This window comes from Tetrao urogallus (genome assembly GCF_951394365.1).
Source record: "Tetrao urogallus genome assembly, chromosome: 20".
NCBI lineage: Eukaryota > Metazoa > Chordata > Aves > Galliformes > Phasianidae > Tetrao > Tetrao urogallus.
This window is the reverse complement of record NC_136833.1, coordinates 5,166,699-5,310,877: the sequence shown is the minus strand read 5'-3', so window position 1 is coordinate 5,310,877 and position 144,179 is coordinate 5,166,699. Positions and strand designations below refer to the sequence as shown.

Sequence of the window (144,179 nt, the reverse complement as noted above, 5' to 3'; positions counted from 1 at the left end):
ACCTCTGTCATTTCTGGTGACTTGATCTCCTTGATCTTAAAGAAATAACCCAGTGTCAGGAAAGCTATTGCCATAGCGCTTACGCTGATCATAAAGACCACGAGCGGAGGCCGGCTGCTGATGTAAACCTTCAGGTTCTCCAACAGGTTTATGTTGAACATTATTCTGATTGTTCACCTGAAAAAGAAAGAACGTCACAGCAGTGATGGGGCTGTGTGCTCCGGGGTGGGGTGGGCGAGTAGGGAAGACGGAAGTTTGGCAATAAAAACATCCAATTGTGCACTGAAAATGAGATTAAATGATAGAACTCTGCTACTGGTCACTGAACACAGACTGGTGTGTCTCAGGTAAAACAAATCAAAACACATTCACAAGAATCAAAACACATTCAACCTCACATTCTTAGCTCCCTGGGAACAGATTTTTAAGAAATGAGGACAGCTTCTAGCACAGATACTGGTGAGGAGCAATGAAACCAGCCACCTCCCCACTTACCCATGCAGAATATGCTGTGACTCTTCAATCCCAGTAATATTCAGACTCCTCAAATGCAGCCCACAGATCAAACTCTGCACATCTCTGCTTCAACTGCTCTTTAAGTCAGAGCTAAAGCCTTAAAACACCTCTTTCCCCTCTATCCCTAAAGCACAGTACCTTCAAAATGGGATCAAGAAGCAGCCCAGGGGGATTTTAGGCTTCTTCATCAGGAATCCTGCTGTCAGAAACACCCAACAACAGCACTGGTGGGGAGAAGAGCACGGCTCTTTGATTCAGCTAGGGAACTTCTGCTAGAGTCTGTGAACAAGGAAAGGACTCCAAATATGCTGAGGAAATGTACTGAATCGTTACTTTTGTCCAAAATCCAATATTTTGTCTGATTCACCTCCCACATTTATTTACTTATTTATTTTTTCCCATTTGCAGAGTTTGATTTGCAGGCTGTGTTAAATCTGTGTCAGCTTTCCTACATCCCTGCACAAGAAGCAAATGTTCAAGCATTGGAGGCAGCCCCGCAGCACTACCTCCAGAGCTGCAAGAAGGAAAGGTGAAGCAAACCTCTTACTGCTGTCTGACAGCATGGCTTACAAAGGTTCTAACCCCAGCTAAATCATAAGGAAGGTGGCTATTCCTATAGCTACAGACCACCTGCCCCAAAAACTCCCAGGAAAAGGCAAGCTTTGAGACTAGTGTCTGAAGAATTCAGCACTGAAGTGGTTAACGTTTGAGCATTCATACAGATCTGATAACCTTTAATTAAGCTGGAGACTGCTGCCTGCAGGTCTGTATGGTTCTCATTGACTCTTATCAGAAGCACATGTCACTTCCAGCCCAGCTGGAGCCTGACCAGTGGAAGGATGCAGGGGGGATAGGTTTGGAGGAGGGAGAGTGAGAGCTGTGCTCTGACACAGGGAGCCAAAAGAAAGCAAGAACAGGAAAAGGACAAGCTTTCAAAGTTTCTTCAGATCCCACCATGTACAACAACTGCAACTTCTTCTGTTTATTTCTGATGGCAGAAACACAGACTAAACCTGCACCATGGCTCCAGAGAAGAGATCATGAGGTGTGTGAGGCAGCCCTGGGCTGCAGCAGTAACACAGCACAGAGCCTTCCCTGTCTGCTCCCCTGCAGAGAGGGGTTCTGCAGAGAACCCTGCTGAAACAGGGAATCAGGGCTCACTGCACAGCACAAAATCACAACCTGCGTTTATTTTTCACACCATCGACTGATTTTTGGCCTTTCTGCAAAGCCCAGGAAAGCTGGCAGCAAGATGGACGGGATGCTGCAAGCACCTCATCACACAAACAGCGTGTCCTGCACAGTGCAGAGAAAGCAGAGAGAAGAAGGGAAAGAAGGAAAGGTGAGAGGTGATGACAAGCACACACCTTACCAGGACTGCTGTCCTCATCCAGGAGCAGCAGAAGCTCCACCAGAGAAGCCTTGGAGGTGGCACAGAGGGGCAGGGAGTGCTGCTGTTGGGAGGATCCATGCTGGGCTGCTCAGCACATCCTGCCTCTCATCCTCCTGCTGGCAGCCCATCTCCTACACCAGCCCTCGTTAAACCCCCCCCCAGCAACCCACCTAAAAGCACAGTAGGATGGAAATAGACCAGACAAACCAAAAGCAGGCTTGTATTCAGTGTTCCCTCCTGGGTTTCCTTGGGAAAATAACACCACAGATGCAAGCTTTATTACAGCCGTTAATCAAAGCTGAACATCACCCAGAGCACACGCAGTGCTGTGATCCCCTTTTAAAGGGGCTTCCAACTGTTCCATTAAGGTTCTTGTTTTACCAGAGGGTCTAAACTAGGCCATAAAAGCCAACATGCTGAAAAGCACGCACACAAAAATATTGGGGCTAATATTTTTATGTAAGAGATCACCAGCTTTACAGCGCCGGGTGCCTAATGTGCTTCCACAAGTCAGCAGCTTTGCAAGCAATTAGAAAAAGCTGAAAGCTGAACTGTAATGTGCCTTTGGAGAGAAAAGGGAACAACTGTGGATTTTAATACCCAAGCTGCCACGAAAACAGCAATTGGACACAGCTTGTGCAAAGCAGAATTATGAGCAGCATCGCCACGCTGCTGCCCCAAGAAACAATTTTTAGGAAAATAATGTTTGAACAGCATTAATTACCAATGAATTTGTGCAAGAGATCAGGGCAGAGAAGCCAAACTGTGTGCTCCCACAGCTCTGGGTTTGGGTAATGGTCCGTACACTGATGCTGTTCCTTTCTGCTGAGCTGGTTAGGAACGCAGAGCGGCTGCGCCTCTCCTCGGAGCTCACAGCTTCCCCTGTGTAAATGAATAACCTGAAGGATGCCATTGAAACTTCCATTTCTCTTTCACATAGTTAAGAAAAGAAACGGAATGCTATTACCTCCTGGCAGGTCAGGCAAACAAGATCACATTTCACTTTTAGCTGAATGAATAAGTAATTGAGAGAGAGGCCTGAAGCGCTGCTGCTCTGGTTCTGCAGTTTAGAGCACTTTTCCACCAGGATAGCTCAGAGGTTAACACAGCAACCTCAGGAAAGCAGCACAAGCAATTGCTCCTGGTTTGTATTTAAAAGGGTATGGAGAAAAGGTGATGGCTGATACAGATCCATGAGTTCTTCCAAGAGTAAATTACAAATAAGGGAAATCTTGATGTCTACCGCAAAGACCAAAAAGTGAATGAAGTAAAATCACGGCAGAAGGGTAAAAATTCACTTTTTGGGAGTTCACATCAAAAGAGCCCAACTCACAACAACAACAACAGAACCTCATGTTGTATTAGTACAGGTATCACAGGACTAAATCTGCCACTGCCAAAAGAAAAAAACAAAAGATGAATTTCAAAGTGATGAAAGTAAACACGTGACATAACCTCTTCACGTCTCTTGCCATGCTGTTGCCTAACATCGTTTGCACAGGCAGCTCTGAATCAACTCATTTCCTTCAAGATATTTCCCCTTCTGCGTGTTCCACGTCTGCCCATCTCTCTGCACTTAAAAGCACCTCACCCCCACTCTGCAGTTCATTTTTATGACCAATTATGTTCTTCGAGATGCACCACTATCAGCACCACTCTGGGCATTGGGGATGGGTCACCTCAGGGTTAACCACCCCGATCCAAAGCGATGCTCTGTGCCAGAAAAACCCTCCAGCACAAATCAGCTGAGCTGCGATTGCCCATGAGTGACACACAAACAAAGACACAGTGCTGATCTCACACCAAAGCACTTCTCATTTCAGAAGAGTAAACAGCAGCGGGCACCAAAATCATCTGGGATTTAATTTGGCTTCCTTCTCTTCAAACAAAATGGAATGTCTAGCACCTAAAACACCAAAAGTCGTGAGATAAATATTTTCTTTTTGCAATCAAAACATTTCCAGAAAACATGCAGCTGGCAAAAAATAGAGAGCTTTCCCACTTATGTCATAAGAGGACTTATTTTTCATAGAACCATTGAGGTTGGAAAGGACCCCTGAGATCATCAAGTCCAACGTCCAACCCTTCGCCATTTTCCATACTGATGACTATGGAAGAATAAAATAAAGGAGGTTCTTCAGTTCATCTTTTAGGAACCATATGGAGTCACTGTGGGGTGAAACTGTGCAGCCTGCTGACATCTCTGCCTTGGGACTGAGGAATCCACCTGAACACAATGCTTTCCCCAATGGCTGATTCTCCTCCCCTCCTTCCATCTTTCAGCCTCAGAGGAAACGCCATTGGTCTTCTGTGGGAGTTGCACTAAACGACCATTCCAACTCAAACAACTGCATGGCTCTTCAGCCAAGAAAAGACTAACAGCAAGGCAGCCTTAGCAAGGACAGGAGAAAAGATCACATGCCCTGGTATCCTTCCATCACTGTAAGCACAATAACCCTGAGCTCAGCAGGCTCATGGCAACCTCTGCTTGTTCTCAGACCTATTCCATCCCATAAATCTCTCTCCTGATAAAGGAACATTTTCCCAGGAAGAAGGAAGCACACAACTCTGCCATGGAAACGGCCAACTGAGGAGACCAAAGATGCTGCGCGATGCTGAGTGACCGTGAGAGCCTTGCTGCTGAAAAAGAGATTATTTCCTGATGTTACTGTGGTAATGGGGTCATTCCACAAGCAGATTATTAAGAGAAGTGTGAGAGCCCTGGGACTCAACAGAGTTGAACCCTTCATACTTGCACCAAGTGTATTTTTCCACCTCTTGAAACACGTTTTGAAGCGCAATTAAACATTTCAACATTCTCAAGAGCTACAGAACCAGCAAACATCTCAGCTCCACCCATAAAACAAAGGCAGAGAAGGGAAGCGATCTGATCATTGGAGTCAATCTGAAGGCTCAAATAAATACTGAATTTCATAAGCCCAAGTTCCTGTGCATAACTTCTGTCAAAGGCAGAAAACAGAATAAAGGCCAAAGGGTTAAAAAACAAAAAGGAACGCTTATCTGAAACTTGTACTCATCCAAACAGCTGTAAAATAAAAAGTAAACCCAACTTTTGCCTGAAAACAGCCATTTTGCTGCCAAAGTGCAGAACACAGCCCCGTCTGCCAATGATCAGAGCGACAGGAAGAGTGTGTTTTCATATGCAAGAGTTCTGGCTTGGGCATCTCTAATACCTTCCAACTGTTGGAAGCCAAAGCGATGACTTACGGCATGACTTATAGTCTGGATCATGCAGACTGCAGCATAACAGCAGGATAACATAAAATAGCATAGAACTTCAAAGTCCTCGCATCTAAAATTTAGATGTTACAAATTATATACCACAGAATCATTAAGGTTGGAATGAGCAGTAACATCATCTAGCCCAACCATTAGCCCAGCTCTTACATATGACAGCCTGGGAGTGGAAAGCAAAAGGCAAATGATTCATTTGTATAGGATCTGCTCAGTAGAAGCAGTCGTTATAAATTTCCATTAGAAAGCAAATTTTGTTTACTGTACTGATAGCAGCCAAAAAAAACACAGTTCACAGAAAGGCTCAGCTCAGGAAGCAATTAAAATCTCAATAACATTTTAATACACACTGGTTTAGCAACCAGTGTACACAGGTTAATGGTTGACTTCATTAAAGCTACACATTAAGGAATGAGGCATGGAATTCTTCAGTAAGAACACCCAAAAAAGCTTCTTCAGACAGTTTGTAATGAGAACTGTAATGAGACAGAGAGCAGACAGGTATGCAGCCTGAATCCCAAGAATGATGACTGCGGAAATGGTGTTAGTGGAAATAAATGGCAAAGCAGAGCATGGGGACAGAGGGTAACGCTGACTGCTAAGAAGGGCAGAAGCAGAGCCGGCAGCCACAGCGAGGGAAAAGAATGCAAATATGGCCAAAAGGACTGAAACAAGCAGGCAACAGCTGATAGCAATATCAAATGTCAAAGCTGGGTTAGTAATATTGTGTCGGTATCTACATCTGACCCAAAGAAGCATAACTGTAATTTGCTTAACCCAAACTAGCCTGAATACGGCTGTCATTCTACAGATGGATAACCAACAAAGCCTGTCAGCCAGGGCACAGCTTTCCATAGACAAAAGTGGGGAGTTCTGACACCTGGGAAGCAGTTTTATTCTCCAAAAATAAAACTCCTAATAGCGGCATGGTCTGGGAAAAAGCAACAAACCAAACGTTTTCATTAATGCTTAGCCTGGGGCTCATTTAGTAAAACAGGATCATGTCTAAAAGAAGTTCAGCTGCCAGGCAGTGCTCACTGGGGAAGGGAGCTGCACCCCTGGGTATGAGCCAGGGACCATGCAGGAACCCTGAGACCATGCAGTCCCAGCCCCTGCCCACATGAAGGACACCTGGTCATGCAATTGCTGCCCTGCTCCCCACCTCTGACGGCACAGAGCCAATCCTGCACCGCTGTTTCAATTCTTGTCTTTCAAGTGGAAAAGAATCACGTTCATCTGTGCAGAGCCACTCCTCAAATCATGGGAAGCCTTAATCCTCCTTGGGAGAAGTGAACTCTGGGGTCAGAGAGCACTCAGTTTCTGGGCAGGACTCAGAATTCTCTTATCTCCACTCGGTTGCTGGCAGTGCTGTCCCCCATTGTGCACGTGGGTGTGTGGCACAGGGTGAACCCACAGCCACCCCACGCTCCCAGCCTGGCACTGGCACATCCAACACCCATTTACTCAGAACACCAACAGTTATAAAACCGAGTTAATGACTGACCAGGCTTAAACACCACTCGCATTTCAGGACACGCTACGCATCATCAAACTTCCCTAAAGTACAAACGAGGATGCGGAAAGCAGCATTTAGGGATTCATACCCAGAGCCACGGGGTCTCACAGGAACGTGGGCAGAGAAAAACAGATAACAGGGGGCAGAGGTAATTTCAGGACATCTCCTGAGGAAGGCAGAGCCTTGAAGCACAAGGGAAGAGGAGGCAGGGAGCCCTGGGCTCTGCTCGTTCCTTTGTCTGGCTGAAGCGTTCCCATGGTGCGCAGTTCTGTGCTTATGATGCACTGCTCGATCCGAACTTCAGACACCCAGCGGCCGTACCGCACGGGAAGTATTATTTTTAAAACGGGATAAAACCTTCAGATAGAGATTAAAGCAAACAGAGAACGCGATAAGGAAACAGGAAGGGGAAAGAAAAAAAAAAAATAGCAAAAGAATTGCTACTCAGAAACGGAAATATCTACAGTGCCCCGTAGTGAAGGCCCGCTGCGATCCCACGGCCCGACCGACCCCCGGCCCGTCCCAGCCCGCCTTACCGGCGCCCGAAGGGGGAAGATGCCGCCGGGCCGGGCGGGTGGAGGCCCGGAGGCGGCGGCGGGGCTCAGGGGCGGCGGGCCGGGCTCTGCAGCATCCTCCTGCCCTGCCCTGCCGGGGGGCTGCGGGGCGGGGAGGGCCGCTCCCGTCCGTCGCCGCGGCCCGGACACCCGGACAGCCGCCTCCTCCGCCTCCTCCTCCCTCTGCCGCCGCCGCTTCCGGGGACGCAGCCGTCACCTCTCACCCCGGCCGGCCCCAACGACGGCGGCGCGGGGCGGACAAAATTGTGGCGGCGGCGGTGCGCGGCCAGGCCCTCAGCCTCAGCGCGGGCGGAGCCACCGCACAGCGCCTAACGTGGCGTCGGGACTCGCGGCGCTGCGAGGCGGGCGGAGCTTGGCTCCTCACCTCCCGCAGAGACCCCGCCTGTAATCCCGCTCTTCTCTCCCCCGTTCTCCTCCCCTCGAGGTCCGCCCGCCCTGAGCGAAGGGTTGCGCGAGGCGTTCAAAAACCAGCCGGAAAAAAAAAAAAAAAAAAAGAAGGGCCGTTCGCTATGAGCTCACTGCCACCGAACCGCAGCCCTCAGTGCCGCACCCCCACGGTGCCTGAACGCCTCCAGGGCTGGTGAACCGCTCCCCGCGCTGCTGTGCCGCTGCAGCACCGCTCTTTGGAGATGAAATTGTTCCCAATGCCCACCTCGCCCACCCTCAGGCCGTCGCCCTTCATGCTATCTCCGTTACCGGAGACAACATGAAGAAGAAGCAGCCGACCCCCGCCTCACTCCCAGCTCAGGAGCTGTAGGCTGGAACAGCCTCCTTCTGCCCCCCAACACTTTTAAACTTCATTAAAAGTTGCTGTTAAATAGCACTGTCTACCTCTATCCTTCCCTGACTCACGAGATGCCCACAAAGAGCCTCACAAAGACAACATACACCACAAGACGGGGAAATATAATAACTAGGTAGAAGAATCAGTTTAATTTCATAACTCAGTTATGCAAAACCAAAGATGCACAGTTCAATTAACCAATGCTACTCCAAAACAGGCTCCTTACTACAGCAAAATAAATAGGTAGCTCACATGCAAAGTAGCTTACAGCATGTTCTGATTCCTGGTAATGAGACGCACAGGCTTCATTTTCAGTAACACAGAACTAGCAGCAGGCTGTGGAAAAAACAAGGACGTTCTGGTGCTGTGACTGTTACCAAAGCCCTTTTGCCAATTCACTTTTTCAGTTAAACTCTCCTGTTCACTTGCAGCTCGTTCACAGCTACTATTTCCTAACAGAACTTTCTGTCTCAATCTCATCTGTGGGACCAGAGCACCTCATACTACAGTGATGCCCAATACTGAGCACCAAGCCCACCTGGTGTTGCATAGGAGAGGGATCATCATCTTACGGTGAGGTGACACAGCATCCTCCAGCTCAGCACTCTGCACGACAGCTGGCCCATTCTGAATCTCAAACACTACAACGATATTCTGTAGTTATTACTTTAGCGACTGAACTACCTTATTTTTAAGCAAGACAAACTATTGTTTTACCTATAGACAAGTTGGTCACCTAATAAAATACTGATAAGGTATTCAGCCGGGATATGGAAATCCACATTACCTGCCTTACAAGGACCTGGAGGATTTGTTTGCCAGAACCACTCCCACTTCAGTGGCGTGATAACAAGATGGCATATGGATTAGATGCCTTAGTTACAAATGCACCGGTCAGTCTATCTAAAGTATTTAACCACTTAACTTTCTGCAAAGAAAAAGACATTGTTTCCCAGACTTCACTTGAATGACTAGGAATTCTCTCCCCCCAAATACAGATAAATCAGAATCAGTCACAATTATATTCACGTTAATCATTAACACCATAACAAAACCCAGTGATGAAATTTTTTAGGAGCTCATTAACAAGGGTGTAACGTACACAGTTTTATTCAAACATAGCAATTTACACAACAGCTAATTTCCACCCCCCGGAAAGCCTGCGTACCCAGGTATCAAAATTAGCACCTAATGCTCATAAACCCAATAAAGGCTTTGCACTATTATTTACCGTAAGCACTGGTCAGATCCTAGGCAACGTGGACAACATGGATATATGAAATAATCCAACTTCTGTGAATGTCTGGTTAGCTCATTGCTTCACCTTACCAGGGGAATTCTGAGCAACTGGTTCTCTCCCAGAGGAATGCACAGTTCGTACGGCTGAGTACACGTGACAAAAAGGAACAAACCACAGTTTTGGTCTGAAGTTATTGCAGTGCAAATCTAAAATACGTGTTTGCAGAGCAGTGGAACATACAGAGGTAGGTACGCTCCTCCTCCTTGCTAAGAATTTAATGTTGCTTTAGAGTAGTTCAAGCTAAGCAGCTCTACGTTGGATATCTCAGGTACAATGACAGGTCGCGGCAGACTGGATGAACTGAGATTTAAAATGATACATAAAATATTTCTCTAGCATTAAAAAGTTCCATTGCGAGAGGTTACTTTTTTGGTGAACTGTTCTTAATTTGCAATTCACTGATCTGAACTTGTAGTGACATAATGCCATATTTATCTTGATGCTCAACAGCTTAGCAAGGTAATTTTAGGATCACTGGAGATCAGAAGAGTGATGTTTCGTGAAAATAAAGTGCACTTTTCTGCTCGGAGCCACGGCTCATCCTTCTGCTAAAAAGCAGCTTCTAATTATATGATCTCATTTATCAACCAGGATTGTCAGAAAAGCAATCAAGACCCAGTGCAATGGTGGAATTTGAAGGAAATTGCCAGGTGGTGCCAGAAAAGAAAGCCACTTTGGGCATAATTCTTGCATTCTCTCTTTCTCTCCCCACTTTTGTTCTAAATTACACAGTTTTTATTAAAAGTCTTCCCTCATATGTATGAAGCCTGGCTCATCATTCTCTTCACAAGTGCTACCAGTAAAGCTGTCACGTGTACTGGACACACCAGAGAGAATGCTGACATTACATGAAGAAATGTCATATTTTAGATGGCACTTGAAAAAAAAAAAATTAAAACAAAACCACCAAAAACCAGGAAGCGGACATGAAGATGTCTTCATGTACAAGAACACCCTCTCTAATTCACCAGTTACACCATTTAGCTTATTGAAAGACCAACAGTGTACTTGGCTGTAGACTGCAATGCAATTCAACCAAAAGGTGCTAATATGAACACACCCATCTCATTTCCACTAATACACAAGATGTCATGCACAGCTCAGACATTAGATTTGAAATCTATTTACAATTGTACATATTTTACAAGATACATTTCATCTTTACAGCTACAGAATAAACCAAACTAGCATTGGTAGCGTTCAAGTTTCAGCTGGAACTTGAAATCTTTATGTTAAACTTAATAATTAAAAACGTTTAAGTGCATGCCTATGAGGAAGCTTGCAGGAAAGATGTTAGTGAACTAGTGTTGCTTAAAAATTACACTGGTTTGTGTAGAAAATTTAAGTTCAGTTCAAAAACTCACAAAAGCCTAATAGAAATCTAACTGACTAAAATAAATACAGTTTATTACACTTAACCAAAAAATGCACCTTTAAAAATGTATTGATTTAAGCTCATCCGATTTTTAGCCTTGAATTTACTTCCCTTCCCAAGAAGCAGATAGTGCTAGGTGAGATGCTCTTCAAATTTAACACCCATTATTATCCTGCATAAACCTGAGGCTGCAGTGGTGGGGGCAGCTTGTCATTCTCCACATTTTCAGAGTCAATAGCTGCTAAGGCTTGATTTTTTGGTTTTATTTCTAATGGGTATTTCTCAACAATATCTTGGACTTCCTTTGCAACTCCATCAGTCCAATCTATTAGGTCTTTCTCAAGCTTCTTGGCTTCACTGACAATTCTATCCTGTCTCTCATTCAACTGAGACAGGAGATCTAAGTTTTTATACATCTGCTTAACACCCAGGCACACATCGGGTGACCAGCTGTCAGATTCTTGCTTCTTCGGGGATGTCTGACCAGTCATAAAACGATCAAAATCCTCTTGGCTTAAATTTAAAGACTGAGCATCCAGTTTTTCAATGAAGGCCACAGCGCAGCACTACAAACAAAACAGAAAAAGTATCATTGCAAACTACAGACTGGAACTTGGGCGCTCTATTTTTCAATCCTGCTGTTAGACCCAAAACTGATTATTTTATGCCTCAGATCATTCCTAAGCTTTTCAGACAGCTAGCTCCATCAGACAGCTCCCAGGCCTCTCCCTTCTCCCCAGCGTTTGAAGAAGTCAAACTCAGAGAATGATGCAGGAAGACACCAGTCATTTCAGCTAAATAACTTACAGCACCCACCACAGGGTCACTGCATTCTGGAAGTGGGATGAGAAAGAACATGATAACTGGACAGAAGCACCGTGTTAATATTTAATAAGCCAAGCAGTGAGATCCTGTATGCGCTCTCCATTTTCTAAAAGAAGGAACATTGAATGCTCGCCTTACCTCATGGACACACTTCTACTGACAGCAATATCTAACATTCCAACTATCTCATTCAACTACATATTTTCTTTGAGAGCTGCTATAAGATGAAATGTAGGGAAGCCATGTAGTTCATAATCACAATTCTTTCTAGTATAAACAAGCACACATGCAAATGTCTCCTACAGAAAGTTTAAGTCTGTTTACCTCCACAGTCTAATTCTGCAAACCCCTGATGAAATCTCATGGACTTATATGGGGAACCCTGCAGTGCCCAAGCCCAGGATTTTAGGAACAGAAAGCATTTATCTCCTTACAGAATAAAAACATACTCAAGTTCTAGCACCAGTGTTCATACTTCAAAGAGCAAAACACTGTCTGGTTTGGAAAGTAAAGAAGGAAGATAGAGGAGATACACAGCAAAAAAGCTTCTTATACTCTAAACAACTTCAAGTATTAGGAGAGTTGTTTCACTTTTTCTTCTGTATCTAAATAAAAGACAATCTTCTTGTATAAAGTGTCACTGCTGGTCCTGCACTTACCAAGTTGGTAAAATAGTAGCCATCTTCTCCTGTCATTAACCTGCTTGGATTACAAAAGCGTGTTATATACTGGATGTTGGACTGCAGACGGGGTGGGTTTCCCTTCAAAACAATGTATATAAGCGTTGGAAGAAAGTCATCAGCAGAAGCTGGTTCGTTTTTGGTTATCTTTATAGCATTAAAGATGTGCTTGCTGCACTTGGTGATGCATGCCAACTTATCACGAGGAACACGCTTTGAATCCATCTCAATAATATCTGTAAGATACAAAAGTTGTTCAAATCATTAAAACCATTTTAATCAGTCACCCAAACAAGTAGAGTACGATACTGAAAACTGCAAGTCTTGGTTTTCAGTCTGTTTATTCAACTTTTTCTTGGTTGAGTCCAAGCATCTCAAATAGATTAGGTAAGTCTAAACACTTCTCTCAGTGCAAAGTTATTCCTGCTTCACAGATGACAAACTATGAGAAACATAACACAGACTACTGCCAAACTAAAAGCCTGAGCCTCTTTCTGAAGACAGCAGAAAATCTCTCTGACCAGGAGACCTGAAATTTAAACCTGTAAGTGTTATCACTCACAAACCTGTAATTGCTTTTACAACCATATCAGAGACTTCTGGAATCTCTTCATTGACGGGAACACACAGCATTTGTGGAGTTACCCAGTGCAAAGCCCTACAACAAAAACAAAAAGTGAAACCATTCCTTGCCAGTAACATTCAGGTGTTCGAAGCCAGCTGCTTCTTGAGTTCAATGCACAAGGAGTGCTTTGTGCAGGTGAGGCACCAGTCCAGTTATAAGACAGTTTGTTCCACTGAAGTTACTATTAAAAAAAAATAATAATTCTCTGCCCCCAAATACAGATAAATCAGAATCAGTCACAATTATATTCACGTTAATCATTAACACCATAACAAAACCCAGTGATGAAATCTTTTCTTGCATTCTCTCTCTCCCCACTTTTGTTCTAAATTACACAGTTTTTACTAAAAGTCTTCCCTCATATGTATGAAGCCTGGCTCATCATTCTCTTCACAAGTGCTACCAGTAAAGCTGTCACGTGTACTGGACACACCAGAGAGAATGCTGACATTACATGAAGCTTCTTTCACTGAAGTTACTATTAAAAATAATAATAATAATCCCTTTTTGATTTAATTTTACAAAAGTATACCAGTTCATTTTCCTAGTGTAGTAATATTCATTACTCATTTCATTCATTTATCCTATTTCTAAAAGAAAATTCTTTCAACACTTTCTGGTTAAAAAGCCTTTTGTGTACACAGCAACAAACTCCCAACACTTTTGATTCAGAGCCCTCTGACAGACTGTGGATTACCCAGCTGTTTTTCTTTGAGAGGCTCACCTGATCCTCTTCTGGACAGCGAGATCCTTCTTCTCATCATCAGTTGTTTCAGGACAAAAGACGTATTTATACTGTCGAGTCATAATGTATTTTTCAATCTGATCCATTGCTTTCTCAACTTTCTCAGGTGGCACTGCAAGGTACAAATCCCCCGACCCCAGTACAGTGAACACAGTATTCCATGATTCTTTGGAAGATTTCATACAGTTTGATTATAATGCCACTAAATCAGTGTTACTGACTTGAGCCAAGTCATATAAACGTTCTTGAGTTGATAGATTTGGAGCATTTCCACTCTTTGCAGCAGGAAAAGCACCACGATGACAGGTCAAGATCACAGTGGAGCACATGCACTCAGCAGCTAATTTGGTTCAGCTGTTTGCAGCTCATGAGAATATTTCTTGAAAAAGTCTTTGAGAATAAATCCAGTGAGGTCCTCCAAGTCCTCTGTGCCTGTTTACCCCTCTAAAAGCAATCCTTAAGCATGTTTAAGATGTGCCACTTACATTCCAGACACAGAAACATAGGCTGCAACAGTAGCACTTCCCTCTCATTTGCTCCTTGTGCATCACAGTGCAATGCAGTGACCACAGCCTGTGGATTGGGTTGAGGCTACACATTCAACCCCAGTTCTAAACAAACACCACTGAATTGAAAACAGGAAATTAAAACAACTGAACCACTTAAAGAAAACCTTTAAAAACAAATCATTTAGATCATCAAACTCTACAGAAATGGTGCTGCAGGGAATAGCAGGTAACTTTGGGACTAGAATTTATCAACAGCATATCAGGTGTGGTTATGAACACTCTGTTTTTACTTGAAAATATAAGCAGTTTTATCCTTTATTACTTTTTCAGCACTCAGATACGAGGAAGGAGAACATGGATACCTTTCCAGCGTGTCTGCAATTTCTCTGCTACATTTTGATAGAAGTCCTGGGCACATTCAGATTGTTCCTCAATACTTAAGTCCTGTAACAGAACATTGATTAAGTGTGCACATGGGGAAGAAATGGCAGCAATGCCTTTGATGGCAAGTGTCCAGCTGCAATAACAGTCTGAGAATGCAAATATATCCTCCCCAGAGGTATTTACATTGGCTACATTACATCCAAAAACATGAGAAACTAAGGTTGGCTCCTTAATTTGTGAAAGGCTTATACAGCTGTTCAGCAAAAATACATATCAGCAATGAAACTAGACAGGTGCAATTTCCCCCATCACATCTCTGAGTAATGCTAAGAATGCAGACTATTAAAGCAGAATGTTTGCTCTCGATTCTGTCTCTAACTTTTCAAAAATGATGTGCAATACACCAAGAAAAACAACCAAACAAGAACGTAAATTATAAATTTCAAAGGATGTCTGTACAGTGAACACTCCTAATGAAGTTACTATGAAGCATATTCACAATGTTTGTGAAATAATCCTGTCCTACTACAGGGTTAGAATTAACATTACTCACTGAGCCACTTTTCCCTACTAAATGGGAGCACAATACCATAACTTAGCAACAACAAATGCAGAGAAAACTGAGGCCAAACCCAAGCCTGAACATGATGATGCCTCAGTTCTGACAGCAGTGCTGCATTTTATACCTGGCTCATATGTAACAGCAAATTAAGTTTTGAGAAACTTCCTTGACTAGCACAAGCTGTCAAGGAATCAGGTCGGTAAGAACAAACTTAAGTGGTTAAAACTAATAATAATTCACTATTTTCACAAACTCTGTGTTCAGAATGAATCAGTTCTAAAAGTAAAGAAATAAAAAAAATTAAGATGCTTTCAAAACAGAGGGCATGTAAGGCTCCTTCAGAATTCCCTTTTAATTTCCAGTTGAATTTGAGGATATGAGCAGCTACTTATTAAGTAGAAAAGGTAGGGGAAAAAAAGTAGTACTGAATACTGACTCGTTTCAACCATAGGTGGCACTACAGATCTATCCATACCTCCCTTAGGGTACCCAAGACAGTGAAGTTTTGGGGCACATAACGTATCAAACCTACAAAAAGCAGTGCATTCAGAACTGAAGATTGCCACTACATCTTCATTTGACTAAGCACATCAGCTTAAAACTCCTGAACATGATACATAAAAAACTACTGGAAGAAGTGCAGCATTTTCTCAATTTCTCCCTTGTTTCCCCATTTTATTTATGTAAAAGGCATGCAAATCACTTACCCTTTTATGATTCATTGTGTCTAAAAATAATTTACATTGCTTATAGATATCTTGTCCTGGTTTATGGTAGGTCTTGAGAAATTCTATGAATTCCTTGGATACTCGGTCTGTCTCGATGCTAGCCTGCCTGTTTATAGAAGGGCTGGGAGCTTTGGCTTCTTGGATCTCTGCTGGGAAAGTTTGGACACAACAGATTAACCTTTTCACACCGGTGTATGAATTCAGAAAGCATTTAATATGTATTACAATTTCAGAATTTCTTTTCCCCTTCAATCTTGCAGTTGAAAGAAACCATTCCATTTCTCAAATTTTAGCAGTGAAATGGTGGGATATTATTAAATGGAACAGTGAAATACTCAGAAATTAGAGTTACTCAGTGCTAGAGAAGTGAAACACTGACAGTCACATACCCATTAAACAAATGGCCTTTTATATTAGCAAACTACTGTAGTGTTCGTTTGCTTTCAGGTTCCTTATGTTTTCCTTCCCAGATGAGATCAAGGCCTCCTGATGGGATTCCACAGCAGCTCAAACTAAAGCCGTGGTCCCATTTCCATTCTCCCTCACCTTCAAATTCCTGCTCCTCTCCTGTTCTTCCATCAACACAAGCATTCATTCAATTGGCTCATTAGCTTGGGGAGTAGCAATTCACAGTAATCCTAGTCGGAAATCAGTCTTTCTTACGGGTTTTCCAGCTGCATTAGGCCCCAAATTGGCACACTAAAAGGCCACTTTAGCACCAGGAGCAGCACAAGACAAGGAACGGGAGCACGAGGTTGGTGCAAACACAGCAGCCCCTCTATGGCAAAGCAGCAGAAGCCACGGGGCCACACCTGCAGCCCAAATAAGAACGTGGCCAATTGCATCTCTGCAAAAGCAGAAGCATCTTTTCAAGGAAGAATCTGCTTGGCTCTCAAGGAGGCAGGAACACAGCACTGGATGCAGGTTTACATAGCTGCAAGCACAGTTTTCTTCCACAAACACATCTGATTTTGCAAGGTATGCTTTCAAGGAAGTTAACTGTACCAATCCAGTACCCTTCCTACCCAAATTTAGTTCACCCACCTTTCAGCTTGCCAGCCAACACTGTTCACAATGAAGGATTGAACAGAGGTGATGTAAATGAACATGATGAATAGCAAGCAGCAAAGAAACAGAAAACATAAATATATTCATAATCAATGGGATACACACATATCTTTCAAGCTGGAAATACTAACATGCACAACAACAGCTCCTCGTTTCAATAAGCACACATGCAGAGCTCCAAAGTAAAAGAAAATAGATGGGATTAGCATATTTAAGTTAGTATGTTTAATTTGGACTGAAGCAGCTTGTTGCTTTGTTTGTTGTGTTTCAGAGCTCTGTGATTCAATGACTAACAAACATGTATCACCTGACCAAAGCACAAGGCTTGCTAGGGCCTCCAGGCTTCAGCACAACCTTCTCTGGATGATGATTTGGACAGGCACCATCAGAGCATTTATGTTATTTAAGCATTGAGGAATGCAGAAGGCTTCACATATATTTAAATTCCAACTGTAGTGATGAAGATAGAAGTGCAAATCATTCTCCTTTGTAGTGTTACTGCAACACCTTTTCAGAGGGAGTCACCCCAGTCTTTTTAACTAAGATGCAAAGTGTAATGACTGTACTGTATTCAAAAGTTACTATTGATTTAATATTGTCACATTTAATATTTCACAACCAGCAAATAGAAAACATCTCTTCAAAATAATAAACAAAAGAAGTAGATCCACCTTTGAAAGGACAGAATTGTAAGTTATTTTTGACAGTTAATTAGTGGTTTAATTGAAAAGAAACCTTCAGTTCTTTCATTTATTTTAACAGTGACCTCACTGTATCACAAAAATAACAAACCTCATTCTGCTATTTGTGCTTAAGGAATATAGACATGAATTTTTCAGTTGCAGATTTAAAACAGGACTAGAGAGATGCAGACAACTGAGGCAGCTTGCTGCTAATAGAGGCAGCAAGAGAATCAAGTGTCAGAATGAACTGCCTTAGCTACAAGCACTCTATGTAGCTACTCAAATACTTCAGCTTCACTGATTTGTGTTGAAACCTTGATCTAAGGAAAATGAATCTGCAGGAACCAGTGTAGCTCCAGCAACAAAATGTTTTCAGCTTTGTCACAGTTTGTCCAAGAATCAAATTGAAATACAAAGCAGCAGATTGCAGGAGGGAGATTCCATCTGAACAAGAGAACCGACTAGAGGAGATATGCCAAAATGGAAGAGTTCAGAATTAAGAAAGGATAATCTTCTACAAAGAACAAACATCATTTATATTAAAACCTTTCAAGGCATTCTACTACAATGCTAATTGTCACAGCAGAACATCAGCACTCCATGATTCACTATGGTTGTGCCATGTTGTGAATCTGAGTCCAAGTAAAGAACGCGAAGTGTGTGTTATTAGCTTCACTACACAAATGCATTCAGAATCTTCATGTAATTTGTAAAACAGAGGCACGAACACCTTCAATTTTGTTTAGTAGGCACAACAGGACGATAGTGCACACAAGTAACACAGGACAAAAACTGAAGAGCTGTCAGTATCAGAGGTTTTGATGCTTTTCTGTTTAAAAAAAACAGTATGTTCTCGTGATATGAAACTGTCTTCTTAATGACAGACATCTGGAGATGCTTTGAGATTGTAAAAGTTCTTGAAGTGTGAATTCTTCACTTGAAGTACTTCATAATCAGATTTATAAAGGCAGCCTGGAATTTTTTTTTGGACAAAAACACAAAGCAGCACAAGACCCAGCAACTTCTTCCAGAAATTCTTTTTCTGAAACTTCATAATCCTTCAGATATCAAACGAAGGTAGAGCAGAAAGAAGCTTCAGCTGAAGATTCCAGACTTGCCTTTTGTACCCAGCAGCACAAGATATAACTGGCACAACCCTAGTTGGTATTTTGCAAAGCCCAACTAAAGAGTAAGCTTTCTACAACCAAGCAGACAGCTTGCTCAAGCTGTGCTGCATTACCTTCAGTAGGGGAAGCCAGTTCCCAGGAGGGAGTAAAAATCTCCTTCAAATCCCTTAGAATGTTATCAGCATTTCGCTCCCTCCCAAGCTGTCCTTGCTTAACGACTTTCTCTTGAGCCACTGAAATAGATGCAAAATCAAGCAAGACACCAAGAGCAGGAGCACAACATGAGAGATGGTGAATGGGATTGAAAAAAAAAAGAAAATATGGGAAATGGGAAGAATGACTGTAAAAAAAATGGTTTCCATACATAGCTGAATGCTTCATTTAGCAATCTGCTGCTTATTATATATATATATATATATATAAACATGCATATGCATATATATATATTTGCAAGACAAATTCTAAGATGAAATGAAGACACATTTAAGACTTGTTCCTAAGGAAATGCATCACCTATCAGGTTAAGATGCATTAATGTCTTTTTCTTTTTTCCTTCTGGAATTCCTCCTCCACAGTCTAATAGTATAAAATGTTGGCCATTACAAGATACTGCTGGGGGATGGCATGGTGTGACCAATTACACTTACTTGTACATCTGCTCCAGCACAGACTTTCAGTCAACCACAAACTTGATATTCACAACTCACATATGCAGAAATACCACAGCTTTCCTTGCACGTTTCCTTTCATTTAAAGCCACCATGCTTACACATTCTAGTTTTCCTCTTAAAGATGCTGAAGTGATAAATTAGCATCACTTGATGCTTTGTATCAGCATTTCTATGGCACTTACACATACTAGCTTGTTCCACATGACTGACAGTCAGTACCTTTTTTCTGTTTTCTTACAGAAAGGTTCATCTACAAGTCTTAAACCATATTATCACACAGTGATTGACTCAATATTCTCATATGAATGTGCATCATGTGCAACACTTCCACTCAGCAGTGTAGTTCAGCATCACTTACAAGCTCACGTTTTTCTGTGTTTTCACTAAGATGTCACATACTCCCAAACAGCATAATTATTCCAACTTTTTAGAGCCACAGAGCATTCCACTGCTTTCAGGACAGTACAAAAGTACATCTGCCAACAATCATTTTTGACTTCACATGCACAGAATCATTAAAAACGAAAAAGTTACCCTTCTTAGCTCCTGTTCTGGAGGAAGCAGTGAAGAACTTCTTCACAGTTGTGACCTTTCGTGTTTTCTCATTGGTTTTCTTCTCCTCAAACTTTGAGAAGGTCAGTGACTGCGCCCCTTGGGTACTCTGACTGCTGGCATATGCTTCTTCCTCCTCACGCTGCAGCCTGGGATTAGAAAGACATCAGTCCAATTTCACTGGTTAATGCCAGCACAAATAAGTTAACTGTCTGTGCAATAAATTAATTAGTCTTTTGACACACCAGTTCTCTTCTATGCTCACCTTCATTTCTAGCTTCCTCTCACACATCCCTTCACTACACTGAATTCATTCCCACATTGTAATGGGGAAAGTGAAGGAAGGTTTAAAATAGGGAGGGGAAAATGTCAAAAGGAAGGAGGCTGAAGCAGAGGTAGAGATGAAGGGAAAGACTATGGAAGCATTTCCAACAATCCTCCAAGTAAGTTTCCTGCCTGTGTCCTAATCTGGGGGATTTTGCTGCATATCACCAGAACTACTTTTTGTTTTAAGATGCCTCCAACTGACATTCAATCCCCTTCAACCCCAAATATGATTTGGCTGTCTTACGACAACTCCTCCATTCTCATCAGCCGTTAAAGTGCGTTTCCATTCACAGACAGTCAGTCATCTTCCTTTATCATCTGACTGAAGGTAAACCATGGCACGCAGCTGAGGAAGTGAAATACCCTGCCACAATCTCAAAAATACTCTGAGAAACAGATTATTGCTGTCAAAACTTGCTTTCAAAGTCTTCCGAATACACACACTTGCTTGAATGAGGCATGCCCTTCACTGCAGCACTAATAGGTGTTGTGCAAAGGCAAAGCCCCTTTTAATATAAAGGGGGGGGAGACATACTAATCCTTCAACAGCTATTCTTTCTCTTATGCAGAATGATTAAAATGGGTCAAATTTATTGTTCTTCATGCTGCTCAAAGGTCGAGCATCTTCAAGCTCCCACCCAACTCAGAATGGCCCATAAATGACCTTGCATGATATAATCTGGAGGCAGGAACTGCATCTCATCTGTGCTGTGAAGCCTGTCTGCTCACTGCAGCAAACAGTCGCAGCTTCTCTGCTCCTTTAGCACCTTCCTCATGAATGGTTACTCAAATAATTAGTATTGCTCAAGTTAATAAAGCAAAAGCTTTGATGTCTCTGGGCTTAACTTTGCAGTTTAACAGAATGACCACAGATGAGACAAGCTATTTTTCAAGCAGCAGCTGAAACACAGAACCACTGTGCTGGCTGTGTTCAAGACAATAACTTTGTCTCCAGAGGCAGAAGTATTTTAATCAAAATTGTCACTTTCACCCTTCTAACTGCTAGTTAGAGTTGCAGATTTCAGTACGCAAATTAGGTCAAATTATTTGTTGAGAGGTTGGGGGGTGTTTACATTTCTTACTTCAGACTTTTGTTTGAAATGTCTTAAACTAGAACATCATCAAAATTCAGCTTTGTATCAAAAGGAAGGCTTTCATTCCTGCTGGAAAGGTCAAGTTTGAGAACTGGTGATGAAAAAGCCACAGCAAACAGCACCAGAAAACACGAGACAGGGACAGCATTTAGTAAAGTCACCCTACTATGAGAGACAAAGGAATAAAGAGGGCTCTTTACCGCTCTGCCAGCTCCCAATCCTCTTGGATCTGTTTCTGCCTGGCCTTATGGTATTCCTCTCTCCAGCACTTGGAGCAGAAGCCCTGCCAAGCAGGATTGCCATAGTAACCACATCCCTTCTTGCACAGGAGCTCTGACTGATCAACGTGAATTCCTCTGCGCTCAGATTTCAGGCTCATTTTCTTCCTGTTTAAAGAGAAAATGGTTAAAGACAGAATCAGCAATAACCTGCTCCAACCAGTTTCTTTTGCAGGCTTGTCTCTTAGAAAGATGTCGCCCCTTTTAATTATTGAACAATCAGTTCCATAGTAACAAAATAAATTCTAAAGAAGGAAAGGCGCAGTTACATAAGCACACAAAGCCAACTGCAGCAATAGCAGACGTTTGCATAGCTGTGACCTGTAAACAGTGCTCTGCAGCTGGGTGACAAGCAGGCCAGCACTGCCAGCCCTGCAGCAATGGGCACGTGTGTGTGCAAGGCACACTGCTCCGAGCTCAGCAGCACAGCCTTCCGACAACCAGAGGCACAAACAACCCAGGCAAACAGAATGACAGCTGCCATCACCAAAGAGAACTGAGCCAGTGCAACTCTGCTGCATTTATATAGAGAGACTGCAAGAAAATGATTTGTTTTGCAGCTCTGCAGCCCTGCTCTCTCTTTTTTTTTTTCTTCCAGACAGAAACCTTCCCACCTGCCAGCTCAGTCCCAGGGGCATTTCAACTACCAATTGTAAATGCTGGATTCATTTTAGGATAAAGGCAGCACACGACCACCTGCCCTAGCAAGTTTTATGGCCTGCATGATAAACCATTTGAATTGCAATACTGACATGCACAGAAACTAGGAATAGTGCAGCACAGCAGGGCAGGTCTGAGCCTCCCAAACCTGCCCTTCTCACTCCTGGATCCACAACAGTGCCTCACATATGCTGGAGAAGCATCTCAGCAGGTTGGGTTCCTGCTCTCACGCTCGTTAGTGAAGTTGTCCCTCGCATCACAGAGTATCTTCTGTTGGAGGGGACTTAAAGATCATTTGGTTCCAAGCCCCTGCAACAGGCAGTGCTGCCAAGCACTCCATCAGGCTGCCCACAGCCCTGTGTCCAACACGGCCATCAGTGCCTCCAGGACATGCTCCCCTTCGTGCAGAACACCAGGGCACCACGTGGAAGGTGTGCTGTCTTTTCATTAAGATGCGGCGCATGGAAAGAGAGATGAAAAGTAATCTTAAAATAAACAGTGTCAGCAACTGCTGAAGGAATCTTGTTTCTCCCCAAGGCTCATAAGGAGACTTAATGCTCCTGTGTTTGAAGAATGTGGTTCTCTTTGGTTTTGCATTTCTGCCCAGCAAAGGTTACTCACTGCTGGAAGTTCTGGCACTCGGCACCTCAGGAAGATCCCTCAGCTCTGCTCTGGGCCATCCAGCAAAACACACAGGGAGATGCACGGCTGCCAGTAGCAGATTTCCATTATGGGAAACGACAGCAAGATGATCAATTGGTTTTAAAGACTCATCATGTTTAAGGCTTCCTGTTAACCTAAACAAGTTATTTTAAGCAATGTAAGATTTTCTCTGAGGTAGGAACAAATTAAATTCTCCACCTCATCCAAGGATGCAAGGATTAAGGTTCCCTCTTTCAGCATCTTGTTATCTTTGAAAAAAAGTCATGACTTTCTAAAGTAATCTAAAGATCACTGTATGGATCTGTTTATCAAAATAATACAAATAATGTCATTGTGAAATTGATTCTGTTGATAAAAAGAATCAATTTCACAACAACATTATTTCTAAAGACAAGTTTTCTCATTTACTTACACAGACCCAGTAGCTGTACAGGCCTTTTTCCTTCCCTGTCTTTCCCAGAAATGCCTTAAGCAGAAATCAATACATTCCTACAAACCAAAGAGGAAAGCACCACGTTTTAAACATTCCAGACAGCTTTACATCTCCCACTGCCTTTCCCAAAATGTTTTCATTTCTGCACTACCACCATTTTTTCCTTCCTCAAATCATTGCTCCTCTTTCTGATGGTGCACAGAACACTGTTTAACAAAGACCAGAAATTAGAAATCACAGTTTTGTCAGCTGCAACACCTGAAGCTCACTGGGATAACAGGCTGGAAATGGCATGGTGTTGGGATCTGGAAGCACAGCCCTTTCTCAGTGCCACGCACACCCTTACAGGGAGGTGAGGGTTTGCAACTTCCACAGCTGCTCCTGACCTGCACGTTAAACATTGCTTCCCAAAGCTGAGGGTGCTGCAGCATTTTGGTCACAGACTTCTAAAGCAGATGCCTGAGACGAGAACAAAGCAAAGCACAAAGCCACCACACGTGCAGCTGTGCACACTGCCATGAATGGTAAGGCTGACGGGCCGGAGCTGCAGCAAGCTATCAACACATGCCACATAAATCCTAACACAACATCACAGAAATGTACACACATCTCTATCGCTCAAGGAAATGCTGTCTGACCTCATCACCCACCAACACGGAGCAAGTTACTACAGTTCTGCAACTCCATTCTGGGGACACTTCCACAAATTCAAGTATTTGCTGTTCCTAATGAGCAGCATCATGCTTTGGGCACTTGGATGTTCCACCACCCCACAGGCACAGAAATCAGCTCCCATCACCTGCAGGGCTTGAGCCACATACCAGCACTGAGGTTACCTTTCACATCCCACCCTTCTCCTACACTGGGACTGAAAACAGTGCTCTGAACAATCAAAGTTCAGCAGCTTACACTGCAGGGAGCAACACGGGCTCTTGGGGGTGAAATGCAGTTTTTTTGCATTCTTTCTGGAGGGGTTTGTACAAAGCTGAAGGCCAAGGCACTAGCAAACAACCTGTTCTTTTTCTTCCCCTTCAAGTAGTTTAAATTGCAGTTACATCAGTTTTGGAGCCGGGGACGAAGGAGGTCACCCTGAATCAATAGGAAGAAATCACATGCTGCACTCAGAGCACAGCCTTTCTTCTTTTAAAGACATAGGGCCATTAAAAAAAGGCTTCACAGCCAAGTTCGGCATGTCAGCACAACAAGTTTATTAAGCCTTAAACCTGACTGTGAACAATCCACCCCACATCAGTTTTCCTACAAGCGAATCACTGCATCATTTACCATCTTACACCATTCCTAAAAAAGCTTTGTTGGAGCTTCTGAGAATCCAAAATGCTCCATTCCTCTCCCTAGTCCCTTCTTTTCCTCCTCCAGCTAGATATATATCACTCCATTCAAACACCAGCTGCTTGATGTATTTGCAAGGCCAGATCTCATCTTTGCGCTCGTGCCCTGGATGTTCTCAGTAACACAACCCAGTGTGTTCTCTGCAGCCAGAGGGGGAGGCAATGCTGAGCAGCCTCTGGGCTGCCTGAGCACTGGGAGGACAGAATAACAACAGTAAGGAAAGCAACAAATCTCCACACTGAAATAACAGTTGCCATCAAGCAGGATCACAGAGCAGCAGAGGATCGTGGGTGACATCAGGCAGAGCAGTTGGGGTCCTCGTGATCCAAGCTGTGTCACATTGTTATTATTAAACCTCACTTATTTTTTCCTTTCATTCAGCAGTACTTTGAGCACTGGCATACTTGGAGCAAGCACTTTCAGAGTGCAATACTGGCTCAGAGGTCTCAGCATCTCCTCGCACCCCTCGGTGTCTCCCGTCAAGTTTGTCATCCAAAAATACATTGCTCTTTCTTCAGAAAATGGAAACTTTTGTGATTCATAGAGGATAGGCCAGCTGTCTGCCCAGCAGTTCCTCTGAGCCTTTGTATAGCTGCAAGTGAAAACGTCTGGGGAAACGATAGAGGGTTTCGGTCACCACAAAGCATAGAAGCAGATGTGAACCAAAACCAGAAAAACCAACTATCTGCGTTGCACTGCCCTGAGTCACACTGCTCAGTCTGTCTGTGAAGATTTGCTAAGAAAACACAAACAGTGGAACACAGAAAACTTGCATTTTGGTACAAGCACTGCAGAAGGAAAAGAACCAAAGCACCAAAGCTGCTTGGAATGTGCTGGGGATGGAAGGGGAGGGAGCTGCTTCTGCTTTTCTTTTATGACATATTCTCTGCTGACCTGAAGTACAACAGCACACCTTGAGTACAGGCGCTCAATATAACACTTTCGTTCTGTCTTTCAAGGATTTCCAGCTTCACGAGCTTAATTTTCTCGTGAGATGCTGTAAGAACAACTCCAAGTCTACAAAGAGATTCCATCAAAGCCTTCAGGCAGCCTTCACAACCTGCTACCTGCAACCTACACACACTGGGAAATACCCACTGTCATCCAAAGGGAACCTTTAGCAGCCAGCAAAGCACAGCAGCACCCTGCTCACAGCACACACCTGTGCTCTCTCCCTCAATGGTGAGCCCACAGATCCCCAGGCCATCTCTGTCAGTGTCCCACAGCAGGACTGCAAGGAGCAGCAATGACAGCTCTCAACAACAGCAAGAGGCTGTCTCCTAATTATCCACACAGACCAGGTTACAAAATAGCTGGAAAAACTCACAGGGAACTTGTTAGAGCAGAGCTGTAGTCACTGCAGAGCAAACGTGCTCGTAGCCTTTATGTAACTGAAAAAATAGGATCTGTCACCAAGAACTGATTTAATGCACACATGAAAGATTCCACTTATGTAACACGTCCCTTTCAGCAGTAAACCCAAGATTATTTTCCTACCATGTTAGGTTTTACAAAGGCTGCAGGCAGAGCTGTGGCTTTAGGAAGAGCACTGTTTGTCAGTGAGGTTTAGCCATGCTGTAGATTGACCATGAGCTCCAACACCACCTGCTTGTTTCTCTTGCTGCTCTCTTAACGTGCACCAACTCGCTCCAATCAGCTCCCAGGCACTGAGCAGGTGAGCAGACACCTTTACTGCCAATGTGGACGAGGTAATGACTTCTTCATAAACTATTCATTAGCCCTGGATTGCTTACCTGGGATGGAAGCTGGAGCTGGCAGGGCTCACGTAGCAGAGCTGAGCAGGCCTCATTTCATCTACAGTGCCTTCATTAAGATGTAATTGCAAGTCAATTTACAATTATGACAGGCTATGAATAACAGCTTCAAAGTAACTCTGCATGTAAACCCTGCAAATCAAAGTAGTGGCTTTTATTTTATTTTACTCTACTTTATTCTATTTCTTGACAGCGAGGCTTCTCATGAAAGCCCTCAGCATAAGCCTTACAAATAAGCCATACAGTCTTTTCTCTGGACAGACATAAAAGCAATTTAGCTCTCCAAGTTTAAGTCTCCACAGCACTTTGTGAACAACTCGTATTAATTCTTCTCATTAAAAAGTCATCAAAGTGCTCCAGAAATTGTTCTCTGAGCGTCTGACAGCATTGCCCACTGACTGCATGGTCTTTAATGGCCATCCCAGGAATGAAATTTTAGAGCAGGAGAAGCAGCAAAGCTCGGGAAGTCTCCAAATGAGCAATTCCTAAAGTAATGGCTGCTGGTTTACACCGCATTGCATCAAAGGGGAGATGGATGGGATGGGGTGAAGGTCTCCAATAACGAGATGCTTTGCCTATGAAAAACTGTCCTGAGAATAATAGGCGTAGCCAACAGCTTCAAAGCTATTGCTGCATCCCAAAGGAAGTGCTCACAAACAGACTGCCTTATCTCAAAAGCAAGAGAAACGGTAAACGTCTTCCTGGGTAAACAGTACAAAATGTTATCAGCGCTGGCATCTGAAGAAGCAGATGATCTTGTAAGTGAATACCACTCTGAAATACCAACTTGTAACAAACCAGAGTCCCATCCCACTCCCTTCCATCATCCAGGAGCTCATTCCGAAGAACAACCGCTGACCCAAATGCCACAAAATTCTTCAGAGCCATCTAAGGGTTGAAACAGCCGTGACTCACGTGTAGCCCTGAATGTTCAAGTATGTAATTAGCAGAAAGCTAATTAAGCATGAGCTAGTTTCTTCCAAAGGAAAGGGTGGGGCAGCATGATCTAACAGAGTCAGAAAACACAAAAGCCATTAGGCAACTTCAGAATTCAGAAAGAAATGCAGCATCTGTTTTTGCAGAATGGATTGCTTGAGTCTTCACAAATTTAGGGAGCATCTTGCTTGCGACTATGAAACTTCAGCTGTAACATCTGCATCCTAATATACACGGTGCAGGTTGTTGATTAATATTCCTGAGAAAATAAATGGTTGTTAACTGCAATCACAGACACAGAGCCTGGTCAGCCACCTGAAAACGAGCATGCAGACGTGGGCTGTAATTAGGCAGGGGAAATGGCAATCACTGCTTTAAACTTCTGGAGCCCAATGGCCGAGGGGCTTCGACATCCTACCCACAGAGCTCACTGCTTACTCCAACATAAGATCGCTTTCACAGACTGGTCAGGGCCTTTCCCCCCCCTCCAACATCAATACCAACCTCAGGCTACAGTTTTACTTGCCCACATCAAAATCAAATTCTGCCCATAGCAGTGACTGCTCTGCTAGGAGGAGCATGTGCTCATGAGACTGAGTCTCACCACATCCACGTGACTCATAATGGCACTTTTAAATGAAATCACAAGAAGCTGGGAATTCAAGTAATGAATGATGAGCCAGAACTTCTAAAACTTCTCAGAAATAGCAGCTACCAGCTTCTACACACTTTGCTTATTTTACCTGCACAACAACCACTGGATACAAGTTAAGAAGTGAGACTGCTCTTCTCTCAACAAAAATCTTAAGATCACCTCACACAGTAATTGCTCGTTGTGCAAAATGATCTTATGAACTGATACAATTGGCTTCACGTTCCTATTATTTTCTCTTACTGCATGTTGTTTCAGTGGGTTTTGGTCAGTGAAACATCATCTGAGCTACAATGGCCTTCTCAATTTTGTCTTCCCCTGCAAAACACTTGTGCAGCCATGTCCAGAAGGCTGACATGTATGGTTCTTGAGGCAGGGCTGCTCCTGCCACGCACTGTCAAAGAACCACAGAATCATTTGAGTCAGAAGAGACATTTAAAGGCCATCTGATCCCACAGGGAAACTCACAGCTCCATCAGGTGCTCAGAGCCCCATCCAGCCTGAACCCGGGTGTCTGCAGGGATGGGGCATCCACCATCTCTCTGGGCAATATGTGTCAGTACCTCATCAGCCTTATAACAAAAGACTCTTCCCATATATCCAGTGTAAATATCCCCTTTTAGTTTGAAACCATATCCAGTGTAAATATCCCCTCTTTTAGTTTGAAACCATTTTTCCTATCACAACAGACTCCACTAAAGAGTCTGTCCCGTTCTTCCTTACAGCCCCTTTCTAGATACTGACAGACCACTCTCAGCCCACCCCAGAGCCTTCTCTCCCCTAGGCTGCACATCTCAGCTCTCAGCCTGTCCTCACAGGGAGCTGTTCCACCCCTTGGACCACTTTTGTGGCCCTCCTCTGGATGTACTCCAACAGCCTCATATCTGTCCTGAGCACACCAAACCTGGATGCAGCACCCCAGGCAAAGTCTCACCAGCAGAGCAGAGGGACAGGATCACTTCTCTCCACCTGCTGGCCGTGCTTCTTCTGATGCGGCCCAAGAACACTGTCAGGTGCACAAAGCTACAGTAGCTGTCCTGCCATGCTAAGCTTCCAGTCACCGGCTGCCTGGAAGGTGACCTAGGTGAGCAAGCTGGACGGCCAAGGGCTTTTTTCCATACGCACCCCAGACACCAACATTAGGAGCTGCCAACACACAGCAATGCTTCAAAGACAATTTCTCAACAGCGAGAGCAAAGCAGAACAGTGTCACTAACCGACTTAAAACAGAGCTGCCATCAGGAACCCCTTTTTCCAACACCGTGCAGCTCTACCAGCTCGGCACCACACTCCACCCGTCCCACATCAGCGATCGGGCTCTACCTGCCACAACCTGCCCGGCTGACTCAGCGCCCCACACAAAGGCAGGCTGAGCACCTGGGCACGTCTCTCACCTCCCGGTTCCTCACCCCATTGCGGCCGCTCCCAGGCGGTGAGCTGGGCACTGCGCAGAGCCCCGCGGAGCTCGGCTGCAGCCTCAAGAACTTTGATGTTACGGGAATGCTTACGGATAAGGAGCCAAAAGAGAAAACAAGCAGAGGAAGAGGGGAAGAGGCCGAGGGGAGAGATCTGCGAAGTTCAAAACGACGGCTGCAACCCGGACAAAGGGAATGGGTAAAGGAGAAAGATGAGCGGTGCCACGGAGCTGCACGCACAGAACTGTCAGGCCGTACCGGCAGGCCCGGCCGCAGCCCCGCGACCCACATAGACCCGGGCCTTCAGCGGGATGGAGAAACAGAAGCTGCCCAGGAGGGACCCGCCCGGCTCCATCCCCTCAGAGCAGCGGGGCAGGGCCGAGCAGCGGCTCACCGTTTCCCGGGCGGTGGCGGGGCCGTCCCCGCGTCCCGCGCTGCTCCGCTCCCGGCACGGCGCTTCTTCCGCTCGGCGGCCGCACGCGGAAGCGCGCTGACGTCACTTCCGGGGCGGGGCCGTGCGGGGCGAGGGAGGCGGGCTGAGGTGTGAGTGCTGGCGGCGTGACGCGCGAGCTGCGAGCAGGACTGAGCGCGTAAGAGAAACGGACGGCGAGAGAAAGGGCTGGGGAAATGGCAAACAGCTCCAGCCACAGCCAGCTGTACCAGCCCTGAAACTGAGCTGCTCTTAGAGCGCGGAGTGCTGCTCAGAACTGCTCTGCTCGGTGCTGTCTCACGCGTACGGGTGGGCGTGGGGGGAAGGAAGCAGAACTCCGATGGTCAGATTGCAGTCATCGTGCGCGGGGACCAGCTGTCACGGAAGTGCTGATGAGCTGCTGGCTGGTGGCCTTAAGGAAGGCTTGGAAGGGTGACCGATACCGTAATTATCGTGTGGGCATGGAAGGCACACTGAAATCACGCAGAGCAGAAAGGGGAGAGCAGCAGCTGCAGCCACATCCCAGCTATTTTCAGTATAATTTATTGCACAACAGAAGCTGCATGTACATATTCTTGTCTTCTATAGATTTTAAATAGAAACAGGGTATATCACCTGTACTGAAAAGCCAAGTGTAGTAAGAAATAATGTACCACAGTACCCACAATATTAAACATTGCACATTAACTTAATTAAAATAATTGGGGATAAGTGCAAACCTCAACCATCAGCATCCAGGCTGGGTTTTCAATTGCATTAGGGATTAAAATGCATACAGGCACCCAACTTCAGCAAAACAAAATTCTTTTACAAAAGTCACAGTGAAAGAATAGGTAAACTGAGAGTAAACCTGCATAAGTAAAATGAGTAAGAACTGCTGATCTGGAAAGCAATTTCCAGTTGGAGGAGTACACACATCATAATTATCCTCTGAAAACCAGCTTATTTCAGAAAGGCAATGAAAAGACAGGAGGTTTTTCTTTGCTTAGATGAAATTATCTATCAGCAATGCTGAAGTTGAAGCAGTGTGACCCAGCAGACACCTCACCAGTCACTGCTGTGTTTCCCAGTTCACGCACAGCCTCTGCATCTTCTCACACTTGGTTTATCACAGGACAGTGAACCTACACCCAGGAACTGGAAGAATATAGCCAAGGTTAACCAGGGTGACAGGGACTGGATTGTGTAAATTCCTCGGGTGTTTTTGTAATACCTTAGAAGTTCAAACATTAGAGTGGGTGTTCACAGAGCAAAAAATGCAGTGGTGCAGTAGAAAGAATTACTGCATGTCCTGCAGACAGAAGTCATTCATTTAGGAGTTATAGAAAGGGGAAGGAACCAGGGGCAATCCAGAGAGCTGTTCTGATCATGGATCTTCTAGCAAGACACCTCACCTCCTTAAGCATCTGAAAAACAAAGATGTGGGGAAGCACAGAGCAGGATCTCACTGAAGTATTCCTATTCCTAGCAAGGTTTTTCCCTGGGGAAATAAGCAGCAGAACTAATTCCTTCCCACTGTACCTGCTGCAGTAAGCAGCACGTTCTCAAAGCACAAGGTATGTGCAAAACAAGCTGTGTCGGGCCTGGGGGGCTGGGAGCTGTGCTCACTGCTTCAGGTTCCACTGGGAAAACACAGATAATGGTGAGAACCATTAACCGAAGAACTGGTCAGAACATCTTACACAAACACACATTAGAACAATAGTGCTCCAACTAGATTACGGTTTAACAAAGCTATCATTTGGAACAGTTTCAGGTATCAAAACCCTTTGGAATTTGCTGCACATTTAACAATCACTTCACTGAAAGTCAGATTATGTGTGTATGCAAATCTCACAATCTTATCCGTTTCTCACATGCTGAGGTGTCTTTGACTTTTGCCTCCAAGGACTTCAGCTGCCAGAGCCAACCCAGCGACTGCCTGGTGTCACTGCTGGAGCCATCCTCACCCAAGCAGATCAGAAGAATGGAGGCTGTAATTGAATCAGTAGGAATTTGTCCTCTACAGAACTCATGGAGAGAATCAGGGAGGACTCCCAATTCTCCTGCAACTATAACAGCCTTTACTGTTTCATATATCAAATGACTCTGAGATGAGTGATTTTACACAATGAGAACAGGGGATATTTAAGGCATAAGCAGGCTTATCAGAAGCCCAACGTTGAACTCCTTGTATCTCATGCTAGTTTCAGGAATTAGTACTACAGAACTAAAGAAAACCAATACAATCTCACAAATATCCACACTAACAAATACATGCATTTACTACATCATGATGTGTCTCTGGGCACACTTCTTAACATTTAAAAATCCATCGCAAGGGTTATGGCAAACTTTCTGCTGCAGGAATTACAGCTTTTGGAAACCTAAAATGGAAACCTAAAAACCTAAGGACCCCAAAAACTCATCAGTGCAGAAACTGATCCCTGATAACAGGTTTGGGTAAAATCAGCTTTAAAAAGCAGTTTTGGAAGAGAACACGTAGCAGGATAAGGAATGCTGGCACCTTCACTTCCCTCCAAGGCAGACAGAGGCTCAGCAATGAGGTTTGCAGATTATCACACACGGTGGTATTCAAGTTCAGGAGCTCGCACCAAGTTACGCTGGGGGCTGGTTTGGTTTTTTAACTGGTGAAATCAACAGTCACTAAATGGATGCTTACATAAATGTTGAATACTCACTAACACACAAATATCTTCTTCATATCACGAGTGTTTCACAAAGTAGGTATCCTTCCCATCTTACAAAGCAAAACTGATGCAGAAGTGTCTGACTGCTGTGAAACTGGCCAAGTCCCTTATTTCTAAGCACTGGTGTTAAGACTACTTTTTGCACTATGCTAAAGAAAAAAAAATAAATTTCATGTGTTTACACAAACAGCAACTTCAAATCTATCTAACAGCTCTACTTTTTAAACAACAACCTTCTGACTATTTCACAATCACTCCCTGCTGTTCATTAAAATCAGAGATAGCTCTGAAACCCAGCTATGCAAGCCATACTTCAAAAACATTTCAGACTTCTCATTTAGAAGGGCAAAAAAATAAAACCTGTTTCTAAATGTGCTCCTGAACATCAATCTGGAACCAAAATTGCACTCATCCTGTCTCAGAACACGGAATGAAAACCATCTTTCCTTCACAGTGAATGAGCACAATGGACTGACATACATTGTCCTTTCTGCAGAGATGATGTCCACCACAACATCACAGTGATAACATGAGACCATGCTCTGGGTGGCCAAGTTGCCCAAGAAAATTGCAGCAGCTTGTAGCCACAGGGTATCTGTAGAGTAATGTGTATGGAGAAGTAGCAGGGAAGATAATAAAGTGACAAAAAGACAGAGAAACAGTTAAATGTGCCCTAACAAACCTCTAGCCAGATATAAAGAAATGCCTGTACAAGAAGGAAAAAAAAACCAACAACCCGGTATTACATAGGTATTTAGTTTAATTAGACAATAATATCATATTTATGATATAAAAAACCAATGATCTTAAACACTGATTTAGTAATCAGCGACTCACATCTCTGTAGCAAACGCAGAATTTCAGAACGTATGCTACATGCCAGTGAAGTCAGGAACATCCTATAAAACAGTGACTGGACGACACCCCTGACATCTGCCTGCACCACTCTGCTGTTTCTGTCAAAACCCAAATGCACATCAGGCAATATAATCAACCCACTGTAAACAAAGACTGCTTGGAACAAGCGTAGTTAGTAACAGTATTGCTAACTGGTACAAATCACCACACAGCATGGATGAGTTACATGAAAGCACGCGGCTCAACTCTCTGTTCCCTCCTTCAATATTGCACTTAATTATTTCTGTCCTCTGGAAGATACGAAAGAAGGATGAAAGTTTCAGTTAAGATGCAATTGATACAGACCCAGATTTTCATCTTCACCTTTTGGGTCAGGCAGTTTCCTTACTTTCTCACTTATTTAAACAATTAACAGGAAAAAATTTACAAAATAGCAACACGTGCACATTAAGAAATAACAAACAAGGTTCTAACAGGAATTTTGTCACAGTTTCTCTAGGAGAACAGCTGAACAACACTTAAAGCCAAAAATAATCACTGTCAAAACAGCCTGCTTCATGTCAATAAGTGGTGCTGTAATTCAAACCAGAGTTATGTCCTGTGTGATATGGGAAGTGGCAGAAAAATAACAAGAGAATATTCCAGTGCAGCCGGGATTCTCATTGCAGCCCCTGAATAAACTCAGAAGTTTACTGGCAGCCAAAAGTTTCTAAGCTTCAGCTTTAAGGTTTTACATCATTTTACTCCAAACCGTGGTTGTAATTTAAGATTCTTGGGGAGAGAAGGCAGCAGAGTAGAGCAGATATCATACAAGCTTCCTCTCAATTTAGGGAAAGATTCTTTGACTTGTAATTGTAGGTAGTCAAATAGAGGCACAGGGACTTGTAACACAATCAGTACTTAAGGAACAATTAAATCCAAAGAAATTTGGATTGAAAGATTCAAATACACCTAAGTGGCACTCATCTCCCTCCTCCCAGCACCACTGTGCTTTGCAATTTCAACTCTGGACCTGAAACTCAGCACCTGACAGCAATGAACTCCAAATAAGCACTTGCAAAGAGCTCTTAAGAACTTTATGTCCCCGCCTCTGAGAGACAATTCAATAAAAATTCCTAAATTAAACACAGAGAAGTGTGAACATTACTCAGAGCAAAATCAGCCTTCTCAAAATATTTTTATGAGACAATTTTATGTCAAGTTTTTATATTGTAAGAATTATCTCGGGTAAGCGATAGTTTTTTTTATCATAATTAATAGGTCTGTAAAGTATTTTGGTCAGAAGTTTAATTAAGCAAGAATCTTGGATTCAGGAGTCCAAAGGAATGCACTATGCAGACACCTACTTTCCAGCCTCCCTCAGGTGGGGTCTTTTTGAACAGTAGTTGCATTTTCTGAAGCTCACAACAGCAGCACCCTCAGATCGCTCCATCTACCCTTCAGCTTTGGACACACAGAAATGGAGCTTCAGCAGATGGTTGCCAACGTCAGAAGTGCACAAATTACCTTCTGGAAAGAACACGGCTCTGCAACAGCTGCCTCCTTCAGCATGGAAATAAATGTACTTCCCAGATACACTGGTGGGCAATTGGAGAGATATTAGAATACGAAGGAAGAAACAAAGGTGCTGATATCGCACAGAGAAGTGCCAGCAGGAATGCTGGAAGTTAGATTTAACTGAAGAGGTGAGGAGAAGGAAGCACTTGCCTCATCATTTGACTAGCTCTGGAACAAAGTTTAATAGCACAGACTGTAAAAAGAATCAGTAATAAAATAATACACATTAAATATTCTTAATACTTCTGCTAATAGGAACGTACAGATGGAGTTACTCGTTCACCAAAAGCCTCTGCAAATGACCTGATTCTATAGATTCTCTTTGTAGATGCTGTAAACAGTTAGAATTTCTAAGGCTAAAAACAGGCACAAATCTTTCATGAACGGTAATTATTCCACAAAGCAATGAGGAATATTCTCCAAACCTGCTGTTCCTTTTTATAACAACAGAAACAACTAAATATTACACTTCACAATGCAGATTCTTAATTTTTAAAATATGCATATAGCTTAATCTTCACAACAATACTCCTCTATTTTTTTTAGTTGTCTATTACACCAAAATTACACTTGCAGGATCTCTGTGCAGGGTGTTACTCAATCCATACAGTGGCAGGCCTGCATAGTGACTGGAACACTCTGAAGTGTGTAAAATGGAACCACGTTCTATCAGCATTACTTACTAGCACCTGAGGCTGAGATCCATCACACCCACTTTGCAGACAATGGGACTGCAGCCACACAGTAGGTGGCACATTAAAAAATAAACGTCAGACACTCCTCTCCGTAACTTCCACGAGGTGATTTTGTTTTGTGCCTCATTAAGGTACCTGAGCCAACAGTCTTGTTTCAGGCTGTTTGGTTGGTTTTTTAATATTGCAGAGGTTTTTCAACCTCTGTGACAGGTCCCTCTTCGCTGAACAGCTAAGCACTAGCCAACATTTCAGCAGGCTGATTCCAATATATGTTAGCAGCAACGCATTTCCAGAGACATGTTGCAAAAATATTAAAAGCAATTGTCATCTAGAAGTCCTTTCATCTCCTGCACCATTCTGGACAAAACAACTCACCACCAAGTGATCTTGAACTCATAGATAGGACGCTTGCAGTAATAGTGATTTATCAGGTGCTTATCACACACACCAATACACTGATGATCCACAGTTATCCCTCTATCAGACAGGTCTGTCACAATACAGTGCAGAAGGTCATACACATCAGCCACGGCCTCCCAAGGTCCAAAAGATACATCCACTTCACAGTGATGCTCAAACAGCTTTGCCTCACTTTCACTTCTTTCGAAACGTAAAGAATTGAAATGTGGGCATTCATAGGGAGTGATGGGCATCTCCTCTTTGAAGACACAGACTTTCAGTTTCGCAAATCTTGCTTTTCTTTGCACAGCTCTAAGCTTTGCTATTTCAATTATCCGCTCCAAATGATCTAAGAAACAGAAGTTGAAAGTAACAATGAAACACCTAGTGAAAGACATTAAATCCATTCTTTTTCCACATGAAATGTATTGTATCAGTGTTTACATGTTATTCTTAATGTAGTATTAGCAGTACCACAAAGATGGATGCACTAGATACATTCTATGTTAATTAAATCAGTCTCTGTTGTCTTGTGAGCTTGGTGTCCTCACCATGTGCCTGAACCGATTCCACTGCAGGCACTAATGGAGCAAATAGGGAGGCACAGAGATGCTCCTGCTCAGTGCTAAGCCTTGCATGTTGTGGCCTAGATCTGGCTCCCTTTGAACACAGCATAAAACATTCACAACCTCAGATGCAGCAGGAACAAATCTCATGTGAAAGCCTCAGAGGTCTAAGCAGCACGGAAGATATGTAAGAAACTTATGACATATGATGGAATTAGTCTGAAAGGAGGCCTAAAAGCACCACTCAACTACCTGAATCATGGCAGAAACAACAGTCACAGTGCTTTGTTTATTTACCTTTGTAGTATGGCATTAGGCCCAGGAAAGCCTGCCTCACTTTCTCTCCCTTCAGAGGCTGGACATCCTCCAGGTGGTCTAGCAGTGGTCCTATGGAATAATACTGAGCTTCCTTGTACACTGCCCTCACTCGCTCTCTGGGCGGCAGGTCACCAGACCGCAGGAAGTTAAGGATGTCTCTGAAAGAAGGACCAAAACACTGAGAATTAACAAGTTTCCAGCAGAACTGTTGTGCGTGGGAAAGGAAACACCGTGTATTCATTGTTTACTCTACTGAGACAGAAATCCTTAATCTTCAGTAACTGAAAGAAGCACGAGTTACACTTCCAGCCAATGTTTTTAACAAAGAGTTGAGGGAGAAACCCCTTAAAATAGAAAAGGCCATTCTATGGGAAAGAGATTGCAGTCACTGTATTCCAAATTTCAATCTGGGACAAAAACTTCTTTGATTCTCCTGGCGAATCAGACATGTGGACATTTTATCCCACTCAGAATTGAGGCTCCATGCGAATGGATGGAGCATTTGCAAAGGAGGTGCTCCTTTCACAGGATCAGGGCCATATCCATTCATACAATAAGAAAGAAAAAAAAAAGAGAGAAAAAAAGAATTTTTCCTTGTGATTTTGAGACATTGTTAAACCCCTGGAGTTTTAAAGTGGAAAATAAATCACCTGATAAGCATTCATCAAGTACTGCTGACCATATCAAGTAAAACAAGCATTACTGCAACCTTCACGTAACAAGTGCTAACTTGGCTCTCTGTTCCCACTACAATCTGACTTCAGATCTGTAACATCACAAGCAAATTGGTTCTCCAACAAGATGGCAGGAACTTCTAAATTGCCAAACGTAAAATTGTTATATTTTCACAGTGGCTAAATCTATTTCTGACCCACATTAAAGTGCAGTTCAAACATGCCTTGAAAATAAAGCAACCATTCAGCAGAGGACTAAGGAGACGTCAAGGACAAACAAGTACCTTAAGTTAAATTGCAACACCTGCTTTGTGACCCCAACCTATGAACACTGCAAGAAATGATGTCTGTCTTTTCTAGTGATCTCACATCACTTCAGACAGAGTTGAAACATCAGGTTATTTTTATTAAAAATAAAACAAGCTACACACAGGCTACAAAGTTCAAAATGAATCCTGAAAATGAAAGTATACGGCACTGTCAGCAAAAATTATTCAAAGAAATACTTTTTAAAGTGCTGTTTGCCCCCCCCCCCCCCTCCCAGTTGTGCTTTAATCTAACGTATTTCTGAAGAGCTCCAGAGGTAAGTTATCCCCTTACCAGACAGCAGATGTACCTTGGTAATTTTTTCTTATAAAACTACAGCCCATCACAGGCACAGAAACTGCGTTGCAAGTCCACTTTTATTGTCAGAAATGCATTAGTTAAAGCCTAATCATACCTCCCCTTGCATATTCAATTCAGGGGAAATAGATACTGAAAAATGTGATTAACATGAAAAAAGATCTTCATTAAAACAGGAATTTTTGGGGAACTAAAATATTTCTTTAATCACTGTAATTTTAATGGAGTAGATGGGTATAAACCAGTTGAGTGCCAAATACATCGTTTTTTAAAGCAGCAAAACAGCTTGATACTCTGAGAGCAGATGTTCCAAAGCAGATGATGTGAATTTGTCCTCTAGAACATCATCAGCTGCTTTTCCTTCTCCACTGTAAAGCTTAAGCCCTTAAGAAGAAAATAAATCATTTCCAGTGGTGACGCGCTGCAATTCATTTTTTCTCTGAGATGTTTTCAAGGCGTGGATGCACACCACCCCCGTTTTCCTAAAACCTACTCCACAGACATCATTCAACTAGAAGAAACAAGTGTAAAACTTAGTTTTCCTTTCCCTCAGTCACCACTTTGGAAGCATAGTGAGGACACTGCACGTACCCAAAGTAAGTTCCATCTCTGTCAATGAAGTATCTGCCTTCGGCATCCGTGGGGATGTAATGCCTTCCGCTGAACATTGCCGCCAACATCGTGTCCTCGTAACGCCTCAGCGTTGACAGCCTTGTAGTGAAATACATGCCTCCTACATTCAGTGGGACGACTTCTGGGAACTGGAAAAGCGATCACACTGTCAGAAATGAGCCCCCAGTGCTCTGAAGTTACACGCAGGCCAAGCGGGGGGGGATTTGCAGAAGACCCAGCATACAATCTGTGGCACCGTGACAAAACTTGGTCTGACAAATGCCTCTGCCCTTCTGCCACAAAGCAATGAGCTTCATGGGTTAACACCTTACATACCATGGATGTTGTCTGGGTGAATTTTAGATAGAAATCTGGAACAGAACTGGTCACTACAGCTTTAATACCAGATATCTGTTAAAAGTGTGAATGCCTCCTTTTGGCTCTTACTGAGGAACAAAATAAATCAGAAACAAAACAAAACAAAAACAACTCCTCCTTTCCCATGCATGAATAAAAAGGGGAGGAGATACATAGTCCCAGGCCAACCCTGGCACCTGCACTTGGCTGCTGCTCCATTGGTTCCCTTACAGCACACTGGCAAATCAGTGATTATGCACTTAAATGAAGCTGACAGCAGGCCCCAAAATCTTAGCATCACATTGCATCACACTATAAGCCGCCTCGCTGTCAGAATAAAGACTTACTTGTATTTGTCAAGCTCAAGCAGGATGGAGAAGGGGAGCAATCGCTGTAATTAAAGGGCTTTGCTCCAATTCGAGCTGAACCTGCGCTGACAGCCCGGGAGAGACGCGGGTTCGTGGCGCTGAGCAGCGGGAGCGGCGACGCTCGGGGCTGGGCAGCGAGCAGCCCTTACCTGCTGGGGCAGCAGCGGCAGCGCCTGGCCCGCCTGGGTGGCCGTGGGAGTGGCTGGCTCTTGGAAGTCATCCTCTGCATCCGAGCTCGACATGGCCTCATCCGGGTCTCCGCTCCCTTTGCTCTGCCCTGTGACTACCACCATCCCTCTGGCTCTGCCCAGCAGCAGCCGCGGCACTGCTCACGGGAAGCGAGACCCCGGTCAGGCGGGCGCCCTCCCACCCCACGCGGTTGCGGACGGTCACGTGGCGGGCGGGGCGCGCGCTGGCGGCTGCACGGGGACCGGCCCACGGGCAGCGCCGGCACCGGCGGGCGGGGCTGGGCCGCGGCCAGCGGGGCTCCTCCGCCACCACGGCCCCACCAGCCGCGGGGTACGAGCCCGACGCCCATTGGCCGCGCAGCGCACTGCCGCGCGCTGCCATTGGCTAGCGGGATGAGGGCGGTCCGCCCGCCGGCAGCGATAGGCCCGCGGCAGAGCGCGCTCCCGCGCCGCTCCCGCCTCCTGCTGGCGGCGGCGCGCCCCGGGCTCCAGGTGCGGAGCGGCGGCCCCGCGTTACGTAAAAGGCTGCCGTGCATCGCAGCGCCCGGACGCGCTGACACCGCTGGGGGTCCCGTCCCGCTCCCCGCCTCCCTCCGATCGCTGTAAATTATTAAAGGAGGAGGAGCATCTGCTACCTGGGCGCTGCTTTTCGACTACATAAATGTTTCATAACGACTGCTTGTAATCCCCAGCAACAAGAAGTAGCGACATGAAATATTTATGGCTACGATTAACCGTTGTGTGTGGCTAACTGCGGATACAGACACCATGATCCTCCCTTAGCAAGACAGCAAGGTTTAGGAAAAGAAAACGTCTGTGTAAGTTAATGAGTTCACATGATAATCTTTGGAACTGCTGCACAACCTCCTCCATAGCGAGGTTCACATCATAAGACCTCAGCCCATAATTAGTGCAGGGTTTTATGACGAATATGGCACTAGCAGTGGGTAACCAGCCACAACAGCACGTCTCTACTAACCATCGCAATAAATAAACAAACCCTGTAACTAAGTAAACGCATCCATTTCATGCTCAAGGATGTCCAGGGCTGACTCAACAGATAATTAAGGAGAATGCATCATCGCTCAACAACATGATTTCTAAATCAAATATTTATTTGAGCCATGTCAGCACCATCCAACTCTACCAGAGATTCCTCCTCCTGGTTTACGAGCGCCTTGTCATTGGAATGGCCCGGTCTGCTTCCCCGAGCTTTTCTGACTGCTCAGATGCTGCCTCAAACACACACACAAAGGTTACTGAACTGGACCTGCAGGTCGTGCTTCATTCCCTGGGCAATGGCAGCAGCCCCAGAGCTGCATTAGGAATGTGTGCTGAGAATAAGATTAAAAACAAAAAAAGCCTCTCAAGGCACTGCTGTACCCTCAGCTTTTCTATATTGGCTGCAGCAACTTTCTCCTAAACACCTTCTGAGGTTACACTGCTGGCAAAGTTGTATCCCTACAGAAAAGTGACCCAACCATGGCACAACCAAATGCCATCAGAGCAGAGATCTATGAACCCAACACAGGGATCTGCCAACCCACATGGGTGCTAATAAAGCCAACCCATGGGAGCTGTATTTGGCCCTGTGTTCTGTCTGCGGCACTCAGATACGAAGGTTTGCTTGCGTGAGCAAAGCAGAACAGACAAGGCGTCCAGATACAGCAATCCTAATAAATCTGTGTACAAAGACCAAACAGACGCTCTGATACAGGGCGGGGATCCCTGAACTCGCTGTGAATCAGACTGTAAAACTCCACACAGTGTAACTGATTATTAGTGAGAAGTGGCACAGATTGAGATGGAGCACACCACAGCTTCTGCGTTAGGCCATGGAGAGATGCGTAAGAGCAAGACATGCGGTGTGTGAGGGAAAGGCTCCCTGCCAGCAGAAATCTCCTCACACCAACGTGGGGCAGGGGGAGGCCCGGTGCTCGATTAATTAAGTATTAACTAGGCAGCTAAACGCCAGCTGTGGCTTAGCACCTTGCCAGGTCCTGTTAAGCATCAGTGGGTTCAGCACAGCTGGGTTCTGGCGGCGTGACAGGCGAGGGCGGCGCCCTCCCCTCAGACCGCCGTTTCCCACACCGCCATCTGGCGGCCGCGCTGAGGAACTGCGGGGAAACACCTGCGGCCGCGCGGAGAAAAGGGCGGGAAGCGAGGCGGGCCTCACCGCGCGGAGTGGCGGCACTGCGGTGCGCGGGCACCAGGGGGCGCACCCGCCTCACTTTTGCATCTCTTCAGTTCTAAGGAGGATTTGGTGCCCGGTTGGGTAGCAGGCTTCCCCGCAGGCACCCAAAAGCCTGCGTCTGCCTCTGGTTTATCAAATGCAAGAGGAACTACAGTAGCTAACGGAAATGAAGGAAAATAAAGCTCTTTCACATCGTTAAGAAGCAGAATTTGGGTAAAGAGAAACTCAGTGTACAACCCTGAGGTACCTTCACTGGGTTGAGTGCCAGGTCAGAAAATACAACCAAAACAAATCCCCAAACCAAACCATCGCCACTTACCTCAATAGTGATGTCCCTGAGTGGCTGACGGGTGCTCAGAGCTTTGGGGTATCCATCTGACTGCACTGCTATGGGCTGGAAGGAATGTCCTTTAGAAGCCATTTCCCCACCATCACCGCCTGTCCCAACACAACTGCTCTGGGTGAACGAATTCGAAAGGCTCAAACCTCCCTGCCTACCCCTGTGGGAAACAAACGCCACCTTACAGCCCATGCACCTCTCAGTGGGCACCCATGTTCATTTCGCCCCATCGCTCAGCTCCTAAAGCAAAGAAAACTCATCCAACATCAAACCTGGAAGAGATCCACAGCCGAGACATGAGACAGAATCAAAGGATCACTCATAGAATCACTAAGGTTGGAAAGACCACTGAAGTCACCCAGTCCAACCATCAACCCGTGCCTGTGACTGCTCAGATTGGTCAAAGGTGACACCTTCCATCTCAGCCATCAACATGTGAATCATTTCAACCCCAACTCCGAGGCCAAAAAAAGTCACATTTAAAGCATTTATTTTGAAAAATAAAATACAAAAGGTCATTGAATTGTAATTATACATGTCATTTATCTTTTTCTTTCTTTTTTTTTTTTCTTTTTTTTTTTTTTAAATAAAAGATATTTAAACCATTTCCACACGTCGATAAAACAAAACTGTTCCACCAAAAAAACCGTTTAGGACAAGCACAGACCACTCCTCTGAAAGGTTCATACACTGAAAACCAAACTGCTAAAGGGAGAAAAAAGTAAAATAAAAGACCCTTGAGGATGGAGGCTTGGGATTGAGACGACAGAAGAGCAATTGCAGACACAGGCGTTGTTCTGCGTTTCTGAAGACCTCAAAAGTAGTTGTTTACATGTAATACGGTTCTACATTTAACAGTGACTTTTTTAGTATTTTTTTTTTTTTTTTTTAAACAGGTTTGCATGCGCTCACAACAACAAAACCTTGAACATAAAGACGAGAGCATGAAAGTAATGGGGAGAGAACCGTGAGAAAAGCAGGCCATGAGCAGTACACCTCATTGATCTCAGTGGGACAGTCCTTGTAACATCACTTCCATTGAGAAGGCAGCAGTGTTCTTCTAAAGAAAAAGAAAAAAAAAAATCAGGTTTTTGGGGGGTCAATGTAGTATTGTTTTTAATCCTTTACAGCATATTACATTTATGGCAATAGTGCGTAATTACAAGCAACCACCATCATCTCAGTGTGTGAAGTTACTGTTAAACAAAGTCGATCCATTAGGAGCTGCCTTTTCAGTCTGCTATCAGACTTCTTCCTATTTAGGCACAAATCTGAACTTCCACTTGCATTCAAAGCACTCAAGGAGGCGGGCTGCATCTACGCACTGACAGCATCTCTTCCATCACAACGTACGAGTGCTAATTACTGCTGGGAAGTTAATTTGGTTTCTCAGAAATCAGACGGTTTTAGAAATATTTGTTTTAAATACCTTTTTGAAAGATGTAATTGGCAACGTGAAGTAGTCATTTTAATGTTGTCTGCATGAGAACATTATGGTCTCCCTATCAATTCCAAAATAAACATCTGCAATTAAGCTTTGTAAAACATTTATATCCATTATTTCTGATTGGCATGACACTGGCTATATTTAGGGCTACAGAAGAAGCTCTATCTGCAGCCACATATTCCTATCTACACGGGCTACATTCAAGCAGCATGCTGCTTTTGGATATAGAAGAATGCAACCAGTTCAAGTGCTATAACTGCAATGGGCCATGCAGAACTGCACGGTTACTCTTAAACCACAAACTGTGCTTCTGTAGCTCTCACCACTGCAGCTTACCTCAATGTCATTTTACAGATTCAGAACCAAGAGCTCTGTTCTCATGTTTCTCTTACTCAGAATCTTGAGTGAAGTAAGCTTAAAAAGATCACTTCAACTACACCAAGAACAGCAACTGAACAAGACTGCAGGCATTTCTATTACCTTCTGTGCAAGAAATATCCATTGCATCTTCTATTCCATGGGTTCAGTCTGTTAAGTAAATAATTAAGATAAAATGAGCAATATTCCATTAGAGAAAAAGGCAGCAGCAGCAGCAGCAGCACCAGGGCGCCATTCAGCTGTTTGGTCGCATCACATTAATTTTATCTTTAGCGTGATATTAAAGCAGAATATTTCTTCAGAATTAATTTCACCTCCAGTTTCAGCATCTATATTTTAAAGAAGCCTCCATTTCAAAAAGGTTGGCTTTGCTTTTTGCAAGAATCTTACTTTGGATCAATCTGCTGAGAATGAGGTAAATACTGCAGTCACAGCACGCAGTGTAACTTCACCTCCTGATCTTTAGGAGATTCCCATGTTGCACCTTTCCTATTATGGATGGCAAGATGACACTTGCTAAAAACACTGGACCGTGTCTTCTGACACAACACAAGGTAACTGGAAAATATAACTGAATCTAATGGATGCTGCAGGCAGATGAAGGATAATTTGTTTTGCCAGCAGACCATCATTACGCCGCACGCTAAGCTTTCAAGATAGCTCATCCCTGCATTTGCCAGAAATCCTTATCAGCAATATTTCATCTTTTTGTTCTGACACACCCTAGGTTTGCAGCCAGATATGCTGCAGACAATCTTGAAATAAACAAAATAATTGCATTTGAAAGCATTATGAAATAACTGCAGCACACTTCCTCAGTACAGTTTGCTAACAACAACTCTTAAGCAGCACATACTGAAACAGTTTTCTTGCCACTAAGCTGCACAAACAAATTGGCCAGCAGTTGAGAGTGAACAATGCTGTGAGCAACAGCACACTTAGCTGCGTGGTGCCAGATCCTTAATGGTGCTGTTCTATTAGCTGAGCACAACCAGCAAAGCGCGAGCGCTGACTGTTTGGAGGGTGAGAGCACACAAACGTCCAGTAAGAGTGCAAAGCCCGAATCAGAGATCACACACAGGTTTATCAGAAAGATTTGGTGTCCACAGCAAAAAGCTATGTTCCAAAAACATGAGACAGACACTACAGCTATTCGACTTCACTGATCCACGTTCATTTTATCTTGCCACGAGACCTCCTTTCTACTGTCTTCTTTGGCTGGAACAAAAGAAACCAGTTTTCCTTTTTAATAAGCTGATTTTCATTTGAAAGGTCTGAAGAAGTCACAATGCCTTGTCTGTGCATGGCACATTCTGTGTGTTTCTGAACCTTTACACCAACAGAAGTCATTTTCAAAGAGTCTTCTCCCAACGTTTCAAGAAAGCTTGCACCCACTGTCAATCACTTGAGTTAATACAGGCTGCTTACATTTACATCCTCAATGAGTTTCTGTACTGTCTGCATCATCACTGATGGATACAGAAATATAAAGAAATACAAGCACTGTAGATAATGTGCCTGCTTTGGTCACAAAGATCACGGTAACTCTAAAGGCTTCTGTTGAGGCTAATGAGAGGTGAGGGCATCTCTCATTCCACAGCTGCTGGAAAATTTGGAGGCAGAGAGCCCCTACAAGGCTTCCTCCCAGTTTTGCAAAGCCATGCCCCTGGACATGCAAGACAAGTTGGAAGGGGGGAAAAAAAAAAAACCAGAAAAACAAATATTTTTCTACTTAGCTTTACTTGAACACACCCTGAGACAACAGCAGGGACGAGCCACTTCCTGTTTTTCCTATCTAAGCACAACACAGAGCACTTTAAACAGCACTTGGACATTTAGTATCAATTAACAGCTTGCACAAATGATAATTTTGGTTTGCTTTGCCAGATACAGCAGCACATTTTTTTTCTTTTAAAGCCTCATTATTTCTGCTATCTGTGCCGTATTTGCTTTAAACCTTTCAGTGCACAGCAACAAAAGGTGATATTCCTCTACAAGTAGCAACTTGATCTATGTAAGAAAATATACAAAATGCCTCTAGTTTCATGGCAGCCTTCAGTCAGCTGAGGACTGCAGGCTCCACAGTATTAATAACATGAGAGTTCAAAAAAAAGCCTTAGGGCAGCTGAGTGAAAGACTGGGAGCAAGGGAGATGCAACCCCATGGAAAAGCTGTTCACAGCCTTTCTTTCAAAACCCAACAGAAAATCAAAACTGTGAAGTGTTTATAAGGCTGTTTTCACAGTGGCTCGCTGCTGTTCCCGCAGAAAGGAAATTAACTGAGCACTGTACCTGTGGCGCTTCTTTAAGGAAGTCAGGAAGCTGAAATTCACCTTTAAAGACCTGGGGGAATAAAGAACAAAACAATTTACTATTCAAAGCCAGCACTCACTGATGCTTGAAACTTTGAGATTGGTAAAGGAAAAAAAAAAAAAAGAAAGGATTATTCTGGGTTATCAATAGTCAGCAATGCTACATCAGACTGCCTGCCAACTGTCCATTCTTAAACTTTTATGTCTTACAGTTTCAAAACTTGACCAATGTCACTCACACAAACAGAATTATTGCTCTCAGACAAACGCAACTCCCACAAAGTCTGGGAAAGCTCATAACGACTTCAGCTGTAATGGCCAACACTCAGCATCTCCTTTATCCCATTTCACACACATCCATCCCTTCATTTACACACCCAGGTCTGTTAGAAAGTTCCAGCCAGCTACTCCCATGTTCCTGGGCTCCTACAGCTGCAACCTCACCACCAGCCTTACTTTATGACAGTTTGTCATGACCGCAATTCCCCACCTTTTAGAGCATAACATCACTGCTGAAACACTGCTCTGGAGAAGCAGCGAGCAGTAAATATTCTCAGACATACCAAGAGCCACACCAAACAACTGCTCCCACTGTCTGACCAATTAGGAAATAAATTGCTGATGGATTGTCTTCTCTCCTGAGGACGCTTCATAAAAGCTGTTTGCTTCTGAGATCAAACTGGAACACATTCCAAAGGGAAGAAAAAAAAGAAAGAAAAAAAAAAAAAGGTTCTGGATTTGACAAAAATAAGTAGAATGGAAGAGTTTTACCACCGGCCTTCTTGCTGAACCAAAAAGAATGAACACCCCAACGTCAGCGGTTTTTGTGCGGCTGTAATCACATACAACCAAAATCCACAAACCTACTTAGAAATTCTACAAAGCCACACCACGGCAACAGAGCTGCTCCAACGCATCCCTGTGAGTTGAGATGCCTGGTTTGCAAGCTGCTTCAAAGGAAGACAACTCAGGAACTCCAGGCACGCTTATTAGCAACATCCGCTTTCCCTGCCTTGCTCTGCACAGACAACCAGAGCCTGAAGACCATTTGGTCAGTGCCCTGCTGCGGCCCACAGCTGCTGCGTCAGCTTCGAGTTTCCTGCCTGTAGGGCTGCTCACCCCAAAGCACATCTGCAGCATTAAACCTCACGCATGACTCATGTGCAGGGATGGAGGAGCTGGAAGCTCTCCTTGCTCTTTATCACTAGGCTAAACACATCCAAACAGCCAGCCCCAACATTAGGGCAGGAATTACTATACATGTACAACACGGAACGCTGCTCCTTCTGATATCTCAAAGAAATAGAAAGACTGACTCAGCGATGGGCAAAGCTTTCATTTACATTCAGTTTGGGGATACAGTCATTCCCATGGTAACCTTAATGAAAGCCACACCGGTCAAGAATTCAGCATGCGGCTTATGGAGCCTGGATACACAATAAAGGGTTATAAATAAAGAAGGGTATTTCATATCTTAGGCTTCTAAGCAGAACATTAGGATTCATGCTACCTTCTGGAAGTGGACATTACAAATTAACAAAGCCACCACATAAAAATGCTACAGAACGACCTGGGCAAAGCTCAGTGGAAATGCAATCCGTGATCAGCTTTGTGCCAGAGCTGGAGGGAGCAGACAGCCTTCACTCCAGGTCTATTGGAATCCACTGCAGTTGTCAGCTGAGCATTTTTAACAACAGTAATACTGATGACGATGCTATATTGTGGTTTGTTCAAAAGAGAAGTGACCAAAACCACATTTTTCACTCTGGAGGACTGCAAATATGATTTAATTCTAATATAAATACATATCTGAAATACGTATTTTTTTTCTCTGCTCTAAAAGCCTTACCACTGTAACACCCTTTTACTCTTAATAAGCATCAGTAGAAGACAGGCAAAGGTATCAACCCAACAGCAGCATTAAGAAAAATGACACAAGTATCACAGCCTGGAAAAGTAAGATGTTTCAGAGGCATTTGATTGTATTGACATAAAATATCCCCATTGCACATCATACTCATAACAAGCCTGAGAAGCTGCTGCTAGATTAGGCTTAAGACAACTGTATGCAATCCTCATTCAAAAGCAATATTATCTAGAGTTCTGGTTTTGTCAGGATTGAGACTGCATACAAACTAGTTTAAAGTAGTTCCAAAAATGGCGAGTGGTCCCTTCTGAATGAACGACCAGGGATCAACCGCAATCCCGAGATTCGCAGAACAATGACTCCACTTGCAGCCAAAGAAATTAAGAGGTTTCAGATTCAAAATTCTTTTCAGGCCAGTCTCTAACTCTAAAACACATTATTTGGAGTGTGGCAGCACAGAGGCTGAAGCAGGATATTGCAATGGTTTCCATTCCAAGCAAGAATTCAGTAGAATAGAGTTGTGTTTACTATTTCTAAGGGAATTATTTTGCAAGCCCAAGTGGATTTCCAAAGGGGAGGAGAGAATAATCTGAAGTCCAAGTCAGACTGCAGTTCACTGTTTGCATTATTCAAGCCTACTTAAAAAGAAAAATCCCAAAACGTTCTTATAGCTGAACTAAATGCATTTTCGTTCTCAAAAAGAGATCAGAAAAAAGCGATTCAGTTATCCAAGAATGCCCTCAGAAATACACAAGGAAAGCCAAGAGAAGGGAAGAGGGAGAAGAGCAACCTACAAAGCAACAAAGATTCCAGACAGGCCACTGCATGTCCACCAAGAGGCAGTTTGCAGCCCGACTTCATCTCGCACCTTGCTTGTTAATGGCTTTATGCCTTCGTAAGCACACGGCTGTGGAGCTGGTAAAAAACAAAGCAAAACTTGAAGCGTAACTCCAGAGAACAGCTGTGAGGTTGGGAATCTCCAGGCTGGAAGCAATACTCACTAAACGTGCTATTAAGCAAAGAGAAAGAGAATGCCCCATCCTGGATGCAGCTCTGGGCAGCCTGGTGTGGTGGTTGGTGACCCTGCACATAGCAGGGGGTTGAAACAAGACGAGCATGGTGGCCCTTTTCAACCCAGGCTATTCTGTGATTCTGTGATATTGAGGAACTATGTTCTGTTGGTAGTCCTACAACCAACAACAACAAAAAAAACAACACTATTTTTTATTTTAAATATCAGACAATACTCAAAAAGCCCACTGCCTTTATGCTTATTGTAAGCCAACCAGCATAAATGGAGATGGATGGCTTTCTTCTCCTCAGGCCACTTGAGCAGCCCCTCATTACTGCATACCTCTACAACTACACACATTTGACAGCACAAGTAATTATGCAGCAGCACAGACTCACTTCACACCCTTTATCACAGACTGCATCTGGGGTTTTAAAGACAGAATCAAAGTCCCGAAATCGTGTTCCTCCTGGACGCTTCGACACTTAACAGCAAGAGGCATTTCCTCACAATTTAATATGGGCACGAAACAGGAGTTTATAGAAATCTGTTTTCCTGTAGATGTTAACTGCAGAAAATACCATCAACAGAACATAAAACAGAGACAGATAACAGCTTTCAGATGCGAAAAAGCAATGTATATTTAAACAGCCATGATGAAAACCATAACTTCTTCCACAGTTCTGTACATTTCCGTCCCTCCATCTCTGCAGGGCAAGCATCACAGCCTCATGAAATAAACGACTGGAATATGTATTCCTAGCGCTCAAACTCATTCGGAGGGAAGCGCGTGCCAAAGAAAATCTGATGTAAGCCATTGCAGATGTGAAAGGAGAGCGCTGGGCCAACCATAACACAACAACACGCCAGCTTCTGCAGGGCAGCATCAGAGCTGTGCAGCTACAGGCTGCCCTCCCACCTCTGGTGTGTTCTGCGACACTGCTGCTCAAGCTTCCACACACACTCATGTTGGTAAGGACGGATCAGACTCTACCTATGTGGGGTGATTCTACTGTAATATTTCAGCATACAGTGACTGAGCTTCCAGTTCAGGCAGTTTGTTTCCATTTTCTGCTTCATTTACATAGGAACACTCATTTTAGCAACAAGATGCTCATTTCCTTTATGTTCAGGGTGTAGAATTTGGTAAACTCTATGGAAAAAAAAAAAAGTGGTTTGTACCTATAAGGAATGGACAATGACTGTCACAAAATTAACAGACCAGCAACAGCACAGTGGTACTCAGAGCTCCACCTCTGCCCTCTGCTCCATCTCTGAGATAAGCAGTGTCACACAGGACGGTGCAGTCAGCTCTGACAAAAAGCTAACAAGAAGTTAATGGCTTTGTTTGTGAGAACCTCAGAGAAATCTGCTGGATTTGTACTCCATAAGCACAGACACTCACAAAGACACCATATTCCATAACACCACACTGTACATTGGAGACCATCAGGCAAAGAGATGGAGCTGCTTCAGGCCTTCTTACTTCCTAAAACCAAACCAGAACTAACATGGTAGAGTATAAACACCAGTAACGTCTTCGTGGTTTTGTGCTGTTGGAAAACTAACCCCAGCCCTTTGTGTCCGGATCAGTAACATTAAAATGAAAAACCCAAGTTCAGCAGAAAGCATTACCTTCCTGCATTACCTGCAAGCACACAGAAATTCTTCGACAAGCACTGTCCTTTAGATGGTGAGAATCATCATTTTACTTCCAGACTGAAGGGAAAAAATATTTAAACCTGCACATACGTAAGTTGCCAGAAGGGGGACAGAAGAAGAGGAAAATTAAAACCAACAGGATTTAACTGCTTGGAAAGCTTAGGGGAAATTAACAGCATTTCGTGCCAACCATTCCCATTCCATTTTCCCCAGTAACAGTCCTATCATGCTTTGGGCAAACTTCACACTGTTGGTTCAGCCACCACCATCAGCAGCTCTGAAATTACTGACATTTTCAATACTGAGCATTAATCTCATCTGCAGCCTCTCCAAGGAGTGACAAATTTTGCTCAGTTATACCACGGCTGGTATGACATAGCATAAATGCAGAAATGCATGTAGCATTTAATCACAGCATCACAGAACAAAGACATCTTGCAGCTTAATTTTGTAGAAGACAATTTAAAAAGATTCCAAATGGACAACAAACTCCTAGAGCTGTCCTAGGAGCACAGTCACAGAACTCTGAGCTGTCTGCGAGTTTGTTTGGCATCCTAGGCTGGTTGTTGTATTTTTCATCCCATTTATCTGTATGTTTTTGTATGTACAGTGTTAAAATGATGATAGAATCATAGAATGGCTTGGGTTGGAAGGGACTCGGAACAAGAGCTCTCTTTAACAATGAGAGAAAAGTTGTTTCTTTAACACACCGAAATGCAACGAACTGGATGACCCAGTGCTGTTCCATCGCTGTTTAGGTGGAGCCACAATCTCCCTGCCAGTAACTTCAGTGGTGCTGGGCTTCCACCCTGCTGTTGCAACTTCCACAGTCAAATTAACGCCAGCATTACATACCCCCAAAAAACTGAACAACTCCTTCCCCATCTCCAAAAACAAAACCACCAGTCCTTCCCCATACTCCTGCTCTCTGTTTGCCAGAATGAAGCAGCTTCTTCCATCCCAAGTGCTAGCTCACGCCACACTGACCTGATTCCAAAACAACAACATGAGCAGAGAGAAGCAGAAGTCAGATAACTCACGTTAGCCCAGGTCAGTCACACTAAGGGTTACCATTCTAACACAGCACTGTTCAGCTTCACGAGTCTAAACTTCTTTAAAATCTGTTTTCAATGAATAAAGTTCAAGTTCTGTACTTGGCTTAAAATTCTCAGAGACCGCAAAATACAAATATAACAGAGCTGCTTCCAAAAAAGTTAGGCAATAAACAATTGCTTGCAAGATTTAGATGTATTATTATGACTGAAAAATAGCTGGAAATATTTCATTTGGACAGCTTCACCTCCAGCAACCCGTGCACTACAAAGCACTGAAAAGCTATCCCAGGTGAAGAAGTTTTAAGACAGCAAGATGAAAATTATCAAGTGACTTACAAATATTGACTCCTTCTTCTCTAAGCTGAAGTGTCAAGAAATAAACGAGCGTAACATTGCAGAAGAAGTGGACGTTCCCAGGGCAGCCTCAGCTACCTGTGATGGGCACATGAGGACACAGCACAGCTCCCTTCCAGCCTTTCCCAAACACCTTTAACTTGTTTGGAAACACGCTCCCCATCCCCAAACATAAAAAAGTTGTGGGGAAACAAAACAAAACACAGCATTTCCCAGGGATGAGTCAGATCCCACTGATCACCAAGCAGGATATTAGTTATTTCCATGAGGGCCAGCATTTTGGCAGTTTTCTGTGCAAGATGCCTGATGGCCAGGAAGCTTGGCAGTGTAAAAGTATTTAAATTGTATCAATAAGAGATAATCAACTTTGTATTATTGAATTACAGTGTAAATTTTCATCCAAGTCACTGTTTTTCAGTATGCTTTCATAGGCACATGAAGATTTTGTGTTCCATTCTGAGCTAACAGCTATTAAATAGTCAACCTACCATCATCTAATGCACTGCCAACTGTTCTATAAGGGCTTTTCAGAGAGGGCTCCTAAAAAGAGGATGCAAAATGTTTGAAGATTACACAAAACACTGTTTTCTTCTCAGCAAAGTGCACCAACCAGTTTTTAAATATCAGAACACTGGTGAAAGACAGTCCTTTCATATTGTTTAATTCAATTTTTCCAGTGCTGACTTTGCTGCTGCAGCAGAAGTCACCTTCTTTTAATACAGTATACATTCTCCAAAGGACAGAATTGAAAAGTTAATTATTCTTATTCCAAACAATGGTAATGAGCTTTTCAATGGATACCTCCAGGGGTAAACAGTTGTATAGCTGAACTATTCAAATTCCAGCTACATTAAATTCAGGCTAAAATCCTCATGTTTAGGTTAATCAGCACCAGACTTTCCACCATCTTTTGTTTGTTCTACAAAGGAACAGCAAAGAATTGGAGCATTTGATATTCTGGTCATCCTGGGCAATTTTCCATTGGTGACTTTGCAAATTCACTCACATATTTGGAGGACAATTTTGTGAAAGAGCATATCCCAAACCTCATATATAACAAGTTGAGCTCATGAATCAAGTTCAATAATGGGGCAAGACAGCTAGCTTTTTTCCAGGACTATCCGGACAGTTCTCAAGAGATTCAGTTACACACAGCAAAGAACACAACACAGACCTGTTGGCTGGGAGAAAGGAAGAGTGAAATGGAAGATGAACAAGAGCTGGACTTCCAGTCCTATGGAATTCTGCCCTTCACAGCAAGGAGGGCATTAGAAGGTATTGGAAATGGACTGGAGGAATCTTTTACTCCAGAGCTCACCTCCATTTGGGCAACAAATCAAACACAAAAATGCCTTACCCTTCTGGTGTTTTCCACAACTTTCTGATCTGGCTTCCCATAGTTTGGTGGGTTGGCATACGGATCATAGCCCAGTTTCGCTAGCATGGGTGCGATCACCGGCATGTCCTGCAGAACATCAGCAGGGATCTTCCCAACCCACTTGGACAGCGCTTCCACATTGACTGGCTTGATGACTTGGTCAGTAGATCTTTCAACTCTGCAGAGGGAGAAGGAAAGGTTATATTTTGCACTCCAACCAAGACTTGCTTCTTCACTGGCAGTAAGACCTTAATGATTTTTTTCCCCCCCCTTTCCTTCTCTTTCTCAAGATTTCCTGTTTCCACGGGGCTGGTGGGAAGTTTTACTACACAAGGCTAAAACAAGAATGATCAACACAACATCCACACATGCTTTCCGACTTAGGCCTTCACAGAGAACTGTGAAATAGCAAGTGAGAAGCACACACACACCTACATACAAAGCTGTTTTCCCACTGAACTACTCCCACATTTGCTGTTTCGTTGTCTTAATTGCTCTTGAAAGTTGCATTCTAAATTAAAACCCATGTGTCATTTATTTTTCCCCTCATATTGTGACTAAACTCTTTATTTTCTTTAATGGGGCACACATAACATTTCCAGAGGCACTTCTGAATATCACACCATCTTCACATGACACTCAAATGAAAGATGCTTCATGAAAAGACCAGTGGATCTGACAGAAATAAAGGCTGTCATCATATTTTGTACAATTACTTTAACTGACCGATGGTCAGACAGTTCTTAAAGGAAGCAAGTGAATGATCCTAAGTGTCACACGTACTGTATGCATAAAATAGTTTGTTGCTCATTTAAATCAGCCATCCAAGTTTCATCTTTCATTCTTGCACCCCACTTATTGTTGTGTGGAGCTCTTTTTTTGTTTGTTTCATTTTTTTAAAGGAAGCAATCTGGCACTGCTTTGCTTTCCCACGTTCCTTGCTTCTTTTAGATTAGAAGATGCCAAATCTCATGCCTGCACTCCTCTCACGGGCCAAAAGCACTCAGAGCACACACAGCAATCTGAGGCTCTCAGACTTTGTTCTGAACTCAGAGCACACAAGGATTCAGGATGTCAAGGCTCATCTTTCCTTTAAGGCAGGTTAAGATCAGATCTGTGTATACAGAACGCCCAGAGGAACACTGACATTTGCATTACAAGTAATGCTGTGAGGTGCGCCTGACAAGAATTTAATCTCAAAAAGCTCTAGCACACAGAAAACAAAATTAAAAGTGGCGTACAAAGGATAACAGCACCACCTCATCTGCATGAGACAAAGCAAAAGAATACAAAGATTCAAATTAACACTCCGGCAGCTAATTCTTCAGTTACACAGCAGCATGTGAGAAAACCTTCTGAGAAAAACACTCCTTAAATCTTCCCAACAGTTTGTGAGATGAGGAGCCTGAAGTCAGGCGGCTCCTTCTAAGCCGAGCCCAAAATCTCTTCACCAAAGCTGTGAGTTTGGCCATCTTCAGTAGCAGCACAGAACGGCTTTGGTTGGAAGGGACCTTAAAGATCATCGAGCTCTGACTGCAGCTCGGGCTGACTGCCCCACACGGCCTGGGCCACCTCCATGGATGGGCACCCACAGCCTCTGCACAAAGTAAGGATGATGCCGGGATAAGCAGGACTGGGTTTGGCCAACAGCTCACTGGAACCCCAAAGTGTAAGTGCTATGCAGCAACTCGGTCCCAAATTAGTACACATATGGATATCTTGTCCTGAAGCAAAAGCACATTTCAAATGTGCACGCTGTCCCCCACTGACATTTCAGTCTTTGGTAACAATAAGCTCAGCACAAAGCAATTCCCAGTGGTGACAGACAGACAGGCGGCTGCAGAGCTGCTCCTCGGAGCTCACCCAGAAATACAGCACTGCACATTCAGTCCTCTGCTGAAATCCTTCACTGTCCTGTCACTTCAGATGGGAAGAAATACAGCAGTTACTGGGGAAGACCCTTCAGACCAAAGAACATCAGAGGACAATGGAGGGAAGAGGGGGGAGGGGGGGGGCAGGAGGGAGGAAGAAAAACACAACAAAACAAAACAAGAAAACACAGTAAGCCTTGGCAGATCTGATTGTGTATGCATGTGGCAAACACTGCCTGGTCAGGTTCCATGCACAACTGCAGGAACAGGCTGAGTTCTGAGAGCAGCTGGTAACCCCAACCACTTCCACCACTGTCCTCCATTACAATGGAGAAAAGGTATTCACTAAAAATATATTCTGAAGTAATTTTGCCTAGACAGCTATTTTCACAATAAGCCCAATAAAAATGCTATTAAAGAGTTGACAGCTCTTTGCATCAGTGGTCACCACAGCTGTTTTCAGTTAGCAGGCAAATGCCAGAGCTATATTAACAATGCTCATTATAGCACGCAGCCCAGCCATAACATTCCTCCAGCAGAACAGCCACGCTGGCAATTACTTCAAACAGGTTCTGCACTACTGCTCATTCCGTGGTGCACATCCTTAACACCTTGCAGCATTCCTCAAGTAAAAAGCAAAAGGAGGGAGGAATAATAAAAAAGAAAAGCAGTGAGAGTAGGGCTGGGTCAGCAGAAATCAGAGATTGCTGAGCAAAGACAGAGAACGGCCAACAGTCTCCTTGAATCAAGCAGCTAGGGGGAAGACATGAAGTCAGATTCTTAAGTACGAACTGTCCAGTGCCTCACACTGCTATTGAAAGACTATTGCATAAGAGCTGCTGAGTTTGGAGTAAGAGAAAACTGAGACTGTTCACTTCTTGAAGAGTTGTGCAGGTCACCTGGTGGCTGGCTTAGCTAGGGAAGAGAAGTAATGTGCTTTGAGGCCGTGCACAGCTGCTAATAAAGCACCTCACACTGACCCAGAGCCCCATTCCAACACGCACTGCATATCACAGTACTGGGTAACAGCATCGCTGCAAGATCTTATTGAGGCACTGCAATTCCTTTCTTGAAGTGCCTGCAAGCAACCCAAGGCCACAAGCACTTGACAAATTTCCAAAACCCTGCAGCAGTTCTAACACCTCCAGCCATCCCATGGGGGGCCTTTCTGCCCCATCCAACACCTTGCAGGACATGGGGAAACAGCTTAACCCAGCTCTTCCTTTCCCTGCTGTGCTACGAGGCCAGCACTACTAAAGCAATGTCACACTCAGATACAGATTGCTTGGTCCTTGTGAAATGCTTCTCCTGCCAGTAAAACTGTAATGTAATTTGAGTGATCTGATTTGAACGCACCGTTACAGAACAGCTTGAAGTACATGGCGGAGGGCTCCGTGAGAAGGGAAAGTTGCACGTAACAGACAGCTCTGTTCTGAATTTCCTCAGATGATCTCTGAGGGCATCTTCAGTGCTGCCCTTTGAAAAGGCAGGTGGGAGAAAGCTATGGGCAGAGCACAGAGCCAGGCCTGGAGTTGGCTGCTTCAGCTGAAAGAAGGTGATATTCACACACTGCAGCATGGAGCAGTCCCACATAAACCTCAAAGGAAACTCTACGCTGCAAGAGAACAACGCAGAATTGAACCTGAGCCTGGAACTCAGCACCTGAGGCCATAAGGAATTTGGCTGCAGCTGAGAATGTGCCAAATGCAACCTGATAGAGGGAAAACGCTGCGAGGTGTATTTTGTTCAGCTGTCAAAATCTGATAAGCCGTGGCACAGCCCTTGAAGCTCACAGTAAATTGTGTGGGAAGGATCCTTCTGCAAAGCAGCTCCAGGGCAGCGAGGAGATGGGGATGTCAATGGGGTACAACTGCTGCAAGGAAACCAGACTGGGGAACCTCGTGCTTCCCTTACCCAACTTCAATCAGCATCATTTAACGACATGAAACAGACGTGCAAGTTACAGAATTTCATAGGCACTGTTTGTTCTACAGCCCTCTAAAGACTGAGTCACTAAAATCATTATCAAATTATAAAGGTCTCCTGCAACTGGAAACCAAATCTCGCCATGCATTTCAAGGGTATTTGATTAGATAGAAACACCACAGACATAACATTAACGTCCCCTCTTTCCCCTATTGCCAAAACCTCCTGAAATAACAAATCATTTCCATGTATCACCTTGCAAGAAATAGCAAAAGCATCCAATTCCATCAACAAACCCAACTGAGGGTCCCAAAGAAAAGAATGCTTTGAGACAAATTGATGATTGGACAAGATGACCACACAGGTCTTCTCTACTAACAACTCCACAGTTCCATTCAGTGGGCACGGTGGTGATGGGCTGATGGTTGGCCTGGACACTCAGTGCTGTTTTCCAACCTTCATGATGCAATGATCCTATGATTCTAAGTATGAAATTTCAAAGTTTGAATTGGGAACATTCCCAAAGTCACGTTTTACTTTCAGCACTACATTCTCCTAACTTTTAGGGACGTGAACAAATATTCTCAACTCCTCACATCCCATTCCACCAGATCCAGCAAGAAATACTATTTGAAACCGTGTGAACTCCGTAAGGCTACTGAGTTTTATAGTCTAGAGGCCCATTAATTTTTACAAACCCTGATCTGTGAGCTGTAAAGCAGCAATAATTTACTAGAAAAAGGCCTTCTGCACGGCTATTTTTACAGGACCCTTAACAGAACTTGGCAACACCTATTTATGGCAGTAAAAGTCAGCCTGCTCCCCCCTCAGCCACCACTGTGAAGCAGCAACACAATACAGATAGCAGAAGAGTGCAGGCACAGATACAGCCTGCAGAGACATACAGCAGCACGCTGCTCCGCGTTAACGCCATCTGAAGGCTTCCATCTGCTAACAAATAAGACTGCAAAAAAAAAAAAACAACAAACAAACAAACCACAATATGGTTGGGATGCCTTCTTGATAGCAGCATCCAATTTTATCACTGCTTTCAATCATAACCCCCTACAATGTATTAAAAACCCCACACAACAAGAGCAGACACTTCCCTGTGTAAAGAAAAAACCGGCTTCCCACTTTTCTCTCTCAAAACTTCAGCTTTAGCTGAAATCCCAGCCCATGCTGCTGAGCATGGTGCCTCCGCTCCTCCAATGCACTTGGTCAGTGCTGAACAGTAAAAAGCAGAAGTCAGGGGATTTAACTGTGCAGGTCTTGCTAGAAAACGGCTCTTTAATCAGCACTTTAGAACTGTAAGTGACATGCGATCTGTCAGATCGATCTGCAACAGCAAAAAGAGAGAAAAAGCCAAAAATGCAAAGAAAAAAAAAAAAAGAAGAAGAAGAAAAGAAAAAGCAAACCATACACAACCCAAACACCCCCCTTCTAAATACCGAAGTTTTATAAGCACAGCTGGATTTCTGTTCCTGAAAGCAGTTAGGTCAGACACACAGATGGTGTGACAGACTACTAAGATTTGCCTCCAACGAGGTTAATTTTACTCAGTGCTTGTCCTCAGAGGAGCACACGCCAACAGAAGCGCATGCCAATTCTGCTTTCTATTTTGTTGGAACAATTTCTCAAGTTTCCTGGAAGAGTACGTCCTTGGCAAATGCACCTCAAAGGCCATTCCTGCATTGACAACAATAATTGAGTTCCTGAAATCACATGGGCGATCTCGCTGGGACTAACAGTGCCAGTCTAGACAAAAACGGCCTGAGTTCATTTTGGGGCAAAGGGAAAAGCAAAGCTCTGCTGGGGGAAAGGCTGGTGCTCGATGTCCAAATTCAAGTTAGTCTGACCTTAAAGTATGAGCTAGTTCACTGGGTCCACACATACAACACATACATGCTAGAGGGACAACTGCTCAGAGTTCACCCAAGACTGCAAAGCAACAATTGACGGTCATTCCTATTTGGCATACAATCTGCACCACAGATATCACTAGCTACCACAGAACTGAGTTATGACTGGTCTTTCACATGCAAAAGGCCCTTATTTTATCTTCCAGAGCAGTAACAGACAAGAAAGGAACGCTCATACTCACTTGGAAAGAGAAACACCCCCGGCTTTTCCAATCATTTCTTCGTGGTGCAGCACTGCTTGGTTCCACGGGATGCGGAGGAACTTTAAGAGAGTTCTCATCCACCTTTCAGGATGCAATACAAGCTGTTCATAATGTACCAGCATACATCTTTCAAAGCCAACCTCCATACACTGGTTATACATAGTTTCTATAGCACGATTCCACTTGGTCAAACAGTCTCTGTAGCTGTTGAGGTCAAACCCAGCTATTGTGACTTTTCGAGATATCATGGAATGTACAGATGCACGACCATCCCGTACCATTAGAAGAAATTTGGCATTGGGGAAAATTCTAGCAAGATAAGTTAAGGATTTTAGAGCAAAAGGGTCTTTGTTACACAAATAAGGCGCAGGCTCCCCATGTTTCACGATGATTTCCAATAAAAACGCTTGCATGGCTGAGTCCAGGACCTCATCTGTGACTCCAGCTTCATCCAGCCGGATCTTCTCTTTGCTTGACCTGGCCCACATCTGCTTCACTGCCAGAATTCGTGGGATTACCCTCGTCTCCTCTCCACATCGAATATCCGGATGAGCGTCAAGCATGGCACGCATTAACGTAGTGCCACTTCGAGGTACTCCTCCAATAAATATTAAAGGCATGTCTTTATTGTAAGCAAAGGTTTTATTGGTGTTTCCATGAGAGGCAGTTCTCACTGTGCTTCTCAGGCCCTCCAGCCGCGCCGGCTGGCTGCGCTCCTCTATGCGGTGGTGGCACTCCATGGCGTGTTGGCCCAAGTAGAACACTGTCACTGAACTGATCACCAGGCACGCCAACAGCAAGTTCTGCTTGAGCTTTCCAACCATTTTGAGCAAGACTGTCGCTTCAAAACAAAGAGACCTTCTATTGCAGATTACTTTCTAGTTCACGTGCCATGGAGATCCTGATCCAAAGTAAGTTAGGGTCTGGTGAGAGGGAAAAAAAAGAACTTAATTAACAGCTACAGCAATACACCAGCACCAGAACTATCTGATGGCATTCAATACAATTAGCGTCTCCTGATGTTGCATCAAGACTACTAAACACAACATCTAAAAAACAAAGAGCCAATAATGGAAAGTCCTCTTGTCTACCATGGCAGCAAAACAGCCCGTAACAAGATTTGTAAGTGTTATTTACACAGAAGTTCTCTGGCATAGTTCAGCACTATATTTGAAAGAATTCCAGCACTGGATAACTTCTGTTACACTCTGCAGTCAAAGACATCATTTGTATGGGTCTTTACAATAGGGAAAAGCACCCATTAAGGCACCTTTGTTCACTAAGTGAGGAGCTTGACATGCTCCACTTCCCTCAGAGAACACAAGATGACAGCAAAAGATGTTTCACAGCAATATAACAACATTTGACTGTGAGATTCTCCAGTTTTTGATCATGGGCTTAAAGCAACAAAGAGAAATAGTTCCCAATAAGTAGAGGACAAATCCATTTTCATTTCAAGGGGAGCTTTGGTGAAAGAAGTGGACAGTCAAAATGAATTAAGCAAAACCCAAGACTGAAGTTGACCAGGATCAAAACTAAGATCAGCCTTCAATAGCCGAAATACTGAAAAACTGAATAAATTAGAGAGAAAAATCAGCCCTGTTCTCAACCAGAATAGCAGCAGGAAGAGGTAAAGCCTTGTATAATTTCCATGAAGCGTTCCCAGAACAAAGTATATACTGCATCCTACCTTCAAATAGGAACTGTGCTCCTTTCAAGCAATGCTGTCAGCTTGCACTTTTAGTTTCTCCTACATCACCTAAACAGATCTGCATTCTTGCTGGGCATGGAGGGGCTGGGAGATGGACCTGATGATCTTAGAGGTCTCTTCCAACCTCACTGATCCCATGACAGCCAGCACCCTCCCCCATCCAAAACATAACACTTGCAATGTGAATGTATTGCATTTTACACAGAGGTTTATGGCAAGTGCTCCCTTGACAAATCAAAAGGCAATGGCCAACGCCAGTAAGACAGCTACACTCCATAAAGCATCCTGGCAGCCACATCCATGGGTTTATAGTTACAGTCAGCCCACGTTTATAGTATGGAATGGAAATACATGCTGTAAAAAAAATGTTTAACTGTTACATCATAGCAGGACCTCCCTTCTGGTTCTACAATATCACACATAAATCATCCAGGCGGTTTTAAACCCTTACAACTATCACAAAACTATGGAAAAAAGGCAAATCAAGGATAACCTCTCGTCTCTCTCCTGAGGTGCCAACAAAGTCCTACATTAAATCCATTCTCAGTCTATGAATTAAGCAGCTGCCATTACCTGGTGACAGAGCGTATCAGCACAGTTCAAGGTGAACTGAGCTACAGCAAAAGTTCTGCTTCCCTCCTGTAAGTTATTTTCACGTAGCTATGGTACTATCTTCTACAATGACAGGATAATTCAGTGCCCAAAAACAAATGAGACGTGCTGAAATGCAAGGCTTTGCACACCTGTTACTAAATATGTATGACTTTTTTTTAGATCAGCAGTGATGAGAGGATGGTGCCTGAAGCTCCAAAACACCCAAAATCGAAACAAGGTTTTTCACAAGCATCATTTTCTATTTTGGCTCCTTCAAGCTGCACCATTTACAGTACAAGTGAGAACCAAAGACCTAATTAGATCACTTAAGCAACGTACATGAGTCTGAACAAAAGCTTTAGATAGAAACAAAAGGTTTAAAATCTGTTGCTGAATTCCAATGCAGACACATGCAGGAAGGATGAAGAACAAGCCATGACTTACAGTGGGTACCAATGCTTATATCCAACGTGGCTGGGACAGAACTGCTGCCTCAGCTCCCAGCTGCCTTCATCTGCTCACACTGACCTCAACCCTGAACACTGACCTTTTCCATCCCTATCAGTTATTGTACAGACAGCTCCCTTACCTGTGTTCTGCCATCCAACCGTGCTGTGTTTATGGAGACACGAACTAGCCTGAAAACCTACTCTTGCTCTCCGAATTCAAATGAAATTAGCCCTCTAATTGCTACTTTAAACATGAGCTCGCTTTTCAGAGCTGAAACAACTCACTGAGCAGCATGAATCACAGATGCTTTTCATTGTGAGGAGCTCCAAGTGCTGCCGTACTGCCAACATTTGGATGCCGGCTGCCTCAATGCTTCTCCATCCCCATCAGCAGCAACCCTCAACGTCCAACCCCAACCACCCCACCTCAATGCCACATCTCCATGATTCTGGAACACCTCCAATGATGGTGACTCCCCTCCCTGTGCAGCTGTGCCACCGCAGCACTGCTCTTTGGAGAAGAAATTGTTCCTCATTTCCAACCTGAATTTCCCCTGATGAAACCCACAGCCACCACCTCTTATCCTACAAAGCCTCATTATGCTTCACGTGCTGCTCCCTGCTGCAGAGGTGGCTTAACTCTACCTTAAATACATGGATATAAACAGAAGTACACAGTTCAATCCACAGCTCCACAGCACCGAAAAGCAAAATGTCTCTCCTAAGCAAATTCAGCATGCACACAATTTTCACTTAGGAAAGGAAACTGTTTCACTTAAGCCAGCAAACAACACCCAAAATCTCTTTAAATGCTTTAAGAAACAGAGATTTAGTTAAAAGCACTCAGAAAAGAGCTAATGCAACAGAAGGACACTTTGCTGCAGAGCACACAAGATATGCCAAACATTTACACCAACCCTGATGTTATTTGGTTTGAGTGCATTCCATAAAACTCATTTCCTCAACCATAACCCCCTAAAACAAAACACTGAACCAAAGACCTCCGTCACCTTCCAAACTAAAAACAAACAGGCAAACAACCAACCGTCCCCTGAGAGTGAAGAAGTTCATAGCATCACCAAATGCCCAAAGTTAGGTGGACCCATGAGGACCACTGAGTCCAACTCCAAGTTCAGCAGCTGATCTCTGCAGGAAACAGATCACTGCAGCCATTGGCATTGAAACAACAGAACCAAGCTGAAGAACAAGCAGCAGCAGGGCCGAACAAGTGACCAAAGGCTCAAACACTCCGTCCCTGGGGATGGAGGGATGAGTCACCCTCAGCAGCAAATGCTGTGAGCACCACGGTTTGCCAGTTGGTTTCCTAAATTACCATTGACTGCTCACAAAAGCAGCAATAAAAAAATCCACGTGACACACACAGACATGTGAGAAAACCACCACCAACCAACCGCAAACAGCTTCAATCGATGCAGTAAATGTTGGTAAGCTCAGTGATGCCAAAGGTTGAAAGAGCATAAGCAGACAGAGCTTTGCTGCCCTATGACCTCCCATGCTGCTGTCTACCTGAAAGCAGTGCTTGGAGCATGCAACTGCCATGAAACATAGCAAGACCAAGGTCTTGTGCATCAGGAAACCAACAGAGGAGCTGACGAAACAGCACTGCTCAGCAAACCAACGTGCTCTGCAAGCCAGCAAACTCCCTCCTGGGCCCCAAGATACACATAAAGCTCTTCAAGATAAGTGTGACAGGTGGAAGTGACTGCCCTAACAGCAGCTCACAAATCAACAGACCCCACCTTCGGCCTTCCATGAGTGAGCGCCCTGGATCGCATCAACGCCAACCTGGAGGAGAGCTACAAGTCAATAACGCTCTGTTAGCAGTATCAGCTGACAGCATTTTACAGTCACAGCAAGGCAGTCCGCTGTCCCTTGTAGCATAGAAGTTGAGCTTTGAAAAACAGTGGGCTCTTTGCTCCACTAAAGGTACAGCTCACTCTTCATCAAAATAATAAAATGACCAAAAACCAACCAACCAACAACAGAAACACTGCAACATGAGCTGCAGATCAATCAGCAGGTCGTGAATGACAGATAAAAACAAACTCCCAGCAAATATACATGTAACAAAAACACACCGAGATGGGATCCACGCTTTGCAGTACATGAAAGCACAGCTAAGCAGCAGTGCATGCAAACTGGATTCACTTCCAGAAAAGTCAGACCTATGAGTCAGCCACAAGATGTTAGCAAAGCAGAATGACCGCTTTGTTTCCTCACTCTGCACACTGCAGTTCTCCCCCCCCCTCCCCCCAGCCCTGGCCTGTACACGCAGTGGGTCAAGACCTATTCTCCTAAAGTTCATCTAAAAAGCTGAAGGTTTCAGTTAAGAAAAGAAGCAAGTCATTCATTTGTATCTTAAGGTTAAACAGTCTGGGGTTTGTTTAAAATTCCTTATCAGGGGAATAAAAGAACACCCATTACGCCCCAGAAGCAGCTCCCATGAGCTCTACAGGTCAAACTCTCATTACAGAAACTGGAAAGTCCAGTGACCATCAGCTGATGGCTGCCATCCAACCAAGCAGCTTTTTCCAATGCTAAATCAATGGGGCAACACCACTTGCATCACCCACCTCAAAGAAACCCACAGACACAAAGCAGTTTTCGGTGAGAAGTTTGTCCTTGGCTTCTGCCTCCCAAGCTTCTGGCTCACGTTCTGCCAGCCAGGCCTCCCTCTAGAACAGTGCTTGGTTTTGGTGGGATGTACACCAACATCGGACTGGAGAAGAACCCATTGTGAAGGAAGACCCTGCTCAGCCCTGTGCCCGCATTTCCTGCTGCTCAGCTTAGCTTCCATGCTTCTGCTCGACCTCCAAAACAAGGTAAGCAAAGACAGTGAGAGATGCAACAGGCTCTGCTTTACTCATGCAGCTAACTGGATCACCCCAGCACTATGTTGCACAGAGGGAGCTCCGAGCAGTTCCTGCTGAGCCCTCTGAAGGCCACTGTTGCTCAAAAAAGCACAAATGTATCCACACGAGCTTCCCTGAATGCAGCAAGCAGAGCTGGCTGGCTCTGCAGCTGGACTTCAGCTGCTCATCTTCCAGCCCAGCTCCAGGCCACACACTGCACACACAGCACCCAGCTGCAAAAAGCTTTTGGGTGTTCTTGTACAAAGGAGTGCCCTCCTGCTGCCCTGAGCTCTGCAGCAACGAGACACCGCCAACATCACTCCACATACGGGTCCAAAAAAATACCACTAATACTAATGCTGGAGAACTGGGTTCACCATTTCTGAACGCATTTTCCCCTCAGGCATTACACTCTGAAAGTATATACTGGAATGGTGGCTGAATGTTGTTAGGATCCTCTTCAAAACAACACAGCATGTTAGATACATACTTAGAAAACGCTGCACACATCAGACAGTTCCCATGAAAAGCTCTGTTTTAAGCTCACCAAGTGGTTCTGTGATTCTATGAAATGCAATGGCGGTCTTTCAGGGTTTCTAAATGAAAGCTGAAGACAAATTGCACACAAATCCCATCAGAGCTGTCCTTCAACACGTGGGTTTGTTGCTGGTTGTTCACGTTTGCTCGCCACAAAGAAGATTGCATAGGAAAGCTGGCAGTTACATGATAATGGTATAGCACAACTCTGAGGAACACAACCGAAATATTCACATCACACCACCAACAGAAGGCATCCAGACAGCTGCAGGCTCAGTCAGAAGGCTGTTCTAAGAGTCAATTAGGTCTCCTGGAAGCATTTTTATGCCTTCAAAACGCTGTTTGCACAGTCATCTCAATGATGTCCCCCAAGGCCAGATGCCACGTGCTGCTGTTAGTGGACTCGATGATCTTGGTGGACTTTTCCACCCATAATGACTCTACCAGCCATGTAGCAGCATCACTCAAAAGCACAGCGCGCTGCTAACGAGCAGGGAAAACAACCAGCAAAACCAGAAATAAAACTCAAGATCTTAACGTTCAGTGCTTCATCTTCAATCTCGTAAAGCCATCCCAGCTCCCAGCCCTGCAGCTGCTCTCCCTGCATCAGTTATAGAGTGAAAAAACACACCGATAAAACAGCGCGAGTTAATTTTAATTCACCTCCACGAAGAAAGGAGCTGTGATGCACAGCAGCCACAGGGCTGGCAGATGGAACAGCAGAGTCGGAGCACAGAGCTGTACGGAAACACGGACGTGTGAGCAACGCTCCTGCAGGGACAGCCGTAAGGCAACGTTCACACTGCCTTCCCCCGAACCCGCGCTTTCTTTCTGTTTGCAATCTCAGCCTCTGAGGAGCAGAAAAGCCGAGTCCACCTCCACGGACACCGACCTGAAAGCTCCACGTGTGGAAGCAGCGCGCAGCCAGGCTGCAACCAAAGCATTCGGCTCCTATCGCTGCGTCCGCATCAGAGCTTCCTCCGGATGCAGCTCCACGCTTTTCATAGCGGCACAGAACCGCTCGGGTTGGAAAAGACCTCTCAGCTCCCCGGGTCCAATCCCAGCCCTCAGAGCCCGCAGCCCCGCGGCTCCGGGACACCTGTAAGGACGCTGCCCCCGCTCCACGTGCAGCCGTGCCGCTGCAGCTCCGCTCTTCGGAGATGAAACCGTTCCCAACCGGACCGAAAGCGGCGGAGCGGCGCAGGGCACGGAAAGGCGAAAGAACGGCGGAACAAAAGGAGCCGCGCGGGCGGGAAGCGGAGCCGGGGAATGCTTTGGATTGAAGGAGAGTAAGAAATAATAGCAATAAAAGGAGGCAAAGCAGAACGCGGCGCTCCGGCAGCAGCGGCGTGCTCCGCTCGCACGGACGCGCTCAGCGCGGCGGTTCCGTTCCGTGACGCGCTGAGGTGGCACCGACCGAGCCTCGAACCCGCGCCCTCGGAGCCGCCCCGCGGACTCACCTGCGCCGCCGCCGCCGCCGCCGCCGGGCCCGGGCCGTTTGTGCGCAGCAGCAGCAGCAGTGCGGCCGCCCCGCCGCGGCGGGCCGCCCCGGGCAGCATGGCGCTGGGAGCCGCACCGGCAGCGGCCCCCGCCGCACCGCGCCGCCCACTGCCCCCGGCCCCGCGCTGCCATGGAGATCACGAGCGCGTCCCGATTGGTCGCCGGCTTCGATGTGTCGCGGGACGTCATTGGACGGAGGGTGGAGATTGACGGGTGGAGGGCGGGGCGATGCTTTTAACCCCTTCGGGTTCGGGGAACACCCGCAGCGCGCAGCTGGGGCGGGCGGAGCACATCTGGGAGAGAGCGGCCGCCTCTGGCCAGCTGTGCCAGGCGGCTGTGGGGGCTGGGAGCAGCTGGGCTCCGTCATCGCCTGCTTCCCCCATCCCAGGGGCACTGCTGTGCACATCTGGTGCGGCCGCACATCTGGCACATCCGGCACACCTGCACATCCCTGCTCGCCACCTCCCCCTGGCCCACGTCCTCCTGCAGCACTGCTGTCCTGGCAGTTTTGCTGGGAGGAATGAGAGGGAATGGAGTGTGCACGCTCTGTGCTCAAACCCCACAGATGCACAGCGATTTCCATGAAAAATAGCGGAGCATCTGGGCCTTCTAAGGAGCCTTCTAAGGACAGAGCTGCCTGCTGAATGCTGCCTGCTCCTTATATGTCAGAAATCAGCCATGTAGGTGCAAACATCCTAAATGCATTGCCCATCACGCACTGCAGGGAGCCCCAGAATGTGTTCCCAAAAAGTGGGGCTCATTGCCCATCTCCAACGGGGACAAAACAGAGGCAACCAGTGGGGCTTTGTCACCTCCGAGCATCCCTGAAGCCTCCAGCTGTGAAAATCCCTCCAGGTGCCAAAATCCCTCTCCTGTTTCTCTCCTCAGGTGATAAAGGCCGTGTGCTGCCCGTTGTGTCTGGACAGATGATTTATGGCTGAAACACTGCGTCCCATTTCCACTAAGACTGCCTCAATCCATAAAGCAGTGCTTTTTAGATCGCTTTATTGGTTGGGTTTTATGGCTTCAGATCGCTTTATTGATGTTTGTTTTTTTTCTCGTTCATGGCTTTAAGCCATGACTCACACGGATCCATTTGCAGGCTGCAGTCTGCAGCCCCCGCACAGTGCCCAGGGAGCAAATATGGAAAGGAAGATCAGGAGCTGCACAAGGCTACAGCACCAGCACTGCTGCCCCGAGCTGTGAGCTGGGATCTGCCTCAGAAACATGGCAGTGCTTTGCTTCCCTCCCTTCACATCCAGCACAATGCTTCTTTTTGACAGATTAAATCCACTCCAAAAAACATCCCTGAATTCAACACGAGCACAATGGTTAAAAGCAAGAAGTGTGTTCCTGATACCTTGGCACTCACTCGGTGTTCCACTCCAATCCCACCTTCCTATTGCTAAGAATGCAAAGAATTTCCCTCTCTGCACAGCTCGTTCCCTGCTCTGGAGCTGCACTCGCTGCCTTTGCTGTGTCCTGGCAGCACTGCAGATGTTTTTCTATTTCCTCGAATGCCTCCACAGCAGTTGCACAACGGGACTGTGGGCTCTCAGCTTCCCATGCCCTATAAAAGGCCTTTCTGATCCTAAAGGAAGCACAAGGGAAGGAGTGGGATGCAGCCCTGCCCAGCATCCCTCCTGTCCGGTGCACAGCTGGAGCTGAGCTGCTGTTACGAATTGCAACAGGTTTCACTCTGCGTAGGTAGAAAGGATGGATTTGGCAGCTGGCTGTCAAAGCTGGGAGCACTGGACCGGTGCCTTGATTGGGGACCCAGAAATGATATTTCCCCACATCCCACCACTCTGACCCAGCACACAGTGGCATGGATCCCCAGCTGTGAGCATCACTCCAGTCGCATTGCAGCCCGTTGCTGGAATTTGGGGCACAGATGTCTGCCTCTCCCTGCAGCTCAGCACAGAGCCTTCATCAACCCTTCAGGATGATGGTTGGCTCCATCATCCCATCCCTCATCACATTTCTGCATGTGACAACCAACAGCCGACCTTCCCGCTGCCTGCAGAAGCCATTGTGCTGTATTCATTTCATAGCAAGATTTGTTCCCCAGCTGTGAGAGCACAGGAGCTGCAGCATCCTCGGGGCTCCCGATGGGTACCGGCCCTCCCTCCCCCCTCCATCACACACCACAGGCACAGTTTTTCCACTCAGAGCAGGAGCTGAGCGCTCCTCTCTCACATTTCTGGGCACCTTCCCATGCTCCTGGCTCACAGAAAGCTGTCGATGTGGCACGAGGATGTGTGCAGGCTGAGCACTCGGGAACAGCTGAGAGCAAAGCAGAGCCCAGCTCCCTCCTCCCTTCTGGGTTTCCTCTGAAATAAAATAAGAAATAAAGTCCAATATTGCAGGGAGCCTGGCTGCAAGCAGCACACGGAGCTCTGCTGCACAGGGATGCTTGGCACATCTCGTGGCACTGACCCAGGAAATAAGTCTCTGCAGGGCACTCAGCACTCTCCGTGCAATGGGGCAGAGCTGTTTGCTGGGGGATTGACTCCTGTTTAATGGCAGGAGGTGCTCAGAGGTTTGCAAAGCAGAGCCCTACACCGTGTGTTGCAGCCATGAATTATCTGCTGGAGCACTTGAGATGTCAGCGAGACAGCAATGATCTCATCTGTGTCTGGAGAGCGGTGCAAGGAGGTGCAGGACAGGCTCCCAACCATCCTAAAACAAAATACAAACAACCCCCAATTCCAAATCCTCCTGCCAAAGTGCTGCTCATGTCAGGCTGAGGGTTTCCAGCGCTGAGCCCTGGCCATGAGCTTGAGCACAAAGAGGCTCCCGCACCACTGTGGTTTCAAAACCAAACCTGTGCTGTGCCGAGAGTCCTGAAAAAACACAGGAAGAAAAAATGGGGTCCTGTGCTGGGCCCCACAGGAAGGATCCCATCCTGGCAGCAGATTTTCCCCATTCACAGTGGCTAAAGATCAGCTCCTGGTGCTACCAGAAAGCTATTGGGGGAGGGAAGGGGGGAAACCATTTTTTGTTGTCAGTTCCCCACATCCTGAGCACATTTGGAAGCAGCACAGCCCCCAGGCCAAGGTCACGAACAGTGCATGGCAAACACGGGCAGAACAGCAAACACGGCCATGTCCCACATAGGCTCTGTCAATCATTTATTCCCCCAACAGCCTTTTCAGACACAAAGCAGCACCCGGTGCAGTGGGACATCCCTGGGGAAAGGAGAGGGGCACCCATAGGGAGCTGTGGGGCTGGGGGGCTGTAACACACACTGCTCTCCTCCTGCTCCTGCAGATGAATAAGTGCATATATATATGTGTGTACACACACTGCTATGTGTGTATATAACATATAGGTACACATGTATGATTATATGCTTACACATGCACAGCTATATTGGAATATTGTAGGCACTTCAGTGCACTTTAAATGCACACATTTAGGCAGATATATAAACCTGTTAATTTGAACATAGGATGTAACAAGTATTTTGATATTTCAATATGTATAAATGCATTTATATAACTAAATATCCACATAACAATATGCACAACATTTGAGCATATACATATGGGATGTGGGGCACTCAGGGCTCCCCAGCCCACAGTTGGCCACTCCAGCACCAAGACACAACTGACTGAATGGTACCAGCACTCCGAAACCCAACCCCCAACACGTGGCTCACCAAAGCTGTGTGCTCTATGTACAGACATATTACATACCCACACGTGCTCCATGCTCACACCCTGCACATCCCCTCGGCTGAGCGTCCTCACTCACCACGCTGCTGAGTTTCACCTTTTTCCACTCAAATTCCGGATCCCATTAGCAGCAGCAGCAGCAGCCCCCAGGCCCCTGCCCTTCAATGTCAGCACAGAGGGTGGGTGCCGAGCCCTACAAGGGCTGGGATCTCTCCATAGGGCAGCACCCAGCCTTTGGGTGCTCAGCACTGCTCCTCCCCACCCACTTTTATAGCAGCCCGATGGCTCCCATTGGCTCCAGGCACAGTTATTATAGTGACTGCTATGACCCATTTAAATGGTGTTAAATAATTTCTCAGTTCGTTGTCCTGTGGAGAGGAGTTACACATTGGCACATTTTAATGATTAACTCCTGGGCTGTGCTGAGGCACCAGCAAAGAGCTCAGCACTCACGACTGCCCTCCCTGCACCCGCTGCCACTGGGGCTCTGCATTTCCTATTGCTCCCCATGGGTGCCACCAGCTCAATTCTCCTTACAGGGAGCACTCCAGCTCCCAGTGCCACAGAGAAAGGTGGGGAAAGGGGATGGGAAAAGCCCCAAAAGCAGAGAACAAGCAGGAAGACGCTTCAGCAGTGGGATATTTTGGGGCTGGGTTGGTCTATGGAACCACTCTGGGCTCTTCAAAGCACCCACAGCCACAGAACACAGGGTGGGGTGTTGGGATTGGCTTGGTCTGCGGGTCCCCCAGTGTCACTGTGTGTGGGACGGGGCCCACAGGTGTTTGTGTTGGCAGCAGGAAGGGACAGATTGATAGGAGGAAGCGGTCGAAATCCCTTTGGGTTTCTATGCTTCCTTCTCCTTTCCTTCACCTCCACAGCTTTGTGCCAAAGGGGCTTTAACTGCTGCGTTCCACCGAGGTTTCTAAGGAAATCGGTGAACAATGCAAATGGGGGAAAAGAACCTTTTTGGATGAATTTGAATGGAACAAACAAACAAACACACAAACCACAAAAACAACCACCATGCCTTACAAGGAGAGGAGCCGACTGATGTTCCCTGCCAGTCTGGACCCCCCGGGTGACATGCAGGCAAATCCAATACTCGGGGCTGCTCCCAGCCCAGACCCCCCCCCAGCACAGGCTGATCAATGCCTGGGGACAGCAAAGTGTCACCTTTTGTTTGAGGACAGCACTGCATGGCTCCAGACAAAACTTTGGGAGAAAACTGACCAAGCTGAGGAAACAGCACCCGAGCTGAGCTTTAATTCTATCTCTTTTAAGAAGAAAAAGCCCAGACCAACTGAGGACCAACACACCACCCACCGCTGTTCCCAGGGTCTGGTAGTGGAGGAAGGTTTTGGCCCCAGGACCCCTCCATCAGCAGATGGTTTGGGTGTTGTTTTGTGTTTTTTTAATAAATGAATAATGAAATTTTTTGCCTGGCCCTATAGAGGAGAAGCACCAGATTTTCTTCAGCAGCTCTGTGGGGCTCACACCACGCAGTGGGGAGTGGGGGGAAGACTGCCCTTCAAGGAGGGTAAAGCATGGGATTTGCAGCAGAGCAGCAGCAATGCCCTCAGCACGTACACTGCCCAGCTGGGAGCAGCCTGGTCCTCTGCTCAAGGAAGAGCAAAAATCCCAAATAAAAGCAGAATGCCTGCCCCATCCTCCCTTCAGATGCTCTCTCACCCCATTGGGCTGGTTTATTTTAACCACCTTCAAACGTCACTGGCATCTCTGCTACCCAATAGGTGACTTTTCAAAAACACAAGCTAATAAAACAAAGATCATCAATGCACAAAGAAATTAATTTAAGCTCCACGCACTGGGACACTCACTCATGGCATGTAAAGGTCCTCAGGGTTTAATAAATGTTTCCTAAGCGTTCTCTCCGTTTTAGTTGTGCCTTGGCCAAGGCTCGGATTTTTCAGCGTAAGCATTTCTTCTTGCTCAATAAAACCCTTGCAGTGGGATCACTCACTGTGGGAACACAAAATATTTTCTCCGTCAGCGCCTGCGGTGGTTCCAGCCCTGACCCAGCTGGATAAATCCCAATTGTGCCCCGATCTCTACAGGGCTCATACTGGGAGCCCTCCTCAGGGCAGGACCAGAGCATCGCTTGTGCTCTGTAAGGGTGTGTTGGGCCTCTCAGAGAACTCCCTGGGCCCCTCCAGGGTGTGGGGGTTGGATGGATCTAAGCTGCTGTTGAAAGATTTTGATGAGCTGTAGCATCCCACAGACAGGCAGCTCCCTGCCTGCCTTGACCCCAAATCCCTTCCCAAAGGGATCCAGGGAAGGACAAGAGAGCTGTGAAGGGTATGGAACATGATGAGGGGAGGCTGAGGGACCTGGGATGGTTCAGTCTGGAGAAAAGGAGGCCTGGGGAGACTTCACTGCTCTCTACAATGATCTGAAAGGAGGTTGTGGCAAGATGGGGGTTGGCCTCTACTCCCAACAGCAATAGGACAAGAGGGGATGGTCAGTTTTGTGCCAGGGGAGGTTCAGGTCAAATATGAGAAAGAACTTCTCAAAAGGAGTGGTAAATTGTTGGTACAGCAGCCCATGGAGTGGGGGAGTCCCCGCCCCTGGAGGTGTTCCAGAACCATGGAGATGTGGCACTGAAGGATGTGGTCAATGGGCATGGTAGGGTGGGACTTAGTTACTGATTTTCCAACCTTAACAACTCTGTGATTCTATGAACTCAGTCCCTGACAGTTTTGGGATGCACCACTTTTGTCTCCTATTGGCTCTGTGAGCTGTGGGCTCTGGGCAGGTTCCTAAAAGAGCAGAGGGAACAAGTTAGAGTGGGGTGCCCATTCTCTCTCCCAGTCCCTGGAGCTCTGCCCTGCTCTCCCCATGTGCCCCTTCCCCCATATCCCCAGCATCACCTCAACCACAGCACACACCTGGGGACCCAAGCTGGGCCCTGTGCTCCCTGTGTGTAGGTCGATGCTCAGGTGGATCAGTGACACTGAGGTCAAGCAGAGCAATGTCCATGTCTGCCAGTCTGGGACCTGTGTCATTCAGGTTCCCCGCACCAACATGACCCTGTTACTGCCACTAAACAAATTTAACTGCTCTTTCCCCTGCTGAAGGGGGCATGGGCAGGGCTGGGCAGCCCCATACTCAGACTTGATTTTGCGCCCAAACCGAGAGCACAGATGTTCTCATTAGAAAATAATCTCATCACACAGTTCAGCTCCATGTTATCTCAGAGACAAGGGACGTGCAGCGTACACAGGACGTGCCTTTATGGTAGGGTAATTCTCAGAAACGTGAGGCTGTGAAGCCTGGCACTGCTCTGTCTGTGAAGTCCGTAACTCGGCTGCCTGTAAGGAGGGAGCACCTCAGATACATGAGCACATGGCCACACTGGGATGGCTGAGGGAAGGGCACAGCCTTGAGGCTGGTGCAAGAGATTTGCTCGTCTATCAGGATGTACAAAAACCACAACAGAACAGGACTGCCACATCACCAACAGAGAAGGCTTCCAAGCCTTGAGTTTATAAAGAGAGAAACCGAGGCAGATGAAAATCCATGTACTTTGAAGGATCAAAGCAGGAGGATTCTGACAGCTTTCTCCCTTTCTCCTGGAGAAGCGCACGGAGCAGAGCACTGCTGCACCCAGAGCTGTCCATCAGCCAACACTCAAATGCTGAGTACAGAACAAACACGTGGAACACACAAGAAACGAGCAGTCTGAAAAAGAACATGTGCTTCAATATTCAGAAAATAGAGCGCAATCTGTACTTCTGTTCCCAAAATTACCAACTGAACCGCTAAGTCTACTTACATTTTCACGTACACTGGACACATCACTGCGCTGCTCTTTCCACACTGTCATGCCTCCGAGAGAACTAACAGATCACACTGATGGCGTTGGGAAACTCATTAGTTATGAAAACAGAAAGCAGCCCTGGAAGACAGGCAGATCTTGTAAGTAATATATAGGACAGTGGAAAAATGGAATCACATAAACAAGATGACATTTGCTTTCCATTAACCATTTCTGAGTCTGGGGATTCCAAAGAAAGCATCTGAGAATGAGAACCACATCATGAGAACCATTCAGAGAGAGAAAGCAATTCTTCACCTGTACAATCAGCAATTTCCAAGATGGAATATCCTTATTAATAGATCTGTCAAAACATTCTTGCTGGCTAAAGATACTTTCAATCTGGTCCCAACTGCTTCTCCTAAGTTTAGAAAATGCTTCGACGACTTAATTTGAGAAAGAGTGCAGATAAAAATGTAAACACTTGCAGCCCAAGGCCATGGAGCATCAAACGTTAATGATAGCTAAAAGTAAAAATGCTGATTTTAAATTTAATTTCACATAATTCTGTGATACGGTCTGTTCATCTCTTTTGGTTCATTTGCACATTTAGGGAGAAAATACAGACATCAATTTATCACAAAAAAGTACTGTGGTCTTTTCCCCCCAGTACTGCACTTAACATTCCCAGTCGAAGCGTACCATCAGGCTCCAGTCTTGGGAAGCCTTTAATGTAAGATAAATCACATTTAGGAGGCAATACATACATTTTCCAATACCTTCCTTTCCTCTCCAAACATCAAGGCAGCTTAAAATACCACGTATCAAAAGCCCTGCAAACAGCAGCAGGTATCACTCCCCCTCCTTAAGGCTTAAAGAGGGTAAATTCCTCACTTAGGATCACCAAATAAAACCATGACAGAAGTGGGGGTAAAAGGCAGATAATTTGATTCAAGCTCTTGGACCTTCAGGCCAAAAAAATCCCAGGATGTGCTTCAAACTTTATTTCTTTTTCCAGTTCATTGTAACAATTACAGAAGAATGGTCTGAGCTACAAAACCAGCGCCGGGTGCAACTCATGACTGTGCATATCTACAAAAGGTTTCTTATAATCATCAATGATTTCAATGTTTAATACTTGTTCCTGAAATCTTTAATCAGACAAAGCTCAGTACACAGAAAATCCTCCTCAGACACGACTGATTTTCATTCTTAGAAACCAGATTAGGACTTCAGTGTTGACTCATTCATTTATTCCATGGTCAAAGCACGTGCACAGGACGGGACTTGCTTATACATAAATACTGGAACAAACACTCAGAAGGAAAATGCAGACCCCACTCTTAAATATCCCTTTGTTTGTATTACTAAGAGCCTTAGCATTACAGTCCAGAGCCTCAGCTGCTGCAAAACTGGTCCAATCCAGCCATGCTGAGGGCAATGCATTCATTTAGCTGATCATCTGCATCTACCACTCATCTGCAGGTTGTCCAACATCCCTGAGAACAGGTATCCAACCTACAGATCCTCTCATTCTGTGATGCCATCAGCCTACTTTGTGTGCTCCAAACAGACACCAAGAAGTTTCTGTATGTTACTCCACGCACAGATCTCTGACAGCAGCCCTATTCCCTAACAGCTCCAAAAGCTGGCTTTGGATTGTAAATCACATTCTGAAAAGCAATTGGGCAATTCAACATCATCTGAAAGCAATTACAATTATAGTACTGCTGTGATAATTAAAACATTGCCAGCTGTATATTAGCTTACTCAAATGTACAGCTGTTACATGGGTAATGTAAAAAATACAAAAGCTTCCCATTTTGTGCCCTGTAATTTGTCTGCTACATTACAAAGTCAGTCACTATCACCCCTGTACAAGACAATATGCTGGAACAACAGCCTCCTCTTCCATGCCTTCTGGTAAACAACGGGTTCCCTCATCACCTCTGAGTAATAGAAACATTTAATAGATTCTACAGCGATGCCCAATACAAGCTGAAACTGGTATCAAGTAAAAACAGGAAAAGATTAACCAATTCTCCTCTGCTGAAATTGCTGCTGGCTTTGGTCTAGATGCCTCCTGCTATTGGCCACCTCTGCCTTCAGTTTCCATCGCTGAGTCCCTCTGCTGTTCTTCTGGATCCCCTGGAAGAATGCTGGCGACTGTCTGGAGAAGCGACTCGATCTGCTCCTCTGTCAGCCTTTCCTCGCTTTCTTCTACCATCTGCAGGCCAAAAACAATCCACTGGAGTCATTAAACCCATACTTCTGCCCTCAGCTCCAAACCAAAGGACTGAACTAATTGGGAAACACTATTTTCAATGGATGAAAGACATTGCAGAGTGCTTTTGTAATGAGCTCCAACAAAGTGGAACTCTTGGAATTTTCAGAAGAATGAAGAGCTCCACTGTTAACCAGGACAAGCACTCCATAATGAGACCCTGCTTTCTCCAAAACAAGGAAAGCAGCACACTCAATACAACCTTCACTCTCCATTTTCTCCTTAAATCTTTCCCAACCCATTCATCTCCATTTTGACCCAGGCCTTTCATTAGCCCGTCTGCAGAGCTGCCTTCCAGACCTCATTTCCCAAGTTCCTGGGCAAAGCCGTGTGTTCTTGTGATAAGTGAAATGAGATAACATGAGACTGCTTACCTGAATCTGGGTATCTCATCCAGCACCTTGAAGGAAAGCAATCACACCACAACCTGGAGCAGCCACATGTTCTTTGAACTTATTTTGACTGTGAATTTCCAGAGTATGAAAACGTACAAAAGCTCTGAGCAACACAAAACGTGCTGTCATGAATCACCAATAAAATTCTATAAGATTAATTAGGGACCTACTCTCACTGTGGAGCTGCGGGAACTCTCATATCGCTGCTACCAGTAAAAACAACTGCCCTAATTTATAGGCAGCTGCTAAAAGGAAAAGCTTGTCAGAGGACTGCAGGCATAAGCCAAATGAACTCTTCAAACGCAAATGAAACCAATTAGGACTGCGGGATTTGAGATTTGCTTCTTTTATGCAAAGTCCTTTAAAATGTCCTTTGAAGCGCGGTGATTTACATTAATTATGGTTCCGAGTCAATGTAGTTTAATCATTTCTAGCTGCAAATTATCAGCCATTCAGATGCATCTTGCCTTCTAAAAAAACCAGAGTATATTCAATTACCTTCCCCCCTCCTCTCCATGTCCTGTGACATGCCCTGTGAGTCCTCTCTGCACAATCGGGTCATCTTCCAGCAGCCATTACCCACAGCCCCTTGATGAGAGGAAAGCAAGCAAGCTGCAATCCACTCATGTAGCAAAAGACAGACAAATATCCATTTGCAGATGACTTTCTGGGAGCTGTGCTGATCAAAGGCTGAAATCCTCTATGGAGTGGCTTTCAAACCATGGTTAGCTCAGGAACTGTTGTAGGACCCTGCCTTGAAAAATAGCTTTGGCTCTCATTCCTGTCAGCTGTCACAGTATATATTACAAGTTGAGATATGCTAAGAACACTCCTAGCATTACCCTTCTGTGTAAGCAACTGTTGCAGCTATTGAAGTGGTACCAGATAATGGCCTTCAGGGCTGCTTCTCAGAGTTGATCATGTGGGCAGGTTAACTGGAATACCTTGGAGCATCAACACTACACAACGAAATGCGCTGCAGTGCATAAATACAGTCTTTGTTGCCAATTCTGCTGACACAGCCATTACTCCCCAGATCTATGCTGCTCAGTTTTGTAGAGGGCTGTGAACCTGCTTTTTGGATAGGATTATTACTGTAGTGTTATTAATGACTGCTGCATTCAGCTTTGAAGGTGACAGCACCACAGCAGCAGGAAGTGAACAAAGCTAACAAAGAAAAAGCCCACATCACAGAATCATTAAGGTTGGGAAGACCACTAAGATTCCCAACCCCCACCATACCTCCAACCAGGTCCCTCAGTGCCACATCTCCACAGTTCTTGAAAATCTCCATGGACATCTTTGAGACAGGTAAAATTGCCTGAGGTTGATTCAACTCTCAGGCCAATGTCTCCTGCACTTGTTATTGCTTCCAGATCTTCAGAAAGCTGGCAACTCACCTGGGTTAGATCTGACTTATTGGGTCATTTGAAGTCTGCCCCTCTTAAGCCCTATTTAAGTTTTATCCCTCCCTGGGTTATCTCCATTCCCTTTCTTTGCCATACACTTCTTACAGAACCAGAGAATCATCAAATCACTTCAGTTGGAAGGGACTCCTAAAGGCCATCTGGTCCCACTCCCTGCAGTGCACACAGACACCCACAGCCCCATCAGTGCTCACAGCCCCTCCAGCCTGACCATGAGTGTCTCCACAGGTGAGGCATCCACCACCTCTCCAGGCAGACACTTCCTGAACCTTTAGGTACTTAACAACTCAAGTTAAACACAAGGCCCTGATCAGAACTTTAACAAATAACAGCGATTGCCAGACCAGCAGCAACCCTTCTCAACTTTGGCACTGATGACAAATCGTACTTGCAAGTCTGATCACTGTTTCTTACATGCTGCTGAGCGCTGAAGAGTAACCCCCCAGCTCTTACTATGAACACCCATGTCAGTGTCATTTGAACTGGTTGAACACAAGACTGCAGGACTCAGATGCTGCTCGGGACACTGACTGATGAGCTCTGGTGGCTGTGCTGGCAGCTTAAGAAATCACACCCTCGCAGAAAGTTGATGAAAAGATTAGCCTCCTGTGTTCCAAAATGCACTGGTGCTGTAACTGATGTCTCAGATTGAACTGCTCAAAAAAACTCCTTCAAAATAAGATGCTGGAGGTGATGCATCTCCAAATTCCCTTCTGTTGACAGATCTGTAGCATCTGTCAGAGGGAAGAGGTAATTCCTTCAGTTGCTGCAGCAAATTCACTGCAGGCTCATCTCTCGGTGCCTGAGCTCCGTGCATCCTTACTGCCAGCTCTTACACCAGCAACTACTGATAAAGGTCTGCGTTTTGGCAGGATGGACACAGTGCTGATATTTCAGAGCTATTTGGCTGTGATGCTACTCAAAAGTACAAAAGATCAAAAGCACCAGCTATAAAAATCAATTCTTCCAGAGAAACAGCATGAGAGTTAGGAAAACACAAGCAATAAAGAAGCAGCAAAGCAGCATGCCAAAGAGAAAAACCCAAAAGTCAAGCACAGAGAGTGTGCAGACAAAGAGACAAATGAAACTGCTCTAAAGGAAACCAGAAATCACAGGGGAAGCAGAAGGTGACTCAGATTCAACAGATGTTTGCAGTGTTCACTGATTCGTAACCATGATACCTTTGCTATGGAAAGGACAAGGAAATAAGGTTATGATACTCAGAAGAGAAAACATGCACAAGGGAAAGCAGAAGAGGAGAAAAAAGGAGCAGCAGTGCTCAACATCTGACTTTTCAGCACGAATTTTACCAATACAGGAAAAAATATGCATGAAAAAGCCCTGCTAACTTCTAGCTTGCAATTGCCTGAAACTGCTCAAGCAACAGATTCAGACTGTAAGCAGTCAGGAATGCAAAGTTTATACTAGGGAAAACAAAAATGCAAATGTTTTTAGTAAGTGGGTGATGTAAGATGTTTATGTTGGCAGTGCCACACAAGGCAAATGGAAATGGTGCCACGTGAAACGGTGGAGGATCATCCCCAAAGCTCTGAATTCAAATCTACTGAAACACTGGATTCTTGATACTCAGACAACTAACAGCATTGGGCAATGTTACAGTGCCACAGTTTATAGACAAAAGCATCCTCATGTGCAGCAAGACAAGCATGTCCCTTCCAGAGGGCTGAGAACAAACTTTTCTTGACACGAACACAAGAGAAAGGCAGTTGGCCACGTTATCTGTGCTGCTTCTTGTCATAAATAAATCCCATGTCATCACTCCTTCAGCATTCAAGTTTATGCTACTCCAAAATAACTAGTGTAGGCTGTTTTAGCAAATATTATAGCCTATCAACCCTAACTGTAAATACATACAGAATGAATTTGGTATGAAATGCAACTGTGTGGTTAAGTTCAACTCAGGCTTCAATAGTAACTTCAGTGTCTGTAACAGTTCATTCTAATTGCAATCTCATCATGCAGTAAAAAATTTTCATTTTCCCTCAGCTAACACTCTAACCAATATGATGTATAAGACCAAAGAAGGAAACAAGGACATGTGGTAACGTAATTGGAACGAAATGCTTACTGATCAAATAAATGGAAGCACATGCACCCTGCAGGAAGTGGGTACTTTTCAACCCTGAGCACCTGAAGTTACATTTCTTTGTTATTAAAAATGTGTCAGGACTGAGGAATATATACAAATTCCTGGTAACAGCTGAAGCTGCTGTACTGCTCAGCTCTGAGTGCTGCTATCTTTACTTAGAAGCCTATTCCTCAGTACTTCACCTGCTCAAAGCACCTCAGTAAGCCACAGCTATCAGATTGGTTTCAAGTGCCTGAGAGGCCCAACAGACTTACGAGGACTTGAAGCTCAACTGCTCAAAAACAGGCAAATGTTTACTAAATGGAAAGCGCATCCAAAAGACAGCAACCACCCATGCCTCATCTTCCACCCCCCCGAGCATCCATGAGCAGTCAGTATCAAACTCTACCAAACTCTTCTCCCACAGACTGGGCTTTCTGAGAGCCCATCGCAGCATCTCTTGCTACCCACCAATTCCATTCCTCTTCTCCACACACATCTGCGTGCACGGATTTTCTGTGCAGCAAAACAAAACACGCGCTCATCATCCATCACTCGACTCTTGTTACGAGAGAATGGAAAGGCAAATCATTCATCAGCTGCAGAATTAAGCTGTGGCAGATGCCTCTCTCAGCAATGTAACCGCTACTGGGAACCAGAGCTGCATTCATTAAACAAACGCGTATGTGGGATATTTTACTACCATGCAGCCTTTCCCAGCTGCACAATTTCATAGTAGTTTTCTTTTCTTCTCTTTTTTTTTTTTTAATCCAGTACTATGTATAAATTTCTCAGAGGCACAAAACAACCTCAGTTTCCAAATCAGAAGACTAACAGAATCAAATTAAGGCGTTGAGCCCGGTCGCAACGTGCTGCTAAGGCCTCGTGGCAAGAAGTGAACTGCAGAAGGTTTTACAGAAACCAGAAAATAACCCCTAACTATCAAGGCAATTTCAGACATCAGCGATGGCTTTGCTGTTCAGAACATAAACATCAGAACGAAAATCTTTGTGCTCATGTGCACGTATGAGCACACAGTAAGGACACAGACGTACACTTACTTGTATAGATTTATTTATCAAACATTTACTCTCTATCAAACATCTTAGGGACGTGCTATCACTAACTATAATTGTACCTCATCTTTTCTGCTAACCAAAGTAACGTCAACCTATAAGAAACCCCATCCTCACTGTGCTTATTTGAAGCTTTCAAATGCAGGTCTCCTTCCATCAGCCTCCCAGGATAAGGCAATGTGCTGCAAATACTGAAGAATGAGTAGAGGCACACACCAAAGGACTCTAAGAAAGTTCTGGAAGAACAGAGAAACTCCCAAGATAAGTAACATTTGATAGGTAACAAAACTCAGCCGTGCTCAACAGAACAGCCTTTGGGTTAAAGGCTATTTTTATTTGAATAATAACCTAAGAATTCTATTTAAAAAACTCACAAATCAGTAAACTATAACTAAAAAGGAAATAGGAATCTAATCACTTTCAAAGCTATCAAGCACATAATTCACCTCCAGTTTAGAAGGTATGACTTTATGAGAAAGTGGCTGCTATTTTCTACCTTAGCAGTAATTCCAAGTAGTTCAGCACCAACATGGTAACAGAAAAAAGAACATAAAAAAAAGAGGTAAAAGAGTGAATGATTGAACCAATGTTGCTCAGAGATAACTAACCAACTATGCAAAGTGGGAAGCAAGAGATATTGTTGAGAAAATGAACTGTCTCAATTCTCTAACATCTTCCATTTTCCAGCAGAGTACATTGCATTATTATTTCCTGTTAAATAATAAAAGACAATCATGTGTGCCCTGTGCAACCAGTCTGACATCAAGAGGTACAAACCTCTCCAAGATGGAAAACTTGTTTTAAAAAGCACAGAATTAAAGTCCATTTTTCCATTGAGAGAGAAGAATGTGGAGCAATATGGTCATTAGAAGATGCTTAATCTACAAACCCATTAAGTGTCATGGTTAGATCAACACCACCAGCTTTTCTTCTCCTCTGTGAATCGCTGAGCCGGGAACAACATATGTTATAGATTAAAGCAGGAGGTCAAGATAGCTGTGATGTGTACAGTGTTTTACCCAGTGGGATACGAATTAGAATTTCATGCTCCTTTTCTTGCTATTGTTGTTTGGAAATAAATCCTGGCACGCAGGCCTGAAGAGGCAAATAGGAACAATGCGGCAATTTATGTAAAAAGAATTATGAAAGAACTCGACAGCAAAACATCTGAACAAATTTTCTTGTTAACGTAACTATCCTCTCCCATCAGCTGTTAAAAGCACGTCAGGTAAATCTGACTCCATTCCATGGACAGGCAACCATGAACACAAGTTTGAGGCAGCAATGGAGCGATGGAGATGGGCAATGGAGTGACAGGAATGTGGCTTATTTGGTATTTGAAAACTGGCTTTAGAGAAAAACAAATGGATTTGCCTCCACTGTACGAAATGGTCAGAAATTTCTGGTTTTATATCCAGCGAGGGGCTCCAAGCTCTTGAGTGGCAGGGCCTGGTTCAGTGAGAAGAGAATCAATTTTACACCTGGCATTCACAGCTCTGCATGCTGTCTCATCCATCGATCGCAGTGAATCGACTTGCCAGCATGAAATCCAAGCATGGGTAATCTGCTCCCTGCTGACATCAAAGAACAGTGCTGGTAAGCCTCCACAGCTCGCTGTTACCACATGCTCAAAGATGCTCTGAGAACAGAGGTTTTCTACGTTCAAAGACATTGCACTGCCACAATTTCTTTCCCCTGCCCTCACCAGAAAACAAATGATTCATCGCAGCAATCCAAAGTCACAATCATTTCCTTGCTATGGCTGCTAGGCTCAGTGCCTTGCAGCTTCCTAGCAGTTATTTTGTGCTCAAAAGACTCTGATGGGCTTTGATGAAAGAGTTATGAACTGCAATTTGGGGGATAATTTAACATAGTGTTAACCAGTCGATCTAGCCTACTGTAATCCTAGTTTTTAGAGAAACCTGCACTGGAAATTACAGGGGTACAGTAATGTAACAGAAGTAACTGCTTTTCCAACACCTCTGTGCCTTTACAAACTCAGATCAATGCCCAAATGCATCCATATTAGTTTCCACAAGTTGCTTTTGATCATCTGAGAATGGTTACACATCAGGAACAAACTCAAATTGAACTCCAATCCCTTATATCTATATTCTGTAAGTTTTAGCAATGAGCTTGGCCTCTCTTTAAATATTTCCTCTACTATAAAGCTCCATTTTTTTGTGCTTGCCTCCTGGACTTCAACAGCAACACTAATTTCTATACCTCAATGATAGGTAAGAATTGGGAACTGAAGGCAGGAGGAAAAAGGGACAAAAATGCAGTTATCTGCAAGCCACTAAAAGATCACTGCATTTCAGGAAGGCCAAAAAAAAAAAAAAAAGAGACAGGATACTGCCTAGACAGCCATAAAATGGATGCACGTCTAAAGCACGTGAAGTGAACAGAGCTATGAGAGAGGCCCAATGCCACTGCTTACAAGCAACTTCCTAGGCACAACTCAGGAAGGTCTGACACTCTTGGTTGGGTTGATGACAAGACTGACACTGATCTCTTCAATAACAGAAGGCAGAACAAATTCCTTCACTGGAAGCATTGTGGAATGAGATGCCCTCAGCACTGCAGTGTCTGCTCCATGGTACAAAAGAAACACAGCCCTGCTGGTATCTCTTCAAACCTTCCCTTTTTTTCAGCAAAATATGATCCTGTTACCACGTAATTGGTTTCAGGATATGATTATAAGCAGATGTTCTGAATGTAAGAGATCTTTATTAAAATATCTTTATCATAATAATTTCTTTATGATGAGATTTTGCATCCCCCAAAGAGACCTTCAGAGAACACAGTCCATCTATTTCCACTTAGCAGCAATCCTTCTTTACAACTGAATCATGCTTAACAGACTGATGATAGCTACTTTCCATTCGAAGGTTGTCTCACGCCCATTTCTCATTCTGCACAACTGCTCAGATACCATATCCATCATTGCTCCTTCCTTTTTAGTGTGCTTGGTTTTACCCTAAGATAAAACCCTGTCATAAAAGCAATCGTGTCATGACAGCTGTCAAGAAGCAAAGTCCCTGATTATAGAGCAGCAACGAAGACTTGGGTAAATACAGTCTTACAGCACTGTAATCAACTGTTAATGATTCTGTTGGGCATTTTCAATATGACACTGAAGCAAACATAGGGGTGGAGAATCTGTCCAAGAGAAAGATGGGCGAGTCTCTATGGGAAGACTCCCAGAGGAAGCGGAGGGGATTAGGAACCATGAATGTAAAGAAACATATAAAGGGATGTATTCAATCACCGACCATGAGAAAGTAATTACTCAACTGATCTTCAAGGTTAAAGCTGCTTCCATTTAAGCTCTGAACAGTCAGGAGCATTGTTACTTACCAGCTGTATTTCAACTGCTGTCACAGGCCTGTGGTTCAGCAACTGCAGCTTTTCAGCCCTGTGTGCAAAGTGCCAAACAATCCGTGTTACCATACAATTTGAGGGTCCCCCAAAACGACTGTTAAGATACAAACACATTCCTGATAATTTAAGGATGAAAAGCCCACTGCCGAGGGTAATTGTGACACAGTTTGTGGTGTGGTTTCATACCTTAATTGCCACGACAATTTGGGCATTTTAAGTACAGTCATTCCTTGTGTCTAGACACATTGTTGTTGCCACCTAAGTCTAATTTAGCAAGGCACAAGCCCTTAGATCACATACTTGCCAGTGCAATCTCTAATAAACACAGTTACTTTGTTAATTGCTGCACAACAATGCTGAACAACTTGTCAAAGTCACAGCAGCTTTCTCCATAACAAATGACCACAAGAACTATTATCATACCTAAGAAGTCACAACACAGCAGCCAAATGGCAATAATTTATTTATTCCTTTAGCACAATGAAATTGCAAAGGTGAAAAAAAAAAAGCTTGTAACCACATGGCCACATGTGCTGTCTGCAACCCACAAAGCTCAGGCCTTTTTCTTATGCTATTACAATGGGCAAAGGCCAATACTTCTGCACTTATGCCTCTGGACAGAAGCATAGGGGGAAAAAAAGTCAGTAAAAAATCAGTTTGACGTTGGTATTTAAACACAAAATGCTGTAATAGAGAGAGCTGAGCACCACTGAACCCAGCGGCAGAACTCCTGGTACCATCCAGAACCACCATTACGTTCACTCAGCCCCACTGGCTGAATTTTCTGGCTTCTTTTTGGCCAAACAGCCATTAACTCTGCTTCTGCATCAAGGAACCTCATGAATATCATCTGAAACATCCTGGTCATTAAAAACAGGAAAAAACAGGTACAAGGGAGAACATGCCAGTGGCCTTTACCTTTAGTTTTTCGGGGGGGAGCAGAGGGAGCAGGAAGGGAGGATGAAGATGTGAACAAACAAGTATTTGCATACAATTCAAACCACATTTGAGCAACAGTTCCAAATTGCTCACTTTACACCCTACTGAAATAGAAATCATCCCAACAGCAAAGTCAAAAGAAAAAACAACTGACATAAGCCAGCACTGCATATTTCATTAATTTCAGATCACATTAACATTGATCACAGAATAGCAGCCTGGGCAACAACCTGAGCTGGTTTTTGTGTTTCAGAGCAGAAAAACATAACATAGCATTGCTTAAGATATAACAGATGGTTAAAAGGATATATGAAACCGTACCAAAAGCACTTAATGATAAAAATACAGGTACAGCATGTAAATAAAAGAAGTAAAAAGACCTGAACAAGAACATTTTTGAAATAATCATTACTGACTATTACCCAGCTGTTAGGAGGGAATATACCCTATGTTTACACAGTACCTCTTTATCACATACGTTTGTGTTAAAGAGAAGAGGTGCAGTTCACACAAACTGCAGTTGCGAAGAGCTAAAACCCCAAATTTACCATTATTCAAAGGGCATCCTTAATGCATGCTTACAGAAGAGTCTCCCTGTGATTTATTGGACCTGTGGGTGGTTTTGAAAGGAAACCTTGCAGCTCTCAGGAGAGCACAGAGGCTGTAATCCCCAGCCCTGGGCTTTATGAGCAGCAGGTCAGTGCTTACGTGTCTGCAGACACTTCAGAGACCGCCTCACTGCACACAGCCTCTGGCACCAGCTGCCTCTGAAAGCCAACACCAGCAACAGCTTCTAACATTGTAAGGACCTGGATAATGTACCATTCACACATGAGCACCAGGAAACCTTCCCAGACCATGGTGTGTTCACACTCATCAGGAGGATTCTCTGACAGTGACATTGCTCTGGTGACTACACTGAACACAGAGCTTCCAAAGGCCATCAGCTGATTCCCAGAAAGAACAAGGCCCTTCACGTACCCATCCAACTGAGTGATTCTAACAGCCCTGTTTCACCCACCTGGCCATAACAACATGGTGGTGAGAATGCCATTCCAGAGAAAAACCACCCATTAAAATAGTTCCCAGAGTTTGCCTGGACCTACCTGCGTGTCTTCTACAACATCACAAAGGCCACTAAGCCCATTTTATAGATTGAGAGGCTACAATTAATGGTAAGCACTGTATAGGAGGTGGGTTTTGTCAGTGTAAGATAGTACATGGCAGCAGACATTGCTGTATGCTGAAGGCACCATAAAATAGTGGAGAAAAGGACCACGTGGGCATGGACTGCAGCCAGGCCTGCTCCTTCTCTTTGCACTGCTCTGAAAGAGATCTGTTCTTCCATTCAGGAACCAAAAGGCACATCCATCCAAGCAGCTGAAACATAAGACAGTAGGGAGAAGGTCCTTTGTGTCAACTCTTATAAATCACTGTGTCAAGGGCAATTCCTACTGCAGCAACTGCATTCTCTCTTCCCTTCTGCAGAATAACTGCTTACATTTTCTTCCTTCTTCTGTTAACAAACCTGTTGGCAGTGCAGGATTTAGTCTGAAAGCTGTGGATATACAGACCACACAAAGGGAACAGAATTAGCTTGGTGACCCCAAGCTCTGAGTTTGCTTTGGTTTTGGAGAATCAAGGATGAAAGCCAAATACCCTTCCATTGGTAGGAAGCAGTGAGCGAGCTGCCTTTGTTTCCCCTTCCTAATCACTTGTATGTATTTACTCAGCAGCTTTGTGTTTACAACAAGAGACTATGCTGTGTTGGCTGCCTTAGTGTCCAAACCAAAATATTAATTGCTGCTGCAATTTACTGCTGTCAAAAGCAAGGAAAGGAAGAAATAAAATCTTAACACAGATTTGAGACAAGCACTGAAAACCCTTACGATTTGTAACAGATCATTTCAGAAATCAGTAAGAGGGAAAAAAAGAAACAACCCAAAAACCTACCCACATCAAATTGTAACAAAAGATATCACCTCCCATAAAAGCAGAAGTCCTAACAAAACCGGGTAAAGAATATTAACAACATCTAAACACACAAAGAACCTGTCTCATTCACCTGAATAAATGTATGAAACATTTACTGCTTTTTCCTCAAGAGCCAGGAAACTGCGTGGTTCAGTGCCTGCAGCACTTGATGGAGACACAGAAGCTGGTGTTCTGCTCCTGGCTTGCCACGTTGTTTGCTTTACAGGACCTGGCCAAGCACACGTCTGTGCCTCAGTCTTTTGCTGACAAAATGTCAGAACTAAAGAATCAGGATCAAATAACTGAAGTCACAGCGTGTCTGTGCTAAGAAATGCAAACTTCACTTATCCAGAGGTATTTTACAACAGGTAGAGCTCCATCTTGTTTATTACAGTGAGATTACTGGCAGAGCAGGCAACAGCGGAAATGAATTAAAAGCAATTATACAACATGACTGAAACAATCAATTAGTGAAACTGCTCTTACTTCCTGAAGACTAGAAATGCAGCAGAGAGTAAAAGGTCACCTCCTAAAGGTTTACTTGCTTATAAGCCATTAACATTATTATAAATTATTAGGAAATAGGCAGAAGTTACACGGACAGGACAAACCGATCGCAGCAGCATTACGTCAGCAAAGACTGCATGGTTCAGAATATTCCCAGTTTGCAAAACATACACAAAAGAATGAAAGCTAATTTGCAAGTAATTAAAATGTTTTATCTGAAAAACTTCATGCCTGTTTTGGATCTGCAAAGCTCCCCACTGGAAAAATGACTCAGAACATCAAAAAGGAATTAGCAGCAGGGTGCACAGAACCAAACGTGACATAAGTGACATCTTGCTTCTGAGGGTGCTTGAGGAAGGTTGCAGGGTTTTAGAAACTACAAACACTAATTAATGCTGAAAAGTAACAACCTTTAGGCATATTAACACTATCTGATAATGATATAAGCAATGTATTTGCTTTATTTATAGAGAGCCCGAATATGGTGACACAGAAACGACCATCTGGAAACTGGTACCCAGCCAGAGAGCTGCTGATCAATCCAAACATCATTCTGATTAGGATGGTTTAAATGAAGATGGACATTATTTTATTCTGGCAAAAGACTTTTAAGGTGACAACGAGATAGCAGACTGCAAATGAAGTCATAAGGACAAGCACGCTGATACTAGTGTGGCACACCAGCTACCAGCACGGGTAGATGTTTTTGTGCCAGTCTGCAATAAAGATCAATAACATCTTCTATTTTCTGTTCAGTAAATATCCATCTGCTAAGATTGCTTAGGAAACACCAAGCACGCGTGTACAGGACATCAATATGACTTCTGCTTCCTTGGGAGGTCCATGGCAGCAGCACAGAAATTTGCTCCAAGCACACATGTAATCTGAGCTCACCTCTGGGGATCCTTGTGAAGCTTTGCTCCTAACCCTTCTTCCTGTATGCACCTTCTGATCTTCCCCTCACATAATAAACACACTGACCAGAAGGGCACCCTCAGTGTACTCTTACAGCAAACACTCACAAAACACCTCTGTTTCTCCACAAGATTGCAATCCTCAGCCCCTGCCATTAACAGCAAGCAGTGTATTGCTCCATGCAATGCTAGCTGAAGCTCGGCACCCACTGCACTCATTTTGCTTGATGCTGGTATCAAAAACTGACCTCTGTGCACCACTCATTTCTTGATAGCACGTACATAACATGGATACTCACCTCCATCAGAAATAAGCTCCAAGGAAGTCAAACACTGCAAGCTTGCACACGCACCAGTGTCAGTGCTGACTGCAGCATTTTGCATGGGCACAAGCAGAACATGCCTGAATTTAGCTCATGCTTCATTACATCTAAAAAATGCAAGGAACTCTTTCCAATGCAGATGAATCTACCTCTTCACTTTGTACAGCAACCATATTTACACTCACGCCCATTAAACAGAAAGAAGAAAGAAAGTTTCCTTCATCTAAAGAGAAAGTGAGAAGTATTTCCAGCACAATTTCCCACGAAAGGTGTGTCTTTGTATCTCCTGAACTGTCTAGATTTTACTAACTCTGTTTGGAACATGAAAGCTGCTTGTTCAGGAGATGGAATACATACAGAAGATGAGTGACAGCTGAAAGGGGTTTGGTAATCATGATCACCTGCATGCAGCCTCCTATGGGACCTGCATAGGGAGAAATCTCCAAATGGCAGTTATTGCATGAGGCTGAGCACTGCTTCCCCACCTCCACCTACTGAACTCCCAGACTGCACCTAAATGCACATATATCTCGGCTTTCTAGGAAGAAAAAGTAAGTTACCAGTAAGATCTAAAGGCATAGTTAAGAAGAGAACAGTATTTGTGCCAAGATACAGCACACAGAGCTAAAAAAAGCCCTAAAACATCTGCAACCGCAAAGCCAGATTTATCCTCAGGAATGTGTGTATTCCAGTTGCTGGGAAAATTATAAAATAACAGCAGTACACATTAGCAGTGTGCCTTGTTACTAACTGAAAACATCAGATCTGTAAGGCAGATCCTATGGCCTCGTGTCAACCAAGACAACTCCTGTCTGAACAGAACAGGATTTGGTTTTTGGACGAGCGGCCCTGAGCTGTCTGTGCACTCACAGCCCCAGTCTGTGCATGCTCAGCACAAACCTACCAGGCTGTCCTCTCCATGTGGGTCTTTGGTGCTGGCACACACGTCCAGGATGAGCTCTATGGCTTGACAACTGCACCAGAATGCAAAAAAAAAAATGCTACAGAGCAAAGGATTAAATCCAAGCACATTGATTCAGTGGGAAACAGCAGTTGTCTTTATGCTGTTGTTAAACTATCACCATCCTCCTGCCCTCGGTGCTGAATATTCACTTTGAAAGCTTTAGTGGAGAAAAAAATTACAGAGGAAATCATTCAGTCTTAAGTATTGTAGAGGTTTAACTTTGTTGTAGTTTTTGGCAGCAATGGGGGAAAATACTTTCTAAAAGCACTACTGACTTTCAGCACAGCAATTCCTTGAACGTGTTAACTTCCAAGTCAAGAAGTGCAAGTCTATGTCCTGTTTTTATAATATTAATAATATTCAGGGATTGGAAAATTGATTATTCCTAATTTTGATCCAAGACAGGTTATCAGGAACAGAAAGAGGTACCAGGAGAGCCAGTTTTCACTCAATCACAAATACAGAGCATGAGCTTAATAAATGTTCTTTTCATGCGGTGCCATTCACACCACCTTAAAAACTATTCCAGAGACTAAAACTGGAAAATTAGCTGCTTTATTTCCAAGTACAACACGGCTTACTGTACTGCAGCATCAGCCAAAGCTCGAGGCCTCATCAAGGTAAAAATAAAACTCACTATGATGTCAGTTCTGAGTTTTTTCATTATAAAAAAGAAATCCCTCAGTTCTACAGTTGCTATTTTTTTTTTTTTAAACCAAAATAACTGGTGACAAGGAAAAAGCCGTGCTGTGCCATACTTTGCTGACTACATCAGTAGAACGCGTTTAGTTGTCCTGGAAATTGCTCCTTTTAGCAGGGCAGCTATCTGAAATTACTCTGAAAGGTGTAAATGGTTTTTACATGCATTTATATGTAATACATGTATTTAATTGGAAAACTGCCTCTTTTCTTTTCTCCCTGCATGTGCCACTGTCAAAAGAAAGCATCACAAAGTAGAGGAGTGCCAGCAGAAAAGCAGCGTTGGCCTGAGATGCTGGTAATTTCAGCAGCAAATATCAGCAAAGGCTTTCAGGATGATCTTACAGAAACTGCACAATTTGCCAGCACAACACTATCAGCTCTGTGACAGCAGCCAGAACTTCTATCTTGGGACACCACAAGCAGCCTGATCAGCAGTGAGTTCTGTACTGTAACCTGCAGGAGGAAGGCAGGAAAAAGAGAACGTTTGCTTAATTAAAAGATTCATTATTTAAATGAATGTGCCTCAATCCACAGATCGTTGCTTCTCTGGATGGAGTCTGTCCTTTCTTCACCACCCAGACATTCTGATACTCTAGCACAACCTAGTGCTTGAGAGCAGCAACAGCTCAGCAGGAAAAGTCTCGTCCTACGCACCTCCACCACGTCTTCAGACACAGCTGCAAATCCTCCTTGTCATAAAAGCCCCGCATGGATCAACAACTCTCTGAGTCCTCACATTAGAAAAGAAATTGCAGAGGCTAATTAACAGCCTGTATCCAAACCTGCCACATCTATTTCTCTCACAAGGAGAGAACAGAAGACGCTGCTGTCCCCTCAGCTGGGGCAAAGACTAAGAACTAAGAGATCTTAAATCAGCTGCTTCAGAAAACTGTTACCCACAAAAATACGGTATGAGCATCTAGGAGGTTAAGGGAGAGCTAGCTCTTTGGATCCTTATCCAGAAAGGAAGTAGCAACGACAGACTCCGGAGTTCATTACTTTCAGAGGGAGGAAAAGTAATTTACAGTGAAATGATGGAAGCAAACACTGCGGATTCTTTCATCTCCAAGGGGAAGAAAGCTCTCCATCAGCTAACTGGAAAGAAATCTCAAGCGAAGCCTTTCATACAAATAACACCTCCATTCCACGGAATGGAATTGATTAAAGCGTTTAGTTTTTCATTTAACAACTGAGCAGTGTTGAAATGGTCTTGGACATGGACCAAAGGGAAGCTCAATATTTCCTTGGAGACATTAATACTTTAGAGCATTCAACATATAGTGCATTATATAGTAATTGCATAACATATGCCTTCTGTGCTTGGTAAGAAGTGGTGCCAGATGTGCTCTTGACAGTTCTAGCTTGAAGTGCCTGAATGGAAAAGATTAGAAGAAACCAAGTGCCAAGACCACACTAAACAGTTCTGTTTCTTATTTTGTGAAGTACGTGGCAATCACAGTGCTGGCAACTTCTCTACCAGAGGACTGAAAGTAAAATTGTGAAGGATGCTCAAGAAACTGAAGTATCACAGTCCAATCTGAGTTCTGATAAGTGATGAACGCTGTAAATTCGTAACCTACGCTGGTGGTTTGCTCTCTGCTCTCCCCTTTTTTCCCCACCTCTCAGAAGGAAATTACTGAGAGCAATTCTTTTGCTTCACTTACAGATTCTGATTCGGAGAAAAAAGTCAGAGAAAATGACATCTAAAACCAAAGGCAACTCCTGGCAGCCATGAGAAGAAAAAAAAATAGTCAAAAACTCATTTATAGCTTCTAACAATTTTGACCTCTGCAGCAGGCTTAGGAAGGCAAGTATTTCAGTAGATCTGCAGAACAGTGGGGCCCTATGGGAAGACAGTGAGAGATTTATAGCTGGAATTCTCTGCATTATGACCCAATATTACTTAGTACTTCACTCTCATAATCAGATGGATGATCCTGGGAAACAGAGGTATCTAACACGGTAAAAGAGCTCCCACGCCTTTTTCTAAGAGCTAACCCAGAGGTCCTGGTCAAATTCCATCAGAAAGGAGATGGAAATAGGAAAAATTTCTTCTCAGAAAGAGAGGTGCTGCAGTGGCACAGCTGCACAGGGAGGTGGTGGGGTCACCATCCTTGGAGGTGTTCAAAACTGCAGAGATGTGGCACTGAGGGCCGTGGGCATCGAGGAGCGGGATGGGCTTGGGGATCTGAGAGGTCCTTTCTAACCCTAATGATTCAGTGCTTCTATGATTTGCAGACACTCAGCTCTTTACAGTAAACAGTATTTTCTCCTTGCCTGAATCCAGAAAATAATTAGGATAGCTTGCCCACTACATAAATTAGAACCATACTTTATAAAATGAGCTGCAAGAAGCTAGACAGCAAGGCACCGACCTGGCAACTTTTGTTCCACAAAGGAAAGCACTTACAAGCAAAGTTACAATACTCATGACAAAGCTTCCAAGTTCCAGCCTCCTCTATCAGGGGTTAGGGACGCTGAGATCTGAGCTGCTGATAGACTGAATGGGAGGACAACGATTTGTAGAGAGGGGTCACTGAAAAGTCAACAGAACAGCTGGCTGAGTCTGCTTTCTACTCAACTGCGCTTTGTCAAGGAAAAACCTTGCATTGTAGCACTGCTCGCAACTTGCACTTCTTTTTGTGACAACCAAATCAGCAAAAGCCCCTCTGCAGAGGATGAAATCCTTACGAGAACCAACAGCTGAGAAAAATGCAGTCAGTGTACATACAGCATGAACTAATCCCTCACAGCAGTCATGCGGGAGCAACTGAGTCTTTGTTTTTTGCTTTAAGAAGCAGATGACTGATTAAAGCTATTCAGGCAAGCAGCCCTCTGATTCCATTTTGTTTGGCTCTAATTACTTACAACAGGCTTCACTTTACACTCCAAAGAGGTGTCCGACAGCATTAAGCATTACTAGTACTATGAAAGGCATTCACACCAAAGAGAAACACTACTCCTGAGTCTTCTTGTAACTGCCATGGAAATCTTGGATTTTCTAGGCAGGTCTTGCCATAATAAGGGACTGTATGTTCAGCTTTACAAAAGACTGCAGGGGGGAATGCTGGATTGCCACATTTCAGTAATAGAAACATGCAACTCCACAGTCCTACAGAGCACTAATAATAGCTGACAAGTAGCACAAAAATGGGTGATGTATATCTTAGTTTGCTAAACATTGATTAGCATAATCCTGAGATTGGATGTGGGGTTCACAGCTTTAGGAGACACTTAGCTTCAGAAGACCAGGCTTCCCAAACACCTGTAACAGGCATTCATTACCTCCCTGTAACACAGCCATTTTCTCCACCTCTTCAGAATAAAAGTGATTTTGGGTGTTTTTTTTAAATGAAGAAAGTTCATAAAAATAAGAACATGGATAATAAACTCAGATTTTGTTTCAGGTTTGTTTCTGGCTCGTTTCTCTTCATTCTCTTATCTTGCTCGAAACCCACTTACAGCTTCCTCAGAACATTTCATGAATTCTACTTCATGCTTGGACAATGGGAAAGCACACTAAAAACAAAGCACTGACAAAGTAAATGATAAAGTACTGAAAAATACACTTGTGAACACAGCCAAACTCAAGGGAATCCTCATGCCTGTAGGTGTTCATGAGTGAGGGGAAAGATGTCTGGATGAATACTGAAACGACAAAACGCTTCCAATACCTTCCTCGAAACCAGACAGACTCATACTGTGTATGTGAGAACCTCCTAACACCCCTATTAATTTATACTTCTGCTCAAGGATGGATCTCTACTTACTTGGTCAGCTTATGGCCCTTCATTGCAGCGAGGAACTCTTTGACAGTCTCAGGACTCTGGTATCTGCATGGTGTCTTTGAGATGTATTTCAGTGTCTGCAAGGAATAGCAAGAAAGTATGCATTAGTCACCAGTTACTCTTCTCTTCCCATGCTGGCTATGAAATCAGGCATTTTTGAAGAACGCTCAAAAAAAAATAATCATACTGTCATTTTGGCTTTTAAAGGTTCTTTTTCTAATTATTATTTACTTTTTTTGTCACAGATCTCACATTTCCTTCTTCAGTTAAGACTCTACTGGTACTTCTCAATGGAGTAAGAAATGGGCAACACAGAGCTTCAACCTCATGTAATGAAAATTATATTAGTGCTTATCCAGGAAACCTGTGAATTCGTTTCACAGATATACCCAGAGAGCTCATTACACTTCAGGTTACAATTACAGCTTGGATGACTCCCCCTGTGGCTTTGGATGGTCATTTCTTCTGCCCAGAACCCAAGCTGCCAACTGAAGGCTACAGACAAGGAGTGATCTTTAGAAAGCATTTGCTTTCTTGATTTGGATTAAATATCTCACTTGGTGCTCAGACTGTGATACAGCTGTGCTGAACACCATCACTCAGCTTTATTTATCATTTCAAAACCAACGGATTCAAAGCTAGCTGAAAAAGGTACAGGTGCACACGTTCAATGCTTTGTTGTAGCTCGTAACGCTTGGGAAAAGCTGAATACTGTTCATCTTTAAAACCATACTTAACTCCTGCCAAGTTTTAATGAATTCCGTGCCAGGAATGCTCCCACTGCTCATCCATTAGAAGGCACTGCAGTTGCACAATGCTAGCAATGCCTCTCCAGTCTACAGCTGTTTTCATTTTTTATACAGGTTCTTGGCACTGCTTTCTTAAAGCTGATAGAAGCAGGTTAGCTGGGTTGTGAACATCTGGCAAGGTTAGTGCAGTATCAGCAATGTTCATCTGCCTTGAGACCATTTATTTCTGCTCCATTTTTAACATAAAACTTACCAGCCTCAACTAACTGCTGCAACATGTTACATCTGCTCTCCTTTGTTTAAAGCAACACAGCACCTAGCAGGCAGATCATACGTTATGGAACTGGAACTGAGCAGATTGAAAAACAGTACTGGTAATATAGCTCTTAAAAAGAAATAAATCGAACTCAATTTCCTGGCTGTCTGTGCATGGGAAGTAGCCCAAAATGAAGAGTTGGGAATAATGAGAAACAAAAGAAAGGTCCAGGAAATCCTCACATTGTCTGCACTGCGTGCGTCAGCAACTGAAGGATTTGAAAGAGCATTGGCAAAGTCTGCTTTGAATTAAGAAAAGAAAATCTGCAGCTGTTGATGCTGTGCAGCTATACACAAAGCCTCCAAGTACCATTCAACCCATCCAACTAACTGGAGCAATGAGGCACATTAACCAGGATACCATAGGCACACAGCAGCTGTAATAATAACACAGGATCTCTAAGTCTGTATGTTATGCTCTGACGTTTCTTCTGCACTCGTAACTATTCTCAGAAAGTCTTTAAAGTGAATACTTATATTTAACAGTCTGCAACCAAGTCAGCTGATTGAGTTTACACAGCAGAAACCGAGACAGTGGGAAAAAAAAGTTTTACAAGACCATCGTGTCAAATGAGAAGATATACAAGTGTATTTCCTGCGTACTTCCATTAAAATTTGTTACTTTACAAGCCTAGGTAAAGAAAAATAGGCTTCAACAGCACTTCTGCTTAAGAGAGTTGATCAAATATGGATTGCTGTATTCTTAATGACCAGGTTCACTGGGCTGCTGAGAAACGCATTTAAAAGCACAATAAGGGGTCAAACAACGATTCCTGCTGCAAGTTGTCTGCCCTTTTCATACAAAATGGCTTCTTATTTACCAGCAAAGACAGCTGACACCATATTGTCACTCAATACAACTGTTTAAAGGAGCATTTTCTTCTCCAAGTTTGTCTTTTTCCACACCTCCAACTGAAGTGCCTGATGTGCACCAAAACACAGCTCCTCGTTTAACAAGCAGCGTCTGCTTACTTCAATACCAATGGATACATGCAAGCACAGAACTCAGCAGGACATACCCAGCATGAGCAGAAACAGTAGCATGACACATCTGGTTCTCTTCCAGCCTAACATAGAATAAAATGTACCCAGGGTTTATACTTCAAGCTTCGCTCCCTGGATAAAAAATGAGCATCCTATTGGTATTTAACATGTAGCAGTGAAGTAATTAAAGCTTTAAGCTGCATGCCAGCATAAAAATAATGAAAATGAAAATATATATACTCACAGGGTCTTTCTGAGCTGTTTGAAAGAGGCAGAGGAAGAGACTGTCAGTCTCCATGAAGATTTAAATTAGCTTTTTTGGTAAGCCTCTATTTCGTTGAATCTGAGGCATAGGAATTACAGCTCTGTACCTATCCAAACAAAGGCAGAACTAATAGAAAAACAAAGCCTAGGCCAAATCTTCTTCACACGAGTAGTTTCACCACTCAGTGGGATCACTCATGCAAGCAAGGCAATCTGCTTCCAACTGGCTGCCAATCACAGTGCTGCTCATGCAGTCCTCTGATACGGACACAAGAGGTCATATTTCAAGTGTGCTACGAATTTGCTACTTTGGTGCATTCAAAATGTTAACATCTGTATTATACAACGTGATTAGCTCTTTCTAGCAATTGGTTAAACGTTTGCTACCAATCTGGCATCCAACTGCTGTCGATATTTGTAGTAGTAATTTTGTGATTCCAATCGTCTGTGCCTTGCTCTTCTGATAAAATCTATTCTAGTTGGAAATTATTAGTTTAATTCTGTTTATAAGAAAACACCCAGTGTGATCTGTGCCTCAGCTCTGAAACCATGCTTAGATGGCATCATCAATTAATCACACAATAGCAAGTTCTGGACTGGGTCTTAAAAGGGTATAATATGTGCCATCTCTAAAACAAACAAGCAAACAAACACTAAAACAAGAACAGAACAAAAAACCCCACGGTTTTTGTTTATTCCTTTTGTAAAGAATTTTAATCAGAGCCAAAGTCTGCGATCTGCAAGCACATCTCAGCTAAAGAAAGCTTCCTGAAAATGAGCTTTCTTACAGCAGGACAGGCAGTGCTCTGTTATCTGGGAAGATGGGAAGCTGGAGCTTCCAGAGAAAGGAGAAGCCTGGTGATGCATATTTGGTGTCTGCAGTTTCCAAACTCCTCCCTGGCAGCCAGTGCTCAGCCTAAAATTACCCAGGTCAGACTTATGTCTCTGCTTCATTACTTGCTCCCACTGAAAGGGGGAACAACTGCAATGAGAGCACAAAGTAACTGGGCAGTCAGATGGATCCAGTGATCCAACACCCAACAACAGGAGATCTAAAATGCAGCCAGGACTGACCCTAGAAATATCCAAGCTATGATCACGTCACAACACATCTGAGTTTATAAATCACACTGACAAAAGTACCGCTACATGGAACCAGCTGCAAGGCTCCGCACTTGTAGTGCAGTCAGCCCACAGTCTGAATAAACTGACCAGAGATTATGAAAATTGACCAAAAAAAAAAAAATAATGAGGGTAAAGGTGATGCAGAATGGCCTAACAATTTGAATCAGTGCAGCTGGGGGTATTTTACAGTCACCCACCTCATACATGATCGTGTTCAGATTCTGCTGACCAGAGCTCTGCTTGCTTTTTCCACTCTCTTTGCGCTGCTGCTTAAGATCAGTGAGTAGCTGGAACACCTAGAAAAAAGCAAACAAAAAAGCTTGCAGTCATTTGAGAGCATTTTACCTAAACATATGACATTGGGAAAACAAGCAACCCAAAATCCTAGCAAGCAATTGAAACTACAAAAAGGATTGCTTCTTTGCTGACTGCACCAGCAGGTAAAATGAGAAAATATTCTGGCAACAGGAAGGTGAATAAGGAGATGTGTAAATCCATCAAAGCAAGAGCAAACAGATTCCTGGCACTAATTACATGTTATCCAAGAGACCTAGGAGAGAAATCAGCAGGAGAAACCTATTCTGTTTATCTTATCCCACGTCCTAAACAGAGCGGGGTACATACACTGCTGTACATACACCACTGTGATGGCACACAGCTCCTATTTAAATACAAGATGCCCAAAGAAAATTCCCTCAGATGTAACAGCAACACTTTCACCTTATGATGAGTGAGACCCAGAGGATAAGCCTGAATGCAAGGAGAACATTTTGATTTTTGCAACTATCAGATCAGCTGCAACACCACAACTTCTTTACGTGTCACAGTCAGATGAGCAGCAAAATACTGAGAAAGCCTCACAATTACTGCTTGATTCCCATATTACACCACATCTGGTTGAAATTTCTTCAGATGTTTTCCCTCTGCTTTACAGATTATCCAAAGCCAATATCCACAGCACAGTAACACATTACTTCTTAGTGCTTCTTCTTGGTAACTGGCTTAATTCAAGCTCCACTGAAACTATAAACTTAAGAAGGACAAATGCAAACATTTCTAGATGGTGAGAAACACCAACACAGCAGCTAGGAGCCCTGCATTTACTTTGTGTGGTACTTCTATGAAAAAGGAACACGGTGTCCATTAAACACGAGCAGGCAATCCTTGAAAGCCAAGCTGAAACTATGCATTGAGCAGCAGACAACATGAAGACAACATGACTGCTGACAATGAGGCATCAAAAACCAACGCCAAGCTCACAAAAGAAATTCAGGCATAGAACATTAAATGCATCAGCCTTGAACACTCCTTTCAAACACCACTTTCTGTGCAAAATATTACCTTGATAAAGAGAATGTTAGCTATGCCATCAAAGAAAAGAGAAGCAAACAGAAAGAGGTCCATAGTTTTAAGGGAATCAGTAACTTGAAGAGCAGTAAAAAGCCATGCCCAGCGTAGCTGCAGGCACTGCAAATCCCTTCCTGCAAAGGGCTGAAAGCTGCACACATGACAACTGCACTCTGAAAGCTGAATAAGCACTCATCAGTAACTTCATTTTCCCCACTTCCTTCTGCTCTTTTTCAACATATGTGGTACATTCACCAACATCAAGACAAAGCCGAACAGAATTTTGTCCAAAGAACACAATGAACCGATTCTGCAGTTCTCCCTGCTCCACACCACCCCTTTGGGACACCCACAGATTTTACAAAATGGGGCCAATGCCACAACTGAGCCCCAGTAATACCAAAGTTCCATCATCCAAAGAAGGAAGCAGAGATGATTTTGCAATAAATAACCTCCGAAATACTTGCTATCTTCTGTACTGCAATAGCACGCTTATTTTGAGCAGATACTTAGTGCCAGTGTGGCTCAAATCTGTTTCTTTGTAAGACAGCTCTCTCCAAGTGCCTCATTAAAGCTCTTCTAACAGCCACCAGACGGTTGTTTTGCTGTACACACACAGCTTGAGAGAAAACACTTTAAGATTTGCTTCAGAATAGGATAAAACAGCTGTGCAACTTTAAGCCTCAGCATTAAACCAATATAAAGAAAAAATACGGTTTACTGAAATCATTCAAAAGCCACCTTCGTAAACAATGCATGGAGAGCTGTCTGTCACCTGGCTGAAGTTAAACCAAGTGTGAACATCACAGTCACAGAACACCCTGAGTCAGAAGGGAGCTATATAAGGATCAAATCCCCTCTAATTTCTTTCTACCTCATTAAAAGAAAAAACCCACCAAAAATGCATCTTTACTCTGGAGATAGGAGAGTAATTACAAACTTACCTACACTAGAAAATAAGACTCTCCAGATTTCCTTTTTCTTTTTCCTTAACAACAAATAAAATAGGAGGACAAAGCAATAACCACAGACAGGTCTCACTTCAAAAAGAAGCGTGCAGGCGACTGAGCACAGCATCACAGTGCTGGTTCAGCATCAGGATGGAGACAGACATACCTCAAAGTTACTCAGCAGTGCAGCATTCGCATCTTTTCTAAAAGAAAAGAAAAAAGAATACAATTATTTATGATCCAAATGAAACTGTCTGCAGTTTTTCTTTGCAGAATCACAGGCTCTAAAAGAACGGACACTATTTTCATATTTCTTCACAAAACCATTCAGAAACTTATCTGTGAGGAATCTACAATTACCAATCTGTTGCCACATCAGGAAAAGCATTATTTTTCCACAGCATAATCGTGCCATAAACATCCATCATATTTGGTGCACTTTGTCCCACGAGCCATAACACGCTTCCATCTCGCACTCCTTTTACTCAGACCCACTCACCCAAATTCACCAACTAAACCCAAATCTTCTCTCTTACATAGAAAGGCATCCAGTTGTACATGACAGGAAAAGTCATTAGGATTGCACAGACTATTTATTTACTAGTGAAGAACAAGGAAAGAAAACACAATTACTATTCCTATACAATGCACGTATGAGTGAGTACAGCTATGCCACTCAATTCACACACATGTTGAATTGTAAGAACAAACGAACAGCCACACAAAAACTTATCAAAATCCCTCTTTATTATTTCAATCTTCACACGACTGCTCCTTCTCCAGCAGCACGAGGCTGAGTGCCCTGTTTCCCACCAGCCCTACACTTATTAATTCTGTCCCAATTAAGAAACACTTGCTGTCCACCACAGGTGAGCTGACTGCATTCTCATTGAGTTAAATGTGTTTTTAAATTAATGGTGCAACCATGGCACCTGTATTGCATGGTACTTCTATGAAGAAGGAACACGGTGTCCATTAAGCACGAGCAGGCAATCCTTGAAAGCCAAGCTGAAACTATGCATTGAGCAGCAGACAACACGAATATATTACTATATATTACTATATACTATATTACTCCTATATTACATGATTATATTACTCCTGCATATTGAAATTTTGTACTCGGAAATTAAAAAAAGGGGATAGAAAAGCCTGACGCAGGACACCATACATTCCCCTCACAATACATTGTGCTGAGCAGTCAGCAGCCACAACAACAGCAAGTTGCCATACAAAAGGAAGGAAAAAAAAAAAGGCTTTTCTCAGGTCTGTGCATATAACAACAACAAAAAAGGTACAATGTATTGTTAAGCACCATCCCCGGCCTGAATAGAAGCGTCCCGTTCATCGCTTTCAAATGCGTTAAATGCATCCACAAACTTCCACAGGTTCCATCATTGTTTTTAAATGAAAAGGACCTCCTAAAATACGCTGAGATGAACTCCAACTTCCATTCTGCTGACTCGAGCCAAACTTCAGCCAGTGAGCTCACGCAGCTGCCATTCACGTTTTACAAACCCTATAGCTTCTGTTGTGAGGTAAATGCAATTCTTCAGAATCTTTGCATCCAGGCCATGCTACACAAATCCCTATGGATCAAAGCCACCCTTTGTTAGGAATCAAAACACCGCTGGCCAATTGCGCGGGGAATCATCGGGTGACAAAAGTGAGAGGATCTATAGAGTAAATACATCACTGGGAAAACGGGTCCCTGGGAAACCTATCAGAAATTAAATTATTTAAAACAACCGCTTCGTTGTTTTGTTTTGTTTTTTAAATTTTAAAACACCGCCATGCTTATTTTCCTTCTTACAGTGGATGGTAAATGAGCCAGCCTAGATCTTAAGCCTTCAACACTGCTTGCTGTGCTGAAGCACCAGAGCTACAAGCTGGAAAGCAAGCCCTGCTTCAAAACCGCTACAGAATTCATTTTTGCGGCATTAAAACTTATCAGTCCCAGACGAAGACTTAAAAAGGAACGCACCAAAAGAATAAATAATCTTTCTTAGAACCGAAGGCCCTCCTGGGCCCCAGCACAGGACAAACACCATCACCCCGCGCCCCACAGCGATGCCAACAAGGTAAACAGGCGCTCGGCTCAGACGCACACAGACTGTATCTGCACACACAATAAAAGCCCCACACGCAGCGCGGCCCGGCAGCCCGCACGCGGAGCAGCGCCGCAGCCCAACCCGCCCCGCTCCTTACACCTCCATCTTGTCCGCCGCCCCGCGCAGCCGCGCGATGAGGACGCCGCCTCGCAAGGGGCGGCCCCTGCCGCAGCGCAGCCGGACGGGAGCGTGTGGTGAGGCTGAAGGAGGTTCGGGAGAGGAGGGAGGAAGCTGAAGACGAAAAGGAACGACCGAAAAAAAAGCAGAAACAAACAAACAAACAAACAAACAAAAACAGAAAACGTTCTCACAAGCGAAAAAGAGCAACTGCATTGGCCGGGAATCGAACCCGGGCCTCCCGCGTGGCAGGCGAGAATTCTACCACTGAACCACCAATGCCTGCGTTGTTGTTTTATTTTCCCACCTGAATCTCTTATGCTCTGTTGCCAACCTTGGTCGGCAGACAGACTGCCGACATTTTTGCATTGCAATAAAAGACCTCTCAGGTACTCACAAACTTTTAAAATAGATGCACCTACGAGTCCCTCCGGATGATACGGAGGATGAGAATATACCATAAAATCACAGTCATAGAATATCCCAAGTTGGAAGGGACCCACGAGGTCCAACTCCTGGCTCAGCGCAGCACCACTCAAAAATAACAGAATATGGACCCTTTGTACATTGAAAGGACAGGCAGATTTCACTTGCAGAACAATAACTACTGCAGACAGAAGACTTGGTATGAAAAATGTTATTTGGAGTGGAAAATAGCATTGCTGTAGTCCTTCAAAATCAATACCAGGCATTTGCAAATAGAAAAGTAAAGCCTTATTGCTGTATAGATGTGTAGTCCTGCTGTGGTCTGATTTTTGTGTGTTCCTGTGTGGAGACAGGAGCTGGACCCAATGATCTTTACGGGTCCCTTCCAACTCGGGATGTTCTCTGATTCTATGAGTCCCATACACTGCTTGCTCATGGCAGGGCTGTAAGAGCAATAGAGGAAAGAAGATGGCTTAGACATGTTGTACCCACCACCTCCCTCTTATAGCAGCAGCACAAAACCCACTAGCTAATATTCTCTCCAGAGTCAACCCAGGAGAAAATCTACTCTCAATTTGGGCCTTTGTTTCTCCTTGAGGTGTTGCAAATTGTTGGCCAGTTCTGAATGATTTGAGAAAACAGAAGAACTTCAGGAGCCATCTAAAGTGCTCAGCCATAAACAGCTCTTGGGTGTTCAGGTACAGTCATGGTCAGATACCTTAGTGCTAGCAAAGGCTTAAAGTTTTTCAGCCCTTTTCATTTGCAGATCCGTTAAAAAGGTTTCATTAGATATATGGATCCATCCACGTACAAGCTGTAGTACAGATGGAAATTATTTTATACCCCAGAATCACTTTTCATGGAGTCCTGAGGAAAAAAAGAGCCAGGTGAAAAGTCTTTAACCTGCTGATTGAAAGCTGTTGTCTGACCCAGTGGAATGGCTGCAATGGATGCTGGTGTTTTTCATGTCAGGATTAACTGACCTTCCAGGTTGGCAAATGCCCTTCAACTTCTTTGCCATGTTTCTAATCTTGCCCATGAAACTGCCTGTACACCATCTCCCAGGTAGACTAAAAAGAAGAAAAGAATTTCAAAGCTTTCACTTGAGAATGTTATTTCCAGACTTTACCAAATTTCCAGAGTTGTGTTCCAGAAGCCTACAAATCCTTACGTGCCTCTCGTCACTCTCTGTAGATATGGATTCAAAATCTTCAGCATATTAATTGTATTTCTCCTTTGTTAGATTTCTCCCCCAGCACCAATTTATCATCTTTGTGTTCAGTGTTTCTCCCAAAGTTTTGTTCCAGACCTTTTTTACTGTCCACAATGACAATGCCCAATCCCAGCAGCTAGAAAGAATGAGCATAACACAAATGCCTCTCTCAGTGGCCCTCAACCTTTTTCTTTCCAAAAGAAATATTCTTCCTACATTCTTCCTACATTCTCCCTAGCAGAGAGATGCAGCCTGTTAGGGTTGAAGTACGTAAACGACCAGCTACAGGCCCACTGACATCATGCAAGGGGAATCTCTAAGAGAGAACTCATTACCATTACGTACAACTCTGCAGGAGAGATGGAGTGATTAGCTCAGTGAACTTTGTTTTTAATTGCTGCACGTTAGATGTTAGACAGTTATGCTACACCATCCATAGGGAATGCAGACATAGGTTTTTCTAAATGTGCTTAGCATGTCAACATTTTAAGCATTGGCTTGTGATTGTTACCACTAAGGCTTGGTAGAGAGGGGCCTCGGTATTAACTATTGAAAGCAGGGGGCCTAGCAATTGCTATTGAAAGCAGATCTGCAGGGTATTTGTATTCTTTGTCATGAAAGATGTTTACTGTATTCAGCATTTCGCTGATCACCCTATAGTGTCTTTTTTTCTTTTACATTCAAAATTCATTAAACAAGGTTGTTGTGTTTTGTTTTTTTTTAACAAAAAATGTCAGCACTGCTTCACACCAGTCTAGCTGACGCTGCGTTTGACCAGCACTTTCAGCCCACTGCGCTTTTTATTTTTCTAAACCAAAATGACACTTAAAAAAGAATGTTTTTAAAGAAGATATATTGTAGCTGTTTGTCACCTCAGCCTCAGTTATGAAAATGTTATGGATAGAGGATTTCTATATACCACAAAAGCACTTTCGGAGCTGCACTCCACAAGTATTGCGCTCTTCCAGCAAAACAGAAATAAGCACTGTGAATAGCAAGGATGTGAATGTGATTGCTAAAGCAAATACAAATAAAATTCAAATCTTAGAGCACATTAAAATATATTTAATTGAACTTCTCCACGCTGCAGCATGGGCGATTTCCTCTTACTACTTCATTGCATGTCATCTGGGAATGGTAATTTATGAATGATGTGCCATTCTCTGTGCCAAATGGAAAACAAGTGGACAACAAAACACCCTTCCATGAGAACCTCCTCAGGATTGACTGGGGACTGGGGATCTGGGGGGTCATTCTTTCATTAAGCAAATAAAGGACTGAAAGAAGAAAACAGACAGCAGTGAGACATCAATACCGGCACAAATAAAGAAGATAATAATGATGAGGATACGTTTCAGTGTTTGTTAGAAGAGACCTATTCTGCAATTCTATTCCCCTATTTTTCCCTCAAAAAAAAACCTTCCCAGCCCCAAAAGTCTTTAAGACATCTTATTTTTTCAATGTTCAGTTTCACATTAAGGATTTCTGATTGGCTTTACAGCCTCACTTCCATTTCTATTACAACAATATTACTCTGTATTCTATATTGCCCGCTGTATAGAAGAGATCAGTATGAAGTGTTTCATCTGAAAACAGGAAAAGAGAATTAATAACCTTCTAGATACAGTCTGGGGCAGTGTTTGTACGTAAACTAATCCCTGTGAAGTTGCTCAGTGCACAGTGATGCCGCTGATGGATCCCATGTGGAAGCACTTGTCCTTGCCATGTATAATTCCAGGCATAGATTAATAAAAATAGGATCACCTGATAACAAACACAGAAGGCTTCTTGATCACAAAACTAGATTTGTGGTCAAGACACAGATAATGAAAACAGCAGAAATGCAGCTAAGTTGTTGCTTTTGATTAATACCCGGCTGCACGTGGGTTGCACATTTTTGTCCCACAGCATCCATTAGAACAATTTATTTCATCACCACAAATATAACACATGAATGTGTTACTGATCTCTCATCTCACTTGGGCACCTGGGATCGTTACTTTTCCCCTTTTTCCCTCTGGGCACATCCTGCTGGATATCTTCAGGCAGAAAAACATACAGGCCTCACTTAGGCTGTGTGCTAACCTATACTCATACCACAAACATGAGACAGATGCTCTTCGTATCGGGGGCACTCAGGTTGTAAACTGAATGCTTATGATTCTTCCAAAAGAACAGCAATTTCCTGTCAAAGCCCGGAGTAAGGACAAGGACATTTGTAAAGGGTGAAAGAGACAAGAAAAGTAGTAAAAATGATGGATTTCAAAGCAAGAAGGATGTGATCACAAAGCAAGCAATTAAGCAGTTTCCTAATGTAGATGTCCTGGAGTAAATTGAAAAAGGAGACAAGTTGAAGAACTGAGAGAAAGAAGAAAAAGGACTGGACAGGCAGCTAAAGGGAAGGAAGAAACGGGGATGAGAAAATTAGAATATGTTTCATGAGCTTTGCCAAAGGTCTGTGCCATGCAGATGGAAGCATGCTACACTGTAGTAGCACACGGTAAGGCAAACCAACAAGTGCTCTGTCAGAGCAGGAAAGTGCTGTGTCTAATGTGAAACTGGTGCTGGGGAGCAGCTTTGTGAGCAGCTGTTTCCAATGCTCCCATTTTTTAAATCAATTCTTTAAAACCATGATATGTAGAGTCTGATGGAGTTAAGACATGGGCTATTTGCCAGGGCTGCAAAACAGTGACTGCCGTGGCACTGCACAAAACCCACAGCCTCAGGTTCACAGGACCTTCTCAAGATTGACCCAATGCAATTGGTGACAGCAGAAACCTGAAAGCTGAAGTGTCCTTTGAAGTGGGGTGAAAAGGCTCATCCGCACGGGAACTGGAGACAGAATAGCTCCCAGCTGTTTCATTCTTGTGTGTTGCTGGCAATGTAGATGGAGTGTGGATGATCCACCCAACATCCCAAGTACATTCATACCTATGTAGAGGGGGATGCCAGAGCGAAAGGACTCCTTCCATACAAGGATAGTCCCTGACAAGGAGATGACCTGCCAGTTAAACCACACAGCAGACACTCTCCCAACACAGATACTCTTACACCAATATCTTTACAAACAAGCAAAATGAGGGCATCTCTGTCAGCTCTTCTTCACAGCCACCCTACCCGCTGGGAAACCTCTCTCTGACCTTTTCCTGATTGAGCAGTGGCCGGACACAGGACAGGGGTGGGCAGCAGGAGGGGGGCCAGGGAGGAGGGGGGCAGAGCTGGGCTGGACGAGGGGACACCCCGCCCCAATGGGGCGTGACGAGCTGCCAGCCCAGGCTCCGAGGCACGTAAAAGCGGGGCGGTGAGACCGGAGAGCACGGAGCAACCAGCCAGGGCTGAGCTGCGGAGACGGTGAGCAGGGCCGTGCGGGCAGCTGGGGAGGCTCTGTGCTGCTGTGGGGCTGGGGCAGAGCTGAGCTGAGCCAGAGCTGAACTGAGCCTCGCTTTGCTGTTCTGCAGGTTGCACCAGGTGCCAGGATCGCTGCAAACACGAGCAAAACGTCGTCCGAAATGGCAACCGAGGTGAGGCTGAACTTTGCTTTTCGATGGGGTGCTCTCGGGGTGCTGATAGCTGACTGATAGCTCCACAGAGCATCCAGTCGTGTTCGTTAGGGTGCTTCAGGGTGCTTCTCTCTGTCTGATTTCTTTTCCCAGAATTTTGAATGGAAAGGGAACAGCAAACATATTTGCTGCAACATACTTATATACTGCAATAATATGCTTCTTTACTACTTATATACTGCCATATACTAAGATATATTCCAATACCTCTTCCCCATCCAAGCGCTTAGCTCCCAACCATCATCCCCAACCAGCACCCCGTCCATTCACAGCAGCAGGTTGCACTCCCAGCGAGGGGCTGCAAAACCTTGCTTTCACAGCTCGATTCCTCCACCGCAGTTCCTGCTGACAAACTGCTATAAAGAGAAAAGTTAATAGACTTGAGCACTTCGTGCCTACAGTTTCCCTCCTCTCTTCCGGCTGCCTGGGAAGGGGCTCCCGGAGCCGCCCGCTGTCCATGGTACCGGCGGCCCCGCAGCCCGGCGCTGCTGCAGCTTCTCGTTGTTTGAGGGTTTGGGAGTTTGCTGCTCTTCCTCTTTTCTTCTTACTCAACATTCATAATACTGAATGTCTGCGCTTTACCCAATTTGGTGTTAGCTTCAAACACTCCGTAATTACAGGAGTGTTTTACGAGTGTGGCTACTTTTGGCCCATAGCTCTTGGTCAACCGAATATTTTCTTGCAGTCTCCCCGCCTCCTGCATCTGTGTTTCAAGAGTCTGTGAGGGAGTTGATGACCTGTAGCTACCTTGAAGGATAGAACCATACAGTCCTTGTGCCATATGCACTAATACTTGTTTCAAGACAAAATCTCTCCAACAGGGGTAAAATATCTCAGACTCGGACTGGACAGCTCAAGGCTAAATACCTGCAAAAATAACATTTACTCCAACTCTTCTTTTTTTTTTTTTCTTCAAAGCTCTTTAAGTCCAGAGGCCTTTTTGATCAGTGCTACAGCACTGCAAAGGAAGATGCTGGGGCATGCCCACAGTTTTACTTGAATTATGTTTTACTTTTACCACGGCACTGAGAGATTTTTAGGAGAATGTATCAATAATGCATTCGAATATGTCCTTTAATTTCATTACTCTCAGGGGGATAAACTTTTGGGAGGAAGATTTGTTGGAAGCACAGATCCCATCATGGAGATTCTCAGCTCTTCTATATCCACTGAGCAGAGACTGTCTGAAGTTGATATCCAGGCAAGCATGGCTTATGCTAAAGCCTTGGAGAAGGCTAGCATCCTAACCAAAACTGAGCTGGAGAAGATCCTGAGTGGCCTGGAAAAGGTATTTGTTTCCTTCATAAACTGTCATGCATGCTCAGTACAATTCCCACAATAGTACTTTGATGAATAGCTTATCTGACAGCATCTGTTGTCAGCTCCCTGAGTTAATGCTCTAAAAAACATCTTTCTGTATCCCCATATCCTATTTCTTAGCACTAGGCATGTGGAAAAGTGCCTTCCAGAAAGGGAATGCTGTCTGAAACCAGGGAAAACTGGAGAAGCCTCTGTGTATTACATTTGGTACTCCAGCATATAATCTGGAAAGGAGATAAATGCTTAGAATCCATCTAGCTAAAGCAAAAATCCCTGATGAGCACAGTGTGGATACTTCTTATGGAAACCTGGTGCCTCTGTGAGGTGTGCTCAGCATGACCTGCCCTCCCATCCTCACAGACTGAACATTCCTGAGGAATTGTTTCAGTATAATTAGGAATATTCCTTCTCCAATGGCACTTGGGATCCCTTTGAGTCTGGCTGCCTGAGTTAGTAGAAGGCAATGCACAGTATTGTCTAGGGGTGAAGAAGAGGCAGCCCCTAAGCCCTTTTTTTGAAATACTCATTGTTGTTGCTCACCTACCATGGACAATGGGCAGTCTATACAATGTTTGTATAGGAAAATCTTTATAGACAATGCTAAAGCAATGACTGCCACTTCGGCTCACTTTCTCACTGTGATGCTTAAGTCCTGCTATAGCCAGGATTGCAGGATCAGCAAGGATCAAAAGATGAATCTCCACCAAGTGCAATAGAGAATATAGGGATAGAACAAGCAGCCAGCCTTGGCCTGAAAGAACAGGAATGCTGGAGCTCCTGTGAGAATGCTTTCATTTCCAATTAGGTGCAGAAGTTGGTCTTTCCTGGGGACAACTTGCAAGTCCCCACCTCAGGGAAACAGTATGAGCTGACTTGTGTTTCTGTTGACATTTATAGATCTCTGAGGAATCATCTAAGGGAATCCTTGTAATGACCCAAAGTGATGAGGATATCCAGACTGCCATTGAACGCAGACTGAAGGTTTGGGTCCTTTAATTGCTCTTATTCTTCTCCATCTCTATGTAGAGCTGCTGACATTAAGCACATGTGCCTCTGTCCCCAACATGGTGAAATTCCTCAATGCCCTGTGATACTGACATACCAGGTGCACAGCCAGCAGTGTCCAGGACCCCTTTTGTGTGGAAAATATGCTGTACAAGCCTAGAATCCAAATTTCTCCTTCCCCAGAAGAGAATCCTAGACCTGAACTCCTTGCTGAGTTGGAGGATGTCTGCTCTTGTGAATAATCTCTTGCCCAGAATAGAGACACTGACAGAAGTTATTCTCTTGTCCTCAGGAGCTGATTGGGGATATAGCTGGAAAGCTGCAGACTGGAAGAAGCAGGAATGAACAGGTATATATGGAACTATTTGTTTTTCCCATTGTGCTCCTCCCCTCCTCAGTTCAGGAAACCTCTGACCAGAGCTGCCTTTGGCTCCCATCCCATAGAAGAAGATATAGTGACATTATAACATCAATATGACCAAGGACACATCCGATAAATGAAGATTCATCTTCCCAACATATAGAACAAGGAGGGGGTTATTTTCCAATGACAGTGTCAGGCTACCATATATGTGACATACTTTTTTTCTGACTGTGGCCCATCTTATCCAGGTTGTGACTGACCTGAAGCTGCTCCTGAAGAGTTCCATCTCTGTCATCTCCACTCACCTGCTGCAGCTCATCAAGACCCTGGTGGAGCGTGCTGCCATGTAAGTCCTTTCCCAGGTCCATGCTCTCATCCTTCTTGGGACAGGAGACTCTAGACTCGCTCTTTGACTGGTAACAATCATGGCAACAGCAAAGTCTTCTGCAGAGGATGTTGCAGTCAGGCACTATGTAAGAGCACAGGGAATAGCCACTCTTTCTCCACAGCCCACGTGAGAGATACATTCCTCTTTCCTCATTGTATCCTGGGAATATAGGGAGAGGAATGCAAACACCATGTACAGCACAACACAGGCTAAAGATATTCTCCTCATTACCTTGCCAGAAAACCCAAGAATGTACCTTCCACTGCTCTCCATACTGACAGCTGTCTTTCTCTTCTTTCACATGCAGAGAAATTGATGTTATCATGCCTGGCTACACCCACCTGCAGAAAGCTCTGCCCATCAGATGGAGCCAGTTCCTGCTCAGGTAAGCACCTTTCACACTCAGCTCTAGGAAGGGAAGCTTTCTCCATTCTTGGAGCCCTGCACAGATGGAGCCTAGAAGTGCATCATTCTCTGATGGGGCAGCTGGGGGAGACACAGCAGAGCTAACCCTGAAAGCTGCCACAGGAATGCTCCATGTCCAGTGCCTCTTGGCTCTGACCAGCCAGAAATGCAAATGCTGAGTGCGCTGTAGAGGCCAACTCTCAGCATGCCCTATCTTTGGCCAGTATTACCTCTTGGCTCAGGCAAGGTTTCTCAGCTTCATCTGCTTTCTCTCTCATGTCCCCTTCTAGCCACGCTGTTGCACTGACCCGTGATTCTGAGCGCCTGGGAGAAGTGAAGAAAAGGATCACTGTGTTGCCTCTGGGAAGGTAATGTCTACTTTCTGTGTAATGCCTGGGAAACACTTTGTTATCTAATGTCTAGAGGGATATCTTCTCTGTTTAACACAGATCAATTTTGATTGGAGTTTGCAAGATAATATATGTGACTTCTTTTTCCTTCTTCCCTCGCAGTGGTGTCCTGGCAGGCAACCCACTGGAAATTGATAGAGAGCTTCTGCGTAGCGGTAAGTGTCTGCTGTTGAGTAGCATGGGTCTACTTGATGTATCTGGGAGGGAAGGAAGAAAAAACAAGTGGCTTCCCAAGGCATCGTCATGCACTATAATCCTGGACCAAGTCTCAAGGATTCACATGGTTTTTTTAATGCAAAAAGAGGGCTATGTGTGTGAGGTGGTAGCTCCCATGCTGCATAACACTTCAGCATGGATGTGCTGTTGGGACTACTCAAGGACTCAGTCACCTGTAGGCTGGGCAGTCTGCTGATTTCAAGCCCTGGTCGTGATAAACCTGACCTCTTCTGTCTGTCACTTTCCTTACAGAACTGGACATGACTTCCATCACCCTGAACAGCATAGATGCCATCAGTGAGAGAGACTTTGTGGGTAAGTACAACTCCACCATTCCTCCCTGCCCCAAGTTAGAAGCAGACACCGGACACCTTCCCAGTTAACATCATTTAACAAGGAAGCTGAAATCCCACACTGGGAAGAAACCAAATAGAAAATCTTTGTACATTTCTAAGCTCCAGTCAGGGCTCCCTGGTTTGTCAAACACAAACACCTTTTTCATCTCCTGCTTTTCTACCTTTTCTGCAGTGGAATTAATCTCTGTTGCCACCCTGCTGATGATCCACCTTAGCAAGCTGGCCGAAGATCTCATCATCTTCAGCACCACTGAATTTGGCTTTGTGACTCTCTCTGATGCCTACAGGTAGGTGCCTGGTCACTGACAGTCCATCCCCAAGGCTCTCCTTGTCCCTGATTTCTGTTTTTGGCAACTCAACCACATCTCCATTCAGTGATCACTCCTCCCCAGCTACTGCTGGCAGAAATATGCTGTAAGAGAACAGGCACAGAAAACTTCCTTCTCTGCTGGGAATTCCTGCCAAAGCCCTTCCCAGAACAGCCTGGCTTTGCAATACTAACAGACTTCCTGTCTCTCAATGCAGCACAGCCGCTGCCCTGCCTCTCTGAGGGCACAGAAAAACAAGTCCTGCCTGCTCTTGCCTTCTGTGCAACTGGGCCTTGAAGAGAAGCCTCTGTTTTGTCTCTTCTGAGAGGCAGCACCGGGTGGTAGCTCCAGACAGGACTGCAAAACCAAAGATTTTTCTTTGGGAAACATGAGAAACTCTGCACTCACTTCACTGCTTTCCTACACTGAGACAGGAGTCCAGCTAAGGGGGGCTACCAATCACTTTTGCAGGGCTGGGCCAGCGTGCTGCATGTCTTAGTCTGCATCTGCACAGACTGGGGTCTTGCTCACCATTACATTCCCAACACTTTTCTTCCAGCACTGGCAGCAGCCTGTTGCCTCAGAAGAAGAATCCTGATAGCCTGGAACTGATCCGCAGCAAAGCTGGTCGTGTGTTTGGACGGGTGAGCCTGTTAAAGAAAGAAGAGGGGCAGGGAAACTGCTCATATTGGGGCTGAAGGAGCTTCCTTCTTCATGCCTCTGTGTAAAAATTGAAATTATGCTGGGTGTAGGCTGTGGATCTCTGCTGGGGCAATGTGCTTGTCTTCCTGTAACTAACTGCCGTACCTGTTTCTCTCTGCAGTTGGCTGCTATTCTCATGGTTCTGAAAGGAATTCCAAGCACCTTCAGCAAGGATCTGCAGGTAAAGCAGATGTTAGCTTCCACTTCAGTTCTTTGAGGAGACTGTTGTCTCCTGCTCTAGAGAAGTCTCTTGCACTGTATTTCTTGCACAAGTACAGTTTGTGTGCAAGATGATAAAACTGCGGCTGCATCAGGTCACCTAACAGCAATTTCCATCCATGCTCTCATGCAGGAGGACAAGGAAGCTGTCCTTGATGTTGTGGACACTCTGACTGCTGTGCTCCAGGTTGCCACCGGAGTGATTTCTACCCTCCAGGTAAGGCTTCAGCTTCTCATTATTGAACGTGGTTGGAGATCACATGTTAAGTGTAATACAGATACAAGAGCTCTAGTCTGGTCCTAACATGAAGACTTGCTCACTCTTATTGCTTGTTAGTGCTCCCACCACAGGCAGCTCAGGTACACTTGAGCGGAATGTCCTTGGAGAGCCTGGTCCCTCCTAGATGAAGTCCATTCTTTGAGACCACTAAAGGTTCCCCAAAGAGCAGCTGACAGTAATATCTCTCTCTGCAGATCAACAAGGAGAACATGGAGAAGGCTCTGACCCCTGAGTTGCTGTCTACTGATCTGGCTCTCTACTTGGTTCGTAAAGGAGTAAGTATCAGAGGAAGGCTTGGAGCTCTGACTTCTTTAGATTCAGAATACTGCTCAGTGAGGGCCTGAGATGAGGCCTTCTGTTCTGTCCCCAGGTGATGGTCAGTGTGGGTCAACAAACACGAGAGCTGGAAACACATTCTTTACATGTATCCCAAGTAGTGGAACTGCTGCCGGGTGGACTTGATAGTAATTTACAGGTGGAATTTTACGTCCTAATGCCTCCCCTCTTCACGCCCTAGAAAACAAGGATTCGGATTTCATTTCTCTAATCAAAATCAAACCAACCAAAATGAGAGCCAATCTACTCTTGCCCAAGACTGCGTTTCATTTGCTTGGTTACTTGATTGTGCTCTTTGTTTCTCATTGCAGATGCCCATCAGACAAGCCCAAACTGCTTCTGGGAAGGCCGTCCACCTTGCTGAGACTAAAGGCATCACCATCAATAATCTCACCCTGGAGGACCTGAAGAGCATCAGGTTTGTACCGCATTACCATAGATCCCCTCAAAAGACTGATGTCAGCCTGGCTTCCTTATGGTCCCCTTCTGTACATACACTGGGATTGACAGCACTGCAAAATTCTTCCTGGTCTATATACCACTGCTGCTACTGCCAAGCTTGTATGGACTGAAGTTTGGTGAGGGAGACAACAGTGTTGCCTTTTGACTGGAGCAGGGGTTGGGCCACAGGTACTGGGAGGATATGGAGAAATTCATGCCTTGACCTGGAGGCACCAGCACTGTAGAAGAATTTGGCTTCAGACTTCCTTCCTCCCTCTGCCCTTGCAGCTGTGTCTTTGGTATGTCAGGAACTGCTCCTGTCAGGCACTAGAGGTGCAGAAGCAGAACTTCATGATGCTTTTCCCCTTGGAAAAGGCTCAGCCTCTACTTCCTTATTTTCTCCACAGGCAATATAAAGCCATCAAGCAGTGCCCCTCATTCCCCACTGATACCTCTTCTCTTTGCCTCCCCAGCCCTCTGTTTGCCAGCGATGTCTCCCAGGTCTTCAGCGTTGTCAACAGCGTGGAGCAGTACACTGCCGTGGGCGGCACTGCCAAGAGCAGCGTGACTGCCCAGATCGAGCAGCTGAGGGAGCTGCTGAAGAAGCAGAAGGAGCAAGCTTAGAGTGTGGGGACAAATCCCGTGGCTGCAGCGTTGTGCTTATCACACTAATCCAGAGTTAATAAACACTGTGGTGTATTGTAGTTCACTGAAACTCCTGTGTTGCGTATTGCTTTCAAGGGACAAAATTGGGCTTCTTCAGCCCTTCTGAGGCTGGTCACTGGTGTGAATGAACTCCCTCCTTCCTGGCAAAGGAACTGTTATGAGGGGACAAACTCTGCTGGGCAGCAGGAGGGCAGTAGGAGGGTGCTTCTACATCAGGAGACCTGCAAATGATGGGAGCAGTTGGACACAGCACAGGGCTGGACACAGCTGTGCCACAGCAAGCTGTACAACATGCTGAGGGAAGACTGGGGTGTCTGTAGGGAAAGACACATGGTACTATATCTGTAACACATGTCCAGCCCTCATTGAATTCCTGCTAGGACTATGTTTCCCAGCCAGCTAGGCTGCCTGCCTTCTGGCAGGGAAAAATTTCCTCACCAGTTGGCAGTGAAACATGCTTAGTCTTAAGCAGAACGTGGTCAGCAGGACAGCCCACAGCTCCTCCTCATTCATCATTAAACCACCTTCAGCTCTGTTTACTCCAAAGAACAGGAGTTGCATTGTTTCCAGGAAAGCTCTTTTTTCTGTGTGACCCAGGCCAAGCTAGCTGGGGGCAGAGTACTTGAAAATAAGCTGGCATTTCTGGCTAACCCTTAGTAATAATCTACCATCTTCCCTTCTGTCCATGCAAATGTAAAATCAGGACACAGGCAAGAAAAAGCATTATATTAGGAATGCAAGTGCACCACATTGGTGTCTTTTTTTATGGGGAAAATATTTGATTCAATAAGCATTTGTAACATTCCCCTGCATTAGTGTTCTGCAGTGATTTCTGCATGGAATGACTTCAATGAAAGGCAGAGGAAAAACTGTTTCTACAGGGAAGACAGGGCAGATTTCATTAAACACTAACTTGATACTGACAGTACAATAGTGCTGGTTGTCTTGGACAATTTCTCTTCTGTCAAAACATTTTAAAGCTGGTGGTTTGCTCAGCACCCTGCCCTCCACGCTGATACAGCAACACATTATTGACAGACTACTGCAAGGCTCTGCGACACACGTAGGTAATGGCAGGAACACAAGCATTGCCTCACCATGCTTTGGTTAAGGGCTATAGCACAGTGCAAAGTACTGTGAACTAAACCTCCTGCCATTAATGATGTACTACAGAAGACAACAAGTGCTTTCAATCTACATTTACAGCATTAGATCTTCAAATACATAGAAGCACCAGTAACACAAACTTCCCTTTCTTCAATGCTTCCTATCACCCTCAATCTCCCCTTACTCTTAGCCTTAAACATGATTTATTTGCTGCCATGTAAAGAACACCACATTTAAATTACTGCTCAGTAATTTATGTATTTGCTCTGCCACTTTCTGTTCCAAAACAGAAACAGAGCTTGTGCCTCAGTCTCTAGATAGGTTAGCTGTGGAAGGGAAATAACTTCTGCTTACTTAACTGAGGGGAAAGGTGCAATAGTGGGAGAGGTGACATCAACACCCAACACTAACAGAGTCAGAGCAAAAGATCTCTCTCCATTTCCTTCTCATATTTCTTTTCTTCTCTCCCATAATCTCAATTAATAATTTCTCAATTCGTGCCACTCCCCTTTCTCCTTGTTTGCATCTGCTAGCCCCGCTCAGTACCTTAAGAGCTCTCAGCCAAACAGATTTCCTCTTGCTCCTAGCAGCAAGTATCCAGCACTACTCCTTATAGCTGGTACCAAATGACATGGGACCTTGCCAAGCTGAAAGCAAAACAGAAGTTTTAGCAGATTGTCACATCTCAGTCTCCTACGTAGAAGAGTAGTTCATAGTCACTGCTACTTCCCACCCATCCACCATTTTCTTAAAATTATAGAGTAACGTTGAATGGGAGGAGACTCTGAAGGTCTCTGAAGCTCCACAGACATTACAGGAGACCCAGAACACCTTCACACTTTCATATCACACTACTATGACACACTGTGATCTGAGTGCTTAAAGCCCTGCTTCTCATCTTAAGAAGTTCTGCACAAACAGAAGGATCAGTGTCTTGGACAGTACTTGGGAGGGACTTGGGCTTAAATCTCTGCTCTGTCACAGACAACAGGAAGTCATTTAAGCCAAGTATTCAATAACTATCAATTTAGATAGACATTCTGACATGTAGTCTTTTAATGAACTACTGAAAGACCCAGCAGATGGTTCAGTAACTCTGATCTGACATCCAACCAGATAAAAAGCCTACAGAGGGGCTCTTAAGCATTACACAAAGTAAAGAAATATTCACTTAGTCTCCTCAAGGAAAATATCTCTAGCCTGCTTTCATGCTCTGGAAAAGTTCCACTGAATATTTTATCTCCTAAACACATTACTATGCATGGTCATTCTGCCCTCTAGTTCTCAACTAGAAAAGCAGAGCTACTAACACTTCTCTGCCGTCACAAAAGAGTAGTGAGACCAGATGGATTTGTATGACAGCAACGGCCCCTGCAGGCACCAGGGATGAATATGAGACAGCAATCCCCAAATGTATCCATCTAACCTTCACCAGCAGCAACACAAACCAACTTCATTGTGATTCCTCAATCATTTCTATGCCTCATGTTACAGAGAGATGCAAGTACAGAGAAGTGGAAAAAATGACACAGAGGCCTAGAAGTAGAACAGAAATTGGAGCTTACACTGTTCTATTTAACCATGTAGCTGCTTAAATACAGGTAATATTTAGAAACCAAATTACACAAAGAATGTGATCATACATATATAGGATGCTTAATGTAAAATTTCAAATTGCAAAGTAGACACAGGGAAACTCAGGAAATGCCATAGAGATCCCATCTTCCCTTCTCTAGCCCTGTGGGTCAAAAAGAGGTGTCTGAGGGAGAGGTGTCAGGAGCAGCTGGGTGCCCTCTAACCCTCCTGACTGCCGTGTGTTGAGCATCCTCCTCCAACCCTTCTGGACTTTGGGCAACTTCTCTGCAGTGCCTTAAGAGCAGAGGTACATCCTTTGTATATGTTATGCATGTTCCATATAACCAATATCGAGCCTGTATCACAAACACCAGGAGGTAAAGCCTCTCCCTGTATATAATCCATTCTGGATGCAAACGTGGTGTTACTGTTTTGACAGCTTCCCAACAACCTTCAGTCAAAACTCAGACTAAGGACAAAGACACTCAAGAAAGACCAACAAGATATGAGCAGCATCAAGCATGGAGGGATTCAGAAGAGGAAGGAAACTGGTGAAAAATTTTCAAACAGCTTTTCCCAGTGTAGACAGTTTGATGCTGTGCGTGTCTGCAGGCCTGCTAGTCTTAAAGGGAAAAGTCATCACATCCCCCCCCAAAAAAAAGATCACAGGGGGAAATGTTTGAGAAGCAGCAAATTAAGAGTTGGGTATAAATCCAGACAGAATGTGAACTTTGTTCTGGGCTGATACTGAAGGCAGTGCTCTGGAAACCCAGGGACAAAATATATCTACTCATTCAGGCTGGGTAGCCAGAGGCAGACAAGCCTGATGCTAAACTGTGTCATTGCCTGAGTCCTCTTTGCTACAGAAAGCACCATACCCTAATCATGAAATCCCACTGGGCTTCAGGCTTCATCTTCAACTCAAAAAGGGGACGAGTAGCAGGACTGAGAAAAGATAGAAAAGATGGCTAGATTACGTCTCTTCCTACCTGAATCACCCTACAGTCTTGTGAAAGGCAAGAAAAACCCAAAAGGGACAAGAAAATTGGGATGTGCTTCCTGTATTGTCTCAAATACTTCTGGCACTGTACAGATATAAAAAATATGTGGTAGCAGCACGCTTCCAAAGGCCAAGCAGAAACAAGCCACTTCTGCGGGGTGCTACAAGGGAGGGGGAAGCGAAGCGGGGCCGGTCGCAGGGACACTCCGCCCTGCCGGGGCGGGACGAGCTGCCAGCAAGGAGCCGAGGCGTGTAAAAGCGAGGAAGAGGGGCGAGTAGCACGGAACGACTAGCCGGGCTGAGCTGCTGAGACGGTGGGTGGGGCTGGGGGGCTCGGTGGGGCCTTACTGCTGGGTTGAGGTGCCAGGGAAGGGCCAGAGCCGAGCTGAGCTGTTTCGTTCCGTTCCACAGGTTGCAGTGGGAGTGCACACGAGCAAACGTCTGAAATGGCATCTGAGGTGAGGGCAAACTTTGCTTTTCCTGCCTGTGCTCTGGCAAATGCAAGCTCAACTTTGTTACAGTCTAAGTCTCTGCAGCCTGCAATTTCCTTCAGGTTCCTCCCCTTACCTCGGAGAGACTAATTTAATGCACTGGTGCACTTCACTCAGACCAGCTTGTGCTTAGGCAGATACTTTACAAAAGCTTGTGTAACTACTTCTATATACAAAAGCTTCATTTTCAGTTTCTGCGCCTGGTGACTAATTGTCTTAGCAACTCATGCCTTCTGCCTTCAGAGTGGCTACTGCAGCCCTGGCTTCCTCAGCTCTGGTTACAGCTGAGCGTCCATCTGCTGTCAGACTGTGCTAGCCTGACCAGAGTTCAGTAGCTAGCTAAAGTTAATCCTTCTGTTTTGCTTTCCTGACTGCAAATGTATCTGTTGCAGTTTCTGCTGACCCACCTCTTACTTCAGTGGAGCCCCACAGCACAGAAGATATGCCTAAAACAGAGCAGTTCCTCATTCAGGCACTTAGCATCTGGTACTGGCTTTTGATTTTTCATCCCTATGCCATAGTTCCATAGGCACTGGATCCACTGAGGGCCTCTAACTTTTCCTTTCAGATTCTGATTTTTCTTTTTACCTCCCTTCAGCTGGCTGACAGAGCTGCTGTAAAGATGTGAAAAGAACTACGTGCAACACTCACCTCTGTAGGCTTTCTCTTGCTGTCCTCTCAGACACGTTGCTTCAGCAGGGATTGGCAGAAATGTGGAGACAGTCACTAGGGAAAAAAGTTTCCAGGGTTACTCAATAGTATTTTGTCTGACTGATAAAACCCCAGCACAGATTAGTCTGCAAATGTCTTGGCCAACTTTTTGCTGTCCATGGTAGTTACAACCTACATGAGAAAAGACTGACAGGGGTACTTAAAAAATCATACAGATTAGTGATTATTTTACAATCTGCAATGGTGAATATATTTAGACCCTTCCTTTAAATGTTCTCCAATTTATTCTTTGTGCCTGCTGGAGAGCTGCTTTTGAAATCTTGGATTGGTTGTAAGCTTTCTGTACAAGTAACATTCCTATCTATTTCCACTCAAGTTTGCCAGAGCTAGGGCTTTAGGAGGCATCCTGCCCAGCAAAGATCTGACCAAGCATCACACATGGCTCGTAGTGAATCCATTCAGTTGCTAAATCACTGATGCAAAAGGTTTAGATGCATAGTGTCACGATGTGTGGCAGGAATTACGTACCTGTCTTTGGTCACATAGTGAAGTAATTAGGTAGATGACCTGTTGGAGGATGTGAGATTAGAAAATCAGTCTGGTTTGAGTAGAAAAACAAGTTTTCTTCTTACATATTTTAAAATCTTCTTTGTGTTCTGACTTATTTTTCTGGACATTCCTGATGCTGAAAGGTATCCAGAGTTCTAGAGTCTGCACCTTAGCTGATTTGATGCTAATTTTATGGCAAAGCTTGCAAGCACATCCTGGACTCTGGAGATGCCTAAACAGTAACTTCAGTCACTTGATGTGTGGCTTATGCTGGCCCACAGCTATTTGTCAAACAAAGAAAAATGTGTCTCTGTTAAACAACAACAACAAAGGACTGCACTGAAAGAACATACTTGAGCTTGGCCTCTATATTTCATAAAGTTCTCAGTGGAAATTACATAGTTCTTAAAACTACAAATGAAGTTATTAGGCCTCTTTGATTTGCCTCTTCCTCTCTCTCAGGGAGATAAACTTTGGGGGGGAAGATTCAGTGGAAGCACAGATCCCATCATGGAGATGCTCAACTCTTCCATTGCCTGTGATCAGAGACTATCTGAAGTTGATATCCAGGGGAGCATGGCTTATGCCAAAGCCTTGGAGAAGGCTGGCATCCTAACTAAAACTGAGCTGGAGAAGATCCTGAGCGGCCTGGAAAAGGTGCTTATTTCCTTCATAAACTGTAATGCATGCTTAGGCCTACATACAATTCCTACATTACTACTATGATGAATAGCTCCTTATCTGAAAATATCCCTGAGTTGACACACTAAAAAGCATCCTTCTCTCTCCTCCTGTCCTATTGCTTAGTTCTAATTCCGTGTGCAAGTGTTTTCCCAAAAGGGAGTGCAGTCCTAGACCAGGGAGAACTGGAGAGGCCTGTATTTTGCAGTTCTGTACTCTTGTACTCTAGCAGACCTGCACAGACTGATTGACAGATTCCATCTAGCTAAAGGTACCGAAGCCAGGCAGTAGGATATCAACCAGTTGACAAGCCAGAAAGGAGAACCTGAAGCCCCAGTGAGTGCATTGTGAATGCTCACTATGGAAACCTGGTGCCTCTGTGAGGTGTGCTCAGCATGACCTGCCCTCCCATCCTCACAGACTGAACATTCCTGAGGAATTGTTTCAGTATAATTAGGAATATTCCTTCTCCAATGGCACTTGGGATCCCTTTGAGTCTGGCTGCCTGAGTTAGTAGAAGGCAATGCACAGTATTGTCTAGGGGTGAAGAGGCAGCCCCTAAGCCCTTTTTTTGAAATACTCATTGTTGTTGCTCACCTACCATGGACAATGGGCAGTCTATACAATGTTTGTATAGGAAAATCTTTATGGACAATGCGAAAGCAATGACTGCCACTTCGGCTCACTTTCTCACTGTGATGCTTAAGTCCTGCTATAGCCAGGATTGCAGGATCAGCAAGGATCAAAAGATGAATCTCCACCAAGTGCAATAGAGAATATAGGGATAGAGCAAGCAGCCAGCCTTGGCCTGAAGGAACAGGAATGCTGGAGCTCCTGTGAGAATGCTTTCATTTCCAATTGGGTGCAGAAGTTGGTCTTTCCTGGGGACAACTTGCAAGTCCCCCCCCTCAGGGAAACAGTATGAGCTGACTTGTGTTTCTGTTGACATTTATAGATCTCTGAGGAATGGTCTAAGGGAGTCTTTGTGGTGAAACAAAGTGATGAGGATATTCACACTGCCAACGAACGCAGACTGAAGGTTTGGGTCCTTTAACCTGTTGTTCCCCTCCCTCTCTATGTAGAGCTGCTGACATTAAGCACATGTGCCTCTGTCCCCAACATGGTGAAATTCCTCAATGCCCTGTGATACTGACATACTAGGTGCACAGCCAGCAGTGTCCAGGACTCCTTTTGTGTGGAGAAGAGGCTGTACAAGCCTAGAATCCAAACTTCCTCTTCCCCAGAGGAGAACACATAGCTATTTACAGGATCCTAGAGCTAGGAGGAGGTCTGCTCTTGCAGGAATTCTTTTGGTTAGAATACAGCGACACTGACAGAAGTTATTCTCTTGTCCTCAGGAGCTGATTGGGGATATAGCTGGAAAGCTGCACACTGGAAGAAGCAGGAATGATCAGGTATGTATAGAACTACTTGTTTTTCTCCTCCTATATTACTCCCACACCTCAGGTCCTTACCAAGCTTCTTCCTGTCATCTCTTGCCTGCAATGACAATCTCCAGCATGTGCTCCCTATGGCTTTAAGCGAGTGATGCTGCAGTGATTCATCATCACAGGGAAGTGGTTTCTGCAGGATTGCTGCCCTTGGAAAGCCCACAGAATCCATTAATTTACTGGCTGGGTGACATGCATCTTTTGGGATCAGCCTTTTGCTAATGACACACTTTGGGGAATACTGTGGGGGATATTTGGAGAATAGTGGAGGATATTCCATCCCAAGCTGCCTATACCTGAGAAGTCCACTGAAAAGAATGAGCTTTGGAAAGCAATATACAGTAACTTTCATGAATAAGAGACATGGGACATATCTGCTAAAATGTCCTTTCACATCACATAGAATGAAGAGTTGGTAGCCTGCCTTGCCTTTCAGCTGAGGTGTATCTGGTCACTAAGCTTGTCACATTCTCCTTTATCTCATTGTGGCCAATCTTGTTCAGGTTGTGACTGACCTGAAGCTGCTCCTGAAGAGTTCCATCTCTGTCATCTCCACTCACTTGCTGCAGCTCATCCAGACCCTGGTGGAGCGTGCTGCTACGTAAGTCCTTTCCCAAGTCCATGGTCTTAATGCTTCTGAGACAGGAGACTTCTAGGCTTGCTCTTTGACTGATACCAATCAGGGCAGCAGCAAGGCCTTCTGCAGAGGATGTCGAAGTGAGACAGTATGTGATAGTCCAGGGAAAGACAATGGGCCCTCTTTCTTCACAGCCTGCTTCAGGGAGACATTCCTCTTCCCCTAATGTATTATGGAGATATAAGAAGAGGAAGGCATAGCACAACACAGGCTAAATATGTTCTCGTGACCTTGCCACAAAACCTGAGAGTTTACCTGCAACTGCTCTCTATGCAAACAGTTGCTGCTCACCCCTTCCTCTCTTTCCATATGCAGAGAAATTGATGTTATCATGCCTGGCTACACCCACCTGCAGAAAGCTCTGCCCATCAGATGGAGCCAGTTCCTGCTCAGGTAAGCACCTTTCACACTGGGCTCTAGGAAGGGAAGCTTTCTCCATTCTCGGAGCCCTGTACAGTTGGAGCCTAGAAGTGCATCATTCTCTGATGGGGCAGCTGGGGGAGACACAGCAGAGCTAACCCTGAAAGCTGCCACAAGTACTCCTCAGTCCAGTGCTACTTGACTCTTAACAACCAAGGACCTGAACACTGCCTGTGTGCTGGAGACTACCTCTCAGCATGCCCCATCCTTTGGCCATTCTGGCCATTTTTTAGCTTCATCTGCTTTCTCTCATGTCCCCTCCTAGCCACGCTGTTGCACTGATTCGTGACTCTGAGCGCCTGGGTGAGGTGAAGAAAAGGATGAACGTCTTGCCTCTGGGAAGGTAATGTGTACTTTCTGTGTAACCCCTGGGCATCACTTTGCTCTATTAAATGACCAAGAGGCAGACCATTACATCCTCTGAACCACTGGTGTTTGTTTGCTACACGCACTGCAGCTTCAAGATCTCAAGCCTTGCTTCATGCACCAAAGAAAAGTGCAATGACTGACATACCCACCAAACAGATGCTCTTCTCCCTTCTCTTTGAAATCAAGAAGTACAAGGCTTTCATCATGCAAATCTTTTTCTTTGGAAGAGAACTCCTGGCTTGGTCTAGAGTTCAGTTTGCTGAGCCTCAGACCATGCTACAGAGAGCAGTTTGATGCCAGATTCTTTTGAGGAGAGAAAGAGATGTCATCCCTCGTTGCTGGACATCAGTTTTTGTTGCACTGTGCAGGATATCATGCATGACTTCCGTTTCCTTTTTCCCTGGCAGCGGTGCTCTGGCTGGGAACCCACTGGAAATTGATAGAGAGCTTCTGCGTAGTGGTAAATGTCTCCCTGACTGAGCAGCACGGGTCTGATTACAATATCTGGGAATTAGAGAAACACTGACACACTGTCATAGTGCTATTTTGAGATACACTGCAGCACCTCAACATGGGAAGGAGGGTAATAAATACAAAACCAGAATAATTTCTGATGACCAGGAACACAGGTTGCAGGCAGCTCCCATGGAATTGGTAAGCAATAAGACTTCTTACCAAATTAAGAAAGCACATGCCTGTATGCTGGGATAATAAATTGAACCACTTCTGCTACACACTGGCCACCTGGGACAAATAACAATGCCTCAACACACCTTATTTGTGTTCCTTGGACTACTAAAGGACTCACTGACACCTGCTGGGGCAGACTTCAAGTTAGGCTAAACATGATCTTTCCTGTCCACCACTTCTCTTACAGAACTGGACTTTGCATGCATCAGCCTGAACAGCATGGATGCCATCAGTGAGAGAGACTTTGTGGGTAAGTACAACTCCACCATTCCTCCCTGCCCCAAGTTAGAAGCAGACACCGGACACCTTCCCAGTTAACATCATTTAACAAGGAAGCTGAAATCCCACACTGGGAAGTAACCAAACAGAAAACCTTTGCACACTTCTAAGCTCCAGTCAGGGCTCCCTGGTTTGTCAAACACAAACAAACGCCCTTCTCACCTCTTGCTTTTCTACCTTTTCTGCAGTGGAATTACTCTTTGTTGCCACCCTGCTGATGATCCACCTTAGCAAGCTGGCCGAAGATCTCATCATCTTCAGCACCACTGAATTTGGCTTTGTGACTCTCTCAGATGCCTACAGGTAGGTGCCTGGTCATTGGGCAAAGAGCCACTTCTCTCAGTCTCTCCTCTTCTATTATCCCTTCCTGAGAGAATGGGGAAGTGGATGTCCCTGCTGCACAAGACTGACAGATAAACCAACACTCCAGAGGATGAAAAGCCTGAGAGAAAGGCAGCCTCAGGGTGAAAATTCCTCATTAAGGATCAGTGATTCTAATTCTGGCAACTCAACCACATCTCCATTCACTGATCACTCCTCCCCAGCTACTGCTGGCAGAAATATGCTGTAAGAGAACAGGCACAGAAAACTTCCTTCTCTGCTGGGAATTCCTGCCAAAGCCCTTCCCAGAACAGCCTGGCTTTGCAATACTAACAGACTTCCTGTCTCTCAATGCAGCACAGCCGCTGCCCTGCCTCTCTGAGGGCACAGAAAAACAAGTCCTGCCTGCTCTTGCAACAGTTGGTCGTGCAACTGGGCCTTGAAGAGAAGCCTCTGTTTTGTCTCTTCTGAGAGGCAGCACCGGGTGGTAGCTCCAGACAGGACTGCAAAACCAAAGATTTTTCTTTGGGAAACATGAGAAACTCTGCACTCACTTCACTGCTTTCCTACACTGAAACAGGAGTCCAGTTAAGGGGGGCTACCAATCACTTTTGCAGGGCTGGGCCAGCGTGCTGCATGTCTTAGTCTGCATCTGCACAGACTGGGGTCTTGCTCACCATTACATTCCCAAAGTATTGCTTTCTTCCAGCACTGGGAGCAGCTTGATGCCCCAGAAGAAGAATCCTGATAGCCTGGAACTGATCCGCAGCAAAGCTGGTCGTGTGTTTGGACGGGTGAGCCTGTTAAAGAAAGAAGAGGAGCAGGGAAACTGCTCATATTGGGGCTGAAGAAGCTTCCTTCTTCATGCCTCTGTGTAAAAATTAACTAACCAGTTGCCATACCTGTTTCTCTCTGCAGTTGGCTGCTGTTCTTATGGTTCTCAAAGGACTTCCAAGCACCTACAACAAGGACCTGCAGGTAAAACAGAAGTTAGTTTTCACTCCAGTTCTCTGAAGAGACACAGTTGTCTCTTGGTCTATAGAACCCTCTTGCACTTTATTTCCCTGCATGGGTGCTACTTGTGTGCAAGATGATAAAAAAAATGGGGCTGTGATACTGTATGCTGTAAATCACACCCAGCCCAAGACTCTATGATGTCATTCCTGCTCTGCTGGCCAGGCTGCTCATGTTGCTTGGTAGACTTTTTCACTGCATCAGGTCACCTAACAGCAATTTCCATCCATGCTCTCATGCAGGAGGACAAAGAAGCTGTTTTTGATGTTGTGGACACTCTGACTGCTGTGCTCCAGGTTGCCACCGGAGTGATTTCTACCCTCCAGGTAAGGCTTCAGCTTCTCATTACTGGATGTGGTTGGAGGACACGTTCTTTGTGTAAGAGCTCTAGTCTGGTCCTAACATGAAGACTTGCTCACTCTTACTGCTTGTTAGTGCTCCCACCACAGGCAGCTCAGGTACACTTGAGCAGAATGTCCTTGGAGAGCCTGGTCCCTCCTAGATGAAGTCCATTCTTTGAGACCACTAAAGGTTCCCCAAAGAGCAGCTGACAGTAATATCTCTCTCTGCAGATCAACAAGGAGAACATGGAGAAGGCTCTGACCCCTGAGTTGCTGTCTACTGATCTGGCTCTCTACTTGGTTCGTAAAGGAGTAAGTATCAGAGGAAGGCTTGGAGCTCTGACTTCTTTAGATTCAGAATACTGCTCAGTGAGGGCCTTCTGTTCTGTCCCCAGGTGATGGTCAGTGTGGGTCAACTACTGCATGTTTAGATTTCATTGTTATAAGGAAAAACAAACCAATAAAAGTGAGAGAACATCCATTCTTGACTGAGTCTGCACTGGACTATCATCTCCTTCTCATTGCAGATGCCATTCAGACAAGCTCATGCTGCTTCTGGGAAGGCCGTCCACCTTGCTGAGACTAAAGGCATTGCTATCAATACACTCAATTTAGAGGACCTGAAGAGCATCAGGTTTGTATCACTGTTACTTTGCCATAAATCCCCTCAAAAGGCAGGTGTCAGTCTGGCTTAGTACAGGCTTCTTTATGGTGCCCTTCCCTGAACAATTCAATACTGACTGCACCCCAAAATTGTCATGGCCTAAATGTCACCATTGCTACTGCCAAACCTGTATCAGTTGAAGGGGCACAATATCACTACCACTGAACAATGTAGGGCATGGGCCACAGGTACTGGGAGAGTATGGAGAAATTCATGCCTTGACCTGGAGGCACCAGCACTATAGAAGAATTTGGCTTCAGACTTCCTTCTTCCCTCTGCCCTTGCAGCTGTGTCTTTGGTATGTCAGGAACTGCTCCTGTCAGGCACTAGAGGTGCAGAAGCAGAACTTCATGATGCTTTTTCTGTTGGAAAAAGGCTCAGCCTCTGCTCCTTTATTTTCTCCACAGGCAATGAGCATGTAAAGCCATCAAGCAGTGCCCCTCATTCCCCACTGATACCTCTTCTCTTTGCCTCCCCAGTCCTCTGTTTGCCAGCGATGTCTCCCAGGTCTTCAACATTGTCAACAGCGTGGAGCAGTACACTGCCGTGGGCGGCACTGCCAAGAGCAGCGTGACTGCCCAGATCGAGCAGCTGAGGGAGCTGCTGAAGAAGCAGAAGGAGCAAGCTTAGAGTGTGGGGACAAATCCCGTGGCTGCAGCGTTGTGCTTATCACACTAATCCAGAGTTAATAAACACTGTGGTGTATTGTAACTCACTGAAACTTCTGTCTTATGTATTCTTTTAGGAGGCAAGATTGAGCTGGGCTTCCTTAGCCCTTCTGAGGCTTGAGGAATGCAGTTCACTAGTGTGAAAGGACTGGAGCTATCTCCTCTATGTCAGGAGAGCTTTTATGGGCAGCACACTCTAGAGGTTGCTCCGTATCTGCACTCCAAAATTGTCCTGTGAAACTAAAATCCATCAGATGGCATTTCCTTCCTCCCCGACCTTTGTGGTAACACTTTCCACCCTATTTTATTTCCATTCAAGCTCTGAGGGATGGATTTTTGAACAGGAAAACGTTACCACGGTTCATAGGTCAGCCCAAACGTGACTTCCTAACGCAGCAAGCACCTTCCTGCTCGTGGCTGAGCTGCCGTCAGGCGATCTGGGCTCTTCGCCATACCTGATGCTCGCCAAAGGCTGCCACGCCGCCCGCTTCCACAGTTGTCTACGGGAGAAAACAAACAAACAAACAACAACAATTAAATAAATGAATAAGTAAGTAAATAAATAACGGAATAAAACGTCTCAGGACTCCAGCAGCACCTCCTCACTCGACCGCCACCGCTGACCTTCCCACCCCCGGCCGGTCACAGCAGCACCGCCCGCTCCCGCCCGGCCCTATAGCGGCAGCCACGCCCTCTCCCGGCCGGGCGCTGCCCACAACCAAGATGGCGGCGGCGGCGCCGTGCGGCGCGGTAGGGCGATGCCGCCTGCAGCTGTTGGTGCTGGTGGCGGCGGCCGCGGCCGGCCGGGTGGCGGCCGTGAGGGGCGGCATGTTGTACCCCCGCGAGAGCCCCTCCCGAGAGCTGAAGGAGCTCGGAGGAATCTGGAGCTTCCGCGCCGACTTCTCGCCGGGCCGGGACGCCGGCTTCGAGCAGCGCTGGTACCGGCAGCCGCTCCGGCAGGTAGCGCGGGGCTGGGCGGGCGGGCGGCTCCTCTGGGACAGCGGCTGCTGCGGGGCTCTTTTCCCAGGAGCAGAGAACTGTTCCGCTTCCCCTCTGCTCAGATGCTCGCCTCGCATCGGGGCTGCACGGAACGTCCTGCCCAAAGGCGCTGGGGAAGCGTACCGCGTGCTGCTGGGGCCGTCCGGCGCTGCTCGGAGCTCCGCTCCTGCCTGCCGCAAGCTGTTAGCTGCTCCTTCCTAAGTGACCGAGTGCAGATAAGCAGGTTACAGTGTAACTTCGATCTGCTGTTAAGTGAACCCCGGCTCCCTCTCTGCGCAGTGATTATGCATATCCTAAGCTGAAAGCTGCATCCTTCCCCTTTTAGCATTCTGGACGGTTTTTAGCCTAATTCTGAGAGGAGAGGAGGGCTGTGGGCAGAAAAGAGCCAGAGGAGGGGGATCCCAAGCAGTGCTCCCAGTGGGGGCTGAGAAGTGCACTCAGCATTCACACACCGGGAATCTCCTTCAAGGAGATGCACGATGTGGGCATCCTGGCCAAAGGTTTCATAGCACCAGGTGCTGCAAAATCTGCTTCACCCCAAGTCCTTGTTTCCCTGTTAGCATTTTGTGATGTCTGCTAAGGATTCAGTTTCTCTGCAGCTCCATAAGTGTGAGCACTGAGTCAGCCCTGCACATGGAGGTCGTTTCAGGGCCTTCCTGGTTCCACTCTTCATGGAAAGGGGAAGCACTCCAGCTGTGCGCTGCTGCAACATCACGAGTGCAGCAGGTGCTAAAAATGAATGGCTCAGTTGTGTCATAGCATCCGGTTACTGAGATGTTAAATGCATTACAACACTGCCTGCCTATAATCCTTACATTAATAACGAGCCGAGTGAATTACCGCTATGGCAATTGCTTTTAAGGAGCACGAAAAGCCACTCAGCCCATGTAAAGAGGTACAAGCAGTGCTTCCTTGGGGGTGCTGACTTGAAAGTTCTACAGCTTCTGCTGCTGTCACTCTGTGGCTCATGGCCTGGCACAAAACATCATGGCAGTGAGCTGACATTGCAGCACTGTGCACTGAACCGCTGGAGCTGTGTGCAAGAAGAACTGCACTTTGTGAGGCATCGCAGGCTGAGCAGCCACCTGGGCATTTCCCTCCTTCCCACTGTGTGGTACCAGAGCTGTTCATAAAAGCATTTCAAGAGGGGAAAAGATATCAGCAGGTTCATCCTGTATGAACAGGGCTTGGTAGTAAGCAGGACTTGTGTGGGACAGACCACGCTGGTTTCTAGGCAGGTTCTTCCAAGTATTTCCACTTAGAGAGGCTGTCAGTGGAAGGGGATACCTCCAGCAGTACAGGCTACATAACCAAACAGCAGAATTTCTTCTTTTTAATGATTTGCTCCTTTCTGTTCTGTTCAATTCCTGCCAGACTGGTCCTGTTATTGACATGCCAGTGCCTGCCAGCTTCAATGACATCACTCAGGACCCCCACTTGGAGAACTACATTGGTTGGGTGTGGTATGAGAAGGAGGTGCTGCTTCCTCAACGTTGGCTGCAGGACGACCTCAGCACCAGGGTGGTGCTCCGGTTTGGCAGTGCCCACTACTACTCCATCGTGGTATGCTGCACGGGTGGTTGTGTTTGTGTTTCTAAATCCCAATTGCCCATCGCTGTGCTCCTTCCCTTCTTGCTGTTACGACTGCCACCAAATCTTAACCCTGCCTTTTGGGCTCACGGCTCTCTTCTGTTGCAGTGGGTGAATGGAGTGCAGGTTGTGGAGCACGAAGGCGGCCACCTCCCTTTTGAAGCAGATATAAGCAGGATTGTCCAGCGCAGCCCCGGGGTTCCCTGCCGTATCACTGTTGCATTGAACAACACTCTGACGCTGCACACTCTGCCTCCGGGGACAATTCAGTACATGAATGACAAAACAAGGTGATCCACTAACGTGCTGCACTGTCAGGTTAACCCAGGGATGAGAGAATGGGGATTTATTCAGCTGCTGTCTCATAAGACCCTCTGTGCAACTTAGAAGAGCACGGGTTGTGTTTTTACTAAAATTCGTCAGCCAAGCAGTGAGAAGTTTAAGTTTCAGTGTGATGAGGAATCTACACTGAACTACTGCATCTGTTTTATACACAGGGAACTAAGATTAAATGGTTTGCAAAGCTGAATCAATGGCAGATTGAGAAGCTTGAGTTCAGCTGGAAGTGCAAGAGCCTGCTGTCCTGAAGGATCAAACCCATTCAGTGCAGTAGATGTTTGTTAACTGGTAAAGCCCTTCAGCATAGCATCAGTAGCACTGCTGAAATACAGACCCATCCTGTTGTAAAGACTGTTTTACCAGCACATCATACCAGCATCCATATGCTGCCTTCAGTTCTTGTGTAATGAAACATAATGCAGCCGTTTTTCCTGTCTTCCTCACTCAGGTATCCCAAGAACTATTTTGTACAGAACATCAGGTTTGATTTCTTTAATTATGCTGGAATCCATCGCCCAGTTGTGCTTTACACCACACCTTCTGTCTACATAGATGATATTACTGTGACAACTACTTCATCAGAGAGTGTTGGTATGTTCAGAGCAATTACAGCAGCAACCTCCGGCTCCAAATTGAGATGACAAGGGCAATAGAAAAAAATAACCTGCAATTCCAATTGAATTTGTTTTGTAGTGGCTTTTGTTTTAACCTTAGCTGGTCTAGTGCCTGGCTCAGCAGTTGCTGATTAAAAAATAATCAGAAACAATAAGAAAAAGTACTCACAAGACTCTGTTGTTAAAGTGAGAGGACAATCAGGTGTTTCTAGAAGTAGGATTCCTCAGCAGAGGCAGTCTTTCTGCCACTTAAAGCAGGATTATCTCTAAGTAACAGATATTTGTGTTATACAAATCTACCTGAAAACTTCTGGACCTCAAGATAGGTCACACTTGTTATAATTTGTACCTTTCTATTGTTGTTGCTGTTTTCCCTTGCTATTTAATGCTGCTGTATGTGAAAATTTCCCCACATGGGATGTATGTATTTTGCCTTTCATGCCAGTCTCTGACTGTGCTTTGTCGTCCTTTGAACCAGCAATGGTGCAATATCAGATATCGGTAGTTGGCAGCGAACTCTATTCCTTGTCTCTGAGTTTACGTGATCAAGAGGGGAAAGTGGTTGCTACAGGCAGCGGGCCAGCTGGAGAGTTAAAAGTGCCAAATCCAAACCTGTGGTGGCCTTATCTGATGCATGAGAGCCCTGGATACCGCTACTTCTTAGAGGTAACAGTGACATCTCTTCTTCTGTGTGCATTTCTTCTCACTATATAACAGCGTTACGGAACTGTCGTATGGCCCATCTTTCTTATTTTTGCTCTCCCCTGGATCCTGTCCACATCTCTAGAATGGCATTACTAGTTATGCTGTAACCAATTTGAGCTCTGGATGCTGAATGGGAAAGTCGGTGGTGAGAAGAGCAGGGCACACCTGAGTGCATGCATGTGCTCTCAGGTGTTTGCCTTTCACATCTCCGGCCTGATCTGCCTGCTGCAGAAGGACTATTTGAAACAATACGAGGAGATGCTGCGTGATGGAGGGTAGAGCCTCTGGGAAGCAGGTTGAGCTCCTCTTTCACACACATTGCCACGCAGTGAGCTTTCTTCCCACTCTGCGCAGAGTGCAGCACCCATAGACAGCCTGGAGGGCTCTGCCTCCCCAGCACCTCACGCACAGCTTTCCTTTGGGAACCCAGGTGAAGATGCAGGCTGAGGCCAGCGGCGTGCCGCAGGAGGACATCTACACCCTGCCGGTTGGCATCCGCACCGTTCACGTCACCAGCACGCAGTTCCTCATCAACGGAAAGCCCTTCTACTTCCACGGGGTCAACAAGCACGAGGACGCGGATGTAAGTGCGGGCTCACCTCACCGCGCTGCCACAGCCTGGCTGAGCCCAGGCTATGGCTTCTAGTCGCAAATAGCGGTTTCCCGCCCTTACGAGCAGGGCGGGCGCTGAGCTTTGAGCCGCGCATCTGCGAGGCTCAGCCCGGCCACGGGGCGGCCCTCAGCCCCAGCGAACGCCCCGTCCCGCCGCGCGGAGCCGCCCTTCCCGCCTCGCCTTCCTCACCTCAGCGCCGCGCGTTCGCTCACCTCCCGTTCCCTCACCTCCCTCCTTCAGGAGAGCACTGTGGAGGGGCAGCTTGGTTACAGCCCTCACTGCGGCTACTTCTCCCAACCCCGGCCTTAAACTTATGCTTGAGGTTGCACTCATAAAGATGCACAGAGAGATCTTGTGCGCTGAGGCTGGAAGAGCTCAGCGCTGCCCAGCTGCGGTGCGAGGCGAAGCCCTGCGCTGCAATACGACAGGATTTGATTTGTTGTCCCCCTCAGATTCGTGGCAAAGGCCTGGACTGGGCGCTGATCGTGAAGGACTTCAACCTGCTGCGCTGGCTGGGGGCAAACTCCTTCCGCACCAGCCACTACCCCTATGCTGAGGAGATCATGGACCTGTGTGACACCTACGGCATCGTGGTGATCGATGAGTGCCCGGGAGTGGGGATTAAGTTGCCGTAAGCAAAGCACAAAGCACCATTCCCCTTATGTCTTTCCCTCCTGCAGCTTCCCCCTCCCATCCTGAAGCTCGTGACACCCTGATAATGAAGGCACTTTGCTCTGTTTAGAAATCAGCCTGTCACGTTTTAAAGCCTCCCCCAGTGCCACGTCTGCCCACTGAGGTTAGGCAACCAGAGGGCGTTCTGCTGCATGGCTGTTGTGTCATCAGACCTGGCTCCATTAGTGAGCCCAAACCATGGCCCTGAACTGTGCAGCAGCCTTCGGGGAAATAAGGCAGAAGCCACATTCAGTTTCAGTGCTCATGGGTGCTTACCAAAGCTTGAGTTATCCATTCCATTTGCTGTAGAATCATAGAATCATTAAGATTGGAAAGGACCTCTACGATCATCCAGTCCAACTGTCCACCTACCACCAATACTGTCACTGACCACGTCCCTCAGTGCCACATCTCCATAGTTCTGGAATACCTCTAGGGGTGGGGACTCCCCCTCCTTCCTGTGCAGCTGTGCTACTGCATCACCACTGTTTTGGAGAAGAAATTGTTCCTGATATCCAGTCTCAACCTCCCCTGGCACAACTTACCTGTGATTTTTTATTCTTACCTAGTCTTGTTTCCTTTTCAGTGAGAGCTTTGGGAACAAATCACTACAGCATCATCTCGTTGTGATGGAGGAGCTGATCCGCAGGGATAAGAACAGGCCCTCAGTTGTGATGTGGTCAGTAGCCAACGAGCCAGCATCAGATCTGCCCCCAGCTGCTTACTACTTCAAGTAAGTGCTCATACACAGAACTGAGGCTTGAATTTAGGCAAGAGGTGTACCTTCATGTTTAAGATGGCACAGAGAAGTAACCCACAGATGCAAACTAAAAGTGTAACTAATGCATATGTTGAACCAATGTTCGGAAACGTAATGGTCTCTGAATCAGTAAACCTCTGCAAAATTGCCAGGATTCTATTTGGTCTCATCATCTCTTCTTGAGACAAGGGTAAAGCAAAAGCAGACCTGATGGGAACAGGTTACCTTGTTACTTAAGAAAGCTGAATGCTAAATTCTCAATCTGAGAATTACTGCAAAGGTATAAAATAATTGGCCTTTAATTCTGTAGACAAGGTTCTTCAGTTAATTGTTAGTCATTTGTTTTGTGGATGTTAGTGACACCCTACTTCAAAGCCACTGCTTTGTGTCCCTACAGACCCTTTGGTTTTATTCTGAAGAGATTTAAGCTTTGGATAGCCAAGAATAATCCTGCAGTGGGGGCAGCAAACTGTCACTGATAGCTGTAAGTGCATTCAGGGAGAACTGGGAATTTTCATTTCTCAAAATGATCCACCACCCTTCTGCAATGCTGGGGTAGCCGCAGAACCTCACCTTCCCATTCTCTCATTTCCCTCATTTTGGGCTTCCTTCATAGCAGCCTACCTGTGCCTGCTGTAGCATAAGGATAAGGCAATGTTTTTGGAGAAACAGACCCAGAGTTGTAGCAGATAATCAGGATTCTGCAGTATTTACTTGAAAATGCTCTGCCTACAAAATTGAAAGCAGCTTTAAATTCTGAAGCAGCAGAAGGACAGGGAGCTTGGAAAAGTGAGTTTATTCTTGTCTGCATTGCTTCTCCATGCTGTTGTTGAACTCTTGCTTTATTGTTTACAAACAGGACACTGATAGCTCACACTAAAGCTCTGGATCCCTCTAGACCTGTAACATTTGTGTCTGCTACTAATTACGCTTTTGATCATGGTGTAAGTTTACTTTAATTTCTATCTTTTTTTATACTTTATATGTTAAATTTGTCCTCAGATCATTTCCAGTCCTTTCCCTTGGCAAATTTACTAAAGATATTTATGAAGAAGAGGTAAAAGAAAACTTACATTTTGGCTTCCAACACAAAGCCCTTTATACTGTAGTGGTAGGCCAGCTAAAAAAACCTGCAAAAGAACAGTTCTTGGTATTAAGTGGAATATGTAGAATCAGCCCCCTGGATTTTGTGAACATTGTGACAGTTGGCTGTCCCAGTTATTTTGTCTATTAATGCTGACTTTCCATTTGTAATTAAACTAAAGCTTAAGCCCTTTAAAACCACTAACAGCCTTTATGGAAATCTAAAGAAGGAAACTTTGTCTTCAATTCCTTCTTTAAACTGCTCTAGTTAGTCTTTGGCAGATGTCTGGTAATACTGAATAGTCTAAAGGTGCTTCCAGCCCAAGTTCAGCTTCATAACTCAAGTCTTGTAGCTGTGTAATTAGCCAAAAGCTACTCTTCTTGACTGACTGTGCTTTAAGCTGGCCAGAGCATGAATCAATGATCTATAACACACACAAAAAGATTTCAGTGGTAGTTCCCATGTCACTTTTAGTATTTTATAATAGTTCATGTTACTACTGTACAATAAGCACTCCAAGCAGGTGAGTTTGCAGGTTAGTACATACGTGGTATCACCGCCTGTCCTTGCTACAAGTTATACTCTGTATTTCTTTGAAGCTGTCCTACAGTTAGCAGGAATGGCCTGCTGTAACTCCCCACCTGTAGGAAAAAAACACCCTGGTGACCTTAGTTTCAAAGGTAATGAGCAAGTATTTGCTCTTGGATACTGCTGTTGCATCAGACACACACACACACACACAGACTCTTCTCAACCCTACCAGCATATTCTGACCAGTTTGAGGATACACAAGGCAAACAAAACCAAAGAATAGATCTCGCACGCTGCTGTGATATTAGAACTTCTTTTTTATTACAAAACATGTTAAGAGAACATTGAACAAGTTACATACAACATCACTTCATCTTTAGTAGGCTTTGTGCCCTTTTATCATACTGTCCACGTGGTAGAAATGGCATATAACTTGCAGAATGCTTATTCTTAGTGTTGCACCATTGATGCACAAATTTAGTTGCCAGTCAAAATAATTGACTACTAACTTGACCGTCATATTCCAATACTCAGTAAGTATGTCTAATGTACCAGCAAGCCAGAGACATCTTGGAAACATTAAAACTTCTAACAAACCTAAGGATAAAATAGGTTAATCTTGTTTAACATTTTTACTGTGGCTTAAAACTGTGAGGAAATGCCAAATTAATACACCAGTACCTTGTAAAATCTAACTTCTTTTAAATCTCCTTCATGGGAAACATGTCATGTTGGCAGGGCCAGAATGATAGGAGAAAAGGCTGAATTCCATGGAATGAACCAAAATGAGGGTTAGTTCACAAATGTTTGCACACATTGAGCTCTGTGACAAAACACTCCCACCTTGGTTTTCTTGTAGGCTCCTTATGTGGATGTAATCTGTGTGAACAGCTACCTCTCCTGGTACCATGACTCAGGCCATCTGGAAGTTATTCCACTGCAACTTACAGCACAGTTTGAGAACTGGTATAAAACCTACCAGAAACCCATCATCCAGAGTGAATATGGAGCTGACTCTATTCCCGGACTTCACAGTGTAAGTGTTAAATATCCTGAAGCCATTCTCTGCTTAGTTTTCCCCTAGGTATGCAGTTTTCAACAGCCCTGACTGCTAGTATAGCTGCACTCCATGTGAAATGTAAATAATAACACTTCTGTGTTTGGGTCCTAAACTACGGTGTGCTCTTCCCTTTATAATTAATCGTTCTGGCAATCAAGATATAGCTAACTGTCAACTTAAACTTACAGCATTTAAATCTCTAAAAGTTAAGATTTAAATCTGAATCTGTACTTTGGCATTTGCAAAAAAAATGCCTCAGTGGAAAATGCAACAGCAGGGAGTGGACATCCATGTCACAGCACCACTGCCCATAAGAAGGGATGGCACTCCTACACCTTTCACAATAAAGCACTGTTAGTAAAGCAAAACCACACACGTTCCCCGAGGTAAACTTGGCATTACATTTTGTTTCCTCTCACAATTTCATTAGTTGTGAATCTTTAGTAAAATAGCCATTGTTAATGCAGTGGCCATGAAAAGATCAAACAATTGTAATTGCTGAGATGAACAGTTACCTTCATTTAAAGTCACCTCTTTTTCCTGGCTGTAGGATCCACCTGCTATGTTCAGTGAGGAGTATCAGAAAGCTTTGCTGAAAGAGTACCATTCTGTTTTTGACAAAAAGAGGAAAGAGTATGTGATTGGGGAACTCATCTGGAATTTTGCTGATTTCATGACTAATCAAGGTAAGCTTATATTTACATTCTGAATAACTTTGCATTCTCACTCCAAGCATAAATGGTTTATGACACATAGAATACTGTGTTGTAGAGTAGGACAAAGGAACCCTCTGCTTTTGGAGATGGAACACAGCTGGTTTCTGTGACAAAGTCCAGTGTGACTAAAGCCAGCAGGGAAGGTCCTTCTGTGCTTAATGCATTCTCCTTCTCCAGCTTGAGCTCCCAGCTGTTTCACCTGCCAAGATGCCAGCCAGAACATGGGAACATGGGACAGTGCAGGAGGGCAGAACACAAGGGAAGCTTCTAAGCAGACACAGATTACATCTCTTTCTTGGCCTTCCTCAAGTCAGAGCTTCAGTTAGCTTTTAGGGAAGTGTCTCGCTTGCTTCATATTTCATCTGCTACTGCACTTAATAATGCAGCACCATAAATAAATGTATTATTAACTTGGTGTAGAGAGTTAGCAGTGGAGGGCCAGATACCACAATGGTTGACAGCAGCCTACTGTGACACTTAACCCACTGTTAATAGAAGGTAAGTCATTTATGAAGTATGGGGCACTACAGTGTGCTCACACAAATCAAACTGCTGTAGCTCAGGACACCTAAAGAACCAATTGTGCATATGCCACCTACAGCAAGCTAGGGCAGTGAACTATCAGTGGTAATACAGGCAGATAATCACCATTTAAAATAATTTGTAGAGCACCAGCATAGGTATTCAAAAGCTTAGTTGTCAGAGAGAAGCAGTCAGCAAGGTTCAAATAGGACAATGGAAAAACTTAGACAAACTTACATACACAGATACAGTTCCAGTCTCTCTACATGTTGCAGTCACTAATTCTAGTTATCTATCAAGTCCAAAATAGGCAAAAAGGATGCGGGCACCACTAAGGGATAGAACAGCCAAACTATTAGTAACTGACATCTTCATCATCAAGTTACAGGGTGGCATTAAGGGCAGAAGTAACATCTGCTGAAGCTGCAATACTGATTGAGTTAACAGACATACCTGAATGAACTGTCATCGACTGCCAGCTGTAAATGCAATGAATTGCAGCTATATTGCTCTGTTCTATCAGTGATTCTTGCCCAGATCACACAAATTACCTTTGCCAAAATCCCTGCTGTATCTGACGTGTAGAAGGAAGTGCATAGGTCTCTCCCACTTAACCTGATTTAGAACATACATTGAAACAATTCACAATAGGGGACAGAAGAGCATTTTGTATATAACTGCTTTATTTTATAACTTCTCTACAGGGGTCACACGTGTTTTGGGGAACAAGAAAGGAATATTTACCCGCCAACGACAGCCCAAGTCAGCTGCATTTGTTCTGAGAGAAAGATACTGGAAGATTGCAAATGAATCAAGCTGTCTTCCTCCTATAATAAAATCACATATCCTCTTTCTATAATGAAATGAAAAGGCATTAACAGCTGGGTACTATGTTGAACTTTTTAATTAAATTCCTGTTTAAATAATATTTGTGCCTGACACAAGTCTTGCAAGTCTAATGCAATTTCTAGTCCACCTAAAGTAGTTACTATGACACAAAGCAGATCAGAAACATTAGTTTTACTATGCTCAGCCATGCCTGTAGGCTTCCTGTTTCCAGGTAGTAAAACAAATGTTCAGAGTTTCAAGGAGCTAAGTTAGACATCCTGACTGAGGTATCTGTTTATAGCAAAAAACAAAACAAAAACAATACAATAGAAATCAATGCAGAAGACTTCAAAAGTCCAAACTAGTCTAAGTGAGCATCAATTCCCTCTAATGCAAGTGAGGTTTTCCAGTTACACTTCCCTAACTGCTACCACTCAGCTCACAGCACGTCGTCCACGGGATCACTGACTACCTAACTTCTCTTGTCTAAAACTGGACAGAACACATGCAGCTGGCTGAGGAATTCTGAGTTAACAGCAACTCAGGAAGCGTGTGAACTGATAGTTCTATGAGGATACCCAACATACTCCAATACAGTATGGAATTCATACCACAGCAGCAAGGTGGAATATGTTGGATAGGTAGGTACTACATCAACTGAACTTTGTTTAGAGCTATTTAATCACAGTACCAGAACTGCTACAATTATATGCAGCTTTACCTTGCAGCATGAAGAGCTTCCTTCACGTTAAGTTTTCATTCTGCTCTACAGGAATAGAGTTCTAGAGGGCAAATTCAATCTGAGCCTTTTTGATAAGGGCCTGAAGCACTCTGGAGTAGGATTATATGTAAGTTAATGTGTACGTAGGGAGTAATGTAGTATAATAACTTCCCTTTCAAGCTGCACACCAGTCTTAGAGGACTCTAAAGGCCAGACTTTAGGCTATAGTAAGTAGTGCCAGTAGTCACAGAAGAGCCCAGAATCTGCCAGCTTCTTACTGCAAGCTCGCAGGGTTGTCCCAGCAGCAGCATCACCCACAGCAGAACAACAGAAATAGGAGCTGCCGACTGAATTCTGGGACAATAGTTTCATTATCCCAGTTCACTGATGATGAACTTGTTGCTACGCCAACTTTTTCTGCACCTGGTCTTCTGCTCGTACCTCAAGAAAGAATGTGCACGTGTTATGTGGTGGCCAACTTCTCATTCCTTTAGATGCGGCACATTAGAGCCCAGCAACACTTTCCGTTGCCATGTGCAGAATAAGCACATACATGTTTACTGCAGACTTCAAACCATTTTTACTTGAACCTCTAGGGGGACAAGAAACAACATACTACCAGCGTTCATCGTGGTTACACTTGTGTTAGGTTTACAGACCTTCTCATTAACTAAAAACCCAGAATATAAAAGTCTATCAATATTAGAAAGACATTTGTTCAGATGTAGCCTGACACAAGTGTGAACAGTGTACTCAAGGCCACTACCACTGTTTGAAATCACTGTCAATTTCTTACCCTCTAGATAATTTTTAAAAACCATTCTCCTCCCCATTTCAAGACAGTATGACATGCCAACAGCTGCCACATCGAAATACAGATCAAGATTTGACATTGTTAGTGCATTAGAAACCAGGGCTGAGATAGCTACAATAAAGCTCAGGACTTGTGGTTTCAGAAGAGAATGCTATCCTTTCATTCAGTCCAACAAAACATACACCAAATTTAATATCCACATGTATGGAAAGCACACACTTCAGTTTCAGTTCCTGCTTGTTCTCAACAGCTCAGTACAACTGTAACCTCAAAACCCACCTATCCAAGCCTTCCTCCCAAAGCTCCCATCCTCCCTGCTCCCCGCCATCCCTGTCCCCCCAAATCCACAAAAATAAATAGCAGTTTCCAGACACTCCGTCATTTTGTCAGAGTGGAGTTAAAACACCTGAAGAACCAGGGAAAGAAGGAACTGATTAACACACTTAACGTTTTTTTGCTTGTTACTGAAAGAACTGTAAACAGTAAAGCCTCAATGCTGCTCAACCATTATACACTCGTGCACACAACATTCAGCAAGACGCAACGAAGCCGCAGTTCTATACGAGGGTATTCTCTGAGGACCCAAGCGCTTTAACCCTTCTACTGCTAGCATACAATTGCTTTGAAAGAGATCACAACTTGGTACATTTGGAGAAAGAAAATTACAGTACTGACTTTAAAAACAGTTTCTAAGGCTCAGACTGAGTCCAAAAAGGCCTCTGATTGGGTTCATTCAAGCTCTTATGTTCGGACTGCATGAATGCAGCATAAGAATGATTGCAGCAAGACATCCACAGGTAATTTCTACATTTATTTTTTTTTTATACCAAAAAGTTATGTGCAACAAATAGAATTCATACATATTTACATTGTTTTACCTGTTAGCAAAATCTTATCCTAAGCCTGCAATAAGAGAATCTCTCCATCTATATATTGATAAAAGGAACATCTGCCCAATGTCTCCATTTAAAGGGATGTTTAGTTTAGAGTTTAAAGCACTGGTGATAAATAGTCGATGGAACACACTATACAGAACACACACCTAATATTTAGGCCATGCTTAATACAGTTTTATGGTAACAGAATACTTCACCTTTTCTGGACCAGTTTTGTCTAGATCACGTTTAAACAATGTTGGCAGATCTGAAGTTATTAGATCTCTCCTTAACTTTAACCAATATAAATTAGGAGACCCAAGTGCTGCCCAAAGCACCTCGCCAATCTCTCTGAACAATCAACAGAGGCACAGCAGAAGACAAACGCGTTCTGCAGGATGTTGAAACCTCCTGATAAGGGAGACTCGCTGTCACTTCAGATATCGGAGGCGGCAGGAATGTTTTGTTGGCCTTCCTTAGCACTGCAAACGCTTTGCAGTAAGAAAGTTCCAAGAACACTCATTTCCTAAACAAGACTTGAATGCTTCATTGGCCTTAGGAGTTTCAAGTACCTTACAGTAAGAGGATTTCAGGAATGTTTACTTCCTAAACAGCTTTTGGGATGAAGTTGTTCTTCCTTGAATCTGCCCATCCCTGCAGGGCTTCTGAGAGCCAGGGAGGGCTGAGGGCAACAGCCCAAATTCATAACTACCGTATCTTGATTTTTCCCCCCTCCATTATGATGGGGTTGAAGCCACAACCAGCATCTGCGTAATGACTTGCTCTCCCCTTGTCCCTTTGCCAGACCAAGTATTATTAACAAGCACTTAGGCATACTACTGTATCCTCAGAACTTCCCTTCTTTTGTAAATGGCAAATTCGTATCGATCACACCTTTGCTGTGACTCTTGTTCTGGCTGAGGGTGGCAGACAGGGGAACGGTTGCACGAAGCACTCCTCTGATTTCTATCACAATACTAATGGCAATCTGAGCCATTTTACTGGAAGAAGTATGATGTTGCTATCCTTGGTAGCAGTGAGAAAAAAGTCAAAGATCTGGATGCAAAAAGGTCCAAATTTCTACTGCTAATATTAATTCTGCCCTTTATTCAGGCCAACTGCATTTCTGAAGCACGAGAGAGAAAGTAGAAGAGTTAGGGCCATTTCTAGCAAATCACTTCCAGTAAAAAGGAACTGCAAGAGAAGCACACAAGACAGGAGAGTTCACAATTAGGACCAGATTTGCAAGACTGTGCACAAAATACAGCGGTAAATTCTTCCAGAGACCAAACAGATTTCCCATTTGACCTCCATGTGCACAAAGACACAAACTGCAGACAGGACTGCTGAAAATCTGGCCCTAAACAATTTTACTAAACAAACTGAATTAACAGACTATGCCCACACAGACAAGCACAAGACACAGCGAGTTAGTCAACACCTATACTTTCTGCTGGTGGGGCTTTTTTCCTTTTTCTTTTTCCCCTTGGGTGTGCATGACACCCCAAATTGGACCAAGTAATCACTGATTACACTTGTCTCCGCTGCTGCTTGCTCTGAGCTATCAGCACTGCAGCTGACCGTGTCAGGCAGCGCACGTTCACCTCTTCCTCCAGTGAAAAGATGCGTTAGT

The 144,179-nt window shown here is 44.7% G+C and overlaps 8 protein-coding genes across 15 annotated transcripts in view; 3 read left to right on the top strand and 5 right to left on the bottom strand.

Annotated features, from left to right (window-relative positions):
- TMEM248 (transmembrane protein 248) overlaps positions 1–161 on the bottom strand; it is a gene marked incomplete at both ends in the record, with an annotated part of 5,466 nt that extends 5,305 nt beyond the window's left edge. The window contains one exon of the mRNA XM_079545285.1: positions 3–161. Coding sequence (XP_079401411.1) covers positions 3–161 — 159 coding nt within the window. The remainder of the gene's footprint in view (positions 1–2) is intronic.
- Positions 162–10,881: 10,720 nt separating this feature from the next.
- Positions 10,882–21,673, bottom strand: RABGEF1 (RAB guanine nucleotide exchange factor 1; the record flags this gene model as incomplete). 8 transcript variants are annotated; one of them, XM_079544948.1, is made up of 10 exons in its annotated part: positions 10,882–11,280; positions 12,199–12,455; positions 12,786–12,877; positions 13,569–13,701; positions 14,461–14,542; positions 15,752–15,921; positions 16,817–16,837; positions 18,764–18,883; positions 19,856–20,022; positions 21,495–21,673. In XM_079544948.1, 10 exons carry the CDS (start codon positions 21,671–21,673, stop codon positions 10,882–10,884), a joined length of 1,620 nt encoding a protein of 539 aa, XP_079401074.1. The 8 variants fall into 8 exon arrangements, with proteins under 8 accessions (XP_079401074.1, XP_079401075.1, XP_079401076.1 ...); XM_079544949.1 differs by having other exon boundaries at positions 15,752–15,918; XM_079544950.1 differs by lacking the exon at positions 16,817–16,837.
- A 14,384-nt stretch (positions 21,674–36,057) lies between these two features.
- Positions 36,058–39,897, bottom strand: KCTD7 (potassium channel tetramerization domain containing 7; the record flags this gene model as incomplete). The annotated part of the gene is made up of 4 exons (XM_079545159.1): positions 36,058–36,434; positions 36,949–37,127; positions 38,859–39,028; positions 39,754–39,897. 4 exons carry the CDS (start codon positions 39,895–39,897, stop codon positions 36,058–36,060), a joined length of 870 nt encoding a protein of 289 aa, XP_079401285.1.
- A 5,427-nt stretch (positions 39,898–45,324) lies between these two features.
- TPST1 (tyrosylprotein sulfotransferase 1) lies at positions 45,325–60,536 on the bottom strand (the record flags this gene model as incomplete). The annotated part of the gene is made up of 4 exons (XM_079545008.1): positions 45,325–45,369; positions 46,443–46,493; positions 53,770–53,968; positions 59,692–60,536. 4 exons carry the CDS (start codon positions 60,534–60,536, stop codon positions 45,325–45,327), a joined length of 1,140 nt encoding a protein of 379 aa, XP_079401134.1.
- A 16,381-nt stretch (positions 60,537–76,917) lies between these two features.
- Positions 76,918–102,841, bottom strand: CRCP (CGRP receptor component; the record flags this gene model as incomplete). Its single annotated transcript, XM_079545284.1, has 6 exons — positions 76,918–77,058; positions 85,463–85,520; positions 95,580–95,674; positions 99,232–99,330; positions 101,498–101,534; positions 102,750–102,841. Coding segments are annotated over 6 exons (522 nt in total), but the record flags the coding sequence as incomplete, so codon positions are not given.
- Positions 102,842–103,575: 734 nt separating this feature from the next.
- Positions 103,576–116,132, top strand: LOC306954224 (delta-1 crystallin; the record flags this gene model as incomplete). Its single annotated transcript, XM_079545283.1, has 19 exons — positions 103,576–103,636; positions 108,657–108,719; positions 109,160–109,218; positions 109,852–110,046; positions 110,976–111,059; positions 111,376–111,432; positions 111,696–111,793; positions 112,143–112,220; positions 112,531–112,608; positions 112,753–112,805; positions 113,119–113,181; positions 113,395–113,509; positions 114,090–114,174; positions 114,354–114,413; positions 114,585–114,668; positions 114,926–115,006; positions 115,102–115,206; positions 115,379–115,485; positions 115,982–116,132. 19 exons carry the CDS (start codon positions 103,576–103,578, stop codon positions 116,130–116,132), a joined length of 1,677 nt encoding a protein of 558 aa, XP_079401409.1.
- A 5,393-nt stretch (positions 116,133–121,525) lies between these two features.
- On the top strand, positions 121,526–129,065 carry LOC306954222 (argininosuccinate lyase; the record flags this gene model as incomplete). The annotated part of the gene is made up of 16 exons (XM_079545282.1): positions 121,526–121,543; positions 122,031–122,225; positions 123,205–123,288; positions 123,608–123,664; positions 124,204–124,301; positions 124,653–124,730; positions 125,023–125,100; positions 125,534–125,586; positions 126,004–126,066; positions 126,284–126,398; positions 127,126–127,210; positions 127,335–127,394; positions 127,673–127,756; positions 128,003–128,083; positions 128,299–128,405; positions 128,915–129,065. The coding sequence occupies 16 exons, from the start codon at positions 121,526–121,528 to the stop codon at positions 129,063–129,065; spliced, it is 1,407 nt and encodes a 468-aa protein (XP_079401408.1).
- A 761-nt stretch (positions 129,066–129,826) lies between these two features.
- On the top strand, positions 129,827–140,626 carry GUSB (glucuronidase beta; the record flags this gene model as incomplete). Its single annotated transcript, XM_079545193.1, has 13 exons — positions 129,827–130,063; positions 131,477–131,665; positions 131,801–131,982; positions 132,480–132,622; positions 133,124–133,311; positions 133,781–133,933; positions 134,416–134,594; positions 135,222–135,368; positions 136,255–136,339; positions 137,870–138,046; positions 138,621–138,756; positions 140,013–140,166; positions 140,575–140,626. 13 exons carry the CDS (start codon positions 129,827–129,829, stop codon positions 140,624–140,626), a joined length of 2,022 nt encoding a protein of 673 aa, XP_079401319.1.
- Positions 140,627–144,179: the final 3,553 nt, after the last annotated feature.